The sequence below is a fragment of the Panthera leo genome, chromosome C1 (assembly GCF_018350215.1).
Source record: "Panthera leo isolate Ple1 chromosome C1, P.leo_Ple1_pat1.1, whole genome shotgun sequence".
Classification (NCBI taxonomy): Eukaryota; Metazoa; Chordata; class Mammalia; order Carnivora; family Felidae; genus Panthera; species Panthera leo.
The window spans coordinates 84221492-84365670 of NC_056686.1; the positions used below are offsets into that span (position 1 = coordinate 84221492).

The following is a 144179-nucleotide window of genomic DNA, read 5'->3' on the forward strand; positions in this document are numbered from 1 at the left end:
GACCAAAACACACCTAGGATCTAGCATCATTTATTAGATTTTGTGTGTGTTTAATTTTTTAATTTTAATATTTTTTTAATTTTAATTTTTTTAATTTTAATTTTTCTACCTCATTGATTCCTTTTCTCCCTTCAAAATGACAAAACGAAGGAATTTGCCCCAAAAGAAAGAGCACGAAGAAATGACAGCCAGGGATTTAACCATCACAGATACAAGCAAGATGTCTGAACCAGAATTTAGAATCACAATAATAAGAATACTAGCTGGAGTTGAAAATAGATTAGACTCCCTTTCTGCAGAGATAAAAGAAGTAAAAAATAGCCAGAATGAAATTAAAAATGCTATAACTGAGCAGTAATCATGGATGGATAGAGTGGCGGCAAGGATGGATGAGGCAGAACAGACAATCAGCGATATAGAGGACAAACTTATAGAGAATAATGAAGCAGAAAAAAAAAGGGGGAGATTAAGGCAAGAGAGCGCGATTTAAGAATTAGAGAAATCAGTGACTCATTAGAAAGGAACAACATCAGAATCCTAGAGGTCCCAGAAGAGGAAGAGACAGAAATAAGGGTAGAAGGGTTATGTGAGCAAGTCATAGTGGAAAACTTCCTAACCTGGGGAAAGACACAGACATCATAATACAGGAAGCACAGAGGACCCTCATTAGATTAAAAAAAAACCCTGACTATCAACAAGGAGTATCATAGTCAAATTCACAAAACACTCAGGCAAGGAGAGAATCATGAAAGCAGAAGGGAAAAAAAAGTCCCTAACCTACAAGGGAAGGTTTGCAGCAGACCTATACACAGAAACTTGGTGGGCCAGAAAGGAGTGGCAGGATATATCCAATGTGCTGAATCAGAAAAATATGCAGCCAGGAATTCTTAGCCAGCAAGGCTGTCATTTTCAAAATAGAAGGAGAGATAAAAAGTTTCCCAGATAAACAAAAATTAAAGGAGTTTGTGACCACTAAACCAGCCCTGCAAGAAATTTTAAGGGGGACTCTCTAAGGGGAGAAAAGATGAAAAGCAGCAAAGATTAGAAAGGACCAGAGAACACCACCAGAAACTCCAACTCTACAAGCATCATAATGGCAATAAATTCATATCTTTCAGTACTCACTCTAAACATCAATGGACTCAATGCTCCAATCAAAAGACATACGGTAACAGAATGGATAAAAACACAAGATCCATATATATGCTGTTTATAAGAGACCCACTTTAGACCTAAATACACCTTCTTATTGAAAATAAGGGGATGGAGAACCATCTATCATGCTAATGGTCAACAAAAGAAAGCCGGAGTAGCCGTACTTATATCAGACAATCTAGACTTTAAAAGAAAGACTGTATCAAGAGATGCAGAAGGGCATTATATCATAATCAAGGGGTCTATAGACCAAGAAGACCTACCAATTGTAAACATTTATGCACCAAATGTAGGAACACTCAAATATATATATCAATTAATCACAAACATAAGGAAATTCATCAATAGTAATATCATAATAGTAGGAGACTTCAACACCCCACTCACAGCAATGGACAGATCATCTAATCAAAAAATCAACAAGGAAACAATGGCTTTGAATGACACACTGGACCAGATGGACTTAACAGATATTCAGAACATTTCATCCTAAAGCAGCGGAATATATATTCTTCTCCGGTGCACATGGAACATTCTCCATAATAGACCATATACTGGGACACAAATCAGCCCTAAGTAAGTACAAAAAGATTGAGATCATACCGTGCATATTTTCAGACCACAACGCTATGAAACTCGAAATCAACCATAAGAAAAACTTTGGAAAGGTAACAAATACTTGGAGACTGAAGAACATTCTACTGAAGGATGAATAGGCTAACCGAGCAGTTAAAGAGGAAATTTAAAAGTATATGGAAGGCAATGAAAATGATAACACCACAACCCAAAACCTCTGGGACACAGCAAAGGCAGTCATAAGAGGAAAGTATATAGCAACCCAGGCCTTCCTAAAGAAGCAAGAAAGATCTCAGATACACAACGTAACCTTACGCCTTAAGGATCTGGAAAAAGAACAGCAAATAAAACCCAAACCAGCAGAATACAGGAAATAATAAAGATTAGAGCAGAAATTAATGCTATCAAAACCAAAAAAAAAAAAAAAAAAAAAAACCAAAACAGTAGAACAGATCAATGAAACCAAATGCTGGTTCTTTGACAGAATTAACAAAATTGGTAAACCATTAGAGAGTTTGATCAAAAAGAAAAAGGAAAGGACCCAAATAAATAAAATAAAGAATGAAAGAGGAGAGATCACAACCAACATAGCAGAAATAAAAACAATAATAAGAGAATATTATGAGCAATTATATGCCAATAAAATGGGCAATCTGGAAGAAATGGACAAATTCCTAGAAACATATACACTACCAAAACTGAAACAGGAAGAAATAGAAAATTTGAACAGACCCATTACCAGTAAAGAAATCAAATTAGTAATCAAAAATCTGCCAAAAAACAGGAGTCCAGGGCCAGATGGCTATACAGGGGAATTCTACCAAACTTTTAAGGAAGAGTTAACACCTATTCTCTTGAAGCTGTTCCAAAAAATAGAAATGGAAGGAAAACTTCCAAACTCTTTCTATGAAGCCCACATATCCTTGATTCCAAAACCAGACAGAGACCCCACTAAAAAGGAGAACTATAGACCAATTTCCCTGAAGAACATGGATGCAAAATTCTCAACAAGATATTAGCCAACCAGATCCAACAATACATTAAAAAAATTATTCACCACGGCCAAGTGGGATTTATACCTGGGATGCAGGGCTGGTTCAATATCTGCAAAACAATTAACATGATTCATCACATCAATAAAAGAAAGGACAAGAACCATATGATCCTCTCAATTGATGCAGAGAAAGCATTTGACAAAATACAGCATCCTTTCTTGATAAAAATCCTCAAGAAACTAGGGGTAGAAGGAGCATACCTCGAGATAATAAAAGCCACATATGAACGACCCAATGCTAATATCATCCTTAATGGGGAAAAACTGAGGGCTTTCCCCAAAGGTCAGGAACAAGACAGGGATGTCCACTCTCACCACTGTTGTTCAACATAGTATTGGAAGTCTTAGCCTCTGCAATCAGACAACACAAAGAAATAAAAGGCATCCAAATAGGCCAGAGGAGGTCAAACTTTCACTCTTTGCAGATGACATGATACTGTATATGGAAAATCCTAAAGATTCTGCCAAAAAACTTCTAGAATTGATTCATGAATTCAGCAAAGTTGCAGTATATAAAATCAATGCATAGAAATTGGTTGCATTCCTATACACCTACAATGAAGCAGCAGAAAGAGAAAGCAAGGAATCAATCCCATTTACAGTTGCACCAAAAACCATGACATACCTAAGAATAAATCTAACCAAAGAGGTGAAAAATCTATACACTGAAAACTATAGAAAGCTTATGAAAGAAACTGAAGAAGACACCAAAAAATTGAAAAAGATTCCATGCTCCTGGATAGGAAGAACAAATATTGTTAAAATGTCGATACTACCCAAAGCAATGTACACATTCAATGCAATCCCAATCAAAGTAACTTCTTCACAGAGCTAGAACAAATAATCCTAAAATTTGTATGGAACCAGAAAAGACCCCAAATAGTCAAAGCAATCTTGAAAAAGAAAACCAAAGCAGGAGGCATCACAACCCCAGACTTCAAGCTATACTACAAAGCTGTAATCATCAAGACACTATGGTACCAGCACAGGAACAGACACTCAGATCAATGGAACAGACTAGGGAACCCAGAAATGGACCCACAAACGTATGGCCAACTAATCTTTGACAAAGCAGGAAAGAATATCCAATGGAATAAAGACAGTCTCTTCAGCAAGTGGTGCTGGGAAAACTGGACAGAGACAGGCAGAAGAATGAACCTGGACCACTTTCTTACACCATACACAAAAATAAACTCAAAATGGATGAAAGACCTAAATGTAAGATAGGAAGCCATCAAAATCCTCGAGGAGAAAGAAGGCAAAAACCTCTTTGATCTTGGCCACAGCAACTTCTTACTCAACACGTCTCCAGAGGCAAGAGAAACAAAAGCAAAAATGAACTACTGGGACCTCATCAAAATAAAAATCTTCCGCACAGCGAAGGAAACAATCAGCAAAACTAAAAGGTAACTGAAAGAACGGGAGAAGATATTTGCAAATGACATATCAGAAAAAGGGTTAGTATCCAAAATCTATAAAGAATTCATCAAACTCAACACCCAAAAAACAAAGAATCCAGTGAAGAAATAGGCAAAAGACATGAATAGACACTTCTCCAAAGAAGACATCCAGATAGCCAACCAACACATGAAAAAATGCTCAATATCACTCATCATCAGGGAAATACAAATCAAAACCACAATGAGATACCACCTCACACCTGTCAGAATGGCTAACATTAACAACTCAAGCAACAACAGATATTGGCGAGGATGCAGAGAAAGAGGATCTCTTTTGCATTGTTGGTGGGTATGCAAGCTGGTGCAGCCACTCTGGAAAACAGCATGGAGATTACTCAAAAAACTAAAAATAGAACTACCCTATGACCCAGCAATTGCACTACTAGGCATTTATCCACAGGATACAGGTGTGTTGTTTCTTTTTTTTTTTATTAATTTTTTTTTTCAACGTTTTTTATTTATTTTTGGGACAGAGAGAGACAGAGCATGAACGGGGGAGGGGCAGAGAGAGATGGAGACACAGAATCGGAAACAGGCTCCAGGCTCCGAGCCATCAGCTCAGAGCCTGACGCGGGGCTCGAACTCACAGACCGCGAGATCGTGACCTGGCTGAAGTCGGACGCTTAACCGACTGCGCCACCCAGGCGCCCCAGGTGTGTTGTTTCAAAGAGATACATGCACCCCCATGTTTATAGCAGCACTATCAATAATAGCCAAAGTATGGAAAGAGCCCAAATGTCCATCGATGGATGAATGGATAAAGAAGATGAGGTACATATATATAATGGAGCATTACGCGGCAACCAAAAAGAGTGAAATCTTGCCATTTGCAACTATGTGGATGGAACTGGAGGGTATTATGCTAAGCAAAATTAGTCAGAGAAAGACAAAAATCATATGACTTCACTCCTATGAGGACTTTAAGAGACAAAATAGATGAACATAATGGAAGGGAAACAAAAATAATATAAAAACAGGGAGGGGTACAAAACATAAGAGACTCTTAAATATGGAGAACAAACTGAGGGTTACAGGAGGGATTCTGGGAGGAGGGAATGGGCTAAATGGGTAAGGGGCACTAAGGAATCTACTCCTGAAATCGTTGTTGCACTATATGCTAACTAATTTGGATGTAAATTTTAAAAGAAATAAAAAATAAAACAAGTTAATATAAAAAAAATACCATGGCACATAACAGGTGCTCAATAAATATTTTTCTGACATAAAAAAAAACCATACTGTTGCAAAAATTGAAAATGCTAAGGAAAAAATTACCTATATTAGTCAGCTCAGACAGCCATAACAAAATACCTCAGACTGAGTGGCTTAAACAAAGGACATTTATTTTCTCATAGTTCAGGAATCTAGAAATTCAAGATCAAAGGTCCATCAGTTTTGATTTCTGGCAAAGTCTCTCTTCGTGTCTTGTACACACCATCTTCTCTCTGTGTCCTCACATAGCCTGTTCTCTGAGTGTACAAGAAGGAGAGATCTGTGGTGTCTGTCGCTCTTCTTATAAAGATATCAGTCATATGAGATTAGGGTTCCAACCTTATGACTTACTTTTACCTTAATTATCTCCCTAAAGTTCCTATCTCCCAATATAGTCACACTGAGCTTTAGAGGTTCAACATATGAATATTGGAGGGATGTGACCCTGTTCACAACATCAACAAAAGAACCAGAACTATCATTGGTCATAAGCAACACTGCATGGAGCAGTGATTCCAAAGTTCCAATAAAACACCATTTCCACACTTCCAAAGGAAAATGGTTTTAAAACAATATACATTGAATTATAAATCAAATATTTAAAAAAAAATTCATTGAAAAAGTTTAGACAGAAGGTTTATCTCAGAACTCTTTTTGGGAAAAAAAATTACTTTGGGATATATTCCAACAAAATAAGAACTATATTTAAGAAAATGCAGGATGTGTGCTATAAGAAACAATGTAATTAACTAAAAATGTGAGGAAAAGAAATTCCAGAAATGGTGCCGAATCCAGCCTAGAAATTAGCTTAAATTAAAAGAGAAAGTCAGAAAACCCTCAGAATGACTTAAAGAAAAAAGTGGATTTGAATAGCAAATTGTACGTTCAATTAAGAATCTGAAAGTATCTTAATGATAGGACAAAGGTATATTTTTATTTAACATACTAAATAAATCTTGTCAGCTAATAAAATATGAAATTTAAAAAATTCTGAGAAATATGACAACTGTTAAATAACTATTATTCAAAAACATAAACCAAAATAAAGATTTTGAACAAAATTTTGAATAAATAAATAATAGGGAGTGAGAAAAGATAATTTATATGAAATTGTTCTTCAGAATATTCTCCTTTGATTAGCAAAAATAAAATGGTATAACATAATGTTTTCTTCTTTATAAACACAATCATATTATTGATTCTTCAGTGAATAATTATTTATGTGGTGAGAATATTTAACAGTCTGTTTATTGCATCTCAACTTTTAAAATTAACCAATGAGCAAGTATTAACATTTCAATGTGGCAGAATAAAATATAAAAGTAGTGGCAGAATAAAATTTAAAAGCAAATATAAATATCTGTCTATATAATCTATATCTAACAAAGAATCCATCTGTATCCTTCTGGAGGAAGGCATCAGGAATTTATTGGAATGGATCAGCTTCAACCCTCATAAACCCACTTCCTAAATACAAAAATTCTGTGTCCTTCTGGGAAAATGGAATGGATTTCAGAAAATCTAATTGGGTGAAAAATTAATAAGGTTAGTTCCAAAGGCATGCTACAATTATTATGAAAATTCACTCACTGTTTTATTCCCCACGTAATATGTTGCTCTGCCATGTTTTCCACCATAGGGAGATGATTGCTCAATCATTCTTATCCCGGATTCTATCCTTGTAGTTTTGAGGTTGTGCCTCCCAATAATTTCCTGTATCTGATTCCTCCTGAGAGTCATTTGCTTTCCAACATGTTGCCTTGATTCTCTTAGGTTATGTCACACTTGGCTTTAGCCATCCTTTCTGATTTATTAATGAATATAATCTCCTCTTTTTTGAAATGTCATCTTTGGGAGCTATTTGATTTGGGTTTATCTTCTTTTCTCTTTCATTACTTATAACTTTGTCACTTCCAAAATTCTAACCTGGTCATTAAAATTTTTAACCCTTTCAGAAAGGAAACTACTTTATTGTTCGTTTTTTCACCCACTTCCATCCTTGCTTTAATTTCCAATTTGCACTTTTTATCCCCAAAGCAATCTGGTTTCCCCTGGAAAATCTAAGCAAACTTGATTCCTAGAGACACTGCCCAAATTACAGCCTGTTTATATTCCTTTTCAGTCTATCAGGTATTATAATAATTGTATCGACTTCATTCTGTCTCTGAATCTAAAAAATATCTCTTTGGTCCCCCTTTTATGATGTTGTTAAATCCTGTTGTGATAGAACCCAAATTCTACAGACTGAATTGTGTCTCCCCAAAATTTACATATTGAAGCCCTAACTCATAATGTGACTATATTGGAATAGGAGGTAATTTGGATTTTGTGGGTTTTTTAAAGTTAATTTATTTATTTTGACAGAGAGAGAGAGAGAGAGAACAGGAGAGGGACAGAGAGAGAGAGGAAAAGAGAGAATCCCAAGCAGGCTCCTCACCGTCAGCAAGAGCCCCATGCAGGGCTCAAACTCACAAGCCCTGAGGTCATGACCTGAGCCAAAATCAGGACTCAGCCACTTAACCAACTGAGCCATCCAGGTGACCAAGGAAGTAATTTGGAATAAGGAAGTAATTAGGGTTAAATGAAGTCATAAGGGCAAGTTCCTGATCTTATGGGATTAATGCCTTATAAGAAGAGACATCAGAGAGTTTTCTCTCTCTCTCTCATTCTCTCTCTCTCCCCTTCCCCCTCTCTCTCCACCATGAGAGGGCACAGAAATAGGTAGCCTGTCCATATCTCAAACAGAGGGCTCTCACCAGATTTGAGTCTGCTGGACATTAATCTTGGACTTCTAAACTTCTGAACTATGAGAAAATTAATTTCTTCTGTTTAAACCAGCCACTCTATGTTATTTTGCTATTGCAGCCCAAGCTTACTAAAACATTAAACTTTGGGTCCCTGATATACAAAACAGAAATAGAACATATGAAATTAAAAACCAACCCATAGCCAGCATGAGCCCACTACTGATGAAGTTAAGAGACTCAGAACAAGACCTTAAGGGTTTAGCCCTTCTGCAAAAAGGGTCCCTTCTTGACCCTGAATGAAGTTCAAAACAGGGTAAAAAAGAATAGAATTTGGGTTTGCAATCCAAGTTGCAACTACTTATGCCTGGCCTTCCACATTTAAGTTAGAATCTCATGCAGTAGGGCTCTGAGAGCTATGTGACTCTTATCTGTCTTTATATTATAAAGTTTTGGCCTGAAGTTCTAGATAAGAATCAAATAAAGAGAGCAAATTTGATTCCACCTACCAGTACCAAAAAGATAATTAAAAAGCCCTTCATAATGATATAATTCCTGATGTTCAAACCCATCTCCACTGGCCTTGCCTGCTATGCCCATTGTATCATTTTTGGTACAATAGAATGAATGGACTGTACTTGCTGAGATCCACTGGGCTTTGTCTTGTTAAAGCCAAAAGCTTGTTACAGCCACTGCCTTACAGACTCCGGTCACCACAGTGACTTTAGGAGGCTGGATAACTTCATATGGTATTTGTTCATCCAAAATTGTGAGCACATCAAACTTTCTAAGAACCATGTACTGTGTTTTCAATCTACTAGATAATCAAACCCCTCCTTATTCCTATAATTAATTCTAAAGAAATAATTGCAAAAATAGTGTTTATGATAAAGAACATTTGATAACTCAAATATCTAACAAAGTATAAAGAGTATATATACTAATATGTTAATAATTGTAATATAGTGCACTGTTCTGTGTTTTCCTAGATTTGTTAAATTTTATGTACTAAATACTTATTAATTGAGCATATGTTTTTTGAATAAAGAATATAAGATGCCTAGAAAAGGAACCATTAAAATTTTTGGTGCATTTTTTTTTTTTTTTTGCCTCATACCTCTTGTTGCCAAAACTGAATTCAAACACTCTACTTCCAATGGTTTTAACAAACAACTTGAAAAGCTCTTTAGTTGGCCTTGGGAAAACAATGGACCGTCTGTGTCTGGCCAGATGTATGGTTTTACAATTACAATGTCATCTTCTTTTAAAAGAATGGCTACTTAACTCAGATGAAAGGCCATTCACAAGCATGCTTTGAATAAGTGGACACAACTGTTTTGAAGCTGTTTTGGCCATTGATGCTTAATTATATTCTGTCACATGTTTTAGACTCAGAAATATGTGGACCAAAAAAAAAAAAAAAGGAAATAAGGCTTAACTAAATTTTAAATTTATTGAGTAACTTATCAATGATTTATCTAAGACCGAGGAATGACCGAGGATGACTAATAGTCTATGCATGTCCTCAAGTAACCTTCGACCTAATGAGAAGTCCCAATATGCATATAAACAATTATACCACAGGTGCTAGAATGGATCATGAAAATAAATACCAAGTGCTACGGGGAAGAGAAGTGAGAGAGTGACAAATTGTAAATGTAGGACAAATTGTGTATGGCTTTTTCTGTCTTTGTTGTGTCATTGCATAATAATGCAGTGGGCAGAGAGCCGTCTTGCTGCACACTTCTGGTCAGGACATAGAATACACTATGAATAGTGTTCCCTGTGGTTATGCAGCATGGAAGCCCTACAAAAGGAAAACATTAGTGCCTTCAGAGGTTTACAAAGACCCGCAGGTGGTGGCTTTGAATACACCACTTCCTAGCCCTATCATTTAGCAGTGCTTTGGGTTGCAAAAACTTAAGTTTATGATTTATGAAACAAAAACATCATTATCTCAGATTCCAAAAACTGAAGACAGACGTTCTCCATTTCTTCTTGAGAAACCTATTATCAGTGCTCTGATTCTTCTTTGTGTACAGATGATCTGCTTTCTCATCCTGAGAGCTAAAGACGCGGAGGGAGAAAACATGCAGGTAATTTAGAGAAGAAGAACATGCCAGGTAGAGAGGGAATTGGCAAGTGCAAAGTGCTCTGGCTTCCTCTCAGCATACAAACTAACCTGGGCCACTGGGTGTCTTTCTGTAAACTGCCTACTCAAATGTACTTTCTCAATTCACCTTCCCTGGTACCCATATGTAAACGACTCCTCATTCAGCCCCGCCTTTCTTCTAGCATCTCTTTACTTTTTACTCCATCACCTTCAATACATGCTATATTTATTTTCGTATTTGTCCTTATCCCTCCATTAGAATGTAGCTTCTTGAAGGGCAAGGACTTAGTCTTTTTGTTTACAGCTGTATTCCCTATGCCTAGTCCGTTCTTGCTTGTGATAGATGTTCAGTAAATATTTGCTCAATGAATGAAGGAAGGGAGGGCTAGTATAAGTGCATGGCTACTATACTGCTGTCATTGTGCAGGAGCTGTCTGATTCTCTCCCATAATAAGGTAATCAAATCCAGGAAAAAACTGCAGTCCTCAGCATGCACTTTTATCTAGGCTTTTTCAACTTCCTGTTTCTGCTCACAGTATTTTACTTTGGGGAATTGGTTTCCTAGGACGCAGTGCACCATTGCAAATCTCTCCCTGTTGCATTTTGGGAGTTGTAGTCTCCTAAGGAATATAAGACTATGGGGACAGTTATATAAAAAGTAGCAATTTCAAAGAAATGGTATAGCCTCTCAGTTTCCTGGTTTGTAAAAACAAGACAAAACAAAAAAAACCAAAAACTATTGCTTTAGCCAGGAGCCATGCAATTAAAGAAGAATTTAGTTTCTTTCCATCTTTCAAATGGGAAGAATTACTTGATTTCCTGAGACAAAGCAATACAGTGTAAGTAAAGTACTAATAACTTTTCTCCGTTAATGGTAATTTCACCCTGGTTCTAATGAAAACTTTCTAACATTTCCAATGTTATGTGTTTTCACGATTTCACCATTTATTTTTTGGTTCTCACAGGTATGTTTTCTTAAAAATATGCTAAGCTATGTTATAAGTCATTACCCAGATGCTTTTCTAGCCCTAATGTTAGAAATTATAAAGTAGAGGCTAGTAAACATGTCAGAATGCTAAAGAAAAAAAATCCTGCATCCAGTTCCTAGATTGAATTAGGTAACATTTAATTTTTCTTCCAATTTTATATCCTGTTGGCAGTAAATACATCTGATATTGATTCAAAGAAAGCATATTTTACAAATATAAAAACTTTGTCTTACATTTATTTCTTGCTTAGAGTTCACAAATTGCCTGCACACTTGACAGAAACTGCTAATTGCTTACCCAAATATCAGAATTGTGATTTTGTTGGGAAATGCAATGTGCCCACCTTAAAACTACATTACCCAGCCCCCCACACAGTTAGAGCTTTTGCCCTCCTTTTGGATAAAGAAGCCATGCTGGTTATGGCTGGGCTGTCCCTTGTATAAGAAGAACATGAGGCCTCTGGAGACCTGCTTGCTCTTCTGCCATGTCTGAGCTGTCCTGGACAAATGAAAGCCATTGATTCCTCCTGCAATTCATAGACTGAGAAACGGCAGTTTTATGCCTTCCCTGATACACAAGTTTACCCTTGTGCCTCAGTAACATGAGGGATTGGCAATTTCTGGGTGACTGTATGAGACTGTCGGACTCATTTCTTTAGACCCATCTTATGCACACTTTTACTGCTCCTGGGTTGACTATTGAAATGCTGAAATTTTAATACCCCTCTGAGCTTTGCAGGTAAAGTCTGCTCCCAGATTGCCAACCCATGTGAGTTTTTATTAACCTATAACCTCGTAAGTGTCAGTCTAGGTGCAAGGGGTCAGAGCTCAGCCTCTTCATTGAGATCCACCAATAAATAAGCTCACTTTGCTCCATTTCTAATTTTTTTTCTTTCTCCAAGACCATAGAATCTTTCTCTGGGCTTGGTAGGAGTGCCAAGCAGGATAGAGAAGTCAGGGGAAATGAGACACTTTTTCTTACTCATTCTAAATTTCTTTTCTATACCAAGAACCTCCTTTTTGTTTCACTGCAATATATTATATCTGTTCTCCAAATAAGTTAGGATATAATAGATTAGCTATTCTGAATAAAAGAATGGGTCATGAGATTATATAAACTACTGGAAATGAAAAAATGCACTAGAATATCAAAAGCCTATCTTATTCCACGTGTATTAGAGTTCTTAGGTGCAAGCAACAGAGACCCTTCCTAGCTAATTTAAGCAGAAAGGAACTTATTTAAAAAGCTGCAAGCAGACTTGGGAAAGAAGAAAGATTTTGTATACAGAATCCCAGGCAAAATCATTCCAACTGAAATAGCTTTTGCTGTAAAATGAATCATTCCAAAATTTAGTGGCAACCATTTGTTTTGCTTACAATTTTGCGGTTTGACAATTTGAATTGGGTTCTCTCGTGGGTCTGTGATCAGATGCCAATGACCTGGGTGGCTCTGTGTCTGTTTGGCTAGGGACTGACTGACTGACACAAGAGGTCTACGTGATTCTCGTCAACCAGTACATTAAGTCAGGCTCATCTACATAGCTGCTCAACATAGTTCCAGAGAATGAGAAGTGTACCATTCTTTCAACCTTACAAAAGACAGATATAATTTTCACCCAACTTGACTCTTGTAATGTATCAGATCCCACGATACAATCTAGAATTTAATATGATGAATCTAAACAGTTGGCTTCGATTAGTTAGGATCATTTTAACTTCATGGGGTGATGTGCTGTTCAAATTCGTAACTGTAAATGTAATCACTTTTAACCATTAAAAACTATTAATCCATTTGTGTGTAATAATTCTCATGTCCATTTCTCTGTTCATTTGTTTTATATTTTAAATACTCTGAGTGGCATTGAAAATTGATTTGGCACAAACATATAAGTTTTTACTTGAAGTTAATGGGCAAACTCTAAAAATAAATAATTTCTAATTTTATAGAATTCCTTTTACTGTACTATATTATTTAAAATTCACTTGATAAGGACACCTGGGTGGCTCAGTTAGTTAAGCCTCTGACTCTTGATTTCGGCTCAGGTCATGATTTCAAGGTCTGTGAGCTCGAGCCCCGCATCATGTTCTGTGCTGACAGTGCAGAGCCTGCTTGGGATCCACTCTCTACCTCTCTCTCTCTGACCCTCCCCTGTTGTCTCACTCTCCCTCTCTCAAAATAAATAAACTTAAAAAAATTTTTTTAAATAAAAAATAAAATTGTTTTGATAGACAAAGTGCTTCTAATTAAATGAATAAGTTATAGTTTGGTAACTTGCTATGTCTTGATAATCATGTTTTGATAAACTCATAAGAAATTGAGAAAACAAATAACTTTAATGTCTAGTTAACAAATCATTTTCAAGATAGGCAAAATTCTTTTCATATAAATTGTAGAATCAAATTGTCAAGTTCCTCTAAGAAATATTTTGGAATTGTTATTGGGACTGCCTTAAGTTTATAAGCAGCTTCAGAGAGAAGTGATAATTTTGTAATATTGAGTGTCCTGCTCCATAAACATTGCATAGCTCTCCATTTATTTAGGACTTTAATTTCTCTCATTAAAGCATTTTAGCTTTTAATGTAGAGATCTTGAAAACCTCTAGCTTAATTCCTATAAAAACTTGATAACTTTTTATTCTATTGTAAATTAATACAGCTGTGTCAGTTTCTTTGGGCAAGTTTTTATATGGTGTTCTCTTTCTTGTCTTTACCTTTTCAAATTTTCAAAATCTTCTGTAAATAGGACATAATTAATTTTTAAATCCGATGTACCAGTCCTCATATTTAAAATAAATAACAGTCAACTTGAAAGCCTTCAATTATGTATAAATAATTATGTAATATATACATTATACATTGTATGTTATGTACTTTTATCTTCCATTTTCATATGTTGTTTTTATTTGTTCTACCTCGTATACTTTTCTTCACCTGATACATTGTTCTTTCCTCTTTTTACCCTCCTTCAATACAATGAAAGAACTTTAGAACATGAGAGACATATTTGATGTTTTCTTGACTTTCATGCTATTTTAATCATGTTTCTTTTTCCATCCTTATACTTTCATAAGGGTCTAATCTGCTGTTAAACCTATCTGTATAATTTTTCAATTATATAACTTTCAGATAGTTCCTCTTCAAATCTGCACACTTAAATCCCTTGAAGAAAATTTAAGTTTGACTTTTATCTCCATAAGCAGAATAAGTGTCTTTACCCAAGGATGTGTCTGAGAAATCCAGTATTTGGAGTTTTTTGGGGTCTATCTATTGCTTCTGATGATTCTGGCTCATGCAAACTTATTATATGTATTGACATTTCAAATTATTTGATGGTCAATTTTATTGGAAAAAAAACATCTTTTAGACAAAGTTTGCCACTTTGTGTGATATCTTCTTCAGAAAGGATTTTATCTCCTTCTTCAATTACCTATGGACACTTGAAATACAGGATCAATGTTTGAGGAATCTCTATGCTGTCTCTGGGGTCCCTAGAGCAATCTTTACATCCTGCTTCCAGAATTCAGCTCTCTGAGGTGTTTGCTCATAACAGGGATAGGTTATTGCCAACTTTGGCAGTTGCTGAGCTCATGCTCAATTTCCCATCTTTGAAAATCTGCCCCAAATCACAGCTTGCCTCCCAGATGTGTTATTGGGTGTTCCCACCCAGTCACCCTAGTCCTCTTCACTGAAGGCTGAGTTGCCTCCTCTCCGTGAGCAAATGCCCCCAGTGTCAACAACTCTAGTTCACCTTTCTGTGGCGTTCACCCTCACTAGTCCAAGATTGGTCATTTTTCACTAACTTCTTGCATACTCAATGCTATTAGGAGGATATTTTCTGTATTTTGTCTAGCTCTTTTGCTTATTCTCAGCAAGTGTTAGTCAAGTCACCTAAGTAACCATTACTGAAACCATCTTTTTTTCACTTATATTATAAATGAATGATGGTAGATATCAAATCACAATGGCATTTAGATTCCACTGGACACATGTTCTAACAGATTTATCTAATACTATCAATATTTACAACATGCCAAAGTTTTATCATTTGTACTAATTTAAACATACCTTAAATTTTAAGATACTAACATAAAATGGACAACGAAAAGCTTTTTTTCATATTATTTTAAGAAGCATGTGAGAAAAAAACCGTGTAGAGTAGTGTCTGTTTTCTAAGTATTTGATTTCACATAACTTACCTTAGTATAGTGTAAACTTGTTTAGAACAAAACTGTGCTAATTTATCTCTATCCCTTCAGTACCTGGTACAGTACCATATATAGAATAGCCCTTCAATAAGTATTTCTTCAATTGTTACATTTAAATTTTTTCCCAAATTTTAAAATTGAGTTGTGTATGATGTCAATGAGCAGCTGATCAGCAATAGAAAAAAACATTATTTTCATTAAATCTAGTAATTTTCCTTTCTAATCAATACAACAGTTGGTTTCAGTATTCAAATGGCATTAAGACCAAGGTTCCATCTGCTTTTTCTGAAATATTGGTTAATTTACTCTAATTTGCATGCCATTTTAAATAACCTTGAAAGAACTCAGCACAGATTGAACAAATTAAAGATATTTGTATAATGTGGCTTTTGCCATTTTATGACATTTGAAGGTTTAAAATTTCCTCTGAATAGTATTTACAAAGGCAAATGGATGTCTAAAATTTAAATATTACATTAAAATTCTCTCTACTGTATTTTATGGCATATTAAGGAATATTTTTAATTTCTGTCAAATCTTTTGTGAAAAATAAACCATACATTGTTCTGTCTGCATTATTCCTGTGTATATGAAGTCATGTCACAAATTCACTGTGCTCTGTGAATTCACATCCACAGATATGACATTAAAGAGTCAAGACAGATATTTCAGTGGGATAGAGGGTTGTTTAAGAACTCTGCCATGAGAGCGATTGGTGAGAAATGGTATATGCCGGAAAATGTCACTGTTTATTCTGGAGACAGTAAGATGAACCACGTGGGTTCAGAGTAAAGTCAAACTAAAATTTAGAATTAGTGAGAATTAGGATAGATGGGGTAAAGGGAAATTCTGAAAGCTGTTGAATATCAGGGGTCAGCACTGCATTCCATTAAGAACCCAAGAGAATATTTTACATTTTGTGAGCTACATAATCTTGTGTCACAGCTACTCGACTCTGCCACTGCAATATCAAAACAGGCATAGACAACACAGAAAGGCTGTGTGTGGTTGTGTTTCAGTAACACTATTTATATTATTTTTTTAAGTTTATTTATTTACTTATTTAGAGACAGCATGAGTTGGGGAGGGGCAGAGAGACAAGGAGAGAGAATCCCAAGCAGGCTCCACACTGTCAGCACAGAGCCTGATACGGACCTCCAATCCACGAATCAAGTAACACTATTTACAAAACCAGGCTGGATTTGGCCTGTGAGATGGTGGCTCACCAACTCCTGCTGAAGAGGGTTCCAGGACCCCAGAAGCTAACTTGTTGTTTGAAGGAACAATGCTGGAAGACAGAGAACCAAAAGCCTTACCTTTCTCTGTGGCATCCTGGCTCCATTTGCTGCCAGATCTTGGTCCTCCACAATCCCATGCAAGTTAGCCCCAGGCTGCTGAGATTCTCATGGTGACTTGGAATCCTGCACAGTCTGCAGCATTGCCCACTTGGAGACTAAGCAAGAGTTTTCTCATTTCACAATCCTACACACATCCACTGTTCTCAAAGCACAGCACCATGCCAGGGCCAAGTCCAGAGGGACTTCCAAACTTAGTTACATATCCCTCCAGAACTAGCTCTTCCTTAACAATTCTTGGGTCCTATCATTCTAGATTCGGGTCATGAAACCAGAAATACTTTTCCTTCTGGCGAGTTCCTCTTGAGAGTCTTTATGTCTCCTCCTGCCAGAAGATCTCTTGTTTAGGGACACCATAGGTCACCTTGAGAGTTGCCCTTAATTTTGATTTTTTTTCACCCTTAATTGTTAAATTGGGGTCAGGGTCTGGGTCTTTTCTTCCACAAAGACCCTAGCTTTTTATAAAACTGATTCATCTGTCAACATATCAAAGAAAACAGAAAAGTAGTCCCCTGGCAACAAAAGTATGATACCCTTCTCTAAGGATAGTGAGTCCTATTCAATTTACATTTCCCCATGCCAACCCTTTTCAAAGCAGAGATCTGCTCCAAGGTGACTTCTTTCTTCTCCTATAGAATAAATATGCAGTTTCGCTTTACAAAAGGAAAATTTAGCCCTGTTTAAAAGAAGCTCTTATTCAGGTGTGAGATCATTTTCTTGGGATGCAAGAAGCTTTTCCTGGAAGAGCTAGACTTTCTAAATTGAATGGAAGCTAAGTTATCTAAAATGCAAATTAGACCAATACTGCATATCTCGATTCTTTTAAATTGTCAGTACCCCATACTTTATTCTATCATCATCTCACATGTGCTGGTCCATCACATGATCTGAAGTTCGCGAATCAATATTTGTCAATCCCAGTTAACCCCAGTGAGTCGTGTACAAAGACAAGATGTGCATAGTTGCAAGTAGTGAAGCTCCACAATCACTGTATATGAGGGGTTCATGGACACCTTTGTCATCACTTCTTCCTGAAAATTGTGGGTGGCAGCAAATTATGCAGTGGTAAACAACTTGTGTTGAGGTTTAATTTGTAGTATATTAGGATACATTTCAGGATGATGGCATGGTAGGATTATGGCTGGAAATCAGTTAGACACTGACTAGTAACACCTCATACTTTATTCCCAGAGAAATGCTCTTACAATATCATTAGTATCAATCTTATAGAGTGTGTATTACACAGAAACTTTGGGTTATAAGTGACAGGAACTCAAAGAAAAGCAACAGGCACAAGTGGCTTGGAAAGGAGGTGATTATCAACTCACATAGCTGAATCTCAGAGAAGCTTGTGTTGCGGCTGTCTTTGTGGCCATTGAATTCAAGAACTCAAAACTCTCAGGAATCTGTATCTTTTGTACCTTCTTCTCCCTTCATGTCAACTTTATTCTCTTCTACTACTAGGAGACTTTCTTCATTTGGCAGAAGGAACGGGACCATGGGCAGCTTGGGACTTACACTGTCACAGCCTTGCTACCAAAAAGGGGTGAAAGGGAACATTTCCCTCTGACTCTAGTTAGAAAGCCCCTGGGAGGGTACTCTGATAGGCTCCTATTGGTTTTATGACCATCTCTGGGCAAATATCCACTGGCAGACCATAGGGTATCATACATGATAGGACTCACTTCAGTCATGTGCTCACTCCATAACCAATATGTGGTGAATTCTGTGACAGTAAATGCCTCCATGCCTCAGGACAACATATTGGCTTGTATTTGGAGAAGAGGTCCTACCTCAGAGGAAGGGATGGATGTAAACCAAAGAACCAGATGTTTCCAATGCCTGAGATCTACAAAAGACAAACAATTGATGAAATAATAGTTTACTCAATTACAAATCAGTAACTTATATAATTCAATCTAAAGGGTGAACCAATGAATCTAAGGATTCTAGAGTTTATGAGAACCATCTCCACATTTGCAAAGATCTGTCACTTGTGACTCCATACCTGTGTGAAATCAACTTTGCATTAATTTTGTACACCAGAACAAAGTCCAGAATTAATATACCTATTTTCCAATTACTAATGAACAAATTTTTATCAAAGATGTAATTAACTAAAGGGGTAAAAATTATTTTAAGTATATAATTTTCATGTAGTTTATATATTACTTTGAAATTAAACTGTAATTCTATTTGTTTTAGTTTAAAGTTATGCAACATCTTAATTTTAAGAACTCTATTGCTTTAGCTCTTTTCATAAGTGTTCGAGAGCACACTGTAAGGATAAAAGGGGTGTGAGTGGCAGCAAAAGTTAAGAACCACTGCTTTACATCATCTTACATTGGTTCCCATGTCTTTTAATAATTTTTTCTAAAATCTTTTGAACTCCTGTCCTAATTTTTCTTATAATTGTTTATAAAACATAAGTGTGGTGACTGTAGTTAATAATACTGGATGGAATATTTGAAATATTGCATATTTGAAAGTTGCTAAGGAGTAGATTTTAAGATTCTTCATCAAGAAAAAAATTAATTATGTATAGGGATGGATGTTAATTAGAATTATTGCAGTGATTGCTTTGGAACGCATATGAATATCGAATCATTACATTGTATACCTGAAACTAATCTAATGTTATATGTCAATTACACCTCAATAAAAAAAAACATAATGATTATATCATGACATTCAAATTAAGAGGGAACAGAGAAAACTTTTAGTTTTTTATGACAAATAAAATGAAATTCCCAGTCTACAGAGGAGTTGAATAGCCAAGGAAACCAAGATAGATGGAAAGATACATTCAAGAGGCACTTAAGTGCACAGGTGCTCAGAGAAAAAAAAAGACCACTAACATTTGGATTCTAGAAAATTTTTGGAGCTCCTAAAGCCTAGAGACAAGGCTAGAAAACTTCACAGGGAAAGTGAGTCTTCAGTAGAATTTAGGAGAATTTCAGATGCAGTATTTACAAGAGCGCATGGTTGGCTACACACTGGGAAGAAATCAGAGGATGCAGATCTGCTTGATTGGAGCACATTTCTCCGTAGCTTCAGAGGGAGGCTCAAAATTCTCATGTTGGACTTATTATTATAAAAAATGTATGCAATCAAAGGGTAATTACAGAAGGATTGAGAAAACAGGAGTCATTCTGGACTAATTAAAATAGATTCTTATTTGTGTGTCAGACACTTTTCACACTTCCTGTGAAAATTGCCAATGTGCTGAAAGTGTTGAGAGAGAAGAGAAAGGAGAGAGAGTGTGTGCTTATCCCAGCAGGATCATAAATCATAAAAGCCTAAATTAATGAAAGCACTTACTCAGAATCTTTATTGTTCCAGGGTTATACCAATCACTGTAGGGGAGACTAAAAATTATGGAATTCACTTATTCAAAAAGCATTCACTAAAGTCTTGAAATGTACAAAACACTATACCAAGGATTGTATGTTGGGTCTACACAGGGGACAGTGGAGGCTTAGACAGAAAGATTGGTGGAGGCCAGACCAAAGAAGCCCTTAAATGCCAGCCAAGAGACTGGAGAACATTGCAGCGTTTTTAAGCAAATAAGTGACATGATCAAAATTGTACTTTGGGAGAAATAAAATTAAAATCAAAATTAAAGAGTTGATCATAGGGGCTCCTGGGTGGCTTAGCCAGTTAAGCATCCAACTCTTGGTTTCGGTTCAGATCATGATCTCACGGATCGTGGGTTCAAGTCTGGTATTGGGCTGAATGCTGACAGTGCAAAGCCTGCTTGGGACTCACCCTCTCCCTCTCCCTCGGCACCCTCCCTGCTTGCTCTCTATCTCTATCTCTATCTCTCTCTCAAAATAAATAAATAAACATTTTATTAATTTTAAAAAATGAATAGTTGATTATAAAATGAAGATACAAAGCCAGGGAAATTGACCCAGAAGCTATTATAACATCATAGAAATAATTCTTCATTAAGAATTGAACAAAATAGTGAGAGCAAAAATGTAATGGAGAGGATGGATAGAAGAAATATGACATATGTCATTCCTCCAATTCACTCCTACAGGTGGGAATACAATTTTAGATTAAAATATATCAAATAAAATAATCAAGGTCATAATCAAGTGCTACATTGTGCAGTACAAAATAAGGTCCACTGTTGTTCAGACAGAGGTCTAGAAGAGCATGTGAGATGTATGTGTATTCCAGGAGATGGGAACAGCATGTGAGAGGGTTCAGAGGCAGAGTGAACATGGTCCAAGTATGGCTCAAACAAGTTCATCAGAAGAGAGGACACAGTCTGCAGAGGGGGAAATGAGGCTGTTCAACAAAGATAAAGAGTGTCTGGTAGATCTTTTATTTAGAGGGGTGTTGTATGGCAAAAAGAGCTTGAGGGACAGAGCAAACTTTTGCAGGAAACCAGGCATTAATTGATGCCAATGGAAATAGGGAAGACACAAATATGAAAGAACAACATTTCACTGGAAATTCAAAAGGATTTGGAGACTAAATGTAAGGGATGAAAGGCATGAATAAATCCAAGATGATGGCAAGATTTTTATATTGAGTTGTTGGCTCTATCTTATACTTTAATTAGTTGTTGCTTGTTACTTACCAGTAAGATAGTAGAAAACCTTTTACCCAGTGTGACACTGAAAGAAAAGGAATAGTCAATTTATGTTCATGTATTTCTCAAACTTTTCATACATAAAACAATGTATTAATACAGCACAGTATGGTAAAGTAAAAGAAAATTAAGGGCAGCTACAGAAAACTTAGTGGGAAAAATTAATTATATTTTTATGGTGTGTAATCATGAAGACAAATCAAATTTTAGGGGAATACATTAAATATAAAACTTCCAAATAAAATCCATTCAATTTTTTTAATGAGAAACTTGAGCTTACTTCCAAAAATATGATTTTTGTAACAAGGAATGGATACATACATTTTCTGATCAAAATTTTTAATTTTGATCTCTCTAACTTTGTGATAGTTACCACTGAAGAAAATCTTTGCACAAGTAGCTGTTACAAATCTAAAATCATTGCTTTACAAGCATTGAAAATATAACAACATTTGAAATTAGATTGGACAAATCCAACAACTCTGCTTTCATTGACCAAAGTAACGTGTAAACTACTTGTGGTCACTTTTTTAAAGCTTATTTATTTATTTTTGAGAGACAGCGTGAACACAAGTGGCAGAGAAAGGGGGAGAGATAGAATCCTAAGCAGGCTCTGTGCTGTCAGCACTGAGTCTGAAGAGGGGCTTGATCTCACGAACCATGAGATCACAACCTGAGCTGAAATCAAGGGTAGGATGCTTAACTAACGGAGCCACCCAGGCACCCTTCTTGTGATCGCTTGGATATTTTAAATCCAATTAAAATTTTTATATCAAATATGTCAAAACAAAAATGGTGCTCTTATTTCCAAAATGTGTATGAGTGTGTTTAGGGCATTTTCACCCCATGAAAGTTACGTTGGGGTGAGAAAGTCTGTGGCTCACATGCTCTGCCACTGACTGTCTGGATGGCATGTCCAGTTGGTTTCCAGTTCTTGGCCATGTTCAGTGCATTGGGGTGGAACATCGATTTCTGATGGCTTGCAGCTCTCTGGGCATGCTGTTATATGATGCTCCACCCTAACCAGAATGCTTACAAACAGAAGCAACGTGCACTGAAGGACTTGCACAGACCCTGCCATACCCCTAAAATATAAGTATTTTGGGGGGTAGTTGTAACCCATTCTCAACACATCAGTATGTCAATGCACACCCATAGCAAAGCTCCACAATGCAACTTTTTGTTTGGTTCCTGCTGTCACCACTATGGGATATCTTGGGATTACCACTACTCTCAGAGCAAATGTATATTCCTGTGGAATGGGACTCACTAGAACTGGGTAAGTCACCTTTTATCATGCCCTGGTAGGGAACCACAAGGGACCATGGTGGGCAAAAGTCATTGATAGTAGAAAATGTAAAACCCAATTACAAATTATCTCCTGCCAGAGAATACTGTTAGGTGTTATTTTTTAAGTTCTTAAGTTAATCCTTAAGTTAATAAGTGTCTTGTGATCCCTTTGTATTATTTAGGGGTTTTTGGTTGCAGCCACAGACGTGGACTCTGGCTAAATTTATGAAAGAAAGAGAGAGGGGATGAGGGAGAGAGACAGAGGCAAGAATTTATTTTAAAGGATATGGGAAATTTTCAAAGAAACAGAAGAAAGAAGAAAGTCATACTTCTCAAAGGAAAAGAACATGTCACTTCTGAGAATTGAAAGACCAAAAGAAATTGCTGTTCTCTCTGCAGCTGCCATGAATCAACATCAAGAGTTTTCCATCTTGCAATCACTCCCTTCAAAATTCCAATTCTTGGGGAATTTATTCCATTTGTTTTCACTTGGCGCCCCATCCCCACTCCCCTAGTTGACCTGGAGAGGACTGAACACCTAAATTACAGCTTTGACTGCAGGAGTGGACAGTTCTTCATGAAAATTCAAGATACTATCACAAGAAGGAACAATGGGTCTTGGACAAATAAGATGTTTGTTAGATGTTCATTTTACCATTCTGACTCTCTTTTTAGGTGAGGAAACCAAGTCCCTGAGGTAAGATGTTCTCTTCAATCAATGATGAGGCCAGAATTAGAACATCACTTTCCTATCTGTCAGAACTTTCCTCATTTTGCTTATTTTTCTCCTTCATACATTCAGTTCTTTTAACCTTCTCTCTTTTAGAAAAATGAAATAATATCTTACATTGTCTCCTGAAAATGCTATGAAGTGGGCTGGTGTCTGAGAAATACATTACTAAATAAAATATACTTTTTTTCAACCTTAAAGATAAATGTCAGACAAATATCCCAAGGATGAATACTTGCCAAAGAGCTGAAAAAGAGTTTGTATTTGGCTGTGAGCACCCAAAACCAACACATAGGAAAACTACTTCTTTCTTATCTCAGGACTCTGACAGTTTTAATAATCATGTCAAATGCATTTTCAGGCATATTTTTTTCCAGGTTATTTGTGCCGTGAAGTACTCTGTCTTGTGAAATGTCAGAGCGCTGCATGTTCAATGGGTGCCGTTTTTCATCTGAATGCACTGAAATAGGATTTCCAATGAAAAATATTCAAGTTCTGTGAGGCATGTTAAATTGTTTTTAATGCCGCCATTATCATGAAGACTTACAACTAGCAACATTCAACACACAAGTTCTGCACTTGGCCCAAATATGGACGTACATGGTGAATGTGGAATACAGCATTCTTTAGTTCAGGATTGTCCTCTAGTAGCTGGAGGTCCGACCACCTCTAGTAGCCTCAATGCTGGAAGTGGCTCCAAGGTCCACTCTTCCCAAAGCCTTCCTTGGCCACCACACTTAAGAAGTTTCTCCATAGTAATTACAACCACACCCTAAATGTTTCTTCAGTAGTGTACATCACAAGAGGTAATTATATGCTTGTTACCAGAGGCAGAGTGTGTGGCCCTTAAGATCACAGAGCTTGGGGCAATCTACTGGGTTCAAAAACTCAGCTAATTTCAGTCATTGCCCTTAAATATAATAGCTAACCTCTCTGAGTCTCAGGTCTTATAACCGAAAAATATGACACAATGGTATCCAGTTCTTAAAGATGTTGTAAGCTTTAAATGAGGTAAAAGGTGCAAAGCATTTTTAACAGTGACTTGTCTGTAGTGAGCATCATGTAAGTGCTTTCTATTGTTATGGCGAATTTATTATCCTGTGTCTTCTCCCTTTTCACGTGCATTAGACTCTGGTTTCTGTGAGGGCAGGAACCGTATTCTATTATTTTATCCAGTGGGTATCCAGGAAGAAAAGTGCCTCTTGCATAGTGGTGGGGAGGGGTCAATCAATATTTGTAGGTTGAATGGATGGACAGATGAATGGATGGACCAGTTTGATAACATCCCAAGTGCTCTCACATATATTGTCACATTTGAGCTCCCAAGTGCTGCTGTCAGGTGGCACCAACACATCTCTCATTTTATGTATTAGGAAACTGAAACTTGGAGTGACTTGCTTGAGAGCAGACTTCAACTATAAATCCTGGACTTGAGCTCAGGTCTCTGACTCCAAATCTCATTTTCTTCTGGTTCGACCTTTTACTACTTAATGTTTTCCATCTCTGAATCCTCTCTACAAGAGTACTCTATAAAAGAATTTGCCTTGTTCATTGCATTGTTTTCAACATCAAAAGTTAAAGTACGTAAAAGACATTTTAAAAAAATACATCACACTCTTACTTCAATGTAAAATTACTATTGTGTTTAGTATTTGAGGGATTGTATGAGGTAGCTGGATTGTTTTGTGAAATGATTTTAGAGGGGAAAGAAAATATTTTAAAAGAAGTGGGATAGAAGAAAAGAGCATCTGGTCAAGGGAGGGATAAAAGATTTACAACAGGAATTGGCTTTGAATTCTGAAGCATTTCCTGATCCTATACCATGTGGTCAGATCAAGCTGGTCTGACCACCTAGAGGAGAAGGAAAGTACCTTCCTAATGTTTCAATAATTTATTGAATTATTGAGGTGTGGTCAGCATGCATCTCTGATATTTTCTCACACGCTTTCAGTTCTTGGCTAATAAAAATAGGGGGCTATCATTTTAGCCTTCTGTTTCACCTCCTCTTTATATAGAAGAGCTGAGTTTCCAGGATGATAAATTAAAAAATCTTCCAACTTATTTTTTACCGCCACCACAAATTGCAAATTCTGTTGAGGTACTAAGAAAGTTGAAAACAGAAAACACACGCGGGAGAATTTTGGTAGTAATGAGAAGTATAGTCACTGATTAATAGCAAGATGACTGGTAAACAGGATCAACTAACAATTATTGAACATTTAGTATGTGGATGAAACCATGTTAGATGGTTTTATATGCATTGTTTATTTCTTTTCACCAAACCCCCACTCACCTCCATCATTTAATTTAATTGGTTCATGCATTCCTTCAACAAATATTTACTGAACAGTTATTTGCCAGGCACAATTCCAGTTACCAGACAGGACATATTAATCTTTTAGAGCTTACACTCTAGTGGGAGATAAAGTCAATAAAAATTGACGAATAAATACTTGCTAAACTATCAGATAGTGGTAAGTCCTATGAAGAAAAACAACATAATGAGTAAGGATAAAGAGTAATGGAGGCCTGAGGTGATTAGTGCTATATAGGTGGAGTGAGTAGTCCTAAGGAGTTTAAATTTGGGCAAAGGTATGAATTAAGTAAGACGTTAAGCCACACAGTGTTGACAGAAGAGCATTCCTGGATGAAGAAACAGGAAGTGCAAAGTCCCTGAGGGAGTACAAAGCTAGACTGGGACTGTCAGACCATTAAGGCATAAAGCAACATCAGTAAGGTCCATGAATCAGGCAGGGCCCCTGGACAGGGCTTTAAGAAAAATGTGAGGAATTTAGATTTTTCTCCTGGGTGTGATGGAGAGTTCTTAGAGGGTTTAGGCAGAAGAATGACACAATTGGATTTACTTTTCAAAAGATCATTCCAGCTCCTGTAAAGGAAACGATTTGTAGGACATAGGGCTAGCAAGAGTAGAAGCTGGTAGAACAGTTAAGAGGCTGTTGTGCCAGTCCAGGAAAAAGATGGTTGTAGTTGTGGAGAGTGAGGGATGGGGCAATTCATCAGCTTCGGAAGATAACACAGCTCTCTTCTGATTACTTCTGCTTTCTGAGTGAAATGAGTTAAGTTGTGAGCTGAGAATGACAAGATTTGAATAAAGAGTAAAAGGTGTGAGTTGTTCCTCGGAGAGTAGAAAGTGAGCAGACTATGGAAAAATACTAGGATTGTGGGATATTAGGGCCTGTTTGAAGTTTGTGGTCATCAGTCTAATGTGAGACAAGACCACATGGCTGTGTGTTCTTCCCTACCCACCTTCAGTTGTTCCGGTGAGGGCAGGTAATTGGGTTTAGTTTGGGCTGGGATTCTGCGAGTGAAGTGTGGTGCATAGGGAGGTGGAAATGGAGTTTTGTACAGTGGGGCTCTGGAACCCAAGCCCGACAGAAGAAAATGAAAAAAAGAAAAAGAAAATCAGACTGTCTCCACACTGTCAAAGATCTACTGGAGTGTGCTATAGACTGAATATCTGTGTCCCCTCGAAATTCCTATGCTGAAACCCTACCCGCCCCCCCCCCCAATGTGATGGTATTTGGAGGGGACATTTGAGAAGTAACTGTTCAGATGAGGTCATGAGAGAATAGGAATTGGACTGAGAATGTTGGCATTGGTGGTCAGATGCTTCAAATAGAGACTTATAAGATATTGGAAATGACCAGAGGCACATCATCATGGAAGTGAGCTATCTTTCTTATTACATAATACAGTGTTTTTTATTTGCTGTGTGTTTCCCCCCTCTGTATTACTTGACCCTTCTAAGTTGTCAAAATCATTACAAAATTGAGACCAGCCAGGCACACTGCCAACAAGGTGAAGGACTTATTTTAGATTGTTGATGTCTGAAGAGGTGCCTCTGTGATGCTGGCTTTGTTGGGGACGTGTGATGCTGAGGTCAGAACATGTCCTGGCCTCTGGGCTCAATGGGTATGCCCACACATCTGCCCCATCGTTGCAGGGAACCATCCCCAGACAGGTGATGGTGTTCATCAGCAGGAAGAGTCGCTGTTGCAGGGAGCCAGGGAATCTCCTAAGCAGAGAGTCCTTAAAAGGGGCCGTGCCGTCCTTCCTTGAGAGCAGCCAGCCTTCAATTAGTTTCCACCACGGCCTACTTTTCAGTATGGGATCCAAGTTTTAATTTCACGCAGGTAGAGGTCTGTGTTAATGCCGTGGGCCAGTGCGCAGGAGCTGGGCTTCTGCTCTCCAGCAATCCTTAAGTAAGCGTTCCTCGAGTGGCCCAGGGGGCTTTCCAGGCGGGTGTGGGTGTCTGAGCTCCTCAGCCTCTCTGCTGCAATATCCAGGGGTGCGTCCCCCCTTTTCCGATTCTTGACGTCAAGCTCTGACAGCGCGAAGCCTCGCAAGGGCGGTGGAGAGCAGAGGGAGGGTGGCAGGGAGGGGAAGCCATTGCAGCAACAGCTTGTGGGAGAGAGCTGGACGTCTCTAGGTGGAGAAAAACCGGGAGCGAGGGCCAGAGTAGGGGAGGAAGGAGTCCTGCCGGTTTAGGGAGCCTCTTGCTGCAAAGAGGGGTGGGGAGAGGCGGGGGCGCTGCATGCAACGCGCTGGCTCCAGCGGTGCCCGCGGGGAATGTGACATCAGCGGCGCCGGGCGCTTGCGGCTGGAGAAGGCAGCTCGCCTCGGCTGCGCGGTGCACACCTCGCCCGGGGGAGGACGCGGACCCCGGCAGGCGGCCGGGATGTCGGCGAAGGAGAGGCCAAAGGGCAAAGTGATCAAGGACAGCGTGACCCTCTTGCCCTGCTTCTATTTCGTGGAGGTGAGTTGGTGCAGCGCCTTGGCGTAATGCAGATCTCGCTGGCAGCTCCGGAGCGAATTCGGGTCCTGGACGGTGCTGGAGGCGCGGACACTGTGCCGGGGTGCGCGCCGCTGCCCTAAAATGCCCGACCCTCCCCCTTCCCCTAGGTTTCTCCGGAGCTCCCCCGAGTGTCCCTGTGAGTGTCTGCCAGCCAGGGGTGATTATCACTAGCGGTGTCGCTGCTAGGTGGCCTGCAGGGAAGAGATACCTGTGTGAGTGAATGTGGGGCTAGTTCCCTGGCCCTCCTGTAGCGCCTGTGTGCATAGCGTCCGCGGCCCACAGGGGCCATGATGCCGATATTTTGGGATGTGTGTTTTGCGTCTGCAAGTACGTATCTAGAACTCTGTGAGCTTAGGTCTGGGGATGTTTATAGAGCATTAGAATCACTGATTGCTTTATTAAAAAACAAACAAACAAACAAACGTTCCCCTGTTATGATTTCTATGGTGCTCACATCTGCTTCTAAAATTGGGTCTGCATCCCTAGGCATCAACCTATTGGCCCTTTTCCATGGTTAACAAAAATTACACATATACGTGTATATATGTATTATGTATGTACATATGTGTGTATATATCTGTAGTATTTTTAAAATCATCATCTGGTTTTGCATGATTTGTACATGTCCACTTTTTCTGTGCTGAGCAGTATTACAGATAAGCGACTGACATGGAGCTGTAGTGATAATGAACCTCGAACTTACCCAAATGCAGTATTTAAGAAAGAAACAATTTATGGGAGGGTTATAAAGATTGACAGGTACAGTGATTCCATGCACGATGGTCCATTGCATTAGGAAGACATTTTTTAAACAAGAGGTTTATTAAGTCATAGGTAAAAAAAGAGATGCATTGGGTAGGTTTAGGGAAATTAGATGGTTTTAGGCACAAATGTATGTTCTGTAATTGAAGTCTGATTGCATAGAGAATTATAAGACTGTTGCTGAGTTAAAAAAATCCTTCATTGGCTGTCTTTTCAGCCAAATATGGAGGTTTAGCACTTCCAAGTACAGACAGTAGACTCTGTATTTGATGATTGTGAGTCTTATCTATATTGAGGGACAGCCACAGCCTTGAAACTTGGGGGAAGGGACACTGTCAGATTGTTTCTTGTACAGAACAGTATATTTGCAAATTTGTCTTGGGTGTCCTAAATTTTAAAAACGGTTTCAGTTATCAGAAAGATGTATGTGACTTGCATAAGTGTCAGAAAAATGATGGGTGACTCCTTCATCCATGATCCATAGGGGGGAAAAAAGATATCTTGTTTATTTAAAGTAATTAGTTGAGTCATTTATTTTTGCCCTTTCTCTTTCACAAGGGATTTTGAGGCCATGGTTTAGACAATTTTGTTGAAATATAACAGAGAGTTTTCTCAAGAAAAACGTGGGCAGCAGAGGATTCCATGATGAAAAGGGAAAATAAATAGAAAATGGGATAACTGACTTTAAGCTAAATCATGTCAGGCCACTTGTCGCATTGCTAATCCACTGTGGTTTAAAGCACTTTCATTCACGTCTGGACCCCTTATGTGTTCTAGGAGAAATCAGTTCATTTCTGGGTTCTACCTCCAGGATGGAGCACACCTGAGGTCAGCTACAAGCTGACTACATACGGATTGCGGCTGTATGGCTTCAAGGAAAATACTTCTTTGAAAGAGGATGCAAACCAGAGAATTAAGAATATGCCTTTAAAGAGTCTGTGTGTGCACTAATGCATTTGAAATGTGTCTATTGGGACAGCTGGCTGGCTCAGTTGGTAGAGATCACTCTTGATCTCAGGGTCCTGAGTTCAGGCCCCACATTAGGTGTGAAGCCTACTAAAAAACAAACAAACAAAAAACCAAAACCTGAAAATGAAGTTTGTCTCTAGGAACAAACATCTCACAATTGTTACTTTTTTTCTATGAATGGAAATAGTCCCCAAATCATTACATTCCCTTTGACCTATTCAGATACCCTCTACAAATTCCTTAGCAAGGCAAGCTATAAAACAATTACTTGAAGACTGCGCATGGAGTTTGAATGAGCATTAATGACATTACATCTTGGGGGTAACAGATTTCAAAGGGAGAGCCACAAAATTGGATTGCAAATTATCTCCCTGAAACTTCAATGCATGATGAACCACTAAAGAGCCTCTAGAAAATGGGAGAAGACATTAGTACACCAATTATTTAAGGGGTTGACAGGATGCCCTACCAGGCTTCTTTGGAATGACTCATTTTGAAACCAGTGAGAATGAGCTTTATATCTCCTTTGGAGGATGAATAAATAGCACAAATTAATATGTCAGTAAAATGCTCTAGAATAATGACACTTTGTTTTACAACATAGTTTCCCAGGACCTTAGTAATTAAAATAGAAAAGTGAAACATGAGTGAATCTTCCATCACAGATCAGCCCAAAGCACTTATTTCAAGCCTTTCTCTGTTACTTCAGACAAAAATTTAAGCCACCTCTTTGCCAATTTCCAGAGCTGGTTTGGATTCCAGAGCATTCCTGAAATTGACCTGTCTGAATGGAGAGAATAACTAACTGAGTGCTATTTACAGTTTGTACAAGGATGATGGCAACCATTTACGAAGCACTTAATAGATACTAAGAATAAAGAAAGCTAAATGCTTTACGTGCACCATCTCATTCAATTTTTAAAGGTTCTCATTAAGAAAGATGCCGTTATTATGTCTGTTTCAGAGAAGAAGAAACAGAAACTCAGGACATTCAACAACTTGCCAGGGTTTAAAAGCAAGGTCAAAGGTAGAGCTGAGTGTTGATTCAAAACACGTGCTCCTAACCACTGCACCACCTGTCTCTCTCAACATGTTGAAAGAATATTCACATAGGTAAAGTTACGGCCTATGGTCTCCCACTAGTAAACATCGGAACATGTAGTTTAAAGTAACGGCATATTGATAAAGATGACAGTTTTTCCTGATAACAGACCAACTTTCCCAGCTCAGGCTGCCTCTAGGTGCAAAGGGTTGATGGACGGTGTATACTCCCCACATTAACTCACTAATTAGTGGCTAGTGTCCCCACAACAGGGAAAAGGGTGGAGACCCTGGCAGACTATGTGCAGTGTCAGAGCATGGAGATTATATCCCGTGGGTGCTGGCTTGAGGTGTTCAACCTCTAACATCACCACCAAACTCAATGTTAAGCAAACATTAAATTACTGGAGAGCATTAATTTTTTGTACACCTTTGGTTTATACTGCCAATTGTCTGCTGATAAAGGAGTTTATGGTTGACGGTAACTAAATACATGAATATTACATGGTGACTTTAAAAACACATGATGATTTCCAGCAGGATACCTCACTTTATGAACAAGTTTGTTTCTTCGGTTTGGCATTGTTCAACTTGAAAGGAACTCTCAAACAAGCACATCCAAAGCCTTATCAGGTTCAACAGAAAAGCAGGTTAAAAGAGAATGTTCCACTGAAGAAAAGGTTTCCTTTACCTTTAAAGTTCCAAAGCACTCTCCAACTGGTGGTTGTATCACTTACGATGACAATTGCAGCCACAGCATACCTAGGATTAGTGAAAGGTCTTTCAGGCTTCATCACCCAGTAGTACATGTGATAAAGCTGAGTGTGTGCCTAATGCATTTTCTTTATGCAAGCCATCATAATGGCTGTACCTATGCTCAGACTCACCATTTTGTTCTCATTAGTCATCCTATTTAAAGAAATGGGTTCACATCCATTCAGCATGTAATGGCAACAAATGACAAATACTTCTAAGCCCACAAGGTATATTTCTTAATAAGTAAATGGGAAAGAGATTCTTTTCATTTAAATGTTCTGTTTTATGACATACATTTTTATGATTAATCTAATGTTTATTTTGTGGAGATAGAAGAGCTATGTTTAACCAACATGCAAAGATATTTTTATAGGGCTACAGATACACATAGTTTCAAATTCTTGTTCTTTGTACACACACACACACACACACACACACACCTACACACATAGTCATGCACAAACATAGGTGGAGTGAAAATATCATCTCTCTCCATTAAGCATAAAGTAATAGTATCTGAAGCCTTACATATTCGAATATTTTAAACATTGCAAACTTGAAATTGTATGGATAGTTTTCACTAGTTTGAATGTTGTACTTAACAATGGGTATGTTTCAGGATTTTGTTAATGCAGGCTAATTACTATAGGGCTGGTAACCAGACAATGTGTTCAGGAGTAAAAGCCATTGTTTCTCAGTGGCTGTCCTACCTGGAGAAGTTCCAAAAGCCTTTGTTTGAGCACAGATACCCTGTATCAGTCAGAACACCATGGTCAGTCTGAACACCATGTGCAGATATTCTCGTGCCCTGACAAAACATTAATCTGATTTTTTTTCCTGCCCACTGGAGAGTGTCCACAGATTCTTAGTTGTAGCAAACCTTAATTCACAAGATTTCTGTTCTAGCTCATGATCTATGTGAAAATTATATAACTCATTTGATCCCCTTGCTGAGAAATATAGCTAGCTTATTTTCTTCTACATAAACTTTGGCATCCGTAAGAAGTACAAAATCACATTTGTGCATTGCACATACCAAAATAGTAGCTGTAGGTTTCTCCCTTTTCTAGATGGCATGGAGAGAGAGTCTGCTCAAAAAAGTACTGCAAACATTGCCAACAGAGATGAGCTGACAAATCGTTCCTCCTCTTTTAGAGTCACAACGTGCAAAGTCTTTTGATGAGAAACAAGAAGGAAATGGAGAACATAATAGATTCCTAAGTTTTAGAGAGATTAAATGAGGACATTCCCACAAATACCAAGTATTTGGAAATAGGCAGAACCTGCTATTAGGAAAATCTGTGCTATTCCTAAGCACCAACGCTATCCTACTGTGTCTCCATGGCCAAGTCACTCATAATGTTCTTTGCCCTACTTTTCTCTAACAAGAAAAAAAATATTTGGCTTCTACAGACCTCAAAGGAAATTGAAAATAATGATAATAATAATAGTAATAAAACAGAATAATCAACTTCAAACCTCCTTTATGTGACAGACCCTGTCCATATGATACCTTTACTACTGACAACTACCCTAGGGGTTCCTGGGTGGCTCAGTCGGTTAAGTGTTCGACTTTGGCTCAGGTCATGATCTCATGGTTCCTGGGTTCAGGCCCTGTGTTGGACTGTGTTGGACTCAGAGCCTAGAGCCTGTTTCTGATTCTGTGTCTCGCTCTCCCTCTGTCCCTCCCCCACTTGTGCTCTCTCTCTCTCAAAAATAAATAAACATTTAAAAAAATACTGAGAAGTACCCTAGAAGGTAGTATTAATATTGTATTAAGGTAGTACCAAGAAAGTATTATTATCCCTATTTTTAATTTTTTTAAAGTTTATTTATTTGGACAGAGAAAGAAAGCGAGTTGGGGAGGGGCAGAGAGAGAGAGAGAGGAAGAGAGACAATCCCAAAAAGGCTGTGTTGTCAGCATAGAGCACAGCACGGGTCTCGAACTCATGAACAGTGAGATCATGACCTGAGCCAAAATCAAGAGTCAGACACCTAACCGACTAAGCCACCCAGGCACCCCTGTTATCCCTATTTTTCAAATCAGCAAACTGTAGCTCAGAGAGCTAAATATTTCTGGAGACACACAGCAGTGAAGTGAAGCAGCCAGGATTTGAGTGCTGGTCCATCTCGCTCTCACATTGCCATCACACCGCCCTCTCTCACACCTGCTCTCATGAGAAGGCTAAATGTGAAAATGCAATGGGATGGGGATACTGGGCTCTGTGATGCCTGGGCTAGCTTCATGGTGTCTGAAGGCAGGTACTTGGAAGATGTCTGGTTGGGGTTCCCTTTGAGTTGTAGAATAAAGTTGTTCTCTTTATTCATCTGCTACACTTGGCTCCATTAGTGCTATCTCCTTCTCATAGTAAGTTATTTCATCCAGACATGGAGGTGTAGATGACACAGTATCTGTCCACCTATAAAGGTGCTTCCTTTGGGAAGGCACAGAGGACATCCATGAGTCTCCTGTGGAGACCGTACAAGCAGCTGTGGATGGAGTGACAGGGAGGAGTTGGAACTGAAATAAAGCTTAGAAAAGGAGAGTATGCAGTTCTTTGGAAGAAGGGATCCCCAAAAGAGAACAGAAACAGAGAGAGGCCAGGCCAAGGGGGATTAGGAGAAAATATAGACGGTAGGAGTGAAGTGCACGTGAGGGTTATGGAGATCCAATCTGTGAGCAAATCATGGAGACTCCTTTAGGCATTTGGGTTGTCTAAACTGGCTTGTTAATAAAAAGCATTTAAGGCACAGTTGTTACTATTTATGTTGGGAATGTATTACAAATATTATGCACAGCACAGGCTTTTTTTCAGGCAACCTCTCTTTAAAAAACAAAGTTAAAGCAATGTTGTATTACAGAATTAAGTCTAATAATCATGCACTCCAAGAACATCTGGTTTGATTCCTCTATCACAGAGGAGAAAATTGCAGCTTGAAAAGGTTAACTGAGTTACCTAAAGACACGCTTCGGTTAATGTAAGGTCAGGAATAGAACGTGAGTCTCCTGACTCCTGTTCTAGTGCTCAGTCCTAATTATTACTATTTCTAGAATTCCTCATATTAGAAAATTTCCCCCTGGATTATAACACTTAAAATACAGGTCATTCTAATTCTGCATGTGAGCAAATTGTGCTAGCTGTTTGAAAGTTGTACCTAAATACCTAGGGCACACATTTCATGATACTGCATTGCAATAATCAATATGTTAAAGCCATTATGGATGATGGATCTTCTGCTTTTTCAAATTGTTAGCTTCTTTGAGAAGCACGTTTATAGCTAGAGGCATCTGGGTGGCTCAGTTGGTTAAACATCCAACTCTTGGTTTTAGCTCAGGTGATGATCTCACAGTCCACGGGATCAAGCCCAGAATTGGGTTCAGTGCTGATGGTGTGGAGCCTGCTTGGGAGTCTCTCTCTTCCTCTTTCTCTCTTTCTGTCCCTCCTCCACTTATGCTGTCTGTCTCTCAAAACAAATAAATAAAACTTAAAAGAAAAGAATACGGACATTTAAGAAAAATAAAAGCATGGTTACAGCTATAGATCATAAGATTGGAAGTGATATTTTTCCTTCTCATTGCCTAACTCCCCACTGATAATTTCACAATTACTTGCTTTGCATGAGGTCTCTGACAGACAGAAAAGGAAAGAGGATGCATTAAAGAGTAAGAATATAATCTATATCATCAATAACAAAGTAACTTTGAATTTTCTATTATAGCGTAGTGTAATTTTTCACATATATTGTCTCATTTGATCCTTTAAATCCAACTGAGGAGTAGATATTAACTCTGTTCTACAAATTAAGTAACTGAGACGCAAGAAGGTCCAAGAATGTGCCTGAAACCCAAGTAGTCCTATTCTCCTACGCTGGCCACAAGAAAAGAAAAGAAAGTTTGTATTTAAAGTGTGAAATGTCTGGGGTGCCTGGGTGGCTCAGTCGGTTACATGTCTGACTTCAGATCAGGTCACAATATCACGGTTCATGAGTTTGAGTCCTGCCTCGGACTGTGTGCTGACAACTCAGAGCCTGGAGCCTGCTTGAGATTCTGTGTCTCCCTCTCTCTGTCCCTTACCTGCTCATGCTGTCTCTCTCTCTCTCTCTCTCTCTCTCTCTCTCTCAAAAATAAACAATAAACATTGGAAAAAAATAAAGTGTGAAATGTCTAATTATGAGCATCTTAGCTTTCTATGGTTTCTTCTAGAATTAACTAGCTGAGAAATGTACTTCCAGGTAACTATGCAATGGAATAATCTCCTCATGGTCATGGGTTTTGGAATGTGGAAGCCAAGGATAAAGATGCTAATTCTGACACAGTTAAGATGGAGGTGTTTTTCCTGATCAGTAATTAGATACTGAATCAATTGCCCTATAGGTCCATTACTCTTTCGTTGTTTTTAAATCACAAAGAATTTATGTTAATTAACATAAAGGGGAATAATTGCTTTCTTATTTGCTGTAACAAGATGGCTTCTGTACATTTTTCTAGAACTGACATTAGACCCCTTAGGTATAGAATAAAGCAAAGAAGAAATCTAGGTAATTAAAATCAGTGTATTTTAAGGAAAAGGTAAATGAGGTATCAGTTTATTTAATAGACTATTGTTTGGGAGTGGGAATAACAGAACTATGTGTGAATATGTTGTCTATGATATAATGTCCTCACCAAAAACCTGGGCTGTTCAATTGCCTTAGCAGTAAAACTGCCATTTTATAAAGTCTTAATCATGCTTCAGAAACCAGGTCCACATACACAGAATCCAAAGAGACCGATCTTAGAACAACTACTCTCCAAAAAGGGGAGCTACAATGAAATACCAGGGTGTAATCTGTTTGTACCTTCATGACATTTATTCATTTAATAAATATTTATTGATTGCTTGTTATGTGCCTTTTAGTTAAATTAGGGGAAATAATATGGAACCATTATTGGCATACTTCCTAGGCCATAGTAGAATTTCAATAACTTTTCACTGAATAGATGGAATAAAACAGCATTAATATGAACATAAATTCATCTTTAACTTTCTCTTTCCAGCTAGGGGAGACATTTTTATTTGTAAAGTAAGTGCTGATGAATGTCGCATCAAATATGTTGCCCTGTTTCATGGATTATTGAACAGGGAAGGATTAAATCAGTCTCCAAGGTCTATGAGTCCTCATCTCTTAATTATACTCATTTTGTGATCTAAGGCATACCTATGGATTTTTTAAGATTTGAGACTTCAAGGAGAGGTGATATTTAAACAAAGAATTCATTGTTTTAATTTTCAGAGAAAACACTTTTAGTTACATAAGGTACCCATGCTAGCAAAGATTGGGCCAGTAATTCACTTCCTCCAAGCCTCAGTTTCCACCTTTGTAAAATGGTGAAAATACTGTGGACATGTTAGTTTTTGTGACTGTTTGGTTATGTACAAATTATATAATATGGCTAACAATTTCTAATGGAAATGGAATGCTTAGTAAATGAGCTTTCTCTTTCCCATTTGCCAACACCTATCAACTCATCATCTTATCTAAAGTAAACTTTCTATGTAGCTTCAGACATTACTAGATTCCTTGGAAGGAGTTTATTTTTCTGATTTTTCATACCACATATTTTGGTATATTTTATAATGTGCATACAGTAATAATTTGTTTCAATGCATAAATACATAAAACATGTGCTTATTGGATTGCACACTCATTTTTATTGATAGAGGCACACACACACACACACACACACACACACAACACATACACACACAAAATGGAAAGCATTTGCTTTGATTACCCTTACTTAACCTTGTCAGTGGAAGAAAATCCACATTTATTGAACAACTTCTATATACTAGTTTAACACTCTATTGCAACTCCTTTCTCTAAGGATGTTGGTCAGTCCACACTCTTTGAGACCCTGCCATTCTTGACTTTTCGGAATTCTATGGTACCATATATGAACTCAGCAGCAGCAGCTATCAGGTGCAAATTATACATCTTCCCATGTTTCAATTAGGCCATCTATGAAATTTAAAAAAATCATGTCCTACAAGAAAAGATGAATCAAAGGATAATCCAATCTTTGGAAATAAGTGACCTCATTTAGACTATTAGGGTGAAATTCATTGGAATTTTTATTGAGACAGTTGGGTATGCCTTAAAGTATTAATAAGTGTTTTTGCCTCCTGTACAATGATCTAGAGACACGTGCATTGTAGCAACTGAGATTTGCATGCTTCAAATATAAAAAGCTTCCAACTGTAAAGATTTGGGGTTCTCAGGAAAACATAGAAAGATAAGTAGTTACCTACTGGGTAATGTATACTAGAGAGACAAACATTTGAAGCTTTTCCACCCTACGTTCTCATTAGGTGTCTAGCCTTCAGTTGAATTTCATACATGTAGGAAAAAAATTTATTCACTGATGCTAGATTCAATGATGTTTAAGTCTCATGGACAATATTGGTTCTAGTGACACTTTAGATAGTTAAACCAGGAGATAATTAAGATAATTTTTTTCATTTTTTTTAACTCCACCATCTAGAGCAATAGAAATAGCAAGGAGCAGATAATAGGCTGTTATTAAATTTGTGCTGTATTAATGTTACATTGGTCAAGAAGTCTGTCAACTTAATTAATGGAGATAGAGAAATAGAGACTTGTACGGAGCCTCGGCTTTGATCTTAGCCTTGGCCTCAGGCTTCTCTGGCTGATTTGGAAGGCTAATGGTCCTTTAGGTCTAGTTCGAAACAGGGAAGAAATTGCTAAGACTTCATTGCTCAAATATGTGTTCCAACATGTCTAAGAAGGACGCAGGGCAGCACCTCCCAGAAGATGCCCGCTCTGTGGGGCTATAAGACTACAGAGTGCTCATTCCAAAACCCCCAGCCCACCTGACTCAACAGGCTAGTCCCTTTCTCCACCACCACCCTTTCACTTTAAGATTGCAGAGGTCAACACAGCAGAGGAGAGGAAAGATGGGTAATAGGAGATGACCCCAACAAGCACAAATACCTTAGTGAGCTGTGCTGCAGTCTCACATTCTTTTCTGTGTTCTTTCTTCATTTTCCAGGCCACATGAAAAATCATAGTAAGGACAGCAATTTCTAATCTAAGCAGAGGCTGTTAAGCATAACAGAGGGGCAGAGACTGAGTTTGGGCAGTGAGGCAACAGCATGATAGGGCTGCTTAGCTACACATCCCAGATGGCTGGGTTGCCATAATCAGAGGCTGCTCAAATCTTGGCATATGAGTAGGGTTAAACAAATCTCTAATGGATGGCTACTTCTCAAAATGGGTGGGGAGGTTGCTTAAAAATGTCATTAGCCACAATACTGCTTCAAGATCCCTCCAGCTCAGAGACATTTCCATCCTCCTGGGCCACCTTCAAAAGATCTGTGCATGGTTATCAGGTGAAACTCTATAAGTCTGCAAAAGGGCACACAAACTTGTACACACACACACACACACACACACACACAAATGATCTCATTTGCTTTTTGACTTTTGGTGCAAACCACTTACCTTCCTAGGTTTTCGTGTTGGTCAAGCAATCAGCAGTAATTAGATTAATTCATTTCCAAGTTTAGTAATAAAATGTGCCTCTTTGTCAGATGTACTTGTATCCCATGTTACAGTGTATTTGACTTTCGATGCATCTAAAAAGAAGCACATGATACAATTACATTTAATTTAATCACAGCCTTAGAATGTTGGGAGATAAAACTTATCAGTGTTCTGTCTCACATTAACAAAACACCTTCAGTATTTCTTTTATATTCATTGGTGTCTTTCACAGGTACATTAAAGTAAATAAAATCTTTAGCAGCTTTGGAAAATCTTTAATCTTGAAGGTTGACTCATAATGTGCAACTAAGTATGCATCTAAGTATGGAAGAGACAAGCTTGAAGGAGAGAGAGTCTCATGAGACATTGTTAAGTTCGAATCTAAAAAAATAGATTGGAAATCCCTTTGCTGGATAATTGATACATCAAATAAAACATATCAAGCACATAGTATACACTCAATAAATGTTTGTTAAATAGATCAAATAATTATTACATAATAGAAAATATAAACTTTTATAGTGCTTAAATAAAATGGTTTAATGATAAATTGATACCTCAATTTAGTAAGCAACTAAAAATTTTTTTCAAAATACTGATATCTCTAATTCAATAATGTCTATGTATATAACATAAAATTTTATGTCAGTAAAATTATATGTCAATTTAGATCTCAAAATCAGAACTTTGGTTTTATTATTCCATATCTCAAATGTGTCATTTTTAGTTACATTTCATTTCCCTGACATTATTGCATGACAATATTTATATATTTTTATTTTACCCTGTGTTGTTTCATATTAGGAAGTATTTATTGGACCCTAAATGTACTATGTACTTCCTTTGTAAGACTGTTCAGGTGAAAATAGGTATGCTTTTCTATATGAATAAAATAAGTAATAGTGAAAATGTCATTTAATGTAAGTATATTAAGATTTTAATTTTTCAAGGAGACATCAAAAAATACATGCACAATTCCCAGAAGAAATTGTAAGGTGGCATCCATAGTATATAAAGATAAGATGTACTTTATATTAATGTATTTTTTTTATTTCTAAACATCTTTGTGAAGGCAAAGGTCAGAGGTGGTAGTTTTAGCAAAAGGCAGTGGGTATAATTAGGTTGCAAACATGAACTAAGGTGCTATGTTTCTTGAGTTTATAATCTAGCTAAACAGCTGTATAATCTTGCACAAGTCTTGTAATCTGTGCCTCAGTTCTCTCATCTGTATGGTGGGGTCAGTAATAGTGCCTAACAGGTTTTGTGAAGATTGCATGAGTTCAGAAATTTAAACTACTTTAAATGGTACCTGGAAAATATTAGTAGCATTAAATTGCTACTTGTTTCCATATTTCTAAAAGTCAGGTATATGTTCTAAGGGAAAAGAAATTACAACTGTAGAAAGATTTAAAAGCAATTACTTTTAACAATTGAAATACAGGTCTCCAGCCTCAGGTCTTAGTCTAATTTGGTTTGAAAGACAAAATGCTTTCCAAGACAATGCACATACTTCACTGTCTAATTATGTAAGGGGAACAAATCTTCAAAACCTAAGGTTAAAATTGGTGATTACAAAGCTTACTGCCCCAAGCCTAATGCTGAATCAATATTCAGGTAATGAAACAGACATGTATTATTATTTTAAACTTTACTAATTAATCACTGAATGATTGTAATTAGTGCTTTTAGAGCTATAAAGATGTAATTTATATTTGGATATAAAGACATAAGACAGAGTTTTCCCATTAAACCTAACATATATATTGGGTCTGGTTGCTCTTCCCTATTAACTGCGGTTGCTAGTTGAAGGACTTAGTTTAATTTTCTTGTGCTCTTTAATGTTTAAAAAAATCATTAGAATGCTAGAAATTTGCAGTAGGAGCATGTTCTGTGGTAGAGGTAGGCAAGGATCTTTTAACATGGGGATTTTTCTTTTATTGTATTAACCACATGACAAGATCTATGTAAACCCTAACATCTCTTTCAAACCACCCATACATGTATGTATTTATTCTACATTGAGGCTACTGAATATGTCCTTTGCTATGCTAGGCCCTGGGGATAAAGAAGTGAATAAGAACATTTCTCTGTTCTCAAGGGTCTTATCATTGAATAAAAGAGAAAAGTGAAGGAACAACTGCTATCCCATAAGATAATCACTGTGAAAGAAGCAGTTAGCAAAAGAGATCCAAAGGAAACATTAAAGACAGGAAAGCATCTGGAGCTTTAAAGGTGCCCAGTTCCTGGAATTTTATACTAGAAGTTACTTACAAGGGAAAACAAAAGTGAAGATAAAAGCAGGAAACATCCAAGATACAATTAAAGGTTCTTAAGATACTGCCAAAAAAAAAATTAAAATTATATCAGAGAAACTGCACAGGGAAGAACATTTAAGACCCTGGAATATCATATGATTAAGAGCGTGATTTGAAAAGTGCCTCCCACCTTTCACTCTTGATGCCATTTAAACCCCTCGTACACATGGCCATCTCTGGCCTCTGTCCTTAAGTGGCATTTCCACTGAAGCCTGGGGCTATTCTTTCCTGAAAAGCACTAGACTAATGCCAGATGGTGACATGTGCCAGGATGGCAGCAGGGTGTAGTGGGGCGTGTGCATCTAGGAATTTAACAGATTAGGTTCCCCACTCTGGCTTTGTACTTAGAAGCCAGACATGCTGTTTAGCTTATCTAGGGCGGGGTCTTTTCTTAAAACTTATCTTAAAATTCTCAAAGAGGTTATGAGTATTAAATTAGATAATTTATGGGGAATTGCCTAAATAAAAACCCAAGAAATGTTCTTGTCTTCTTAGATATGTGTTGCTACTCCATAAATTCTATTTTTAGTAACTGAAAGCGAACTGAGTTCTAGAAAGGATGAATAGTAGATTTGAGCATAAGAGGCAATTTTCGTGTTTGAGTGGTAAAGAAACTGGTAGAGAAACTGTTTAAGAGGTAAGGGTTAAGAACTGGGTGACTTTTTTTTCAAAAGGCACCTGTTTCCTGCAACACCCTCCTCCCGTTTGCCAATTGCAGCCATTGTACCAATGTTGAGCGGGAAAGCAATTTGTGACGCATTAGCAAAGAAGTTGTATATATAGCATGTTTCCTGGACTTAGGCACCTGGGAAGGAATGTGGGTACTCCCATTACCAGCTTTGTGACCCCTGGACAGTTTATGTAACCTACTCTGTCTCAGTTTTCTCATCTGTAAATTAGGAATACCAATAGATACTTTACAAGGTGTGGACTGAATGGAGCAATCTATAAAAGAACTTAGCACAATATCTGGCACCTACATCCTCAACATATATGCTATGTGATTGTTAATAAATTGGCCATGCTTTGTGTTTATTTAATACTAATGTCCTGATTTCTTTTGGTTAAATTCAGCGAACATTTCCTGGACACCTAAAACACTGAAAGCACTGTGTGAATACAGAGATCTCACTTTTAAGTACCTAATCTTAAAATTAGGGCTGGTAATATACAAGCATTGTAATTCAAGGCAGACACACAGGTCCTAAAATGAACTAGATATGGAGTACATAAGTAGAGTCTTCAGTTCTGAATGAAGAGCATGGAGATGTTTATGAGGAAGGTCATCTCGACCTTTATGAGGAAAATTTTTATGGGACACAAACGTGAAATGTAAGATAAAGCAGAGACCGGAACATGTCCTTTGAGATAAAAGTGCAATGGAAACAAAGGTTTTTCGTGGGTTGGGAGAGTGAAGAGTAGGTATGGAGCAAAATTAAACAAGAAAGCAGATTAGGCTATAAGATAAAAGGTCATAAGTGCCATTCTAAAAAAAATTTTGCACTTTATTCTATTTTTAGTGGGACACTCTTAAAGGCATGATCAGACATGAACTCTAGAAAATCAGCCTAGAAGCATTGTGCAGGATGAAATGAATCGTGCAGGATGAAGTGAATCGTGCAGAGACCAGAGGCAGAAGACATAATACTTTATAGAGGGTAGTGACCATGTAAAAGAAATGGTTGGAATGTTTCTGAAATCATGCCAGGATGTAGAGAATTCTAGAACTAGATGGCAATGTAAACAGACCCTCACTTCACTGAGAACAGAAGAGATCCAGAGAGGTTAAGTGACTTGCCCCAAATCCCAGAAGCTAGTGGAATAAATGAGGAGAGGTTGGCTTCTCCTGGTGGTGAGACTGGCCTTGGTTTCCCTCTGTCACGCTGCCCTGTTTGAATTTGTACCTATGCATGCCATTTAAGCCACAGCCATTCTATCTGTGAAAACTAGCTTAGATACCTAGACCTTGAATGGCACTGTAGACTCATTCTTGACCTATTCCTTCCTTTAACAACACTATGTGTTAGTGTGTTTTCTCATAATTCATGTTTTGGAGATTCATTGTAGTTCATCTGAATATGCTACAATTAAGATAGTTTTATAAACTATGAAGTCCTATACTATATTATAGTATATATTATTAGTTATTATTATTGTCAGTATTTGAAGGAGACATTTATCTGTATTACCTACAAGGCAAAAATTACTAAGGAATATCATTATACATATATATATATATACATATACATTTGTATACATATACTGTAGGAAGTGAAAAATTCTACTATCACCATGTTGACCTATGACAACCTCCTTTGTGGCACAAGCTTTAGTAAACTTCCTTTGATCTGCTAGTATTTCTTCAGTTTTAACTTGATTTCAATATATTTATAAATGTTTTAATTTTCACATTTTATATGATTTTGAGATACTTTACCAGAATTGGTTCCCAGCCTCCCACTTAAAATTTGTTATTCACACAAGAAAATGTTTATTTTCTTGTGGATTATGTCCTGCATATGAGTGGTAGGAATATACACAATACATTCTTTGACTTCTTGTGCCATCGTTCATATTAAAACCAAAGTAATTTAGCGCTGAAATTTCTTGTGCAAGTGTTCAAAAGTGAGTGTGATGTTTAAAGCATCCTGTATCAATGACATGCACCTTTCTACCTGCAGCCTTGGTCTAGATTGGCATCTTATTCTTTTCTGACAGCTACATTTTGATAACTAAGAGGGATCTCAACTCTCATATTCCCCAAACAGAACTTTATCTTTCTCCTACTTAAGCTTCTTCCACCTTTCCCTCTTCTAGTAAATGATGCTACTGACCCAATTGCTCAAGCCTTGAATCCTTGAAATCAGCCTTTATTGTTTTTTCTTCAGTGACCAGATCATCAACAAGTCTTGTGTGTCTCCAGAATCATATCCAGATCTGGCAACTTCTGAGTATCTCCACCACTACACCTGAGTAAATGTGCCATCGTTTCTTGCCTGGGTTACTGCAAGTGCCATGCATCCACTAGCATATGGAAGCTTCATGAGTGCAGGGAGTTTTCTGTTTTGTTGACTGCTATTTTCCTTACATTCAGAGCAGTGTCTAGCATGTACTAGGTATTCAATAAGTATTTGCTGAGTTTTGGTGAGCCTTCTAAATTTTCACCCTGCTTCTACTTTTGACCCACCTCAATCCATCCTCAACCCAATAGCCAGAGTGATGTTCGTAAAATAATATTTTAAGTCATATTACACCTTTGCTTAAATTCTCTAAAGCATTTCCAAATGTACTTTGGATAAAGTAAGTATTAACTCTACCCACAGCCTTCAATTCTCTGCAAAGTGTGGCCCCAAATGCACCTCTCTGACTTCTTATATCACTTTTCCCTGTTGACTCTGCTTTTACCTGGTTTTTATACGATTACTTCTTTCTTGCCCCGTCAAGCCTCTGCTTAAATGGCACCTACGTAGGCAGATCTTCTCTGATCTAAAATAGTAATCCAGGCACTGAGTTACCACAGCCTTCTCTTTTATCTTCTTTATAGTATATGTTCTTTCTCATATTGTAATTTTTAAATTCTTACCTGCCTTCCTCAGCTACAATGAAATCTCCATCAGAACAAGGACTTTGGGGGTGCCTGGGTGGCTCTGTCGTTAAGTGTCAGATTTTGGCTCAGGTCATGATCTCGCAATTCGTGAGTTCAAGCCCTGCGTCCAGCTCTGTGCTGACAGCTCAGAGCCTGGAGTCTGCTACAGATTCTGTGTCTCCCTCTCTCTCTGCCCCTCCCTCACTCGCACTCTGTCTCTCTCTCTCTCTCAAAAATAAATAAACATTAAAAAAAAAAAAAGAAAAAAAAAAAACCAAGGACTTTGTTTCATTCCATCCATATTCCAGAACACAGGACAAGGCCTAAGCGCTAGGAGGCTCTCAGTAGCTATTTGTTGAATAAATAAATAAATAAATAAACATATTTAAAATATAAATAAAATAAATAAACATACAATAACATATTGTATGTTAATTGTCCCTTTGTGACTATAATTCCACTAGTTTAAGAGGATCTCTTGAGACTCTGCACTCACAATGGCCATGAAAAAAGGAAAAGAATGGAACTGACCTGTATTACTCTAGGCCAAGAGCAAAGTAAATTTTCCCAAATAAGAAGGAAAGTTGTTGGTTCTTATGATTAACATGCTAAAAGCAAGTAAGTTATCTGACCTAGATAAAATGTCATGATAGATTCCATAAAGTGTTTTGCTAAAATTGATAGACTGTCAATTTGTATTTTTTAAATTGACCCGAAAAAATCAATATTATCTAGCAACTGTAATCTTTTGAAACACAGTTCTTTTGTTTGTCTTGTCTTCTAAAACTGTTATAATTTACTCTTAAAAATTGCTTCTATTATTTTTACTGAAAGTTCCTTAGCAGATGGCAATTATAAGAATGAATCTCTTATTTTTTAAAAACCATTTTGCTAATCGTCAGGTAATTTCCCTTCTCTGTATTGCTGCATAAAAATAGCAAGTTCATGCTTTTTTTTTTCTTTGCTACAAAATAACTAGTGAATAAAATTCCTAATGCCTGCTTATACAGATCTTTTAAAATATCTTTTTAAATCTCATTTTAAATGCAATCAGAAGATGCCTATGCTTTTATATATCAATTCTGCATCTATGCCCAAATTAGTACATACCATCTGCTAAAGTTCTTCCATTCAAAAAGAAGTTTTGTTGATGAGTATTTCAAGAAATGAAGGATACCTCTGAAGACAAGTATTTAAAAGTGAGCATTATAAAAAAAGAAGTAATGATTTTAATTTAATTCATTACATTGTCTGGCAGTAAAATACCATATGGGACAACAATGCATAAAATTACTATTTCCTCAAATACAAATATTTTGTTCAAATCACTCTTTCTTAAAAACAAATTTGAAGTAGAATACAAAGAATAAATAAAATACAAAGAATACAAAATTGAAGTAGAATACAAAGAGAAAGAAACACCCAAAAGAAGAAAAATATGACTATCAATATTTTGAAAACAGATGAGGGTCTTGAAACATGTTTCTATAGAACTGTAAACAATATTAATACATGGGGAGAAAAATGGTATCACTGGAAAAATTGGTAGTTTCAAGAAGGCTAATGTCTGAAATGACTAAGGTACATAACATTACTGAAGGAAATTATTTTCATTCAAAAAATGAATTTATTATATTCATATATATACATATATAATTGGAACTCACTCTGATATATATTATTAGTGGAAATACAGAGGTGAGTAAGATTAGACCCCCACTTTAAGATTTTCATTTGGGGGGCACCTGGGTGGCTTGGTCAGTTAAGCGTCTGACTTCAGCTCAGGTCATGATCTTACAGTTCGTGGGCCCCACGTCAGGCTCTGTGCTGACAGCTCAGAGCCTGGAGCCTGCTTCAGATTCTGTCTCCCTCTCTCTCTGCCCCTCCCCCACGCATGCTCTGTCTCTCTCTGTCTCTCAAAAATAAATAAATGTTAAAAAAATTTAAAAACAAAAAGCTTTTCATTGGGGAAGCAGAGCAAAGGCTCCAATTAACCTATAGCAGATAACTGTAATAAAGAAGAACACATACAAATTTCCTAAAAAGAAGTACTAGGGAATTAAGAATGAGGAAATTACTCTCAAAAATATTACCATGTAAGGCATTATGGAAAAGGTGACATTTGATAAGTATAACAACAACAACAACAATAATAATACTAACATTTATAAAATATTCTTCATTCCATATATTATTGAAAATTACTTTCAATACTTCATTTAATTGTTACAACTTCCTGTGATGATGGCTACTATCAGTGTACCTATTTCATAGAAAAAAATACTGAGATTTAAGAAAAACATTTCCAAGGTCCTATTGGTAGTAATGAGTGGAAGAATGGATATTAGAACCTCCTAGGTGCCTTGAAAACCATATGACCCCATTGGGTTTGACCACAGTATGTTGAATTCAGAGTGTCCACACTATTTACACACACACGGGTACACACACAGACACACACACACTATAGGAACAGTACTTTCATTTCATGGTTATGTCTTCACTGGTACAGTTAAACAGACTCTAAAGTAATCATCCAAAAAATTCAATGGCAAATAATATCTGTAGTAGAGAAGATTTACTTAATTTTCAGATTGGACATGTTAAGTTTTGTTCACCTTTCTGCAGAAGACATCAAACTCACTTTACTGGGGCATTAGTATATTAAACTGAGAAGATAAAATGTTATTTAGGTAAGTGTCAAAGGTTTCAGACCTGATTCCCATTTACAAAATATCTGTATGAGACCTAAAATTTCATTATCCTAAAACTTTATTACCATTTTTGGGAAAAAAAGCATAGAATACTGGTTAAGAAATAAGACCGGAGCTATGATTCCTGGGCTCAGAATCAACCTTTGCCACTTACCAAAGGAGACTGGACTTCTTCACCTGAAAAACAAAGATAATAATAGCACCCATGTTATATCATAATAAAAAGTCTTAAGTTAAATGAGTTAAAATTAATAAAATTACTTAAGATTTCTAAAACAAAAAAGTGACTGGCACATAGTAAGCACTATATGAAATATTGTTGTTAAAACTAAAATATATTTAAGTGGATTTAAGTGGAAAATCTCAATCACACATATGCACATGAAGCACTGCTTTATTGGTCAAGACTGAAGCTACCATTCATGCATTATGGGAGAGGGGAGTGGTGAGGAGAAATGATCACATATTTGGAGTGATCAAATGATCATGTGTTCTAATGCAAGAAATAGAAGTGATTTGATGTACTTTTTGTTCTCTCTACTGAAAAGCATCAATCTGAAAAACAGGAGGACAATGCCAGATAAATCTCTATACATAATTAGTTGTTCCAATAAACCTAATTCTCACCTCATTACAAAAAGACCCTTGGGAAAAGAAGGCATAATGCTGTTTTCTACACTTATATTTTTAACTGGACAACCAGAAATAATGGATGATCAATAATGTCTTCATCAAAAATCTGCCCTGTTTAGTCAAATAAATATTGTGTCTTCTACAAGTAACAAAGCCTTAAGCTAAACAGTTCTTTTTCAAAAATGTTTATTTATTTTTGAGAGAGAGAGAGAGGCAGGTGGGGGGCGGTGTGGGAGACAAAGGATCCAAAGCAGGGCTCAAATTCACGAACTGGGAGATGATGACCTGAGCTGAAGTGGATGCTTACCCGACTGAGCCACCCGTGTGCTCTAAACAGTTCTTAATAATAATGTGACATAAACTGAATTTTCAGATTCTGAAAGGCCTAGCATCAATATACATGCAGTATTTTCTCTTAATCTTTGATCCTTGCTGGCCAAGCCCATGTCCTGTTCACCATATTGTAGTTAGCATCGACATAGTACTTGGCATATTGTAGGTTGAGTGAATTAATAGTTGAATCCCTAACACAAAGTCTAGAAAGTAAATTGTGTGTAATTTAGGTTTACCAGACAAACTAAAGGGTATCCAGTGAAATTAGAATTTCAGGTAAACAACAATTTTTAGTATAAGTATCTTCCAAATATTGCATGGGACATACTTATACTAAAAATCGCTCAATGATTATCTGAAATTATAATCTCACTGGGTGACCTGTAATTTCATTTGCTAAATCTGGTAACTCTAGTCTAGTTATTATAATAAATTAAGATTTATTAATTTATTCAATTAGTCATTCATCAACAAGTATTTATTGCTATATTAAATTATTAAATGATGTACTACAGGCCCACCCCGTGCTAGGAACAATTCTGTGCCCTGACTCAGCAATAAATAAATAATACTGGCAGACTCTCACTTCATGGAGCGTGTATTTCAGCACAAATGGAGGGAGGGATGATGAAAAATACATAAGTGAAGTATTAAATTGACAAGGTAATTTCAGTTAATGATTGGTGCCATGAAGAAAATCAAGCAAGATGATAAGGGTCAAGAGAGAAGGATGGATCAAGGGCTACCTTAGTAAGAAAGTACAGGAAGTCATCATTAAATGATGAGAAGAGGCCAGTTGTACAAAGAGCCAGAGGAAGAGCAAATGTAAAGGACCCTAAGTAGAAATGAATTGGACTGTTTCAGGAAAAGTGTGAAAACCAATTAGACTGTGGTGGGCAGGGGCTTGGGGAGTTGTATAAACATTGTACAAGAAGATGTAAGAAACTGAAGCAAGAGCCAGTTCATGCAGAAACTTATATTCCATGATGTGACATTCAGATGGTATTTGAGTAGAATGGAAAGCACCAGAGTGGTTGAAATAGGGAGTGATATGATCAAAAGTATTTTCAAAAGACCTGTTGGTTTGCTGGGTGGAAAATGGATAGATAGGGTGTGGAGGGGAAGAGTGAGAGTACAAGACCAGAAGGCAGTCCAAGAGCAAAAGTGAGGGACAACACAGGCTCATAGGCTGGTGACAGAGGTAGGTGAATTGGAGATATGTTTTGAAGGAGGAAGCAAGAACACTCATGAAGGGCTTTGACTCTGAGACCGGAAAAGAGTGGTGAGAGAAGACAGCCATTTGTTTCCACTTAAAGATGCACTGATCCTATGTATGACCCATACACAATAATAAACTACTCTTCTATATCCTTCTTTCTCAGTTGCCTATATTGGCATCATCGGTGGTTAGCCTGTATTTCCTTGAACTCACAGATGTCTTCAAACCTGTGCACTCTGGATTTAGCTGCTATGATCGGAGTCTTAGCATGCCATATATTGAACCAACCCAAGAGGCAATTCCATTCCTCATGTTGCTTAGCTTGGCTTTCGCCGGACCTGCAATTACGGTAAGAATTGCCCCCAAATTATGTTTGTCAGTCCCCAAAACTAAGAATGGCCACATTTGTGTAATAAATGTGTTAAAAATAAACAAAAGGTGAACTCTAAATCTTGGAACAGAGAGATCATGTCTTTGAGATATTTTGAAAATATCATGGGACTTTATAGTTGAAAATTACTGGCATTCAAAGTTATAGAAGATTATATGATTGCAAAATTGATGGGTCTCTAATGTTTAATTTTATAAATGATTCTAAAAATGTTAATAACTGTATAATTCCTCTTGAATGGCTAATATGATGTTTCTGATATACTTCCTAATTAATGTGTTCTTTTGGTATCTGAAGGCTGGAAAACTGGAGGGGAAAACCAAATAATTATACAGCCAAGAGACTTTCTTCTCAAAATGCATGTAGATATCGCTTACAGTTCCATGTTTACTGGGTTAGCACTTTCTATTGATTAGGAGCACTGAGCACTAGCAATTGTAAAGTAAAAAGGTCACAACTCACACTTCTGGCATACTGGCTCATGCACACATGCACACACACACATGTATACACAGAGACAAATAAAATACTTTAGATTCAAAACAGGCATTTGCATTTTTAAACATGTAATATAAAATAATGCCCTAACCTACTGGAATTGAATTAAAAACATAGTTATTTTTAGTTTGCTAACTTACACATTATGAATAAATGCACTTTTTCTCTTTTAAAAAACCTTTTTTTTAAAAGTTTATTCATTTTTGAGAGAGAGAAAGACAGAGCGTGAGCAGGAGAGGGCAGAGAGAGAGGGAGACACAGAATCCAAAGCAGGATCCAGGCTCTGAGCTATCAACACAGAGTCCGACACAGGGCCCGAACCCATGAGCTGTGAGATCATGACCTGAGCTGAAGTCGGAGGCTTAACCGACTGAGCCACCCAGGTGCCCCAACACACTTTTTCTTAATTCATTAATACATAAGACTAGACAGAGAAAGACAAATATATGATTTCACCCACATGAGGAATGTAAGGTACAAAACAAATGAACATAAGGGAAGGGAAGCAAAATAACATAAAAACAGGGAAGGAGACAAAACAGAAGAGACTCTTAAATATAGAGAACAGAGGGTTGCTGGAAGGGTTTTGGGAGAGGGGGATAGGTTAAATGGGTAAGGAGCATTAAGGAGGACACTTGTTGGGGTGAGCACTGGGTATTATACATAGGGGATGAATCACTAGAATCTATTCCTGAAATTATTGTTGCACTGTGTGCTAACTTGGATGCAAATTTAAAAATAAATAAATAAATAAATAAATAAGACTAGGCAAGCTTTTCCAGAAGGCTTCTTCTGGAAGAAGATTCTGCCCCTAGAATCCTACATAAAGAACAAAAAACAGGTTTGAAGGTTAATAATATTTATTTCTACCAGTAGGAACTTTTAATTTGCCTTTATCATGCCCATGAATATCAGAGGAAGTGGTTTTTGAATGACAAGCTGTATTTGAATGGAGTTTTTATAGGATTCCCTAATGAACTGACCTATTCTGGTTCAGAACATCAGCAATTTTAGAAAAAGAATCTATGCATAAACCTTCCAAAGTCTATACTTTTATGTAGCCATGAATTTGCTTTAAAAATTTTCCCCTATATTAAAAATCATAGCATATGTTTACACTCTAAATAAATTATACAAAATATTCTCAGAAGGTAAGGTAGAATCCAAAATTAATACTCCATAGAACTTTTTCATACTCAAAATACTTTGTAAGTTAATGAATTATTTGAACTCTAGTAACGCCAGGGTAATTGGAACTATTCATGATGTGCTTAGAAATAGCTGAGACTCAAACTAATAAAACATATTTAAAGTGCAGTGTTACTCAGAATAATAGCATTTTCCTGTCATTTCTCTAACGACTTATTAAAAAATTCATATCACCAGTCATTTGATAAGAGCAAAATGGATATATGCTTTACACTATTACACCAGGAAGCATTTCTCCTAGTTAGGGTATAATCCCCAAGTTTATTATAATAGAATATTTGAAATTAAATTCTGTACAAATGTTCAGGACTCTGCCAAAAAGATTGTGTTGATATTCAGTCATTGAAATGATTTGTTTTTTATATATCCAGAAGCCTTCCTTCCCCAGGGTATTTTATTAAGTTGCTAAGAGAGCAAGTCTAACTGTGGCACTTGCTGCTGGCACCGTTTAGCCCATATTGATCCCTTTGTTGACACTGTTACATGTCCTAAGGACAATGACCTTGGCCTCATCACGGTGTCCCTGCATCTGTGACTCCTTCATTTCCCATAATAAATTCTCTATATGCAATTTAGAGATGCTTTCTGGGGATTCTAAGCCAAAGCTTGCTTTCTTGAGCCCTGAGAAATGACAGGGGAAATCTGTCATGGCTGCCTCCCACCAAAGTTGACCTGGGGAACCCAGTGCCAGTTCCTCCCACAAAGAACCCACTGGATCTGGGGGTCTTCACAGGGCCTCTCTAGTGGCTGCATGCCTCTAAATGGAACAAGAGGCAAACTAGGGCAATATTTATACCCTGGGGTCCCTAAATACCCCCATATCACTTGGAGTTCCATGATATTCCAGGGTGTCAGTGATTCTTACACATGGTTTCATAGCTTTGTGTAAACACTCAAAGGTAAAACAAATCTTGACTTTGCTGCCATCAAATATTGTTTTCACATCTTTCTTTTCAAATATCATGCTTCTTCTAGATTTCTTTCCGATTTCATTTTCCCTTCTCTATTTTTAGGGCCTTCTCCCAAAACATTCATTTTCCCAACATTGGTCTTATGTCTATAGTCATCTTGTTCTAGACTCATAATTCTGCCTCTAATCTTCCTACATAGTTAACAATTGTAACCTCCTTCCCCTCTTTTCCTGAAGGTGAAAAATAACAAGTAGACTCTAACCGCCAACTCTCAAGGATGCTGTTCTCCTTTTACCTCTATGGTAGCATAAACCTGTTGCAAATGCGGTGGTGAGCACAGGAGGGGAGGCAAGAGCAATCTTTCATTTGAAAATGGCTTTTGAAGCCCACTTCTGTGAAGAGAAGCACTTCTTGTTTTCACCCATTCACCTGGAGAGAAGATCAAGAAAAACAAAGACCTCATGTCCTTGGTATTCTTCAAAAGAATCTTTATATGAACAAAAGAAGATCGACTGATTTTTTTATACAGGGGCGCCTTGGGTGGCTCAGTCAGTTAAGCGTCTAACTTTTGATTTCAGCTCAGGTCATGATCTCGGGGGTCGTGGGATCAAGACACAAGTCGGGCTGCCCTGATAGCACAGATCCTGCTTGGGATTCTCTTTCTCCCTCTCTCTCTGCCCTCTCCTGCTCTTGCGCACGTACATTCTCTCTCTTTAAAAAAACAAAAAACAAACAAAAACAAAAAAAAAAAAACAAAAACAAAAAACAAAAAACAAACCCAAAACTCATGTCCACAATATTCTTTTTTTTTAATTTTTTAATCTTTATTTATTTTTGACAGAGAGAGAGAGAGAGAGAGAGAGTGCAAGTGGGGGAGTAACAGAAAGAGAGGGAGACACAGAATCCAAAGCAATCTCCAGGCTCTGAGCTGTCAGCACAGAGCACGACGCAGGGCTCAAACTCACCAATTGCAAGTTCATGACCTGAGCTGAAGTCGGACCTTCAACCGACTGAGCCACTCCAGGCACCCCCACAATATTCTTTAAAAGAATCTTTATATAAACAAAAGAAGATCGACAGATGTTCTTATATAGGCATTCAACTATAAATCTTTTAGTGTTTGCTTTTCAGATTTTTTAAAATGCTTTGAGAGGTTTTAAAAATAACTTGGCTTTGTGATGTTGAATGAGAAACTGTAAAAGTTCCTTTCATGTCTGTGAAATACATTTTATGTCTCTGAAATTGCCCTTAAATTGGAAAATTTCATCCTTAATATTCACTTTTCGTTTACTTTAAAGTGATAATGAAACCAGCATTTTGTTCAGTCCTTTGGAGACTGTGTCCCAGGGAAAACAACAGAGAGTACCATAAATCTTCATGAAATCTATATGAAAAGAAAAGGATGTATATTTTCACTTCCCTGGAAGTAAAATTTTATTACATATTCTTAAAGGATAAGTATATCTAACTTTATAGAAGAATTCTATTGGAATTGGATTATGTTCCTAGAGGGTAACCTTAGCTTTGGGAGACTATACAATCAAAAGGTAGAATATTAAATGTATTAGGGTTTCCAAAAGACATTCACTGCAAATTTAAACACTGAAGATACTATGATAAATATTATATTTTTGTCATTGTGCTTTGTTTTTTTCACAAGGAAGACTTCTTTGATTGGAGTGCTTCCTCTGGTGGCTATTCTTAGGGCACTGCCCATATGATTAATAAAAAGCGATATATTTCTCACTATGCCTTTTCTGAAGTAGAGTCACTTCAGAATCTTTTCCAAAAACCTGCCCTTGATATTGGACAAGCCAAAAAAATTATCATTTCTTTTTTGGCTTGTGTACAGGCTAAACAGAATATTGTGAAAAGACGCTTGTCACAAATTGTTTTCTATTTACAAATGACAAAAGCAACAAATAATTTTACTGTCAAAGGCCAAACTCTGAAACCATATTTTAGCACAACAGCATGCCATTCAGAAAGAGGAAACAAGCAGGTGCATTTAGAAATAAATCAAGAAGCATCTCCCCTCCCCCTGAGGAGAATTCCATCTTTAAACAGAATTGAGCCACTTTGAAAATTCATGCAATGACATATAGCTCAAGGTTAAATGAATAGAAGTATGAGGAGAAAATTGATGTGTTTCTTAGAGAGGACCAGTGGGTGATGTCAAAATAATGACAAGAAACCTCTATCCATAATCAAGCCAAAGAGTATTAAAGTACTCTCTTGACATACGAGTTTTGAGCATATTACACAACTAAAATAAAACCCCTGAAATCTCAAGGTCATTTGAGATAATGACTATTGTGTTGTGTGATAAGATACATTTCCCTAATAGCACTATACAAATAAATGTGTATATAATTTAGCTTTCATGGGCAAAATGTGAATCATTACATATAATTGAAAATAGGGGAAAATTATTCACAGAATTATTGTTGAGAAAGTGAAGATGAAATCAGTATTTTTTAACCATACAACAATGCACTTCAGGAATGAGTGGTTAATGTTCTTGAAATGATGAATTTGAGATACCCATTATCTTATGCTTTGTGTGTGGAATATCATGTCACATCTATCTGTGCAGAATATAGAACTTACTGTGTTTCTTGTGTCTAACTTACAGTGATAATGTAGGATGACATTTTTCAAGAAGTATAATTAACTCACTGTTCAATTATTTGAGAAAAAAAAACCCCTCCTTTTGATGATTTCTGTAAGATTGATTTTAAAGATGTTTATCATGTATGCCACATGATCTTCACACACGTGTGATTATTGGTAGAGTTCCATTAAGAAAATTATTTTTTACACAAATTAAGATTCTTTGTAATTGTACACATACCATAATACCTAAAGAATTAAATATAGCAGATTGAACATTCAAAGCAGAAGGTCGTAGGCTTACTGTCATTAGTTTTAAAAAAAAACTATAGTTTTAAAAACGTCATAAAATAAATGTTACACTAGTAATGAAAACTGAGAAGTTTCCCTTGGGAAATCTGTTTGAGCCCCTAATCATGACCATGACTTTTAAAGTGACACCATCACTTGTATCTAAGAGACTTCTGGTGTCTCATGTAACTCAACTTTCCTCAGCTCCACACATATCTACAAATCAATGTCGCATTTCATAATAATCTCTTAGGCACAATAATCTTAAATATTTGAAAATTTTCTTCATAAATAAAACTCATAATTTCAAGTCTTACTTCTCTCTCTTTTTTTTAAATTTATTTAATGCTTTTATTTATTTTTGAGAGAGACAGAGACAGAATGCAAGTGGGTTAGGGGCAGAGAGAGAGACACACACAGAATCCAAAGCAGGCTCCAGGCTCCGAGCTGTCAGCACAGGGCCCGATGCGGGGCTTGAACTCACGAGCTATGAGATCATGACCTGAGCTGAAGTCGGATGCTCAACCGACTGAGCCACCCAGGCTCCCCTCAAATCTTACTTCTCTTGTATAGAATAACCAATGACCTGAATGCCCAGGGTAATTAGCCAACAAGAATCCCACAATGAGGGTAACAAATGCAAATCCCACAATGCCAGGCATTGTGCTAGACAGTGAGAATTAAAGGTAAATAAGAAATGTCTCATCCCTCAGAGACTTGTATTCAGGTAAAAGACAAAAAAATAAACTGTTCAAGTGCATTTTAACCAAGCTTTGCTAAGAGGGAAGGATGAGGTGCTGAGGAAGCCACAAAGAAGGGGACCTAATTCAGTTTAGGATGCTGTGGGGTATTTCAAGGAAAGCTTCTTAAAGGAAATGATGCCTAAATGCATTGGGTACCTTCCCTGATGTCCTATGTCTTGGAATCCTACAGCAAGTATACTTTTCTTTATCTTAACCTAATCCTTCTGATACTATAGCATGGCTCACTGTCCATTGTAAACACATTTTGCAATCTTATACCTAGGGAATAACACCCTGCTCACCTAAATTCTCTTGTAATCTGCATTCTCCAATAAAGTAGCTACCAGCCACACCTGGCTATTTTATGTTAAATCTAAATCGATTTAAATTTTAAATACTGAAGGTAGCTAAATTTCAAGGCCCAGTAGCCACATGTGGGTAGTAGCTACCCTACTGGACAGGATGGAAAATATTTCCATCGTCACAGACATTTTTATTACGCCGCTTGGCTTTAGATAGCACCTTTCTAACCCTGTGCATACTTTCCAGGGATTGAACCTTCTGCTCAATCCCAAATTGGTTTATTGAAATAATATGCCAGTAAAATTTCCTAATCCTAACTTTGGTACTTATTTTGTTCCTCGTCATCCCACCAGTCATCTTGTTTTTGTGCTTTTAGCAATGAAATGCCAAGACTCAAAGGGTTAGGGCAGGATCAGTCATCATGCAATTAATCAAGTAGGTATCGACCCTGGGTGTCATTGAGCAAAAAGGCCAAAGACTGAGTGCTCCAACTGCATGAAAATGCCAGGATGTTACCACAGCCTTGACTGGTACATAGGCACCCAGAAGATCCAACCAGAGCTCTTTACAGTGCCCTGATTGCTTCTTCTCACTGCTCCCTCAACTACTCAAGAGAACTTGCTCACATCTCTAAAGCTTTTAAGAAAACTACATCTTTACCTTGTTGAACTGATGATGTGTTAAGAGATAAGGTAGAATTCATTTGTACCCACTGAGTCCATTCTGAACACTGCCTTGTCTTTACAGATTATGGTAGGGGAAGGAATTCTCTACTGTTGCCTGTCCAAAAGAAGAAATGGGGTTGGACTGGAGCCCAACATTAATGCCGGAGGCTGCAACTTCAACTCCTTCCTTAGAAGAGCCGTCAGATTTGTTGGTGAGTGTGGGGAACCACAAAGAAAGGAATTTTTTTTTCAAATAGAAATGTTATATTTAATTACAGATATTAAGTCTTTAAAGCTATAATTTAGATGTATAATTTCAGGTCCATGATGAGTTTTACATTATACGAAAAAACTGTTAAAACACTAAGATTTGGGCTTTGTATCTGTAATGGGTTATTTACAGTTATAGCGCTTGTTCTGAGAGCTAACATGCCATACATTTCAGTATATTTTTGTCTTAGCTGTGGCTGAAGCATAAATTTACCTTAAAATGGTTTCTCTGGATCTGTGTTCGTTTTTTAAGGTGGAGAATAAATGTCAGCAGGCCATTATGAATAGATAACTCTTCAGAAATTAGTTTAGCCACATCAGTGATTCCATTTCAATTCTCCTGGAGTGTTTTCATCCAGAAGTTACTGCACATGGAAATGTCACCATAGAGAGAGCTGAATCATGGCTATTTATCCTTGGTTATATCCTCTAACTTTGCCTCTTATTTTTTATAAGGCCTATCGAAAATCAACATCTGAATCTAACCAGTATCTAAACCTTCATCTCTTCTGATTAGCATGAGACTATCCTAATGTTTGAGTCACAGGCCTTTTTGTTCTCCAATAGGTCAGTAAAAAATTTACCTGTAACCTCTCAGCTCAAAGGAATAGGTCATTTCATTTAATAGCTAGAAGATAATGAAGTACAACCTTCTTCCCCACTAGAAGAAAAGTCCAGTCTAAGTCATGCCCTAGACTTGCTCCACTAAGCAAGGCACTTGGAGATGGTAAGACAAAAAAAGGCCCTTTAGCAGGGTCACAAACTGAGGCAAGGACAGAAATCTTAAGGACACATAGCTGATCTGAGGAAAATAAATTTTTGTAACAAAATTCTGTGGACAAGGGGGCATATGACCTCTGTGAAAAGCCTCATGCCTTTGAGGATGGTCCATCCTTCCCTAGAGAACAGTGCCCAGAGTCAGCAATCTCATCCTCCATGGGTCAGGAGATTCTTATTCTCCTAAGGCAGACATGGATGGGCTTCCCCACTGAAGCGAACTCCTCTCTAAGACCTTGCATACTTCTGGGAATTAGAATGCAGAAATGAAGGTTGTGTCATGAACCCCAGTCGAGAGGGTGGAGAAGGAATTGGGAGAGTAGTTGCTAGATGGGGATAAGCAGAAAAGGAAAGTGGAAAACAAGGTAACATGCAGGCCAGTGACCGTGGTCTGGAGGAGTCTACTGATGAATTGCCCAGCTGCCTCTTGCAATGATTTCTATGAGAAAAATCACGAATAAGAATCCAGGATGTCAATTCAGAGTGAATCCAGGGTGTCAAGACCATGTAGAGGAAGCAGGTGAGTGAGCAGAGCTAGACTCCCAGGCAAGGGACCTGCATCAGAATTTGTGAGTTTATGGTTTGAGACTGGCCACAGGACACAAAAGAAAGATAGGATTTGGGTGAGGAGATACAAGAACATCATTTCTGAATTCCAAACACGCAGGAAGGCTCCCACAGCCCCGGACCCAAGATATGACTGTTTCTGCGACAGGACCCACCTGCCCTCTTCTCTGTTTTAATTAGCATTCCTGATATGACTACAGCTTGTAGGGAGTTGGAACCAGTTCTGTAGGGTTTAGGAACTACTGGAGAGAGCGAGCCCTGAAAGCTCAAACATGTGAAGCAATTTTAAATCATTTTGAATTCTGCTTCATCCCCTGTATTTAATCCTTCTAAAATCACACAGTTGGCCACCTTAATATGTCCTGGGGGTCTTACAAGACACCAATGGCAATGATATTGAGAATAGGTCCTGCTTAACCCAAATGACAAAAATACCTCAAATGACTAACTTGGAGATCCTAATTGCCCTTATTTTAGCAGCAAGTATCCAGTTTAAAGGTTTAGGAATTTTCTATACTGTTTTCTCCAAATTAACTCAGAGAAAATAATCACAACAGATTTGAAGGTTGCCACACTAATGTGTGATAAACATGGTTGATGATGGCGCAATATCAGCATTAGGCGCTAACTTGGTAACAATTTCTTTCCCTCTGCTTGTAGGCGTTCATGTGTTTGGACTGTGCTCTACAGCTCTCATTACAGATATCATACAGCTCTCCACAGGCTATCAGGCGCCATACTTTCTAACCGTGTGCAAGCCAAACTACACCTCCCTGAATGTGTCTTGCAAAGAAAATTCCTACATTGTGGAAGATATTTGCTCAGGATCTGACCTTACAGTGATCAACAGTGGCAGGTTAGAAATTGAGACTTAAAAACTTTCCATGTCAGTGTTTTCATTGTTCATTAATAGTGTGGGGTATCATTTTAGGCCCACATTTTTCAGTCATAATGACTTTGGTTTTATTTATTTATTTTTTTCAATTCAGTGATTTCTTTAGTGGTTATACCATAGAAAACCCATTGGTGGCTCTTTCCAAATCTTCCGTCTGTCTCCAAATTTCAGCCTCACATTGCTGCCACTAATATTCATATCACCAAATTCTACTCACATTTTGTGATCTACCCTTTACTCATTATGGTTTTAGGTTATCACAGTTGGTTTATTTGAGGATATTATAGTTAGTCATGATTTACAGTTAATACGTGTCCTGTATTGACTTATGTGGTAGACTAAATATCTATATTTACATCTCCCTTATATGTTTTAGTTTTTAAACACTATGTGAATTTTCTGTTTGGTAGAGTTTTATACATACATCTTCTTTGAATAAACCCAAAAGATCACTATAGCTCCTAACCTTGCATTTTAGAAAATAAAAGACAGGAAACCTCAAGAAAATACCAATGCATTAAGGTTTTTTTTTTTTCAGTGAATAAAGTAAAAATTAAGCTTTTTGGCAAGAGGTAATGTTTTGGAAGTTCAAAAGAAATAAATTGCAGAAGGACAAAGGGCAATGAACGATTTTGCTCTAAGAATTTCATGTCATTTAGTGAGTTCCTAAGATCAATTTAAGAGTCAAAAATAAGCTAGTAAGTACTCTTGAAGAACACAGCCTGATATTATGTAATTATATACATTCAAGTTCTCATGGCCCATTCAATAATTTTGAAGCTGCTTTTAAGACCTGTGTCTTCTTCTATTCTTTCTCAATCCTTTTTTACATATCTTGTCTGTATTAAATGGTAAACCTTTTTATTGGGTACCAAATAATTAGGAGGATTTTAATATAACTGAATTTTATCGTTAATTTTTTTTATCCATTAAAATCAATCTCTATTTTTTTCTTCACCTGTCCTTTTCAGTGTCTCTCATATCCTGTGTTCCTCCTCTCTCACCTTGCTTCTTAAATTTAACTAGATTCTCAGCAATTCTTGAGATGATAATTATTTTAAAGTGGAAAATGCAGGGAAACATTTTGTTAAGATTGGACTTCTTGTGTTTTCTAGAGTATAAAAAATACACTTAGATTCACTGCTGTGAGAAAATAATTTTGCCTTTTAAAGTTTTATGTAAATTAAACCATATATTTAGGAGCATAGAAAAAGTTTAAAAGCTTTAAAGTCCTAGGTTTTATGGACCTTTACTTTAAACTGACATAATTCTAATACCAAAGAACAAATATAATGTTTTCCAATCCATTTCAACTCTCGACCATCATTCCAGTGTTGTAACAAAGTGATCATCTGCAAAGCTGGCACTTGATATTGAGAAATGTATTACTACTATTCTTTCATTCTAATGGCGATTAGCAGTGTTTATTTTATCACTCAGATCTTTCTCCAGAAAACTAAACAGAAATTAAAGTTATCACTTATTGCCTTGAGGCTTTTAAGTTGAATGTTTTAACCACCCAGTGTTCTCAAGATGATTGTTAGCAGTGGATCTGAGATAGAAGACATAATTTGACTGTCTTCCTTTGGCAGAAAATCATTCCCTTCTCAACATGCGACCCTCGCTGCCTTTGCTGCTGTGTACGTTTCGGTAAGTCACTGGCTCTTTTTCATCAATCTGTGTCCTAGAGAAAATTAGAGAAATGAGTGCGGTGTCCAAGTGACTAATTAGATTATATAGCCGTGTAATAAAAGAACAGTAAACTTTAGTACAGCAGTCCTGCAACACAATTGCATCGAGAGCAGAAACTGGGTGATACTGGAAACAATATTACAGTAAAAGAACTTTTCTACACAGTCATAATATTTATTCATCCCAGTATTCCTTCAGTGTAATATTGTACCTCATGGCAGGGTACCGTGAGCTACATGAATGTTATAAATCTGAAACTGAAAGAATTGTGTTAAGCACAACACACACACACACACACACACACACACATGCTTTACTTTCAGCATTTATGTAACAGTTCAAAGTCAGTGTAAATTTGATAAATGATATGCAATGAATCATCATCATATCTGATTAATACAATAATCCATCAGGTCTTATGTGAGAAAAGTAGACTGAAATTATGTGACAAGTAACGTGGAAACTAAACAGTTATCTGGCTAATTTTACGGCTTCAATTTATTTTTCAAAGTTTCATGTAAGTCTGTTTTTTACTAGATGAATTTGCTATGTATTTCCTTTTTTTCAGGTATAGAACATAACCATTACAGGGCAAATGGAACAGTAAAATTGATGTTGAGTGTACCAGTTAGGCTTTGAGTTTTTTTATTTGATTACAATTTAATAGTAAAATGACCTTTCTAACATACTTAACACATCTCTTTCATTTTTAAGATGTACTTCAATTCCACATTAACGGATTCCTCTAAGCTTCTGAAACCTCTCTTGGTCTTCACATTTATCATCTGTGGGATCATCTGTGGGCTAACACGGATAACTCAGTATAAGAACCACCCAGTTGATGTCTATTGTGGCTTTTTAATAGGAGGAGGAATTGCTCTGTACTTGGTAAATAATTTATTATTCTTACTTGATTAACCACAGTTTAAATGGAAAACTTGCACTGAACATTTTGTACTGTAATAATTTACTTGCAATATAGTTTATATTCATGAGAAAATGTTTGGGTGCCTCTCCATTCTAAGCCAAAACACACATCCTACTTTCAGCAAAATAATTTTTTTAACTTTTCCCATGGACTAGAAACTCTACTTTTAGGATTATTGCATTTTATCCTCATCCACACACACCCCGAAAAGAATCAAGGATTACTTTTGCTAGTATAATTTTATAGATGAGGAAAGTAAATATTAGTGAAAGTAAGGTTCATAACAGTGAAGGTTTAGTAGAAGTTTATATAATTTGCCCAACAACACAAATGTAGCATCTGGATATATAGGCACCAACTAATACTGAATTTTTTAGCAGTATTCTATTTTCAAGCCTGATCTTCTTTCAAAGGAAATATTCTCAGCATAAGGAAACAGAGATTATCCATTTCATGCATTAATTCTTTCACTCATTCATTTTACATTTATTCAGTATATGATCTGTGCTAGGTACTATACTGAGCATCAGAACAGTGAGAATATATAGTCTTAAGAAGTCTTCAGTGTAAAGACTAATAAAAATACAGATGGTTACAATATGTTAAATGATATAATAGGGTGTGAACAAAATGCTTTGGAATAGCAGACTGAAGAAGGAAGTTAGGGAAGCCTTCAGAGACATGATGTGGTTTTTAAGAAATAAGAAATTTTTTTCTTAGGGTAAGAAAAGGAGGAAGGACTTTCAAGCAGAAGAAACTACACAGGCAAAAAGATGGACGCATGAAAAAGCAAGTATAAATGGAAGGTGAGGGAACAGGAAGTATGAGAGATAATGGCCAGTTTCCAGCTTGGAAGACTGGGCAGATGGTGACTTCTGGTCTAGCAGACCAGGTAAACAATGGAGGGAGCAGGTTGGTCGAAGCAGCTCAATTTAAGGATCGACAGGCAGTTGAAGAGTTGGGTCTGGAGCTCAAAAGAGCAATTGATAGTGGAGAGATAGACTTGGAAGTCATGGATATTACTGGAGGAAGCACCATTATAGTTATAGGGGTATATAAAATTGTTAGGTAATAAGAATAAAAGCCAAGAGACACCAACATGCAAGCAGCACAGAGAGGAAGAGGCAATAACCAAGGAAACTGAGAGAGGCTGGTAGAGAAATGAAAATCATCTATAGCAGCAGTTCAATCACGTGATCTTGGTGCACTGTGGAAGGTGTTACAAGAAAATGATTACAAAAAAATAGTAAAAGTGCTGAGGCAAGCAGTGATTAATTTTCATTTTTATAAACTAGCATGGTCAAGATTATTACTTCAAATCTCATGCTTACTCACATGCTTTCTTCCGTGGCAGAGAATATGATCCAGGTAAAGATAGTATTCCAGGAATTGGGCATAAGCTTGGGTTTCTCATGCGAATGTTGATTGGTGATGTGTGTTACAGAATAAGAAGACTGAGAACTGCATCCCCGTAGTTCAAGAATTGCCTTCACACGTGTGTGATTTCATGGTGTCCTGGAATTAGCATGGGCTCCATAGTCTGAAGATTTTGGGCTTGAATCTCAAATATCCTTGACATTTGGCCAAGTTACATAGTCTCTAAGAAGCTTGTTTCTTCACCTATGAAATGAGAATAATAACTACTTACTTCATGTTATAACAAGGATGAAGCAACTATATTTATTAAGCACAATGCTGGGCACTGAATGTTGAACAATACGGGCAGAGGTTATTTGCAGTCTAGTGGATAATTTTCCTAAACTTACAACAATTATTACAATTATTAATACAACATTAGGTAGGCCTGCTCATCCTGGGAAATCTGGCAGCGAGAGCATAGATAGATATTATTTAGAAGAAAATTTCAACCGGGATTAAAGTGGTTGGATAGGCAGAAGCTTGACTTTATTTAATTTCTGTTTGCATGCTATGCCCTGAGTTTGCATATTCATCAATTCTAAGCCAATGCTGTTTTAAATTGTTAAGCATTCTATAAAATGTTGATTCCATGGGATTCTTTTGGCTTGATTTGAAATGGTAGACAGTGGCTACCATTCATGGAAATTAATACCCAAATAGGTATCTGTTGCTTGCTCTTATCTCCAAACTAAGCATCTTAGAAATTGAAAATCCATCAGGGATTTGGTCTTCTACGTGTAAAAAGTAAAAATTCTGAATCTGAATTTTTACTTTATCCAGATTTGTATCCCCCAAATCTAAAATAACACAAAATTGGTAGGTTAAGTATGAAAGCAAGATTAAATAAAATTTAGCTCAAATTTAGTGTCCTAGCACTAAATTGACCAAATATACACTTCCAAACTTGAGACCGAGTTAAAAAAAAGAATGTGGGTGCCCCAAACTAGTGACAATTTCTGCCCTGTCTTCTGAGAATTCTGAACAATACTGAACACACAGGGCTGTGCTCGATCTGAGTCATAACAACATTTGTATCTGACCTCACTGCAAAACCTGATGACATGTTTTATGAATGATTTGGTGTTTCATATTTTTCACACCTCTCCTGCTTCCCATCATAAGGTGTGATTAAAAAGGAAGGTAGGGGCGCCTGGGTGGCGCAGTCGGTTAAGCGTCCGACTTCAGCCAGGTCACGATCTCGCGGTCCGTGAGTTCGAGCCCCGCGTCGGGCTCTGGGCTGATGGCTCGGAGCCTGGAGCCTGTTTCCGATTCTGTGTCTCCCTCTCTCTCTGCCCCTCCCTCGTTCATGCTCTGTCTCTCTCTGTCCCAAAAATAAATAAAATACGTTGAAAAAAAAAAAATTTTTAAAAAAAAAGGAAGGTAAAATAAATCAGTTAAGCTATTCAAGGTGTCACTCAACAAGAGGTTCCTAAATCCAGAAAAATGAAATGCTTTGAAAAGCAGAAGAATGTCTTATTTCTCTCATTGTCTGTCTTTTTGTTTTCTCTCAAAACATACAGAGGATAGATAAGATTCACAAAAACATCCAGTGGGATGGAGAAAGGAGAGGAAATCCAACTAATAACAAATAATGGGCTCCTTATTTCTGAACAGTTAGTTCAGCGATTTATGATATAACTTACAAACTACTTCCTGAGTAATTGTACTTTTGGTTTTTTGTTATTTGTATTAGTCAGCGGTGTATAGACAGCATATACCTTATTTATATGCGTCAGTGGGTCCTCTAAGACAAACTCTTAGTAACCATGTCTTCTAGTGCATGATGTTCTTGTTTCTTTCCAATACCAGGGCCTGTATGCTGTGGGAAATTTTCTGCCTAGCGAAGAGAGTATGTTTCAGCACAGAGAAGCCCTCAGGTCTCTGACAGACCTCAACCAAGACCCCAGCAGAGTATTATCTGCTAAAAATGGCAGCAGCAGTGATGGAATTGCTCACACAGAAGGCATCCTCAACCGAAATCACAGAGATGCCAGCTCACTGACAAACCTCAAAAGGGCAAACGCTGATGTAGAAATCATCACTCCACGGAGTCCCATGGGGAAGGAGAACATGGTTACCTTTAGCAATACCCTACCTAGAGCCAACACCCCATCCGTAGAAGACCCTGTCAGACGAAATGCCACCATTCATGCCTCTATGGATTCTGCTCGATCAAAGCAGCTTCTCACCCAGTGGAAGAATAAGAATGAAAGCCGCAAGTTGTCCCTGCAAGTTATAGAGACTGAGCCTGGACAGTCACCACCCAGATCCATAGAAATGAGGTCAAGCTCAGAGCCCTCCAGAGTAGGGGTGAATGGAGACCACCATCCTCCCAGCAATCAGTACCTCAAGATCCAGCCTGGCACTGTCCCCGGATGTAACAATAGCATGCCTGGAGGACCAAGAGTGTCCATCCAGTCCCGCCCTGGGTCCTCGCAGTTAGTGCACATCCCCGAGGAGACGCAGGAAAACATAAGCACCTCTCCCAAAAGCAGCTCTGCTCGGGCCAAGTGGTTGAAAGCTGCAGAGAAGACCGTGGCCTGTAATAGAAGCAACAGCCAGCCCCGAATAATGCAAGTAATAGCAATGTCCAAGCAGCAGGGTGTCCTGCAAAGCAGCCCCAAGAACACCGAAGGCAGCACTGTCTCCTGCACTGGCTCCATCCGCTACAAAACCTTGACAGACCACGAACCCAGTGGGATCGTAAGAGTTGAGGCTCACCCGGAGAACAACAGGCCCATCATACAGATCCCATCTACCGAAGGCGAAGGTAGTGGCTCCTGGAAATGGAAAGCCCCTGAAAAGGGCAGCCTTCGCCAAACTTACGAGCTCAACGATCTCAACAGGGACTCAGAAAGCTGTGAGTCCCTGAAAGACAGTTTTGGCTCTGGAGATCGCAAGAGAAGCAACATAGATAACAATGAGCATCACCACCATGGAATCACCACTATCCGTGTCACCCCAGTAGAGGGCAGTGAAATTGGTTCAGAGACGCTGTCTGTTTCTTCTTCCCGCGACTCTACCCTGCGGAGAAAGGGCAACATCATCTTAATCCCTGAAAGAAGTAACAGCCCGGAAAACACGAGAAATATCTTCTACAAGGGAACCTCCCCAACACGGGCTTATAAGGATTGAGTGATGGGATTCAATCCCTTGAGCGACACTCCCCGCACCCCCCCCCCCCCCCCCCCCAGAAGACCATGTCTTGATTCTCCCTCTGTGCTCTGTTTTCAGTGGATTGGGAAGCCTTCTCATCAAACTGGGTCATCTTACCATCAGCCCGGAGCTCAATGACTCTTGAGAACTACTACACGCAAAGCTTGTAGATTTCACATCAAGGGGAGGGAAAAGCACAATGCAAGAACCTAATTAATATGATAAGGTGAAGAATCTTAAGACCTATCTTCAAACTCAAAAGGTTTGCAGAAGGCAGTATCAGAAGAAAGTGGTTTCCTTCAGTGTATACTATTTTACTTCCTGAATGTGCCAACTTTAGGGATTTTTCTTTATAATTAGCTGTGGGAATCCAGAACACGGTTCCCTACAGCAGAGGCCATGCAGTATTATATATTCATTTTGCAGAATCTGCGCCTACAGCCCAGTAAGGGTGGTGCTGATTATTATAGTACACATACCATGTAAACTCTCAAATTCTATTTAGCTGTGAAATAGTGGCGTGCAATTCCTTGTCAAAGAAATGCTACTGTATTAAGAAGATGCTGGCTGCTTTGTGTTAGAATAGGACACCCCGCAGCTTCTCTGTAGTGGCTCTGTCACAGTCAAAAAATGAAAAAGTTTTGTGCATTTCCTCAAAATTATGCTTTCTTCAACAACAAAAAATGTGTAGGAATATTTTCAGTGAAAGGGAATAACTAGTACTTTTCTACATAGTTTTTTTTCTTGCTGCTTACTTTTTATTTAAGTGTAGGTACTACTAATGATTCTGTTTTTTAGTGAGTAAATTTGCATAACTCAAAAAATACATTGTTTTAGAGTTTTTCAAAATTGTTGTGATCATATTTTGCATTTTATGGCTCCTCCTTTATTTATTATTTTTTTGATGTCATAGATATGTTTTTCTATTTTTAAAGCAAGAATAACAGTTGACATTCCTTGAGCAAAATATACTGCTGTGAATTTATAAACAAGAAATCTGAACCAACACTTGACATTGTGGGTTACATTGCCAGCAATGTTGGTTGAGTCTACCCTTGGACATCTCCAACCAGCTGGCTTAGGTTGCTATCTTAATCAGTAATCCAAAAACTCTGTTTTGTTCCAGATTAGTCATTTTTTGTATTCTAATAACCAGTAAATCAGAGCAACAGTAGTTAGGTTTTACCTTCTTCCCTAAGATATTTTTGTCAATTGGACATCAACAGGAAGAATCTGGAAAAAAAAAATGCAAATTGATAAATGAAAGTATCTCACAATATAAATTAAGAATGTATTTCTTCAAAATATCTAAATAGACACAGTTTTTGTGCTTAATATGCAAACAACAATTTTGCTACCTATCCTGAATAAAGCCTTCAGCCTAAATCAAAGGAAACAAATATTATCAATAAGAAGAAGATAAAACCAAAACATTTGGAGGTGTTTTCCAACTTAAAAATTTAAGTGTGGAGAAATATTTGGTTCTTGGAATTTAGTATCAAACCTTTTTTACACCATTTCTTAAGAATTCTAATATACACTTGATGATTGCCAAGGGGATAAAAGGTAACAACAAAGCTGGTTGATCTGATCTGTTTTCAGTGAGAACAGAAGGAAGGGGTTGTTAAGAGATAAAGACTATCACATCATTGTCAACTTCTACAGGAAAAGGGCAAAGCTTTCTAGAGTTAACCAACCTCCTAAGAGCATTAGGGATTTAGCTGAAACCAGCAGAATTGAAAACTCTGGCAATAAAATATGATTCAACTATATCCCTTCTGGCAATTCCTTCTCAGAGAGGGGAGTGGGAGTAAAATGTTGCCTTCCCCACTTCTCACCACCGCCACCATCACGGCACTCCTACTGGCTTTTGCCATTTCATAGAGAGGAAGGTGGACTGGTTTTAGTACTCTGAAGAAAAAATAATAAAGCTGCAGCATTTCAGGTGCAGTATGATATTTCCTAATCTTTCCTATTTCTTAACAAAAGATTTTAAAGTACTTCTCTAGTCATTGAAGGTTTTTTTTTCTTTACATAAATATTGATATATTCTTTTTCTACTCAAAGTGCCAAAGGCTACAGTTTTTAATGACTGAACAAATTGTACCACATTGTTAAGGAAATATAATGATAGTCGCTAGAACTCAGACCTCTGCATGTATATTTGATAATACATCTTTTGTAAAAAAAAATTACAAAAATATTTGTTTACATTCCACTGGTACCTTAATTTAAAATAAATGAGACTAACAGGTGGTATCTCTTCTTAGTGTTCTATTTATCTGATTTGCTAATGAGAGCACTTCTTCCTTTGTTAGGCTGTGCTTTACTGATTAAACCAAGTATTGAATAAAGAGAGTAATTATCTTTTTAAAGTAAATAAAATTATGAAAATATATATAATATATATAAAGTATTGTGTTTAATAAAATGTTATGCAATGTTTTCCAAACTGATAAAGTTTGTAAAGTGCTATAATGTATTTTGTTAAGTACAGATTAAAGCTATTGTGTGAGTATATTGTGCTAACATCATAGAAATAAAGATTAGATTTCTTCATCAAAATTGGAACATTTTGATTTTTTACTTCAGACTATGAATGGATAATAACTTGGCTTATAGGAAAACATCTGAAGAAATAAGAATGAATCAGAACTGATTATATTCATAACTGTTTAGAAGAGAGTTGACCAACAAAAGTTGGTCAAACTATGCCATAATTTTCCCTCATCATTTAGAATTTTTATTTTATACTTATTAAAGGAGCTCTTTTAGATTTACTTAGGCATAGATCTTTTACATATCAATGTTATAAAGTATGAAAACAAAAATACATCAGGGCCAATTGCTCTGAATCAATTTTTGACTAAGAGTAGTTGATGTGCCTCTTTTCTTCCATATTATTACCCCCCGTGCCAGATTTTCTCTAAAAGAATGCTCTACTATTAATTCCAGGATTGTTTTTCCAAGCTATTAGCATCTGTTTTATGAGTTTTACTGCTGATACTTTATATGTTTCACTAGAAGGTATTAACACAAGTTTTTAGGCCACAATAGGACTCATGCTTTAGTCAAATGATCTTGAAGTGACCCACTTACTGAAGTGAAGTTACAGTTGTTCAGTAATGCCTACAAGTTCATGCATAAACAAGCAACTACATGATGATTTCCACCTGGCAAACAACCATGGTAAGACACTATTCATTATAGAAAACACATTGATTTTAGAGATGATCATATGAATTACAATGTGCATCTTATAATAGTTGAAATGCAATGTTAATATTCTCTAGGTCTTGATTTTTTACCTCTAATATGGGGATGTTCAGCTCTATTATCCCCTCTAAAAGATATCCTAAAGTCTTTTCTAAATTTCTATGGATTATTATTAAGTATTTTATCCAGAGAGCAAAAACTAATGACAAGAGAATAGGAAATAACTTGCTGGTTTAACATGACTAACTAATGAGAATTGTCATCTTTAATCATAAAGCTAAAATAAGCAATACAATGGGGTTGCTAAGAGTCTACATCAACATTTCATAATATGTCAACATTATATAATATGTCAAAATGGGTGATTTGTACCCCTGATCCTAGTACCTTTCTCATCAGGTATCAGGTGAGTGCATTCTGGATTATGTACATAAGAAGCTATCAATAGGGGGTATATCATTTCTGTCTTTTACAGATACTTACTTGATATCTATGGGTCATTCCATGTTACAGTTCAAAGGAAATATAAAAAATACATGCATGGTTCAGATAGTAATTTAATTATAAGGAAATCAAAAGGAATTAAAATGGTTTACTCTAAAAGGAAAATATAACCTGGAAAATGGATATAGTCTATTTCTGACTGTACATTTCATTTCCTCTGTTTATTGAATGTGTCTCCTGACTTTAATCTGTAGAAAGCTTCTAAAATGTTCTCAGATCAAATGCTCCAGTTGGATGAAAATATAGCTTTCAGTAACAGTATGATATTTCAGATAAGATCCAGTTACAGGAAATCCCCAGTGACCATGCTTTCTAATTGCAAAAGAATATCTAAATAAGTCCCTTGATCTAGAAATGACTTTTATTTCACTGTCCATACAGTTGTTAGTCAATGAAAGCTCTTAATTGTGTGTGATTGTGTACTGTAGTCCATGATAATGAGGGAGAACTGAGTAAAATTCCATTTAACAAATTTGTTGAATGCCATTTTATCTCCTTTACTCCCCCTACCTTAAGATTCTCAGCCATTGACTTTGAGAAAACCCTATCTAAACTTTAATGTTAGCTTTACAAAATAGTACAATTGACAAATGGGAAATGAATTTGAAAAAGACAAAGTATGAGAATTGTATTCCCATAAAATCTCCTTTTTCCCTTAATCACTTCAGGACATTTTGCACCCAGGTACTGCCTTTTAGGAAGAAAGCTAGATATTTATTTTCTGTACTAGGAACTCTTTCTCCCCCCTTCCCTCCATGTTGTAGTTTATACCTTCTAGCTTGAGATGCCCCTCTGAGAAAAGATGCTCCATCTTTGAGTAGTAGGAAAATCTAATTCACTCCACTCTCAGCTCAATCTTTCCCAATCTGCATCTAAAGTTAATAATGGCAGATATTTCCACAGATACTTCTGGAAGTATAAAAAGTCTTTTAAAAAATTAACTCAAAATGGGTCAAAGACTTAAGTGTAAATGTAAAACTGTAAAACTTTTAGCAAAAAATATAGGAGAAAATCTTCAGGACCTAGGACTAGGACCAGGCTACCAGTCCTTGGTTAAGTATGTGGCTTGCAAATATCTCTTTCAGTCTATAGCTTATCTTTTCATCCTCTTAATAGGATCTTTCAAAGACCAAATGTTTCACATTTTAATGAGGTCCAATGTATCCTCTCCCTTTATGGGCCATGTTTTTAGAGTCAAATCTAGGATATATAATAAATCCTCAGAACTCAACAAATAATAATAAAAACAGTAAAAATTAAACAACAGTAAAATAACAACAGTAAATATTAAAGACCAAAAGAGTAAAACAGTAAGATAAAAAAAAATGAACAAAGATACGAAGAGAGGGGCTCCTGAGTGGCTGTCGGTTAAGCGTCAAACTCTTGATTTAGGCTCAGGTCATGATCTCACAGTTCGTGAATTCGAGCCCCATGTGAGGCTTTGTGCTGACAGCATGCAGCCTGCTTAGGATTCTCTCTCTCCCTCTCTCTTTGCCCATCCACCACTCTCTCATTCTCTCTCAAAAATAAATAAACTTTAACAAAAAGGATATGAAGAGACATTTTACCACAGTGGATATAGAGATAACAAATAAGTAATGAATAGGTGATCAACATCATTAGTCATTTAGGAAATAGAAATTAAAACTGCAATGAGATATTACTATACACATATAAGAATGACTAAAATAAAAAATGGTAAGAATACCAAATGCTGGCGAGAATGTGGAAGAATTGGATCACTTATCCATTGGTAGTGCAAATGTAAAATGGTATAACCACTCTGGAAACAATTTGTCAATTTCTTTTAAAAAAAAAAAAAAACAAAACTTTTTTGTATACATTTATACGACCCAGGAACGACACTCTTGGGCATTTTCCCACAGAAATGAAAACTTATGTCCACATGCACACACAAAATGGTACCTACATATTCATCTTCATTTTATTACTAATAGCCCAAAACTGGAAACAACTCCGATGTTTTACCATGGGTAAATGGTTAAACAAATCATGGACTACTACTCAGCAATAAAACTAAACGAACTATTGACAGCACACTACTTGAATAAATCTCCAGGGAATTATGCTGAGTGAAAAAGCCACTACCAAAAGCTTCCACACTGTACCATTCCACCTCACAAGACAATACAGATTTGAGTAGCCCATATATGGAGACATGGTTTTGCCATCTGTAACACACAACTTCCATAGTGTCTCCATTTGCCATAATTCCCAGCAGGGGTGGGGTGGGATGGAGGAATTAAAAGATAAGCAGCTTTAAGAAGAAGACATAGAAGTTTCATATGTCATGTGCAATCTACCCAAATGGTGCAAATTAGATCTCCTTGGCGGGAGGAGAGGCGGGGGATGTAGTCTCTAGCTGAGAGGCCCCGGCCCATCTAAAAATTTGTGTCTTATCTAATTAGATGAAAAAGGATGAGAATGGCTCCTGGGGGCTAAGGATCAGTTCTGCCATGCCAGCTTCAAGACCCTTCACAATAGGACCTATGGAGCCTTATATATCACGGCTTCTCCATACAAACCTATCTGCTGCATGAGGCCTGGCTTCCTCATTTGTGTGTGTGTGTGTGTGGGGAGGGGGGTGGAGGGGTGGGCACCTGAGTGTGAGTGTGTGTGTGTGTGTGGTTGGTTTATTTTTAACTCTCTGGAAAGTCTTTGTGCCCCATTTTAAAATCCCCTTCGTCAGGGCTAGTATCCAAAATCTATAAAGAGCTCACCAAACTCCACACCCAAAAAACAAATAACCCAGTGAAGAAATGGGCAGAAAACATGAATAGACACTTCTCTAAAGAAGACATCCAGATGGCCAACAGGCACATGAAAAGATGCTCAACATTGCTCCTCATCAGGGAAATACAAATCAAAACCACACTCAGATATCACCTCATGCCAGCCAGAGTGGCCAAAAGGAACAAATCAGGAGACTATAGATGCTGGAGAGGATGTGGAGAAACGGGAACCCTCTTGCACTGTTGCTGGGAATGCAAACTGGTGCAGCCACTCTGGAAAACAGTGTGGAGGTTCCTCAAAAAATTAAAAATAGACCTACCCTATGACCCAGCAGTAGCACTGCTAGGAATTTACCCAAGGGATACAGGAGTACTGATGCATAGGGGCACTTGTACCCCAATGTTTATAGCAGCACTCTCAACAATAGCCAAATTATGGAAAGAGCCTAAATGTCCATCAACTGATGAATGGATAAAGAAATTGTGGTTTATATACACAATGGAATACTACGTGGCAATGAGAAAGAATAAAACATGGCCCTTTGTAGCAACGTGGATGGAACTGGAGAGTGTGATGCTAAGTGAAATAAGCCATACAGAGAAAGACAGATACCATATGTTTTCACTCTTATGTGGATCCTGAGAAACTTAACATAAACCCATGGGGGAGGGGAAGGAAAAAAAAAAGAAAAAAAAAGAGGTTAGAGTGGGAGAGAAGCCAAAGCATAAGAGACTCTTAAAAACTGAGAACAAACTGAGGGTTGATGGGGGGTGGGAGGGAGGGTAGGGTAGGTGATGGGCATTGAAGAGGGCATCTTTTGGGATGAGCACTGGGTGTTGTATGGAAACTAATTTGACAATAAATTTCATACAATAAATAGATGATAGATAGATAGATAGATAGATAGATAGATAGATGATAGATAAAATCCCCTTTGTCCTTCAAGGCTAAATGTCAATATTCCTTTATTTTCAATTTTTCACTTATTCTAATTTAGGGCTGGAAGGGACTTGACATATCACTCATCCTTCTAGGTATAATAACTGTGGTTACTATGTTTCACACATGAGAAATGTAGAATGCACGAGAAAGACTTTACTCAAAATCACACAAGTTGTAGATGTAAGGATGCTGAGGGCAGAGAAGAATACCTCCTGCTCATTTTTTATTCCCTAGTCTTTAGCACATCCCCTACCATATAGGTTGGACACTCAGTAAACATTTGAAATGAATGAATGAATGAATGAATGAAATATTTATACTTATAAATGCTTGTTATGCATGACCAATGCATTCATTAATCATACAGTTTGTATTATTAATCAATTTGACTGATGAGGCATTGAATATTTACTACACATTAAATTGTAAGCTTTTATAAGCAGCTCTTAGCACAACAGGTGCTTGATAAATATAAGGTTCATTAAATGAGTACAGTATGTCCCATTTACTATAAGTGAAAAATTATGAAAATAAGTAAATAACAGAATTCATCATGTGAAGGAAAGTATGAGAGGATTTGGAAGAGAAAGAAATGGTTGTCCATTTGATTGTGCCCTGAGATCTTACAGTTCTCAGAAATTGCCTCCAAGACTCTGAAGCCAAGTATATGTTATTTATATTTTTCTCCTTTTTCTTATTTGAAGCATATTTTTCAGATGTTGACATTGCATAAGCCAGATCTCTTGGAACAAACTGTCTCCTCACAATAGATATGATTTTGCAACAGTTGTTTGTTCAAATGTTTCCCACCTCCACAGAAATCTCAGTGCAGCAAAGTGCCAATAAGGAATACTTACTTCTTCCATCATTTAGAAAGAAAGAAAGAAAGAAAGAAAGAAAGAAAGAAAGAAAGAAAGAGAAAGAAAGAAAGGAAGAAAAAGAAGAAAGAAAAGAAAGAAAGAAAGAAAGAAAGAAAGAAAGAAAAAGAAAGAAAGCCCACTTTATAGTCAGCATTCTAAATTATTTTTCAAATTCAAAATCAGACATTAGAGTCCAGGGACTTCAGTAATTTCTTTATTTCATGCATATCCACTGGTCTCTTATTCCCACCTAATCTGCCACTTAGGGTATCACAATTATTTCCAGAATTATGGAGTAATGAGTCCTTGGGATCAGGCTCACAAGTGTTCAGATTCTAGCTCCAACTACTGTGTGCCCCAGTTTTCTTGCCTGTATAATAAGCATAATAGTTTAAGGTTGTTATGGAGATGAATAAATAAATATAGGCAAATCATTTGAAACACTGTGTGGCAGTATATATGTATTGGTTCCTATTCTTGGGAAATGTTGTGTGACTTCCTTATCTCTATTCTTCACTCCTCTCTAGAAATCTAGAACTAAATACACAACTGCCTGTTTGATTGATATCTATCCTTAAATATCTATAATTGTCTCAAATTTAACATTTTCAAAATACATTTCCAGGTTTCTATTCCCGGATGTATTTTTCCATCTTAGTAAACCATTGACACCACTACAGTTGCATCTCTACCTCAATGGCATTATCCATGACCTCTAAGAATGTCTAGTGACCTTAATTAATCCAAATAAAGTCATCTCTAATATTATTGGTACACCAAAATAATTCCTTTATTTATTCGGTTGGCAAAGATTTGTCAATTACATTCAACATGTCTATCTTCCAGAAACAGATTTTAGAAATGCAGAACACTTGAGTGCAATCCCGGCTGGATCACTCACCAATTCTGTGACCTTGAGCAACATCCCTACCCTTCCTGAAAAGCTGGGCAGGTTGCTAACTCAGATCCTATCTTGAGTTTTCCACCCACCAGCTGCTTCTCAACATATTGTACTGATATCTGCTTCTTCTAGTCTCACAGTGGCCCACCACTGACTTCTCTGCTTGTCACCATCAAGAGCTATTAGGCATGGTAGCTTAATAGGATGCTGTTCTTTTCACATGGATTTAATGAGGAGGAAGATGAAGAAAAGTCAAAAGTTCTTGTTACTGTCCCTTTCTTTTGTTCTCCATACTACCACATATATGCATCTATATAGATGTATTCAAGTAACCACAGGAGATGATAAACATAGGAGGTGAAAACATTAAAACTTTGTGCTAAAAATTAATTTCCTGCAATTAAACAAAAAAGCTATCAAGCATGAAAAGACATGGAATAAACTTAAATGCATATTACTAAGTGAAAGAAGTCAGTCTGAAAGGTTTCACTGTATAATTCCAATTATATGACATTCTGGAAAAGGCAAAACTATGGAGAGAGTACAAAGATCAGTGGACAACCATTTTATAATATATTTCCATAGATTTTCAGTACTTCTCTTTACTATTGATCATTCATCTTCCAGATCAAGAGAGAAAAATACTAACAAAAATGTAGTAGAGATCTCTCTGCTAAGATCTTAAAGTGTGTCCTTCCAATTAACTTTCCAATCCAAATGCAGTTATTGAAATAAGACATATTAATAAAGGGTGCTTTTATTCTCTTGCCTCTCTAATTAATCCTTCCTCCCCTGTCAATTTTTTTTTGCTTTGCTTATATTAGTCAGTGTATATTACCAAATGTCTTGAATCTTCCAGTCTTAAATTTAAATTTTTACCTGTGTCCAAAACATATACTGTTACTGATGAAATTTTGTTTGAAAGTAGTCAAACTTTTCTCTTTTTTTTAAATGTGTGTTTATTTGAGAGAGAGACAGACAGAGAGAGAGAGAAAGAGAGAGAGAGTGAGAGGGGGAGGGGCAGAGAGAAAGGGAGAGAGAATCCCAAGCAGGTTCAGTGCTGTCAGCTGAGAGCCAGATGTGGGGCTTTATCTCACAAACCCTGTGATCTTGAGACCATGACCTGAGCCAAAATCAAGAGTCAGATGCTTAACTGACTGAGCCACCCAGACGCCCCAAAAGTAGTCAAGCTCCTCTTGATCAATTTTTTAAAAATACATATGCTTGAGTTAAAGGGCTTTAAATAATTTCATATAAACCAGTGATCATTTCATAAGAAATTAAATGTGGTCCATACTTTAACAATTACATCTTTTAGTAAATACCTCAGGTGATGATTATTCTCACTAACATTTTGGAAACCATTTGGAAACCATTGCAATAGGCCATACTCACCAAGTGGACCGGAACTGTGTTTTACTCACCATTGTATTTCTAGTGCTTACTACAGGGCCTTGGCATTGAAAAAAAATATCTATCTACATGATTTTACTAAATCCTCCCAACTTACTAGATATTACTATTTCAATTTGAAAAATGACAGGCAAAAACTCCAAGAAGTTCAAGGACTTTGTCAAGCTCACTAACTAGCTCTTGACAGACCTGATTTTAATACCCAGGGTTCCTGGATTGCAGCTGTATCTTTGATGGTGAGCCACACAAAAAAATTGGAATTTTCCCCCCTTCATGGAGAATTATCAGGCTCAAAAATGTGCACTCATTCAGCTTGGAGGAGGCATCCAGATTTGGAGGGAGGTGGAACAATGCGTTAAATTCACCAAAATTCCATCATGGGAATTTAGCCTGGAAAACTCTTTATCAGCAGCAAAAAAAATACTGATTTTTTTTCAATAATACATTTGATCAGAAGCCTTGTTCTAATATGAGTTCACTTTATCTTTTAAGATAAAGGTAAATCAAATTACTAGTTCTGTTTTTTTAAATTATTTTTTAAGAAACACTATAGTTTATTTAGAAACTTTAGATATATCTTAGAGAAAAAAATAAGGGCCTCTCCCAAAATCCATGACCAGCTAGGTCATGACTACTATCTCTAAACTGAGCTTTTAATGTATTCTAAAATTTTTATTAATCAATAGACACCAGGAGCGGGGCAGGAGCCTACATACTCATTTTGTCCCCAAACTAAAAGTTTCCCAGTAAGCAACCATCCTCCTTCAGCTCTGTTAACCCTGCTCTGTCCACTTCACACATGGCTTGCAAGACCTTGGAGCATCATCATTAAGTGGCCTCATTACCAAGTAGGAGAAATTCTTTCAGTTCCTGTGTTCTAGGTTGTTAGGCATATATAATGAGTGACATGTGGGTTTATGTACACTGACTATAAGAGAGAACATACACCTGTATGTTAGTCAAAGCTTCCAAGTAGTGGCTATATGAATATTTCATGTTTCTTCCTGGCCAATGCTTCTGTAACCTGTTTTTAAGTGATACAAAGAGAGAGAGAAGAGTACAGGAGAGGTAAGTTTCCACAGGAACAAGTGTCACAACAGAAAAACCTGTTAGAGCTAGAGCTTTGCCTCCAGCTCAACTGAACTCACACCACCAGTGTGTTATGAGCGGCACAATTCCCTAATTTAATTGCAGTCTCCAAAGCCATCTCTAAAATCCTTCCATAAGCAATAAGTATTTACAACTTTCCTTTTCATTAGGCATTTTGCTTTATTTTTTACAAACTGGACTTTTGAATGTCTTTAGCCATGAAATGAAATAAACTCACCAAAGTCTGAATCCTGTCCTATGTCCATATTGACAAGTTCTTAGGGAATAAACCCAGAATGCAGCCTTACCAGTAAGAGAACAACCACTAAAAATACTCCCCCATATCATAATATACAACATTGCATTATTATATTTAAAATAAAATATGTAAAATAAGTGTTATAAACATGGACTCTCTGGCCTCTGAAATAGAAATGTTTTAAATCAGAAAATTAGCTATATTTTTTGTTTGGATTGGTATTATTTGAATATAAGAGGAAAAAAGCCAGCTAAAGCACGAATATCCTAGGAGAAAATTAAGGCAATACAAAATAATTACTTTTTCTTAAATACTAGTTGTAGTAAATATAACTGTTAAAACACACTGGCTACTTGACAGAAGGCATTAAGAATAAAAAATAATAATAAAGTAATAAGTAACTTATAAAACTTTTCTAAATTTACAAGATGAATTAATATGAAATAATTCAACTTAGAAGAAAAATTGGTAATTTACAAATTACTTCTCATGATCAATATAAGAAAGCAGTATTATTCTGCACTATATTTTAAGGAATCAAAGGAAAAATTCCATTTTATAAAGTCCATAATTATCATGTAAACTCTAGGACTTCTGTTTATAGCTTTTGAAAAGGGGTTTAAGTATTAAAATAGCAACAACAGATAAGTTCTAGAAATCTATTATCTTTGAATTCTTATTTCTTCTCTCTCCACATACACTTTGTCATAGAACTCTGTGTTCTGTCACTTCTTGTCCTTTACCCATGACCTCACTCTAGCACTTCTTTGGCCCCCAAAGCTCTAGGTGCCCACCCTGCAAGCTTCCAGTGCTCCAATGCAGAATCACTCTTCCTTTTTGTATTTACCTGTCCACATTCCCATTCCTAATGGGCAAGTTTCTCAGAGGTTTGCCAGAAAGGTCTGATTAAATTATTTTGCAATATGATGTAAGTGACTGATGGAAATGTCACTGTGTTGTACTTCCCAGAGTGCTATGCATTCAAAAGGGAAACTGATAATCCCCCAAAATTAATTTGTTGATTCAAATCCTTTGGAAATGAGAAGAAACATTTTTTAATTTAAGTAAACAAATGAATACTCAAAGGAAGAATGAATCTATAATGTTAGAACATCAGCAGTAACACAGCTGTAGACACCAATAGTCTCTTAATTTGCGTAGTTTTGAAAACATTTTTTAAGGTTATTTATTTATTTTGAGAGAGACAGAGACAGTGTGACTGGTGGAGGGGGAGAGAGAAAGGGGAAGAGAGAGAGAATCTCAAGCAGACTCCACACTGTCAGTGCAGAGCCTGATGTGGAGCTGAAACCCACAAAACATGAAATCATGACCTGAGCTGAAGCCAAGAGTCCAATGCTTAACCAACTGAGCCACCCAGGCACCCCTTAATTTGCATAGTTTTGACAACTAACTCCTTCACATACAACTATTAGCTCTGCAATAAAATTTTGGAAACTTAGAAGCTACCTGATTTATTCTTCACCACCCTGTCCCACAATTCTGAATTTGCAGCACCAGTTACCTTTAAAATGGAAATAAGGATGAGGTTAAAAACAAGAGGCTGTTTGAGTCACAAGAGCCTTCAGATTTTCTTCCTCATTTTCCATTCCCTACCTCTTCAGAAAACTGAAGATATGTCTTTGAAATGATGAGACAGAGATTTATTTGAGAGGGTAAGAGGTCTGTCCCTTGGAAACATATACCAGAATGGGGCAGAAATCCATATTAAAACTTTCAAGTTCAGTGCGAGTGTATCAGTCACATACTGAATTTTGAAAACCCAATCTTTTTGCTCATTGGGATCTCAGAATGATGACAGGTAGGCTACTAATCTCAGGTCAATGGTAGAAAACTTCATTTCAGAGAATTTGACTGGCTCAAGGAGAAAAGAACTAAAGATACTGCTATTAGCCCAACTGGATTAACCAGCCCAGAGATCAATGAATCAGGAAGATATAATAGTCCTAAACGTAAATGCACCTATTAACAGAACTTCAAAATATGTAAAGCCAAAATTAACAGGACTGAAAGGAGAAATTAAATCCACAATCAGAGGTGGTGATTTTAACATTCTTTTCTTTGTAGTTGATAGAACAGGCAGAAAAAAGTATTAAAAACATGGACATTTTGATAAACACTATCAAAACTTGACCTGATATTTATACTTTACACACAACTGAAGAGTATACATTTTTCTTAAGTGCACTGGGAAACACTCCCTATGCAGATGATATGCTGTGCCATAAAACAAGTCTCAGTAAGTTTAAAAGGATTTGAAATCATATGCTTTAATACCTTAAGTGCATTTAATTAAAAAATCAATAAGATATCCAGAAAATCTCCAAATAGTTGGAATTTAATCAGCTTATTTCTGAATAACTGATGGAGTAAGGAAGAAATCACAAGGGAAATTAGAAAATATTGCTTATTAAATGATAACTAAAACACAACATACCAAAACTATCAGGATATAGCCAAAGTAGTGCTGATGCAGAACTTAGAAGGAAATTTATAGTTTTAAATGTTTATATATATATATATATATATATATATATATATATATATATATATATATGGCAAAGCCAATGATCTAAAACAAGGGACTGGGCTAGACACCAGAAATTCAATGGTAACTAAAACACTGTCCATCTCCTGATGGTGAATACGGCCTAGTGCAATGGTTGCCCTATATTAGCATGAAAAATCACCACCAGGAGTATTTACTAAAATGTAGAATCATTAGAATGTAGACCCAATTACAGTTTCCCTTATGAAGCAATCACTGTTTCAATATGTCCTTCACAATGAGGATTTCCATGTCACTAACAAACATATGAAGAAATCCAATTTCATTACATATTAGGAGAGTGTTAATTGGAAACAATGAGAATTCACTACACACCCAACAGAATTACTAAATGAAAAGGACAGAAAATGCCAAATGCTGCAAGGATGTGGAACAACCAGAACTCTCACACACTGTTCGTGAAAATTTAAATCGGTAAAACTACTTCGGACAACCGTTTGGCAGTAATGGCTAAAGCTGAATGTGTATAAACTCCATGACTCATCCAAATTTCTTTCCTTAGTATATACCCAACAAAAATGCTTACATATGTTGACCAAAAGCCATGTACAATCATATTCAGAGCAGCGCTATTTGTAAATAAAAACTAATAAACACTACCTAAATGTCTGTCAAGGTAGAATGGGGAGTGGGGGTGACTGGTAAGAGACATGAAGCTAACTTTTGGAATGCTGGCAATGTTCTACTCTTTGATTCGTGTGTGCTGCTGACATTTGAAGGTTCACATGGTAAAAACTCACTGGGTTGTAGACATAGAATTTGTTCACAGAAAGTTCCTGTTTGTTTTAATTAAAAGTTCAAATAAAAATAGAAGAAATATTTCCCATGGTTTTTAGTTTGATTCATGAAAGTCATCACCAAAGTATCTTCACTATCAGGATTTCTTATGCCTACAATTGCCAGCCACAGTTCTTTTTCTCCTTACATTTAGTTAAAATGGCTTGGACTCTTCATTCACACTTACTATGTACTCTTTGTGTGTTCAAATGAATGGGATATCATTAACATTTTCAGAGTCAAATAATAAGTTTAATGTTTCATTAAGGGGATAATTTTTGAGGTTAATAATTGACCATGTAATCCCCGTGTATTCCTATGTAATCCTTTTTGAATCAGGCTAGTGAGGCTTACAACTCCCTGAGAGTGGTGGTAGCTACTTGAGTTATGTCCTTTTGGGAATGGAAAGCATTGCTTTCCGAAGCTGAACAAATCTATATTGAATCATAATCCTCCTACTCTGGACCATTGGAGATATCTGGTATAATTTAAAATCTACTTCTTGCACTCTAATCATTTTCTTTTTCTTTTAATAGACATACAGGAAAACAAGTAAACTTTTTGCAAGTTTTGCAGGTAAACTTTTGAGAAGCCTTTAAACAAATATTCATAGAAATATGAATTATCTTGTGTTCCTTAGTAAGTTATAAATGGTTTTTGTTGTTTAGGAAAATATCCATTTACTCACATTGGTTTATGTTAAGTTAAACTGCAATTTGCCTTGGAATTTAGTGCATAACTGATATGAATTTAGTGAATGAAGGATCTTAAATTTCTGACATTCGTTTTATACAACTTCATTGTAAAGCACTGGATATCCACAGATTTTCGAGAAAAGTTCATTCATTAAAACATTTATCAATGGAATATTTGCTTTCTTTTGTTTTATCTTTGATAAATTAAAACATATTTTTAAAAAAAAAAAGGTAAAAAGAAAACTAAATTCCATTCCCACCAGCATTAGCTGTAATTCTTACTGTAATCTTATCAGTGAGCCACAATCATGAGTTCAGGAATGACTGCATTAGTGCGCCAAATGTGTCAGCTGAAAATAACTACACAATTAATTGTCAAGGGATTTTATCACTTTGATGGTCATATAATATGATTCCTGGACTCTTCCAAAGGTGAACAAAGTTTGTGCAGTGGTAGTTGTGGAAGACATGGTTCTAGGTCAAGATATCTACCAAATCAAAATGATTTGGACATTGCATTTGAAATAGGTTTAATATTGTTTGCCTTATTATACAGGCTTCTCAAAGTACATGAGTTTTATATTTATCTAGTTTTCTTAAAATGACTGATTTTTTCACAGCATCTTTTAAAATGAGAGCATGCCTAGCTTCATTACAGCTACACAAATTTAAATAAAGTATAATTGTAGATTGTTTTTCCCTCTGTTACCATCTTTTGAAAAATATCCTATTCTTCATTTTTCCCTAATAATTATGAGATATTTTGTGTTTTATTGCTTTCTATTCATAATACTCACATCTTTACTTACACTTTCATGGTTTCTGAATTGATTGCTGGTTCAGTTTCTATGGTAACTCTGCCAGTTGCCTACCTATAAATAGTCATTTTATAATAGGTTCATGAAAGTTCAATTTTTGAATACCCTTCTGCAATAAGGAGAATTTCTAGAATAATAACATATAAATCAAGATTTAGGAAAACAGACATCTTATACTTGTCAGGGTGTAAAAATAGATGACTAAAATTGAAAGTTCAGTTAAATACATGCTGGCAAGCACATGGCAAAAGGAGAGAATACTCGAATATTTAAATGGAAAAATGTACAGTTGGGACATACTTTTCATTTCAGGCTCCAGTGAAAATTCATGATACCTTTTAAATAACATTTATTAACCACATACACACTCCCCAGACTGCTTTCCTTTTCTTATACTACTCTTCAACATGATTTTGTAGAAATTATTATTATACCTATGGATATTATTCCTTGGTTTTATTTATATATATAATAGATTTTTATATTTATATATATTTAAGATATATACAGGGTCCATGTGTAAAATAGATCCATGTATATTTGAAATTTAATATATGATATGATGTATATATACATCTCATATATCTTCCAATCTATTTTTTTATCTTTTAATGTTTTTTATGTTATGGTTTCATTTGCCAAACAGGTATTTTAATTTATGTAGTCAAACATGTCAGTTTTCAAACAAAAATTTATAAAACGGGGTGCCTGGCTGGCTCAGTCAAGACAGCATGCAACTCTTGATCTCAGGGCCACGAGTTTGAACCCCACATTAGGCCTAGAGTTTACCTCCCCTCCAAAAAATTTAAAATAGGTCAGTGGTTTCTGTGGATTCTGAGTCTGTGTCTCACTTAGGAAGCCTGTCCTATTACAAGATTATAAAAACATTCCCTTGTATTTCTTTTTTATTCTTAAATAATCTTAAAAGTATATTATGCTATTAATCTATTTGGAAGTTATTTTTGTGTTTATTGTGGGGTGAGTTTCTATTTTTTATAGACTGTCAATTGAATTATAGGTAATTATCATTTCCTTGATAATTTTAAGTGCCCTATTTATCAAATATTAAATTTCAAATATACATGGATATATTTTACACATGGACCCTGTATTATGGTCCTTCATTTATTTGTTTTATTCCTACACTGATATCTGCTTGTTTTAACATATAGTAGTATATTTCAGGTGTGTGCTAGTATTCTGTTTATTTACCCCTCTGTTTGAACTTTAGAATCAGCCTGAAGTTCCATAAAATCCCCATTACTGTTTCCACTTAGTTTATTATTTAATTCAGGAACAAGGTACATCTATTTAACATTTAGTCTTCCCGTTCAGAACCACAGGAAATGTCTACATTTACTCTGCTCGGTTTTATGTTTAACAGTAAAGTCACATTTTATTCCCTGCTCAGAAAAATTGCAGAATTTTATAGTTTTTGTGCTATTGTATGTGGAATATTTTTCCAGTTTTTTTCTGTTTCCTTCTTGTAATTAATGCTGCTAATGCTAGCATATTTATCTAGCATTTAACCCCCTACCTGCACTATTGTATTAGTTCTATTGGCTTTTTGGTTCTTTAATATATATTTAAAGACTTACTAATATATGCTTTCATTTTCTACCCACATATCTTATAAATCTCATAAATACAGTTTTGTACACTTTGGGGAATAATCTAAATATGTACCAAATCTTTGGGAGAGACAATAAATGTATATGAGTCTGTACATTTCTGTCTCAGTTAATGCATTAATACCTAGAGACAGAGTGCAGACTCTAAGTCCACAAAGTAAGTAACATATTAATATTTTTAAACAAAAATGATCAACTCCAACTTTTCCTTCATTTAAGATGTATTATACATTTTCACATGATATAATCTTCATTGAATTATGAGCTCCTTAAATTCTGTAGGTCCACCTTATTCAAAATATCTTTCAGTCACCAGGCCCACCCAGTGAACTCATTCTGTGTTGTTGGATCAATCAATCAATCCTTACCACCCTAATTACTTTTAGTCAACAAAGAAAAGCCTACAGCTTGATTGAAACCTATGAAATTTTCTCTGCTTTGAAAATATTGTAATTTTATACCATATTTGGTCTCATTCCTAAATGCTTTTTATATGTAAAAATGATTGTGCATTCAACAGAAAAAGGGGCTCTTTTCAGTTTAATCAGAATCTGCAGGTATCTTGCACATAAAGGCACAGAAAGATAAAAAAAAACATTATGCTCAAAAATGTCTATTTTTCCAGAAAAGAATATTTGAAATGAAATACTAATATCGTCTGAATACTTGTCAAGTTTTCCTTTTCTTCTAGAATATGATTGTGACTATCATTAGCATTGTACTTTCTGGGTGGTTTTCATAACACAAATCAGTAAGTTGTATTGTCTGTGCCCTTTTAATACAGCAAATGTAAGTTAGATATTCCTGACAGTGTGTTAGGATAGACACATATAAATTACTCCTAAAAGTTCAGATTCACACGAATCACTTCTTTTGAGGTTTCTTCAGAGAATGATTGCAATCACATAAAGAAGATTCAAGAAAGTAACTTCATTTTACTGCATTCAGTACAATGTTCCATTGATGAATGGATTTTGCATTCATTGCAGGGGAGATTGTGTAATGAAATGTATGTCAGACATTTAATGTCTGTCAGACTATTCATTTCCTTCGTATTTAAAAGCATAAGCTGACCTTATCAGATGCCTAATAAGTGAAGTAATTATACCTTGTACTAAACAAAGTATCTTTCATTATAACAAAAATGAGATTTGGTTACATCATAAAGATATTATTTTTGATGGTCAGTAGTTTATGCTTAAATATATATTTCTGGTGCTAAAGAAACTCAGCCATTTATTCAAACAATAATATTTGGAATGCCTACAGCAGTGTTTTTAAAATATATAGTTGTTGGAAGTATGGCAAAGAAAACACAGTATCAATAATCAAATATTAGCAATGCTGTCCATTTCTCGATCTGTTCAGACAAGTGGTAGATAGCTACAGCAGAATATATTCCATTTATTTCCATACACATAGTATTTCATTTGAAAAATTATCAGAAGAGCAATGATTAAAAGAATGGGTTGTGGTTGTTGCTGCAAAGCAGACCTTCATATCTGTGAGGAAATGAGTAGTTCTAGAAACTAGAAATCACAAGACATATCCCTACCGTAAATTAGATTATTTCCCTAGTGCTCTAGTTATGTAAATGTTATCTCTGATGCCATATTTGCAATGTTGTCAACTTCTAGGTAGATCAAAAGGCTCCCATTTACTTTCTCTCCAGTTTGCTTTTTGACTGGCTGCACCCTGCTCCTTGGTCTGTGCATATGCCAGTAAGAGTGGCCTTTTGGTAACTATGCATTGCTAGGACTTCTTTTAAAGATTGACATACTCTTCTCTGTACATGGTCCAGTCCTTTATCTCTCTGAGCATTTTAGAGTACAGAAATATTACCTTCTAAGTGAAAACAACAGCATTTTCACTGGCCCAAAAGTATGTCGTGTACTATAGGAACCCTCTTTAAAGTGAGGTTTTATTTAATATTAAACTATTTGCTTCCCATAAGTCTTAGAAGTCATAGAAAGCTTAGGGCATCTTTCTTGAATAGACTTTATATGCCTTATCCTATTTGTGTCTGTCCTAAGGCCAAACTTCTGTTCCACAATTTGTATTCCACTCATAGTCTTGGTTCTCTTCACCCTCCTCAGGTAGTGTTCCCCTACAGGATAGCTTTCCCATCTTGACCATCAGAATCCATCCTATTATACAGATGCCTTTGACCTCTTAGATGTCTGAGTAGAAAGTACAGAAGAGAAGTTACAATGTCAGTCTCCACGCTTCACTCTGACACATACAATTTGCCATCATGTTTCTCCCTGCTCTGCATTATTTATTTCCATGACAGTACCGCCTTCTCAATCACCCAGGCTCTTTGTAGTTTGGGTCCACTGACCACTATTTTCTCTCAAGATGTTCCCAGTTTCTCTAAAAGAGAAGTCTCCTGGCTCTGTATTGGAACCCTGGATTCTGCTTCTGTCAACGTGTGGACCCAACTAGTTTGCTGAGCATATATTCCAGATCCCAATTTCCCTATAGAATAGAACATTGATTAAATAATCTGAACTTTGATGCATTCTAAGTTCTATTTTGAATCTCATCACATGGCTCATATATCTCTGCTTTTTAAGATTTACTTTCAGACCTATGAATTACTTTTATTTCTGGTATGCTCTCCCACCCTCAATTTCCAAAGTATTTTCCCATTTCTTTTTCTATTTACTTTATATCATCAAGAATTTACTGGGCAGCTCATGTACCTGGAACGTACTTAATACAAAGACATGGGCCCTGGCCCAAGAAGCTAACTTTTCAAAACTTGTCTTTCCTTCAAAGCACTCTGAAGTCCAATTTATGCAGGTTTAAAGAATCAGAATGACAGAAAAGGAAATGGAGAGATGTGAACCAATAATTTTTGTTTTGTTTTTTAGTGTTTATCTTTATTTTTGAGACAGAGAAAGACAAAGCATGATGGGGGAGAGTCAGAAAGAGGGAGACACAGAATCAGACACAGGTTTCAGGCTCTGAGCTGTCAGCACAGAGCCCGATGCAGGGCTCGAACTCATCAACTGCGAGATCATGACCTGAGCTGAAGTCAGACGCTCAACCGACTGAGCCACCCAGGTGCCCCAAATTTTTAGTTTTTTAAGTATGGCTATCATGTACTTGAGACTGGTAAACATTCAAGTTCCTAGAAGAGTTTTTGAATATGCTATTCTTAGATTGCATGAAAGAAGCAGAACTTAGATACAAACTTTATCTATAGCTTTAATACCTAAAATGGTATCTGATTTTACTTAAATTTGACCACTGCTAATCTGAGTCAGCATATTGTATAAGCTTCTGAGAGCACAGAGATAAATTATATATAAGGGAAAATTAGAAACTGCTTACATCAGAAAGTTCCAGTAATAATAACTATTTGTAGAAACCATGGGAGAATCTAAAACAATACAAATTACAACACAAAGAAAATATGGAAATCTTACCAGGAAAGAGGTATAAGCAAACAAAATAAAGGAAATCTGTTCCCAACCCTTATCAGATTGGAGGTATGAGACAATCTTAAATTACAGTGTGGCACTATTGATTGTGGCTGCTTGAGAAATTTTCATCTGCACAATGAGAGAATTTAAAATAAAGGATAATTGCATATCCTTCCAAAACTGAAGCACTTTTTAAAAAAAGAGCTTCACGTGTCTCATGATATTTTTATAAGAATTTTAACAGAAAGTTCTCTGTCCTGAGTTTTATATTCATTTTCTACTGAAAAGGAAAACTTTCCTAACAAAGGGCTTGAGGGAGAATGGAGACAAACTTCTCTGACCCCACAATTGTAACCAGGGGTCCCCAAGTTGTAATATAATTACAGGGAAGCCTTTGGTAGGAGTCCACTAAGAAGCAAGGAAAAAGCATTAGCGGATGCTTTGAACTAAGGGAACTTCTGCATAGACTTTATAGACCCTTAAGCATAATGAATGCCTGATATTTGCTTAGCTAGTTTATTATACACTTTCCTAGTTTTCCTAGTGTGTTTTTATGCACAGATTTATCTCATTGATCCTCTCAATAGGTTTGTGGGAAGGGAAATATTCACTACTTTTTTTGTCCATCCACTTTTTTCTTTTAATTTTGTAAAATTCCTGTATAATTAACATACAGTGTTTGTATTAGTTTCAGGTGTACAATATAGTGATTCAAGAATTCTACACATTACTCAGTGCTCATCATTAGTGGATTGTTAATGCACTTCACCTTTTTCACCCATCCCCCCATCCACATCCCCTCTGGTAACCATCAGTTTGTTCTCAAAAATTAAGAGTCTGGTTTTTTGTTTGTCTCTTTTTTTCCTTGTTAATTTGTTCTGTTTCTTAAATTCCACAAATGAGTGAAATCATATATTTATCCTTCTTCCACTGATTTATTTGACTTAGCATTACACCCTCTAAACTTCTATGTCATTATAAATGGCAAGATTTCACTCTTTTTTTATGGATGAGTAATGTACACACAGTGTGTGTGTGTGTGTGTGAGTGTGTGTGTGTGTGTGTGTGTGTGTGTGTACCATCACATCTTCTTTATCCATTCATCAGTCGATGGACATTGGGCTGCTTCCATAATTTGGCTATTGTAAATAATGCTGCAATAAAGACAGGGGTGCATATATCTTTTTGAATTAGTATTGTCATATTCTCTGGGTAAACACCCAGCAGTAGAATTACTGGATTATACGGTATTCTATTTTTAATTTTTTGAAGAACCTCCATACTCTTTTCCACAGTGGCTGCAGTTTGCATTCCAACAGTGCACGAGACTTCCTTTTTTTCCACATCCTCACCAACACTTGTTGTTTCTAGTGTTTACCATTTTAGACATTTTGATAGGTGTGTGCTGATATCTCATTGTGGTTTCGATTTGCGTTTCCCTAATGATGAGTGATGTTGATCATTTTTTCATGTGTCTGTTGGCCATCTGTTTGTCTTCTTTGGAGAAATGTCTGTTCATGCCTTCTGCCCATTTCTTAATTATTTTATTGTATGTTGTTTTGTATAAATTCCTTATATATTTTGGATACTAACCCCTTATCAGATATATCATTTGCAAATATCTTCTCCCAGTCATTAGGTTGTATTTTTTGTTTTGTTGATTATTTCCCTCGCTGTGCAGAAACTTTTTATTTTTATGTAGTCCCAGTAGTTTATTTTTTCTTTGTTTCCCTTGCCTGAGGAGATACATTTAGAAAAATGTTGGTACAGCCAATGTCAGAGAAATTACTCCCTTGCTCTTTTGTAGGATTTTCACAGTCTCAGGTCTCACATTTAAATCTTTAATCCATTTTGAGTTTATTTTTGTGTGTGGTGTAAGAAAGTGGTCCAGTTTCATTCTTTTTGCACATAGCTGTGTAGTTTTCCTAACACCTTTTATTGAGGAGACGGTATTTTCCCCATTGGATATTCTTTCCTGCTTTGTCATAGATTAATTGACCATATAATTGTGGATTTATTTCTGGGCTCTCTATTCTGTCTATTGATCTATGTGTCTATTTTTGTGCCAGTACCATACTGCTTTGATTGCTACAGATTTGTAGTATATCTTGAAATCTGGGATTGTGATACTTCTATTTTTGTTCTTCTTTTTCAAGATTGCTTTGGCTATTCAGGGTCTTTTGTGGTTACAGACAAATTTCAAGTATGTTTGTTCTAGTTCTGTGAAAATGCTATTGCTATTTTGGTAGGGAGTTCATTGAACCTGTGGATTGCTTTTGGTAATTTGGACATTTTAACAATATTTGTTCTTCCAATCCATAAGCCTATTCTCTCATCTTTTCTATTTGTGTCATCTTTAGTTTCTTTCAACAATATCTTATAGTTTTCAGAGTATAGGTCTTTCACCTCCTTGGTTAAGTTTTTTCCTAGTTATTATATTATATTTGGGGCATTTGTAAATGAGACTGTTTTCATAATTTCTCTCACTACTACTTCATTATTAGTGTATAGAAATACAACATACTTCTGTATATTGATTTTGTATCCTACAACCTTACTGAATTCATTTATCATTTCTATTAGTTTTTTGGTGGTGTCTTTAGAGTTTTCTATATGTAGTATAATGTCATCTGCAAATAGTGAATGTTTTACCTCTTCCTTACAAATTTGGGTGCTTTTTATTTATTTTTCTTGTCTAATTGCTGTGGCTAAGACTTCCAATATTATGTTGAAAAAAGTGGTGAGAGTGGTCATTCTTGTCTTTTTCCTGATCTTAGGGGAAAAACTCTTGGTTGTTTACTATTGAGTATGGCATTAGCTGAAGGTTTTTCTTATATGGTCTTTATTATGTTGAGGTACCTTCCCTCTAAACCTACTTTGTTGAGGGTTTTTATCATGAATGGATGTTTTACTTTGTCAAATGCTTTTTCTGCATCTATTGGAATGATCCTATGGTTTTTATTCTTCTCTTGTTGATGCAATGCATCACATTGATTTGTGAATATAGAATCACCCTTGCATCCCAGGAATAAATCCCACTTGCTCATGGTGAATAATTTTTTTTTTAACATATTGTTAGATCTCGAGTGCTAATATTTGTTGAGGGTTTTTGCATCTATGTTCACCAGAGATACTGGGCTGTAGTTCTCTTTTTATGTCATGTATTTACCAGGTTTTGGTATCAGAGTAATGCTGGCCTCACAGAATGAATTTGGAAGCTTTCCTTTGTCTTTTATTTTTATTTTTTTGGAATAGTTTGAGAAGAATAGGCATTAACTCTCCTTTTTTTGTTTTTGTTTTTGTTTTTATTTAGAGAGACAGAGACAGGGTGAATGAACAGGTAAAGAGGCAAAGGCAGAGAGAGAGAGAGAGAGAGAGAGAGAGACAGAGAAAGAGAATCTCAAGCAGGCTCCACACTAAGTGGAGTCTGATGAGGGGCTCAATCCCACGACCCTGGGATCATAACCTGAGTCAAAACCAAGACTGAGACGCTTAACTGACGGAGTCACCCAGGCACCCTAACTTTTTAAATGTTTGGCGGAATTCACCTGTCAAGGCATCTGGTCCTGGACTTTTGTTTGTTGGAAGTTTATTGATTACTAATTAAATTTCATTGTTGGTAATCAGTGTGTTCAAATTTTCTATTTCTTCCTGCTTCAGTTTTGGTAAGTTATATGTTTCTAATAATTTATACATTTCTTCTAGGTTGTCCAATTTGTTAGCATATAATTTTTCATTATATTTTCTTATAATCCTTTGTATTTCTGTAGTGTCGATTGTTATGTCTCCTCTTTCATTTATGATTTTGTTTATTTGAGTCCTTTCTCCTTTTTTAAATAAGTCTGGCTAAAGGTTTATCAATTTTGTTAATCTTTTCAAAGAACCAGCTCCTGGTTGCTTTGATCTGTTCTATTGTGGTTTTGTTTTGTTTTGTTTTAGTTTCTATGTCATTTATTTCTGTTCTAATCTTGATTATTTCCTTCCTTCTACTAGTTTTGAGTTTTGTTTGTTATTCTTTTTCTGGCTTCTTTAGGTGTAAGTTTAGATTGTTTATTTGAGATGTTTCCTGCTTATTGAGGTAGACCTGTATTACTATAAATTTCCCTCTTAGAATAGCTTTTGCTGCATCCCAAAGATTTTTTTTAATGAAATTTATTGCCAAATTGGTTTCCATACAACACCCAGTGCTCATCCCAAAAGGTGCCCTCCTCAATGCCCATCACCCACTTTCCCCTCCCTCCCACCCCCATCAACCCTCAGTTTATTCTCAGTTTTTAAGAGTCTCTTATGGTTTGCCTCCCTCCCTCTCTAACTTTCTTTTTTCCTTCCCCTCCCCCATGGTCTTCTGTTAAGTTTCTCAGGATCCACATAAGAGTGAAAACATACGGTATCTGTCTTTCTCTGTAGGACTTATTTCACTTAGCATCACACTCTCCAGTTCCATCCATATTGCTACAAAAGGCCATATTTCATTCTTTCTCATTGCCACATAGTATTTCATTGTGTATATAAACCACAATTTCTTTATCCATTCATCAGTTGATGGACATTTAGGCTCTTTCCATAGTTTGGCTATTGTTGAAAGTGCTGCTATAAACATTCGGGGTAGAAGTGTCCCTATGCATCAGCACTCCTATATCCCTTGGGTAAATTCCTAGCAGTGCTATTGCTGGGTCATAGGTTAGATCTATTTGTAATTTTTTAAGGAACCTCTGCACTGTTTTCCAGAGTGGCTGCACCAGTTTGCATTCCCACCAACAGTGCAAGAGGGTTCCTGTTTCTCCACATCTTCACCAGCATTTATAGTCTCCTTATTTGTTCATTTTAGCCACTCTGACTGGCGTGAAGTAGTATCTCAGTGTGGTTTCAATTTGTATTTCCCTGATGAGGAGTAACATTGAGCATCTTTTCATGTGCCTGTTGGCCATCTGAATGTATTCTTTAGAGAAGTGTCTATTCATGTCTTCTGCCCATTTCTTCACTGGATCATTTGTTTTTCAGGTGTGGAGTCTGGTGAGTTCTTTATAGATTTTGGATACTAGCCCTTTGTCTGATATGTCATTTGCAAATATCTTTTCTCATTCTGTTGGTTGCCTTTTAGTTTTATTGATTGTTTCCTTTGCAGTGCAGAAGCTTTTTATTTTCATGAGGTCCCAATAGTTCATTTTTGCTTTTAATTCCCTTGCATTTGGAGATGTGTCAAGTAAGAAATTGGTCAGATAGGTTTTTTCCTGCTTTCCCCTCTAGGTTTTTGATGGTTTCCTGTCTCACATTCAGGTCCTTTATCCATTTTGAGTTTATTTTTGTGAATGGTGTAAGAAAGTGGTCTAGTTTCATTCTTCTGCATGTTGCTGTCCAGTTCTCCCAGCACCATTTGTTAAAGAGACTGCCTTTTTTCCACTGGATATTCTTTCCTGCTTTGTCAAAGATTAGTTGGCCATACTTTTGTGGGTCCAATTCTGGAGTCTCTATTCTATTCCATTGGTCTATGTGTCTGTTTTTGTGCCAATATCATGCTGTCTTGATGATTACAGCTCTATAGTAGAGGCTAAAGTCTGGGATTGTGATGCCTCCCGCTTTGGTCTTCTTCTTCAATATTACTTTGGCTACTCGGGGTCTTTTGTGGTTCCATACAAATTTTAGGATTGCTTGTTCTAGCTTTGAGAAGAATGCTGGTGCAATTTTGATTGGGATTGCATTGAATGTGTAGATAGCTTTGGGTAGTATTGACATTTTAACAATATTTATTCTTCCAATCCATGAGCATGGAATACTTTTCCATTTCTTTATATCTTCTTCAATTTCCTTCATAAGCTTTCTATAGTTTTTAGCATACAGATCTTTTACATCTTTGGTTAGGTTTATTCCTAGGTATTTTATGCTTCTTGGTGCAATTGTGAATGGGATCAGTTTCTTTATTTGTCTTTCTGTTGCTTCATTATTAGCGTATAAGAATGCAACTGATTTCTGTACATTGATTTTGTATCCTGTGACTTTGCTGAATTCATGTATCAGTTCTAGCAGACTTCTGGTGGAGTCTATCAGATTTTCCATGTATAATATCATGTCATCTGCAAAAAGTGAAAGCTTGACTTCATCTTTGCCAATTTTGATGCCTTTGATTTCCTTTTGTTGTCTGATTGCTGATGCTAGCACTTCCAACACTATGTTAAACAACATCGGTGAGAGTGGACATCCCTGTCATGTTCCTGATCTCAGGGGGAAAGCTTTCAGTTTTTTCCCACTAAGGATGACCAAAGATTTTGTACCATAGTGTTTTCATTTTCACTTGTCTTCATGTATTTTTTATTTCCTCTAATTTCTTGGTTGAGCCATTCATTGTTTAATAACATGTTATTTAACCTCCATGTATTTGGTTTTCTTTCCAGAATTTTTCTTGTGGTTGATTTCTAGTTTCACAGCACTGTGGTCAGAAAAGATACATGGTATGACTTCAGTCTTTTTAATTGATTAAGATTTGTTTTGTGGCCTAATGCAATCTATTCTGGAGAATGTTCCATGTGCACTTGAAAAAAAATATGCATCCTGTTGTTTTAGGATGGAATATCTGTTAGATCCCTCTAGTCAAAATGTGTCCTTCAAAGCCATTGTTTTCTTGTTGATTTTCTGTTTGAATGATCTATCCATCAAAGTAAGTGGGGTATTAAATTTTCCTACTATTGTATTAATATTGATCACTTCCTTTGTTATTAGCTGCTTTATGTGTTTGGATGCTTCCATGGTGGGTGTGTAAATATTTACATGGTGGGTTGTTCCCTTCATGATTATATAGTGTCCTTCTTTGTGTCTTGTTTTAAAGTCTTTTTTGTCCAATACATGTATTGCTAGCCCAGCTTTCTTTTCACTTCCATTTGCACTATAAATGATTTTCCATCCTTTCACTTTCAATCTGTATATGTCTTTAGGTCTAGAATGAGTCTTTTGTAGGTAGTATACACAGGGGTCTTGCTTTTCATCCATTCCATCACCCTATGTCTTTTGATATGAGCATTTAGTCCATTTATATTCCAAGTAATTATTGATAGGTATGTACATATTGCCATTTCGTTACTTACTTTGTGGTTATTTTTGTATTTCTTCTCTGTTCTTTTCTTCTCTTGCTCTCTTCTCATGGTTTTCTGGCTTTCTTTAGTGATATGCTTGGATTCCCTTCTCTTTATTTTTTGCATATCTCTTACTACTGGTTTTTGATTTTTGGTTACCATTAGGTTTATATATAACATCTTATGCATATTGCAATTTATATTAAGTTGATGGTTGCTTAAGTTTGAACCCATTCTAAAAGCACTTAACTTTCCTGGAAGTAAATAGTTGCCACTTTTTAAGCAGTGGAGAGCAGCAGGTAAATCCAGGGACTTGAACTTCAAAGTCTTGCTTTTTGCTACTTTGCTAGGGGCTAGTAGGAAAACACAGGAAAAAAAAATGTGTTCATTTATAGCCCTGTGGACACAAGATTTATTGCATTGTTTCTTAAGTCAAATAGTCATGAGATTAATTTTCTTAGTGTCACAATAATTGAATTGAGTCTATATTTTGAACTCCTCTTTTTTCATAACTAAATTGTCATCTTGTTATTTTAAGCCACAGTGACACTCATTCCTCCTTACCAGAAGGACTCAGCAGTCAGTGGAAACCCCACTGTTGTTCTTTTATCATCTTCTTTTTTCTTGACAGCCAGTAAGAAGACCTGAGCTTTTTTTTTTTTATTTTTATTTTTTAACAGAAGACCTGAGCTTTAACTCTCAGCTCTACTATTAACTAATTGATTGATTGAAGACAGAAGATTTTACCTTTACAAGGATTCATTTTCTGATTATTGAAATGAGGGAACTAAACTAAAAGATTTTCAATGACTTTTATGTTTATTATTTTATAATAATATCACTTTAGGGCCTACGTTGCATAAACAAAGGACCTTGTCGATTTTATTCATTGTTGTATCCTCTGTGGTTAGAACAGCATTTGCTAAAAGATGCTCAATAAATGAATAAATGAATAGTATCTCACTTCAGGTATAGAGAGGACACATTCAGTAAACAGATGGTTTACCACTCAAGGAAGGCCTCAGCACAGAGCAGCATGGTCTAATAAAGAGCCCACCACTTTGAAAGCTCAGAAAATTAAGTTAATTTGTTCATTAAAGGTGACCAGGATTAGTGGAATTGATGCAAAACAAATTTCACAAGTGACTGATTGATAAATTGCAACTATTAACTCATAACTTACCACAAAGCATGTTTACTCAGTGTGCACTAGGATTTATGTTCTTTCTGATGAATGGGTTCTAGGAATGAGTCTAAATCAACTCAACTACCACAAGATTGCAGTGGCAACCCTGCTTAGCTCACATTTAGAATTCTGAATTTACAAGAAACTTTCCAAACTCAAACAATTTTTATATTTAAGAAGCTACCTCCAGTGCTGCTCATTCAATTATCCTGTTAATGCATAATCAGCCAGCCAAAGTTTGTTACTGAAGTCAAACCCTTTTACCCCATACTCCGAAATGCCCATAGAGAAGTATTTCTTTTCTTTGAAAATGTGGATTCCTCCAATGGGTAAGTGAATACCAAAAATACTTGAACTCAAATATTTGAGTGAATATGCTCATAGATGAAAGTCTTTAGACTATACTTATAATTCTGTATCCTATAGATACTTAGAAAATTCCAAACAATGACATTTCATAATCATTTTTCATTTGAAATGAGGGAATGTGGTTACATTAAGCACAATCAACTAGTATGAGCTGTCTCCAAATGGACCATATTATTAAGTGTCTAAAGGTATCAAGTACAGTGATGGTAATATTTCTTATAAATTGGTCACTGAGGTAGGAGTTCATAACAATAAATGTACAGACTTGTAAGATACTTATCCATCTTTTTACATTTCTCTTTATAGCAGTGTTAGGAAGTTATTTAGGCTGTAACTGAAGTTTTAATATGAGTCTGAGCTCCCAGATAAAGAAGATCAAGAGATTTCTCAGGCCAATAATTAGCTAGAAGATGAAAGAGATTATATATCCACTATTTCCTCCTGCACTGGACTCTGTCTAATTCTAATTTTTGGATAATATACTTGATTCCCTAATAAGTTTAATATGACAAGTCTGAAAATATTTTCTTAGTTTAATTTCTTGGAAAGGCTTTGATGAGTCATTAATTTCTCCAAATCTATATGAACACTCAGTTAAGAAAAATGTATTTGTAACTAGGACTAAGAAAGTATATCCTTGTCATATTCTACCTTTAATCAGTATTTGAAATAAAATCTGATGATGAATTTTTTAAAGTTTCAATAATATCTAATAGCAATGCTGAGCACTATGGGGTTAAGATGATTTAAATGGCAGTAGTATAAACCCCAATGTTAACAGTAGCATTATCTACAATAACCAAATTATGGAAAGAGCCCAAATATCAATCAACTGGTGAATGGATAAAGAAGATGGATAAAGATATAGATAGACATAGACATAGATGATATAGATATAGATATATAGATAGATATAATGGACTATTATTTAGCCATAAAAAAGAATGAAATATTGCCATTTGCAATGACATGGATGGAGCTAGAGTGTATTATGCTAAGCTAAGTAAGTAGTCAGACAAAGACAAATACCATATGATTTCACTCATATGTGGAATTTAAGAAATGAAACAAATGATCATAGGGGGGAAAAAGAGAGAGGAAAGCCAAGAAACAGTCTTAAGTATTGAGAACAAATGGTTCTCTGGTAATGGTTACCAGAGGGGAGATGGGTGGGGGAATGGGTTAAACAGGAGATGGGATTAAGGAGTGCATTTATTTTAGTGAGCACTGGGTGTTGTATGTGGGTGTTGAATCATTGAATTGTACAACTAAAGCTAATATTACAGTGTGTTAACCAACTGGAATTTAAATAAAAACTTAAAAAAATTAAATAAATGTTAGTAGCATACATCAACATATGCAAATAAAATAGATTTTCACTCTACCCTAAACACTAAGTCAGTTTAAGGTTTGAACAATATTTTGAAACAATTCGATTTTCAAAAAGTAATTTTTATTACTAGGAAATAAATTCCCCTTAAAAATCTTCCCATTTAAAGAAATATATATAGCAATAGCTAGATGACATCTTACAAAATATGAGCAAGACTAAGCAAGACCAAAGAAAATGAAGTTTATCAATGCCATACGTATCACATTTGGATTTCCAAGTGCTTACAAAGTGTTCTTTCTAGTTAGGCCTCGAACATGATTATGAATCAATAACCTAGGGGTGACTGGGTGGCTCAGTCTGTTAGGCATCCCACTTTGGCTCAGGTCATGATCTCATGGTTTGTGGGTTCGAGCCCCACGTCAGGCTCTGTGCTGACAGCTCAGAGCCTGGAGCCTGCTTCAGATTCTGTGTCTCCCTCTCTCTTGCCCATCCCCTGCTCATCCTCTGTCTCTCAAAAAAGATAAATAAATGTTAAAAAATTTTTTACAAAGAATAAATAACCTAGACTTTAGCAAAAGACGTTAGCAGCAGAAAGAGTAAGACCCACTTTCCTTTTCCCCAAGCCCCAGCCTACAGGGACCTTTGCTTTTCTCAACCTACTACTCATAATCTAACTCCTACTGTCTATAATGCCTGATGAATTATAATGACAAATGACGTATTCACTTGTAGTCGTTGTTTCTTTGAATAACAATATCAAGCATATCAAATTTATTTCTTTATCACAGTAATTCCAAAAGGATATAGAATATAAAGACCAAACAGTTCTATGATGACTAACAAGAAAGAAAGTTTATAAGAATGCAAGAAGGGAAATGTTATTACTCATTAATTAGTTCACTTAAGCATTTATTCTAATGTGCATTTCAGAAACACTTAGAAGTAAGTTGCTCTTTATCCTGACCTAAATCCAAATGGTTTTATAAAGAGATTACAGTTAATAAAAAATAAAAATAAAATTACTTTTCTCCCAACAATGAGAAATGACTTAATTGCCTAACAGGGTAGTTGTCTCTAGGGTTATTTTGCTTCTGCCCCTACTCTCCTTAGGTTTATCTCCTTTTCTGCCTTTTTCAGGGCATCTTTTCACAATATTCTTATTAACATAATAGACCTTTTTAGTAAAAGTTTAAAATTATTTTAATTTTGATTACTTCATGCTGTGTATTCTGCTGTGTTGCAGATATTTACCTAAATTTTAAAGCCATCAATAAAATGGGCCCCTGGGCGGCTCAGTTGGTTGAGTGCCCTACTCTTGATTTCAGCTCAGTCATACTTTCACAGCTCATGCGATCAAGCCCTACATCACATGAGCGCATTCTCTCTCTCCCTCTCTCAAAATAAATAAATATTTTAAAACATAAAAAATAAAATCATCAATAAAACATTTGAAAACAATGTTTTCTCAGTTACTTAACATGTCTAAATCATGTTTTCTTTAAAGGTATATGACAACAATCAAAAGGAAGAATGAGGGTTTCTTTAAACCCTTAACCAAAAAGGGCTACAGGGGGTTCTAGATCACTATATCTTTCTGTAAACACAGCTATCTACAAATGCAGAAGTCATGACCTGCTAGCTTCTCCCCTAGGAGGAGTCTCATAAAATGGGTTTACTGTAATCCAAAAATTTTAAGATGAAATGCAGCAAAAGAGAATAAAGAAGCCCATTTCTCTTATCATCAAATACATTACTTTTTTAGTCTGCCAAAGGCAACTCAGATTTTAAAGAAAAAAATTCAATAAATGTCAATTTAACTCCTACTCTATGCCAGGATCCTTTCTGGGAAACATGGTATTTAGTTTGCTAATATTAACATGCAAGTGGCAGGCAGTGTAAAGTCAAAAGGAAGTAGAAACTAAAACCTTATGGTATTGATTCAGGAAGAGATAAATGGATTATTGTAACAATAGATTGCAGAAATAGGCCCACGTATAGATAATTGCACAATAATTGAGAGTGGTAATAAAATAACTCAGTGGGGAGGGGATAGTCATGAGTAGATTTTTTTCTCAGTAAATTGAGAGAAAAAATTAAGTTGAACATTTTATACCTTTGCAAAAGTAAATCCACTTGGATTAAAAATATAAAGATAAAAGTCAAAGCCTCAAACACATTATAAGAAACATAGGAATCCATGTTTATAACTTTGGAATAAAAGATGCTTTTATTTATTTATTTTTTTTTTAAATAATATGTAAAACACAGAAGCCATAAAGAGAAAGTTCATAATTTTGACTACAATTTAAAATTTTAAATAAAATAAGCCTGTCAAAGAAGAACAAATACCATATGATTTCACTCATATGTGGAATTTAAGAAACACAACAAATGAGCAAGGGAAAGAGAGAGAGAGAGAAAGGGAAAGAGAGAGACAAGCCAAGAAGCAGATTATTAACTATAGAGAACAAAATGATGGTTACCAGAGGGGAGGTGGATGGGGGCATGGGTGAAATGGGTGATGGGGATTAAGGAATGTGCATGTGGTGATGAGCACTGGGTGAGCAAAATAAAAAGTTTTAAAAATAAAAATATGGGGCACCTGGGTGGCTCAGTCAGTTAAGCGTCCGACTTCGGTTCACATCGTGATCTCACCGTCCGTGAGTTGGAGCCCAGTATCGGGCTCTGTGCTGACAGCTCAGAGCCTGGAGCCTGCTTCGAATTCTATGTCTCCCTCTCTCTCTCTGCCCCTCGCCCACTCACATTCTGTCTCTCTCTCTCTCTTAAAAATAAACATTAAAAAATTCTGTAAAAAAATAATAAAATAAAAAGTAAATTAAAATAATTTTTAAAGAATATTTTAAAATTTAAAAGAATCAATAACCTAGACTTTAGCAAAAAACTTTAGCAGCAGGAAGAGTAAGACCCGCTTTTCTTTGCCCAAGCCCCAGCTTACTTTTTCACTTAACTTCATATCCTTCTTTTTCACTTAACTTCATTCATATCATAAACTTTTTAAATCACATGAACTTCATTCATATCATAAACTTTTTAAATTATATGTATAATATTTTATATTTTGTTATTTGTAAACATTAAATGATTGCATAACTCTGAAAAAAATTAAAAATTAGGAAACAAAGCTACAGACTGAGGAAAATGTATTATCAACTTATATAACAAACAGAGAGGGATTAATATCCAGAATAGATAAGCTACAGATGAAAAGAGCATATTTTTCAGTCTTTATAATGGGACAAAGATTATTTCCCACATTAGATACAAAGCTCATACAAATCAATTTAAAAACCATAGTAGTTAGAAAATCATTTTAAAGTTTGATACTATTATATGTTGGGTTTTGGGGGTATTTGATATTGTCATACACTATTGATAGGAATGTAAATTGGCACAGTCCTTTTAGAGAATAATTCATCAGAACCACTAGAAGTTCAAATATGAACACCCTATCACCCAGCAATTGTACTGTTTAATATCTTCCCTAAAGAAATAACTATCTGTGTGTGGAAGAAGGCATATACAATGACATTCTTTGTGACATTGTGACACTGAAAATTGAAAACAGTTTAAATCCCCATCAACAACAACAACAAAAAGATTATGAAAAGTCATACAATGCAGCTCCTGAACAGAATAAGATATATTCATATTTAGACAATGTGGAAGGATCTCCAAGGTATAACTATAAGGTAAAAATGCAAATTATAGACCAATATTCACAGTGTAATACCATTTATTTTACAAACTAGTTACCCAAACTATATATTCTTTATGTACACATATATGTAACAGATATATAGAAAACTAAACTAATTGTGGCAACTGAAACTATTATTTTATTTGAGTATTTTGAAAGTATATGAGAATACATTTATTAAATGTTTCTATAATTACAATATTTACCTTTAAAGAGATTATAATGATTATAAACACAGGAATTTGAAAATGGTATATTAATATGAAGCTGTCAGGGCCATCTTAAAAATGACACTAAATGAAATAAAACTATTTCTACTCAAAGATGGCTTTTATTGTATCAATAATTAGAATTCTTCTTACTATTAATACTATTTAGATGATATTTCAACTGCTAAGCCCTCTTATTTTCCATTTAAGCTTTATTTTTATAATACTTCTCACACTCTGAAATTAAATTTTCTATGGAAGTCTATACTGGCTCATCACTTTTACCATTAAACTAAAGATCTTCTGCACACACTATATAAAAAGTATATGCTTTTATATACTCTTCAAGGGTTCCACTTCTTAAGGGATCATTTGTATTTTTGTTTTAATGTCAAATGAAATTTTCAAACATTTTCCTTAAATAGTAGCACCAAATGAAATCTCTAGAACATAACCCCTAATTAATCCTATTATTCATTTCTCAACCTAGAACATGAACACCTCTATAATTGTTTCAGCACTTATTCAAAATTCCTGGGATATGATTCATAATCAATAATTTGGAATGGATGGATAGATGGATGGATGGATACCTTGATATTTGGATGCTTTGGAAAACTAGTATAGAGATAAATGTATCTGACCTCAGTCTTCCACTCTAAACCTTTCCTTAAATCCTTTACAAGCACTATGAGAACACTCACTTCCAACGAAATAGTTTTATCACTTCATTGGAAGACCAGGGACCAGGGTGCAGAGATGCTTGGTGAGTATACAATGCTCAGCTAGGCTGTTCTGTCCCTTTGTACTCTCTTCATTACAAAATTACATGTTCCCACCCTGAAAAACAGATGCCTATATTGTGATTCTCCCAACTGATTAAAACAAGTAGACTTTGTGTGATGTTTTGCTATGTGCAAAGTAATTTTGCTTTATACATATATTACCTGGACAAAAACCAGGTATAATTGCAAACCATTTCTCTACATAGCCTTATTCTCCCAACTTTGCTTTAATTTCCCCCCATAATATATATCACCTTCTGGCATAGTATATAATTTACTTACATGTTTTGTTTATTGTCTGTCTCTTTGTCTCCTTCCTGCCAACCACCCCTACCCATATACACTAAATATAAGCTTTATGAGAGAAAGGAATTTTGCTTAATTTTTTTTCACTACTAAAACCTCAGTATTTAAAACAGAGCCTGGTACATACTAAGCATTCAATAAAATTTTGTTGAATAAATGAATGAACTTAGTGTTTACAATATTCTGACATTGCTTGAATGGATGAAATTTGATGAGAAAGTTTGGCTTTTTGAATATTAAGAGCACACCTCCAATTTCCCCAGTTTTATTGATCTTACTGTTTTGGTGAATATATTAAGTGGCAGAGCAATAATGATAATAATTCTTCAAGTCCTACACAGACTTGGTTCTCCCAGATTCTAGGATGAACAGCTCGTTAGCACAGATCAGGCTGTTTCACTTCACTTTACCTTTGTCTCCATCAGTTTGGGCTCGTCGCAGATTGAAACTGAGGATAGACATAGGGAGCGACATTATACAGTGAGCAGAGCCACGAATTTTCATTGATGAGTTTTAAAAATCATGGCAAATTTATTTGCAAAGAGAATTTATATGACATGACTTATAGTCAATACTACCACCAAAGATGCTCTGCCCCAACTTGTTTCATGAAATTCTTTTGCAGCAGTGCTGTAGAACCAGAACTATTTATTGGCATTATTCCATAGTAAAATTGATTCACACTCTCTGAGTATGTGATGCCTTTGTAGGAAAGAAATTTGGGCCTCCCCTCAGCTTGGACAGGCTCAGAGACAATGTAAAGGAACTAAAGTGAGAAGGAGGCTGGTTTTATCTTTCCCATCTTTTCCTACCCTCATTCTGTTTCTGCTTCTCTCACACCACCAGTTTGCACCCCCACCTTGCCTACCCCCAACAACCCAATCTTGCTTGCATTACATTTATTTCACTGTTGGAGGTGACGTGGGGTAGGAAACATGTTCAAGAAAAAGAGACCCCTTTTAAAAAATACCTCGTGTTACTAAACACCATGGCAGGTGTCCTAGTTCTGCCCCACCCCCTAACAAGGGCACATGTGTGGGTTCTTCAGAAAAATATATAGGAGTCTCCACACTGCAGTTTGCTGATATAAAAGATACTCTCCAGCTTAACCTCCCCCAGTTCTCTACCTCTTGCTTTTTGGATCTTAATCTCAGCAGGCATCTCTGCCATCAGGTCCTCACAAGATAACTACAACCCAACTTTCTTCCACAGAGTCTACATAACCCTCCTCCATCCTTGTAACACTGAGCATTGAAAATGCAGAATTCTCTCACACTTTTCTCTATCCTCCCTGCCATCTCTTCCCTACTCCTCTCCCCTTGTTCTACTAGGTAAGGGGGCCGTAAAACAAACATGCCTCAGAAGATAGCCATCTAGGACTTGAGCTAACTGCCTCCCTTGTTTATGGAGGAGGGAGTGTAGCAGTGCCTAAGGGCTAAGTATTTGTATCAGACTGCTTGAGTTCAAATCCCAGTGTCTCTATTTACTGCTCCTATGACACCAGGCAAGTTTTTAAATTTCTCTGTACCTCAGACACCTCATCTACAAAATGGAGATAAAATAGTTTGAACCACTTAGGGTTATTCTGAAGACTGAATAAGTTAATTCATGTCATACTCTTATAACAGTACCTGATAAAAAGAACCATTTGATATATGTTGTCTATTATCAACTCCAATTTTTATTAGTGGTTGTTTTAACATCTCTTTTTCAGATCGGGGAATATGACTCTCATCCTACACCCCCTTTTGCCACGGAGACATGGAAAAGACTCAGCATTCTCTTTTTTAGGCAGAGGACCACTCTGACTCTCCTACTCATTTTTGAACACCATCCCCTCTCTCCTAAACTGCTGCATTAACATCTTAACCTGATCCCTCACCTCCCTACAACCACAATGATTTCCTTAAAGCAGCAGTCATAACACTTTTTTCCATAAAAGGTCATATAGTAAATATTTTAGGTTTTGTAGGACAAGAGGCAAAATCAAAGATACTATGTAGGCACTCTTATAAGAAAAGACACATTTTGACATAATTTTTACTGACAGAATTCAAACTATAATAATAACTGAACACAATTTTCTTATGATACAGGTACACTATGAAAAGAAAGTAATTATTTTGAGGGAATACGTTTTCTTCATTGGGATTCAAGGTAGTGTTCTCTATCATCAAAACTGATGGCAAATGTTCATTTGTCAAACTGATCTGAAATAGAATTTCAGATGTTCCATCTTTGAAAATGCCTTTTCACAAAAATTAAAACTGAAATGACTACTCAATGAATTTACATATTATGAAGCTTAAAGGTTATTTAAAGGACACATGGATTTTTCTTCTTTTAATATTCAGTCATGTATATTGAATGGACAGACCAGAGAAACCTCATAGTAAAGGGTACGTTTCTGTACCTATTGGTGCCTCAGGCTAGACTCTATGACAGTACTCACAGTGAGACTGATTACCACACCTCCTGCTCACTCAAGATGCAATATAATGCTAAAGAAGAGTTAGATGTTTCCAAGAATTTTTACAAATACATTCTATAAAAATCAAGCCATTAAAGATTTGGAGTAACTTGTCAGATACAACACAAGAACATTAAAGTAAGCTTGATGCACATTTTTTAGTATTAAAAACTCAACAATGCTCTTTTCAAAGTATTTTCAGTTAAGTGTCATAGATACTAGAACCAAAAGGGATTTCAGAAACTATTGAAGTATCAAAAGCAAAATCAATCGATTTTAGAAATCTCCTTTTGGAGCTAGAAAGTTGAGTCAATAATAGGAAAATTTCTTAAACCAAATATATTAGGAATATTTTTGCAACATGAAGGAAAACATGTTAGGATATATTAATAATGTACATTATTATTCAAACTAAATTTTATCATCTTAATACTATTACATATGCCCAGTTGTTTAGTAGAGCAAAGTTCAATTAGAAAACAATCTTCAGTTTCATAGATCCTTATCTAAAAGTGAGAAACTTTAATCTGATTGTTAAAGAAATTTAAAAAAACAATGGAGAAAGTAAAAGTGTATACACAAAGAAATGCACTAAAAGCATATAACAGTAGGAACTGATCTAAAAGGGGAATTGTTTCCCAATATCTCAGTATCATATTAGAGTTTAAAGAAAAAAAGGCCACTTGCAATAAATAAACAATGCTTGCCAAAAATTTAATGTGCTCTAATAAAAAATTGTATAGGAGTACTCATAATTCTCTTTTTAAACACAGGTTGCAAGTAAAAAAAATGTTTTTCTTCTACCTCATGAAACATTACAATCAGTCCTTGAAAGATAATTGTATAAGAACACAGGGTTTTAGGCTCATGTGCAAAATATGTGGTATTTTGCTGTAGTAATTATGATGAAATCATTGAAGCCAAAGAGAAAAGCATAAAATACCTGAGAGGCTCTTAGCAATGTGACAATACCATTCACTTCAGAGTGATTATTTCGCTCATAGACATACAAAATTAAGAGTCATTTTCATAAGGACCTTATTGCAATGATAATACAACAGTAGCAGTGTGACATTTTAATCTAAAGACATTAAAGTCATAGAAAATATAAAATTTGTATCACAGTAGTAAAGGCAGGGCTTTCTACACTAAGGGCTCTTCCAAAGTTAAAAGTTATTCCCAAGTGTTATCTTAGATGCTTATTGAAATATTATCAGAGGATCACAATGGAAGAAGAATGAACTAATGAGAACGATGGCTAAAAGTGCATATCAGAGTAGCTCCCGCTGCTATAAAGCATACTATATGTCACCTACTTACCTGTATTTAGTGGATAATAGCTCATTTCTCCTAAAATAACCCGGTGAAGTAGGTACTATTATTAGCTCCCTCTCCATAATAGAGAAAAGAAAAGAATACAGGAGTGAAGTAACTTGCTCAAGGCTATTCAGAGGCAAGCACTGAGGCCTGTATTTGATTCCAGACCTTCTGCTACAGTGCCTTCCACTAGCCCTGTTAAAGCAGCAGCTGTATATACTAAAATAAAATGAAAGTTTCTGGACAATAATCCATCTTAAAATTCATCGGTTTTCATCTTTGATGTATCAGAAGATCATAATAATGTTGATAGTACCTAACACTTGTATTGTACTTACCACGTGTCATGCAGTGTTCTAATCACTATTATAATATATAGTTATAGTTATTTCACATGAGGAAACTGTAGCATTTATCAGCTCCAAGATCTCTTCCTTGGGGAAGACCTTTCCTAAGTCCAGTACACGCACACACAGACACACATACAAATTGTCTTAATGCGCAATACTGTCACAATTGCAATTTTACAATTATGATGTAATGACTTGAGTAATGTCTTTCTCCTCTACTAGACCCTTAGTGGTAGGAGGTTCAAAACTCTGACTTGCTTTGTCACTTGTCTTGGGTTGGGTTCTTTGAGGCAAAGAATTGTCTGAAAATAATTTGCTGGGGAAATGATTCCAAGGAGTACCAATAGGGAATGAGAAAGTAAGACGGGGAAGGGAACAAAGCCAAAATAGGATACATTACTGAACAGTTCACTATTGTGAGCAATTGAGGCTCTCTCTTAGGTCCTCTGAGAGACTCTGTAGAACACCCCTCAGAGTTGTTCTATCTGAGACGTGAGGAAACTATGGCATTTCTCTACCAACTCCATCCACAAGTTGGTTGTTAATTTGAGTCATTTCCAGCCTATTCTGCACACAAGCCAAGCACATTCCTTCAACCAGAAAAAGTACTCGGGCAGATTGCTGACAGATGTTTGCAGCCATCAATGTGTATAGAGTTTGTGCCAGGGAGACATAAATGTCGACTGACAGCTTTTGCTACAGCCCAGCACTTGAAACACTCATGATCCAAATTAAATGTACTCAATCCTCAGTCCACCACAGATATTTAAAATGGATAACTGTCACAATTTCTTTTGGAAAAAAAAAAAGACAGTAGGAAGATTAATGGTACAAACTACAATTCTTGTTGCACTGTTGTATTTGTTGAGGCTGTAATTTACACTGATTACCTATCTCCTCCACCACCTATTTTAGGTTATAATCAAACTCAGACAGCACTTTGACTAGTCCAGGTCTGCTGCCCCTGTGGCATGATGCCAACCTATCTCAAAACTACGGTGTCTAAACCCCTAAATACAAAATCCTTGTCAAGGCTGTGGTTGCTGGAGTAGCCCATTTGCTATTATCACTGGGCATAAAAGCATCAAGAGACACCATAGTGACTCCCATTATCTGCCAGTGGAGCATCTAATTTCTTTGCCTGATAACTTTTGGTATGTGAGGCCCTAAATAAATAGGCATAAGCCATAGCTTGGGGTTTAGTGGGCCCTTTGTTATGCCCCCTGGTTAGAAGTATCACCCTCAGTCCTTTGGGAACCAGGACCTCTAATCACACAGAGCAGACAGGAAGCACAAATTCTATAAGTGAGTCCAGGAAGGATAGGAAGAAGGACCACATCTCATGCTATAGTGCACAGCAACTCAACAACCCACTCCCAGTACGGAAGGAGCACCAGGATCATGGCTTTGGTGATCATAGTAATAGACTGCCATTGACAGTAATAGTGGGAAAGTAGCATTAAACTAATGCTGACAGATGCCATGGAGGGAACAAACATGAAATAGGATGGTAAGTACTGGATGTAGCCAGGTTTGCCTTTTTCCTTGATTCTGAATTCATTTTCTATATAATACTTTCTGTGCAGTAACTTTATAATTTCAGATTGCTACAGAAGAGCTGTACAGATCTCAGGAGTGATCTGTGACACATTTTTTAAAAGTTTATTTAACACACTTAATATATGTTGACAGAAATGGTAGATATGGACTATGCTAGGATTAAAAACTGATAACAACAACAATAATAACAGCAACATCTGGTTCTTAACTGCTTGCTCGGTGCCATTCCCGGACTATATTTTTTATATGCATGTCTCGGGCTTCACTGGTTAGTGAAACAAATAGGGTCACATTTATAAGAAAATGCCAATTCATGATGCTAAAAGAATTCTAGATACCTTTCTAAGAGTTCTTTCCACGATGATCACCAGGAACTTTCAGTGGCCCTTCCATGAGCTGTCCAAATGTGACCTACTGTAGAATGCTAAGCCCGGTCATTTTTTTTAAGTTTATTTATTTTTGGGGGTGGGGGCAGAGGGAGAGGAAAAAAGGGAGACAGGGAGAGAGAGAGAATCCCAAACAGGCTCTGCACTGTCAGCACAGAGCCCAGTGGTGGGTTGAAATAACCAACTAACTGTGAGGCCATGACCTGAGCCAAAATCAAGAGTTAGATGCTTAACTGCTTAACCGACTGAGCCACCCAGGTGCCCCACTAAGCTCAGTCATTTAAATAGTTTTCCCCTGCATCCACTTAATGATAAGTTCCAGCTGCTGCTCCCCATTCATCTAACTGTCTTGGAGCTTCTAAGGAGGGCAGGTGAGCAATGCTTGTGGCTCTGTGTTCACTGCTGTCTTTGTCAACCTCTGTACCATTGCCTGCAGCCAAATCTGCAGCCAGAAGCTGATCCTTGCTTAATGGTGAACCCACTACACTCTTGTTCCACATCAGATATCCACATCTTCTTGGCCCCTGCCCTACAGCTTTCCCTGGAACCAAGGTGGAGCTTGTTTGGTATACATGCAGGACACCTCAGAAGGTAGAGATCCGACTGAAACCATCAGATCTCTACCTCATTCATGAGGAACTCCTCCAAAGGTCCCTGTAATAATGCTCTGCTATCTATTCATAATACATTTGTGTCCCCCTCCCCCCTCACCCATATATATCAATTGGACCTACATAAGCCCAAAGCTAAATTGTAGCAATCAGCAAGTTTTAAGTTCTTTCTCTGCAGTCTGTGTGGTCATATGCAAAGGATAGGATGTAACCAGGCCTCAGACATTTTCAGTACAGTAAATTAGACCGTATAGAATGCAAACATCTAATGGAGGTGGGGTGATGACATAATATCGCCTACGCACATAAAATCTCATGCAAGTCTTAGCTTCAGTTTCTGCTACACACCTCTTTTCTCATGTAATCCTCAAACAACACTCTAGGATAAGTGATATCATCTTTGTTTAGGAATAAGGAAGCCAAGACAACTTAACTTGTTTGAAACAACATACTTAGCAGTGGTAAAAGGTGGATTTGCAGTTTGGAGGGGGGAAAAGAAAGATTCCATCTATCTTGTGTCACTGTCACCAAAATCACTAACTAGGAAAATATTCAGAACAAGAATTGACTACGACTTTTAGCAAATTTGGGATACAGCATAGCTCCACCTTCTTCAGCACTAACCTAATGTCCTTAAAGACACTTTACTACAACTTAATGTATTCTTTTTTTAGTATACCCATAGGCATTTTGAATATACATCAATATACTCTTAAAATTCTTACTTCTCCCTTGGGCCAAAAGATGATAATCTTTTATTCATGCTGAAGACTGTACACATTTATAATGTTCATGCTAGAAGTTGTTGGGGAAAAGCCCAGATAAAAGTAAGTCATCTTTCAAATATTGAAATTAATTCCAATTTCAGCCTTTCAAGACATATGTCCAACAAAAGGCCCAAATGCTTTCATCATCTGCATCTTTAAATAGTATTTTAAGTACTACATGCCAAGCTAACAAAATCCTTGAGTTTAAGACTCTAATCTAGAGCATTTTAAATCAGTGGATCCTTGTAGTAGTATAAACAGACTACTGTTGAGGTTCAGAGGCCCATTAACTCCAACGGCCAAAGATTTCCCATGTGAAAGACAGAAAGAATATGTGATTGTTGCCTACTTCAAAGACCCACATGCAAAGACTGATAAAGCTGTCCTGATTCCCTAAAGGAAACAAAAGTGGTCCATCCTTTTTGTACTTAGAATCTTCAGGGGAGCAAACAAAATGCTCTTTGATGGGCGGTTTGTTTATTTCTTACCAAAAGGAAACTTTTATTTGCAGAATCAAAGTTAATGTATAAATACAACCCTCTAGTCCTTTTCAGTGATGAAGCTTGAAATTTGGGAGATCATTTCCCTTGGCATGTGTAGCATCTGAGCTCAAAGAAAGAGAACTGTGTTCACTTTTTAAAATCAAATTATATGCTTCAGTCTGTTCTTGAGCTGTCCTCTCGCTATCTTGCACTTGGCAAGGATAAACTCAAGATTCAGTTTCTGTTTGTGGCAAAATAGTATTTTATTTCCATAGTTTTTATTTGTGCTTTACTTTCTGCACAAACAAGCACGTGGTTTAATATTCATCTATATGCTCGCCTTACTAATTCCAATCCACTATCTCCTGCCTTGTTTCTCGTGTCCCCGTCTTCCTCTGTCTCAGCCAGACTGTGAGCAAGGAGTCTTTGGCTCTATCTCATGCTCACTGATAATAATCCTGTTTGGTGCTGGGTCTGGGCCCTGAGAACAATCCTTTACATTATTACAGCAGTCCCTTTATTTTCTTATTTTTCTGTACATTTTCAGCAGCATGCTACTTTGTCTTTTCAATAATTGATTGCATTCATGATTTCTGCCACTGGACTGAAATAGATCTCTTTAAGTAAAGAATGGTAGATTTCTGAAAGACTTTAAATTCTTTAAATAAATTTCTGACTGGCATGAACTGCCATTCACTTTTACTTGGTAAGCAGATGTGTCATTCTTTACAGTGACTCAAAGAAAGTGAAAGGTATTGACACAAAGCAAGCTTCTTAAATATCACTAAATTGGTGTCAAACTCAGCAACATTTAAAGTTGGCATCCCAAACGAAATTTAGTGGAAGCTGCTGTTGGTACCGCACAGAACACTAGCCTTCACTCTACTCCTCTCTGAATATGAGACCTGGCATGGCTCACCGTGGGTCCCCTAGCATCAGATACAGCCAAAAATAAAGGGAAGAGTGCTAATTATAGACTTTAAATTGTCTGCTCTTTTTGTGACTGAACTTTCTTCAGGAGGATGACTCTAGAGCCATAAAATCTTGGCACCATTGTTTCACAATGAAAAGTGTTTTTGCTTTTCTCTTATATATTGAAGTAATTCATGATCTTAAAATAGATTTAGTGAAAAGGCAACAGCTTTCTCTTATTTTTTCCCATTCATTACTACAAGGTCACAGGAAAATATTGAGACAAACCTGTATTGGTATTTTTACTAATTTGGTTTGCCTTGCGTTATATAGATGAGGACTTTCAAATATATAAATTGATTTTCCTAAATCTTTTTTTTCTTAGTAATTAACTGAGATCATCAAATGTAAGCATACAGTTCAATCTTGCCAAAGGGCTGCTTGGGCCAAAACCTACTTATTCTTTCTGGGCTTCCTTATTCTTTCTAATTCCAGTTTACCAAGACTAAAATGCAGGAAGATAGTGTCTTTCCCTGGAGGGTTGGCATTTAACTAGATTAGGACTCCAAGGCAAATTAAATGCTTCATGGCCTGAGAGCTTAATTCCACTCTTGTTAATTAACTAGTCAGTGGATTGATTACAGAAGTTTAGTTTTACTGGGAAAAAGAGACCTTGGTTTTTCATATTTTGTAGTATGTGCACTTTAGAAAAATGACAAACTACTGAACCCAATCTGAATGCTAACCTCCTAAAATATCCACATTTCTGAATAATGAATGTCAAGGTTAAGACTGATGATACAGGAGTGTCTGGCTGGCTCAGTCAGTTAAGCAACCAACTCTTGGTTTTGGCTCAAGTCATGATCTCATGTTCGTGAGATTGAGCCCCACACTGGACTCTGTGCTGACAGTACAGAGCCTGCATGAGATTCTCTCTCTCTGCCCCTCCACATTCTTTCTCTCTCTCAAAATAAATAAATAAACTTAAAAAAAAAAGGTTGATGGGGTGCCTGGGTGGCTCAGTCAGTTAAGCATCTGACTTCGGCTCAGGTCATGATCTGGTGGTTTGTGAGTTTGAGCCCCGCATCAGGCTCTGTGCTGACAGCTCAGAGCCTGGAGCCTGCTTCAGACATGTGTCTCCCTCTCTCTCTGTCCCTCCCATGCTCATACTCCGTCTCTCTCTTTCTCTCAATAATAAATAAACATTTTTAAAAAATTAAAAAAAAAAACTGATCCATGTTGGTGTGTTAAGTACGTTGTATGATTTGAGGAACAACACAAGTTCTCTCACTGGTCTGCAAATCCTCTTCCCCAAACCTCTATGATGCCACCTAGTATAGTTTGATTTACATTATGGCCTCTACATGTCTGACACCTTGAACTGCAGCACAAATATGTTGTTTTCTGAAAAGTAACTTGAAGTACCATGAGAATACATTACCTCTTACCTTAATGAACTACTTGTCAGTGAATTCCCTTAGTGGATGGTAGTGAACGAAAGGGAGGACATCAATACCCAAGCCCTATATTGTGGTAAACCACAAGTTTACTCTCAATATTATATATGGGGTGCTAATCTGTTGGATGTTAAAGAAGAATGATAGAAGGTGAATGATGTCTAAAAAATTCAGGAAGGCAGTTTATGAGTGGTTATGAGACTGGGCTCCCAAAGGAGCTAAAATATATATACATATTGGGGCTAACAACCATATTTAACCTTTTTCCCTAAAGAACCTTTCTTTTTCATCCATTCAACAAATATTTGTTGTGTGCCAACTATGTGTCAGAAAGTACTGTAGGTACTGGAGATTCAGCAGTGACATGATATGATCTCCATGTTAGAAGTGTCACTCTGGTTTCCATGAGGAAATAAGACATCAGGGAAACAAAGTCAAAAGCAGAGGAGTGAGTTAGGAACCTATTACAGCAATCCAGGAAAGAAATGATAATGGCCTGAAGGATGACAGTAGTTGCACAGTTAGAAGCGTAGAACTCGGGATACAATCTGAAGGTAGAGCCAACAGGGTTTGCTGATGGATTGGAAGAGGTGTAGGAGGGGCCTGAGCAAATAGAGGAAGAGGAATGACATTAACAAAAATGAAAAGACAAAGAGAGTTTTTGGAAAGAATCAAGAGCTCTGTTTTTGACAGGAATATGTGTTATGGAGTGGACAGTTAAACATATGAGTCAGAAATTCAGATAGGAATGGTTGGTAAGTGGATGGTATTCAAAGTTGGGTGTCTACATGTGATCAACTATGGAATGAATTTAGAAATAAGAAAAGTTCTAAGTCATGGGGGCACTCCAAAACTTAGAATTGGTGAAGAGAACAGGAGCTGGAAAAGAAGATTGAAAAAGACTGGTGAGATAGGATGAGAACCACAAGAGTTGAGTGTCCTGCAAGCTGAGTAAACAAAGGATTTCAAGGAGGGAGTGGTCAACTGTGTGGTTTTGTGTTTGTTTTGTTTTGTTTTGTTTTGTTTTTCAGAGAGAGCAAGCATGTGCAAAAGATGGGCAGAGGGAGAAAGAGAACTTCAAGAGGTTCCAAACCCAGCAAGGCGCCCAACATGTGACTTGATCTCACAAACCATGAGATTATGACCTGAGCCAAAATTAAGAGTCAGACACTTAACCAACTGAGCCACCCAGGTGCCCCTCAACTGTGTTGAATGAAACAGAAAGTAGAGCAAATGAGAAATTAGACTTGATTTGGTTATATGAAGTCATAAGAGAGGCTGATGGATGACAGCAGCTTCATGCCACCTTCGAAAGCCTATGTGATGGTTTTCTCAGAGAGTGAGACATGAACTAGTGACAGCAGGAAATATAAGGTTACCAAGAAATTTTCAGTAAAAGAAAACAGAGATCTGAGGCAGAAGCTGGAAAGGGAAGTTTGGCCAAGTGAAGTGTTTGTTGTTTCTTGATATGCATTGAAAAGAGGTTGGGATTCTTTAAGTGGAGAAAAGGAACAATGGGCTGGAAGTAGAGGAACAAGAATAACTATCCTGCTTCTAGTTAGGGCCAGTGTAGGAGCAAAGAGACACCACGGGAATTCTGTGTGCAGAAACAGTGTCCTCAGGGAACTGACAGGTTGGGGTTGGGAGGGATGGATCTGTGAGCCATAAGATGATGGGCAGACTTATAGAACAAAGACAATAGAAGTCTGAGTCTCTTCTGTTGAGTGTGGTCCACAAGAGTGTAGAAAATGTTGATATTATATGACATTATATTCCTTACTTTCTCACACTTAGGCTCCCTTTAATGTTTACTTTATTATATTTTATAGTTTAAATACTCTTGGGTAAAAATAGTAGACACAGAAATATGATATACAGTGTGATACAGCAAGAGCCCCAGATGGCACTAAGAATTTAGAATGTATTTAGATTGGGAGAAGGAAAGAGTCTGAAGGAGACTGAGTTCTTCACAAGGCATGGATGTGTAGCGTTCTAAGAGGTAGAGGCTGAAGGATACTAGGAAGCTACCATTAAGGCAGAAAGAACATCACACATACTTTTTTTTCTCTTAGCCATCTACCTTTTCTAAGAATAGGGGGATTAGGCAAAGGGTTGGAAAGTAGACACTTAATAATCAAGAGAAACCAGAATATAAGAACATAAATTTTAATATTCCCAATGATTTTGACTCATTTTCTTTTACTGCCAATAATTATCCATTTGAATTTTCCATGTTTATTCTATCTTTTAAAACTTTACTATTAAAATATGAAAAAGGAATTACATTTGGACCTGAGACCTTACTGAATTCCTTGTAACAATTTATTTCATATTTCTTTTGCTTTTCAACTCATCTTTTCTACTTGTTTCAATTTCTCACTTCAAATAGAGGGAGCAGAGTCTTATAAAGCTGTGTCACTGGTTTGGATAAAGAAGTATAGTACGTATATGGACAAAGATTTTTAAAAAAAGATTACTCACAAGTAGAGCAGAACTCACAAGTAGCACCTAGGAAAAAAAATCAATGCTACCTTTTCTATTTGGAAACTTCTCAAGAGTTTACGTATGCTTCATTTCTCTGAGTTTTATTATGTATAATTTGATGAAAACTTGACTGTCCATGGGGTGCATGAATATCTCTATAGTCACTTACTATATACATCACTTAAAATTCTCAGATTACATTTTACTTCTGATGTTCCAGTATAATATAACTATTTTTTCTTCCAGTTACTAAGGTGTTCATTGAAATGACATCAAAAATTTATGTGTTTTCTCTTAAAGCAAAGGTTAATGTCGAATGTTAACAAATTGTCTTTTTACTCAGACACACAACGTGTTCCCAGTAGCATTGTAATGCTACTGGGAAACAGCCACACATCAGTACCTCAGGCTCATCTCCTTCCCTGTGTCACCAAATGGAGTTGCAACTTGCATATTTTAGATGAATGACCACTTGCTGCTGAGCCAGATTGATAGCATTTTCTGGTTGAGATAAATATAGAAACCACCTCATGTTTAAAAATTCTGAACAATGTCAGAGCAAGAAGGAAGGTGAGGCCAGATATCAATTTTTCTATTTCTCCAAAATCTTAGGGAACTGATAGCAACAATAAATCCTGCAAAGAGGAAATTGGCACATCAACTCCAACTGCTTAAAGAAAGGAACACCAACTCAGGCTAATGTCTTTGAAAAGTTTAGCCAAAAATATCGGTATGACTCAATAGGCTCCTAACCTCACCTCCCCACTCAGAGATAAAAATTATAAACAAAGGAAGAAGACAAATATACCACACCCTAATAAACTCACTTAAAACACACCTCCAACCAATTTGTAGAAAGTCGGGTGGAAGGGTAAAAAGCTCAAACAAATAACCAACTCCACACTCAAGAGTTTGTCTTGTAGTCATTTACAATGGAATTTTATTAAGTATTCCCTTAATAAGGCAAATATCTATCAGGGGCTATCATAGTGACCATATGAAGTGGGGGAAAATTCAAGGTAAAAGGCAATTAATTAACAAAGCGAAAGAAAATGTAAGTATGAGAAAACCTTAACAGAAGTTAAATTCTGGTGGGTAAACAGAGGATTATGAGGAATAGGACACTGATATACAAAGATCTCCAGGTCAGGTGTATCTCTGCTCCATCCCACTCCCCAGTGACTCCAGGAATAGAACAAATAACTATCACTTAGTTTTCTCCTATCTGAATTTTAGGGGAACAAAACAGAGTTTAAGGAGAAAAGATAGACAGATGACAGGTATAGACTTGGTCCTGACATTCTGTTGAAGCTAAGGTTCAGGGCTGCATTTTGCCTTAGGAAAAGGTAGGAAGCTTGAACCTTTCTACCAGAGAAAATGCATATGAGTCCAAAATTGGCATAGAAAATTATAGGGAGAGGGACACACATTGTTTTTATATCAAAGCTGAAGGAATATCTTAATAAGACTATTTGTGTTATAAATGAGTAAGAGAAAAAAATGGCAAAGCCTCAATTTTAAAAATGTCAGCACACAACAAAAGAAAAAATAGAATTAAAGAAACATATGATTTAAAGGATGAATATAGAGCCTCATATGCAAGCAATCATAACCAAAGAAATAGAACTTTCCCTACAAGTGCTTTCTACAATAGAAGAATATAAAAAACAACAGTAATTCAATGAGAGACTTCAAAGATGGGATGAAGAAACAAAAGAATTAGTAAGACTATAGAACTGAGAAAACCAATTAAAAACCAAAATAATACCCACAGAGAAATAAATGCATTGCAATGAGCACACTAAAGCCAACTGAATCCTTAAGAGTACAGAAAATTTATTTAAGAATATGGGGAAAATGCAAGTCAGCCCTGAGAATGGTGGTATAGAAAGAATGGATCCCTCACAAGAAAGAAGCAGTCTTCTTTTTCATAAGAATGTACAGGGCGCCTGGGTGGCTCAGTCAGGCATCCGACTTCAGCTCAGGTCATGATCTCACGGTTCGTGGGTTTGAGCCCCTGCATCGGGTTCTGTGCTGACAGTTCAGAGCCTGGAGCCGGCTTCGGATTCTGTGTCTCCATTTCTCTCTGCTCCCACCCCAACCCCGCCTTCTCAGATGAATAAACATTTAAAAAAATTAGAAAGGATGTTAGGAAGGCAAAACATTAGACAACCACTAAGATAAATACAGAGGGTAACTGCATAATGATACAAGTTTAAATTCGCTAAGAGGATATAGCAATTTAAAAGAGAGTAACTCCAAAGTATACAAGAGTGAACTATGAGAAAATATGACAAATTCATGATCATAGTGAAAGTTTTCAAAGTGCTTCTCTCGGTTATCAGATACAACATACTAAAGTATACTATGTACAACATACTATAGTATAGTATAGTATAATATAGTATAGTGCAGCATAACATAATATAGTACAAAAAATTCAAAAATATGCTATCAACCATATTCTCCAATCACAATGCAATTAATCGGTATCAAAAAAGTCAATGAAAATTCCCATATACTTGGAGAATTTTAAAAATTACTTCTAAATATATCATGGGTGAAAAAAATGTTCATAGATATTTAAAAATAGTTTGGGATAAACAGTGATGGAAACATTATATATCAAAATATATTTGATTTTAAAAAGCGGTATTAAAAAGACCTTATTGGGGCACCTGGGCGGCTCAGTCAGTTAAGTGCCTGACTTCAGATCAGGTCATGATCTCGCAGTCCATGAGTTTGAGCCCCACATCCGGCTCTGTGCTGACAGCTCAGAGCCTGGAGCCTGCTTCAGATTCTGTGTTTCCCTCTATCTCTGCCCACCTCCCCAGCTCATACCTCTGTGTGTGTGTGTGTAAAAAAAAAAAAAAAAAAAAAAAAAAGACTTTATCAAAAGGGTTAAGTTAGAAATAAGAAAGGCCAGAAATTCATGAATAGTGATCTAACTAAAGAATGCCTAGAGATGAAGGATGTTACAAACAATAAACATAGATTTATGACCAGTTACAAATATTAACAAAAGCCTCATAAAAAATTACAGAAATGAGGACTATGAGTAGGCAATTTTTACTTTCTTCCTAAAGAAAGAAAAGAAAGATTTTATTTTTCCTGTATACCTTTTTCCTACTAATTTATGTAGGAATTTATATAGGATAAAGTCTTTGCTGGTAATATCATAATTTAGTCTATAGCTTACAAAATACCAAGATGTGATTGTAAGTGCCCCAGAGTAGAAATAAACATTACCCAGAAAGATATGCAGAAACACATGAGATTTGGGGCTTCCCCTTTGAAGAGAAAAAAAGTGAGTTTTCATCTGAGCAGAGGATTGTTGAATTACATTAAGCATATTGTTCTTGCTTTTATGTCATTCTTGTTCTTGTTTGAAAGTTTGGATGTGGGAAAAGTTTGAGTGGATGTTGAGTGGCAGAAAGTGTACTTAGTTGACTCGTTCAATACCCATTCCAACTCACTTCCATTTTGACTTCCTAGTTCTCTAAACTGTAAAGTCAAAGATTATATTTTTTAGACTCCCATCCATCTGGCTTCAAGTAAGTAATCTGTGCTCTGTATCTATATAAGACTGGGGCTTAGTATTAGCAACAAAAAAGGCAGCAACACATGGAGGAGAAAGTTGGTTCTACCTTAGTGGGGGTGATGTTAATTTTATGTGTCAATTTGGCTAGCCTATAATGTTCAGTGTTTGGCAGTCTAGATGTTGTTGTGAAGATATTTTTTAGATGTGATTAATATTTATAATCAATAGACTTTCAATGAAATGGATTACTATCCATAATGTGGCTAAGCTTCATCCAATCAGTTGAAGGTCTTAACAGCAAAGACCAAGGTTTCTCATGAAAGAAGCAATTCACCATTGAGACTTCAACATAGAGACCCACCTGCTGGCCTGCCCTGCAGATATCAGATAGTTCTGTAACATTAAATCTTACATGAATTCCTAGACTGCTGATCTGACTTATAGATTTCAGAATTGCCTGCTTCCACAATCGCACAATTACATGAGCCAATTCCATAAGTAGATTGAGAGAGACAGAGACAGAGACCGAGAGGCAAGTCACAGCAGATAGGGTGTTTTGCCTAGAACAGTCCAAGATGTGCATGAGTGAGTATTTTTATCCTTACATTTCAGCCACAGTTACACTCTCCAGATTCCTTTGCATAATCATATATTCTTTGTGGAGTGCCCATCACTTCACATCTCTCCATGTCAGCTGAAGGACTCCATCTCACACTCAACTATAACTTTTTCTAGAATAATTCCTTGAAACCATAGCATTTAAACATTCTCTTCTACGTGTTCACAGAGTACTTTTTTCATGTTTTTATTATGGGATGTATCCTATTATTACAATTATTATTTTACATACCTACCATTCTTCTCTTGCACTACACACTAGCATATAAGCTTGTAAAAGACAGAGAATTTATGCTGTCCATTTGTGTGTGTGTTTTCTAAGCCTAAAGCCTTACTTGGAATATAATAGTTTCCTGATGCTTTGTTGAATTAATGAGTGACTGAGTGATTTAATTTATGTAGCAGCATCAATTTTCATGCATCCCAATTTATCTTAGTCTGGGCGTTCTTACTGACTCCATGGCAACAAAGTGCTTAAGTAACCTCAGAGGCTATTATTCACTCCCAGTAACACTCACCAGCAGAAAGGGTCACACATAAAAGCTTTCAGAGAATACATAGAGGTAAATAGTTTACTAAATCCGTGTTGCTTATGTTAATCAAATGCTCACAAAAATACATAAAGGAATAGTGTTACTTAAAAACACTCAAACATTGGACTCCCATCAGCTTTCCTCTGCTTAGTTGCCAAGATCAAAGTCTTTGGAATCAAGTGAACTTGAACTCAAAACACACCTCTACCATATACTAAGCTGCAGAAATCTTGGAGAACTTACCTAACCTCCCTGAGTTTCACTTTCCTCATCTAGAAAACACACTTATACATACTTACCTCAAAAAAAACATCACTAGAGTTAGGTGTGTAAAGATAATTAATTACCACAATATCTGGCACAAAATAAGCACTAAATAATTGTTAACTGTTTAAGTTATTGTAGTATTTAAATCAAAGAAGAATTATTAGAGGTTAATGCCTGTGAAGAGAGATTTTTAGAGCCCACCGATACATCTTTAAAGCACATATGTATATTATTTTATAGTGGAAACTACACCCATATCTTAATTATGTGTAAAAATAAAATAGTGTAATGGGTAACACAAGGTCAAAGGGTAATGCCTTTATCATATGCTGGCTTCATACTCACTAATTATTTCTTCTCTGAGGACTACTTCATTAATTTTTATAATATTCTTGATTGGTTGATTAATAATCTTATGCTCCATCTTTACTAATAAATCCATTCTACAATATTTCATAATCACTTGCTAAAAAATAGGCATAAAAAGACAATGGTTATGGGGTGCCTGGGTGGCTCAGTTGGTTGAGTGGCCATCTCTTGATTTTGGTTCAGGTCATGATCTCACAGTTCCAGAGAGTAAGCATCACATCTGGCTCCACGCTGACAGCATGGAACTTGCTTGGGATTCTCTTTATCCCTCTCTCTCTGTATCTCCCTCTTTCTCTCTCCCTCTATCTCTCTCTCTCTAAAATAAATAAATAAAATTAAAAAGAATACTATGGTTTTTTTTAATTGTTGCTTCTAATTATTTCTTCTGTTTGAAATTTAAATGTTCTTGCTATTCACATTCATAGCTCAAACACATGATAAAAATATGTGCCTGGAGTTATTACCAAATATCGATAACACCATTTGATTGGAATACATTGCATAAAACTTCAGATGATATCTATATATCATTTCTACTGGTCATATTTTTAAAATTTAAACCCAAGTTATTTAACATAAAGTATAATAATGATTTCAGGAATACAATTTAGTGATTCATCACTTACGTATAACACCCAGTGTTCATCCCAACAAGTGCCCTCCTTAAAGCCCATTGGTTGTTTAGCCCATCCACCCGCCCAACACCCTGCCAGCAACCCTCAGTTTGTTCTTTGTATTTAAGAGTTTCTTTTGGCTCATCTCCCTCTTTGTTTTTATATTATTTTTGCTTCCCTTCCACTATTGTCATCTGTTTTGCTTCTTAAATTCCATATATGAGTGAAATCAGATGATTTTTGTCTTTCTCTGACTTATTTTGCTTAGCATAATACACTCTAGTTTCATCCACATTGTTGCAAATGGCAAGATTTCATTCTTTTTGGTTGCCGAGTAATATTCCATTGTATATATATACCACATCTTCTTTATTCATTCATCAGTTGATGGACATTTGGGCTCTTTCCATACTTTGGCTATTGTCAATAGTGCTGGTATAAACACTGGGGTGAATGTGCCCCTTCAAATCACCACTGCTGTATCTTTGGGATAAATACCTAGTAGTGCAATTGCAGTAGTGCAATTCCACCAGCAGTGCAAAAGGGTTCTTCTTTCTCCGCATCCTCACCAACATCTGTTGCTGTCTGAGTTGTTAATTTTAGCCATTCTGACAGGTCTGAGGTGGTATCTCATTGTGGTTTTGATTTGTATTTCCCTGATGATGAATGATGTTGAGCATCTTTCCATGTGTCTGTTAGCCATTTGGATGTCTTCTTTGGAAAAGTGTCTATTCGTATCGTTTGCCCATTTCCTCACTGGATTGTCTCATGGGTGTTGAGTTTGATAAGTTCCTTATAGATTTTTGAATACTAACCCTTTATCTCATATGTCATTTGCAAATATCTTCTCCATAAGTTGCCTTTTAGTTTTGCTGATTGTTTCTTTTGCTGTGTAGAAGCTTTTTATTTTGATGAGGTCCCAATAGTTCACTTTTGCTTTTGTTTCCCTTGCCTCCGGAGACACGTCAAGTAAAAAGTTGCTGTGGTCAAGGTCAAAGAGGTTGTTGCCTGTTTTCACCTCTAGGATTTTGGTGGCTTTCTGTCTTACATTTAGGTCTTTCATCCATTTTGAGTTTATTTGTGTGTGTGTGTGGTGTAAGAAAGTGGTCCAGGTTCATTCTTCTGCATGTCGCTGTCCAGGTTTTCTCAACACCATTTGCTGAAGAGAATGTCTTTTTTCCATTGGATAATCTTTCCTGCTTTGTCAAAGATTAGTTGACCATACATTTATTGGTCCATTTCTGGTTTTTCTATTCTGTTCCATGGATCTGTGTCTGTTTTTGTGTCAGTAACATATTGTCTTGATGATTATAGCTTTGTAATACATCTTAAAGCCCAGAATTGTGCTGCCTCTAGCTTTGGTTTTCTTTTTCGACATTACCTTGGCTATTTGGCATCTTTTCTGGTTCCATACAAATTTTGGAATTGGAGGTCCAAAGATAGAGCAGGAAACCAGTAAGAAGGCCATTTTATTTAGTACTCTCTCCTAGGCAGTAGGTCATGGTAGCTGCTACTAAGGTGGTGGTGGGAGTAGAAGGAGAAAATATTTAAGAAATGTTTAGTAGGCATTTAAGAGATGATAGAGTGGATATGGGGGTAAGAACGCAGAAAGTTCAAGGTGAACTCCCAAGTTGTTGGCCTAAGAGCTGAGTGGAAGACTTTCTTTATAAGATAGAGGAACTGGAAGAGGATCATTTGGGGAGTTAAACCATTAGCTTTTGGTGTTCAGATTGAGACATAAAAAGAGAGGTCAAGTGGGCCACATGAACATATAAATCTTCATCTCGAAGGAAAGGAATATGTGAGCCATGATTACTTGGAAAAAAGATGCAAAGTTATATATTTGATGTTTTTACATGTATTTTGTAACAAGGCATTTATGACAAGAACATTCATTCATATATCTTATGTCAAATTAATTCAATTATTTTCCAGCCAGTTTCACTGATGACCTCTTGGAGATGCATTTGGTTCAGGTCCCATGTCTCTCTCCCCTCAGTCACCTTCACTGCCTTAAGAATAAACTCTCTCCTTAGTGTCCATGTTAACTTTAACTTATAAATAGCTCTAACCCTCTTTGTTTTAAAAAGTTGGCTGAAGAATGGAGGGGTACTAATAAGACATGAAATAATTTCTCTAAATTAGAGATTAGTTATTCAAATTATGGTTAAAGAAGACTTTCAGGTTTAGATGCCAATTATCAAACATTATGTTTCTCTCTCTTCAGGAATGTTGGGGTAACTTACAGCCTAACTCATGGTTATCATCCAATATAACATATTATTATCCAGATATAATTTACATCATTTAAAAAAAATTTTATGTTTATTTATTTTTGAGAGAGAGAGAGAGAGAGAGAGCATGAGCAGGGCAGGGGCAGAGTGAGAGGGAGACATAGATTCTGAAGCAGGCTCCAGGGTCTGAGCTGTCAGCACAGAGCCCAACGCAGGGCTCAAACCCACAAACCGCAAGATCACGACCGGAGCCGAAGTCGGATGCTTAACCAACTGAGCCACCCAGGAGCCCCTAATTTACATCATTTTTAAATGATCGGGCTGTATGACATTCTCTGTTACCAGTATTCCTTTGTTTTTGTTTTTTTTTTTTTTTTTTTTTATTTTTTTTTTTTTTTAATATATGAAATTTACTGTCAAATTGGTTTCCATACAACACCCAGTGCTCATCCCAAAAGGTGCCCTCCTCAATACCCATCACCCACCCTGCCCTCCCTCCCACCCCCCATCAACCCTCAGTTTGTTCTCAGTTTTTAACAGTCTCTTATGCTTTGGCTCTCTCCCAGTATTCCTTTGAATATCCATTTTTGCAGGCTTCCAATTGCTTTTCATATATATGTGTATGTGTATATATATATTATATATATATTTGAATGTGTGTATGTGTATATATGTTATGTATATACATATATAAATATGTATACATTATATAACATATATACATATATAATGAATACACATATGTAACATATATATACATATATACTTATATAATGTATACAAACATCACATTGATAGGATTATGCATTTGTTATTATAATTAGCTGAAATTAACTTTTAAGATTACTAATTTGGAAATACTATCTCCCATTTATATTTAAGTTTTAAACTTCAACCTACCATTTCCTCTATTATCAATAGGAGCAAACTTTGGATAGAAAAAAATATGGAAAATTTTCTCTTAGACTCCTTTAGAGGGGAAAAGGAAAGGCAATTCAGAGAGATCTATAAAATATCATTGAATAATTTTGGTTTGTCTGGAGTTTTCACTAACCATAAGAGCCTCAGAGGAAAGGCAGTTTTAGACCTTTGGGTTATCATGAGAAAAATTGTTTTTTTAAAATCCTAAGTATCATCCATAAAATAGGATGATCTTGCCACAAAGCTCTAGGGTAAAGAGCGATTAAACACACACCATGTTCTCTATTAATCATACATTTTCTTAGGTCTCATCTTGTCCTAATTTTATCACCATAAAGCATTCTTTACACACTTGTAGGCTGACAACCCCTGAGATATTCTATGAATTCAAATAAACACCAAGAATTGTCTAAAAAGAGGGAAAGCTTCCTTTAAAGGCTACTACCTAAACATGTCACTTTAAGGAAATTGCAGGCATTTCCAGTACCCCTTATAAGCTGCTATAGGCAGCAAAAGATACCCTGCCTCTTCAGCCCTCCCCCTTCACCTTCTATTGAGTTCTCACAACTACCAATCATTCATTTAATATTTATTAATTCATTTACTATTTAATTCATTCATTGATATTCCCAGCTAATGTTTTCTTTGTACACATGATGAAATGGCCACACATGAGATTCTGGTACTAAAATAGTGAAAAAGACATGACCCCTCAAGCATCAACTAGAAAGAGAGACAATGAACCAACAATTATAAATACTGTGCATAACACCATCTGAGAGGTATGCACACGCTTCAGCTGGAGCAGAAAGTGGTCCTCTCCCCATGGGGAGCAGGGCATGGCTGAGTATTGAAGGATGAGTTTACTGTGCACCAATTTTAAGCAAGGGGATAAAATGAGGAGATTTTCATTTACAATAGATCAGTCTGTCAGCAGTGTGGAAAATGACAAGAGCAGAAAAAGACGGGAGGGAGTTTCGCCAGGAGATAAACAATCCCGTGAAATCACAACTAGCATAACAAGAAAGGAAATACTAATTTTAGCTGGAAACATCTTAACAGAACAGGCTGTTTAATATGTTAATCTAGTCAACTGAAGAAGCAGAATCTGTATCTTAATGTCTTGGTAGATGCTGGCATTCATCTCTCCTTATGAAGTACTACATTGTGGGCACTCATGGCAGGGACATAGGAGAAAAAAGGAAAACAGGCAAACTCAAGTGACAAGGCATTCGTGCCTCACATCTTTTCAACTTCAAGGCCATCTCCTGGATGAATGAGCTTACTCAGCTTGGCAAATGCTCAGCCAGGCAGGCAACACAGAGAGCTCATCAGACTCACACTTAGAAGCTGCCACCCAAATCCAAAACACCTGTGGCATTGCAACAAAAGTGAATTCCAAATCAGTCCTTTATAAAGGAGAAAATAGCTGTTTGGGATAAATACCTATGTGATTCACATACTGCAGAAAATGAGGCTTTTTTTTTGTTTGTTTATTTTTTGTTTTTTGTTTTCGTTTTGGTTTTTTGGTTGTTTTTTTTTTGTTTGTTTGTTTGTTGTTTGTTTTTTTGCCAGCTCAAGAAATACTGCTATATTCAGACAGCTGTGGGCTACAATAGGGAAATATCAAGGCTTTCAAAGCAGCAAATTTCTACATTCACATCGCAGTAACAGTCCCATAATGGGTGCTAAATAGGACAGAATGATCTATAAAGTTTTCACATGCATATTTCCTTCCTCTTTATTTGTTTTTAACTCCAAATATGCTGAGTTATTTGGTGGTGGTGGTGGTGGTGGTGATCTGTGTGGGAATGTGTACCACTGTTGTACTATGAGAATCAGTTAGGTATTTCAGGAAGACTGAGGGAAATTGAAGGAAAACCAGTTTGGAGAGTTGTATGAACCTTGATTGAACCCTACTGCAGCATTTCATCTTTCCGGGAACTAGGCAGATGTCAGTAGATTCCATTTCCTCATGTGTAAATTGAGAGTAATCCACATTTTAGGGTTGATATCAGGATTAAATGCAACAATAAATATAAAAGCATACAATAGGAACTCAGTAAATGCTGCTTTTCTTTCTGCTACAGACTTTAAATGACAGAAACAATCTACTATTATGTTCAGAATTGCAATTTTCAGATTTCACGTCTTTTTTTAGCCTCTTACATCTCGTACTTAGATAGCTAAACATTTGCACTGACTGACTTAGCTCCTTCCACACCCCCTCATCTGCACCCTATGACACAAACCTACCCACACCTCTGAATAACTGGTGTTCCCATGGCACATCTCACACTCTGACTGTTCTGCCCTCACCGTTCCATGTGACTGGAAAGCCCCTCCATCAATCTTCACCTAGTAAATCTTACTCATTCTTTGAGGAACTCAAATTTCACCTTTTCAAAAAGTGAGATCTCCCACACATCAGGTAGAATTCATCCTGCTAGCTCTGTGCTCCCACAACACTTAGTCTAAACCACTGGTACTGTACTTAAAACTCATGAAGTTCCAGGGGTGCCAGCATGGCTCACTCTGGTGTGTACCTGACTCTTGACTTCGGCTCAGGTCATGATCTCATGGTTCGTAAATTGGAGCCCCACATCTGGCATCTGGCTCTGTGCTGACAGCGCAGAGCCTGCTTGGGATTCTGTCTCCCTCTCTCTCTGCCCCTCCCCTGCTTGCTCTCTATCTCTCTCTCTCTCTCAAAATAAATAAAAATAAACTTAAAAAAAAAATCATGAAGTTCTGGATGTTTCTTTCTCTATTGCTAGATAGTGAGATGTCAGAGGTGAGGCATCCTGTCTTGTTACATAGCACCAAATCTAGAACATGTCACTTAAATGACTGTCAAATTGCTTTAAAAAAAAAAAGTCATTTTAAAAAAAAAGTTCATGCATGGGGTGTCTGGCCGGCTCAGTTGATAGAGCGTGCGACTCTTGACCTTAGGGTTGTGAGTTCGAGCCTCATGTTGGATGTAGAGATTGCTTAAAAATAAAATCATTTAGGGGTGCCTGGGTGGCTCCGTCAGTTGGGCGTCTGACTTCAGCTCAGGTCATGATCTCACGGTCCATGAGTTCGAGCCCCGCGTCGGCCTCTGGGCTGACAGCTCAGAGCCTGGAGCCTGTTTCAGATTCTGTGTCTCCCTCTCTCTGACCCTCCCCTGCTCATGCTCTGTCTCTCTCTGTCTCAAAAATAAATAAACGTTAAAAAAAAATTTTTTTTTTAATAAATAAAATAAAATCATTTAGAAATAAAAATGTTACATGCTTAGATGAAACGCCATCATGTCACACACTACATTTACTGCTCCTTTTCATAGCTTGGCTTTTCGATTACGGAGAATATTAACAATATACTTTTTTATTTACATAATATTTAATTTTCCTTAAGAAATATTAGAACATAAGTAGTTAAACTTAGATGCATTCTATTAACCATATACTTATTAGTGCTATATAGCATTCTGTCCTTTAGAGATTTTCTATAATAATGTTTGGCTGGATCAGTTATTAAAATATGATAGTATGCACCTATAAACAATATTTTCATTATAGCTGTGGGTTTTCCCCCCACTTTCCAAAAGCTTTACTTCAATTTCTGCAGTACTGTAGGGGATATGATTTCTTTTACAATTACTTATTAATTAGGCAATCATTAATTATAACAGTTGTCAGAATTATTATAAATTTTAGCTGAGTAATTCATATTTATTATGAAAAATAAAATAGAGACAGGCAAAATGAAAAGGTATCCATAATTCCAGATTCTAGATAACAAGTCTAAATATTTGTTATATATCTTTTTAGATACTTTCAATGGAAAAGTAACATAAATATAAATTTTCAAAAATGGGATTATGATGTACATGCCATTCTATAATCAGCTTTTTTCACTTAAGAATATACCGTGAATATATACATTACATGTACAACATACATTGCAGGGATTTACAAACATGTAGTTAGCCAATCCCCTGTTGTTGAAATTTTAGGTTCTTTTCTATTTTTTTCTATCATAAAAATAGTGCTGCAATGAATTTCATTGTACATATATCTAAGCAGTATTTATTATAATTTATTTGAGCTATGCCAGCATTTCATTTCCATTGTAATTTTCATAATGACCCTGATTTTTAATATATGAACTGCTATTAATTATAAGAAGCTTGAGCCCCAGGGGTGCCTGGGTGGCTCAGTTGGTTAAGCGTCTGACTTCAGCTCAGGTCATGATCTCACTGCTCATGAGTTTGAGCCCCGCATCAGGCTGTGTGCTGACAGCTCGGAGCCTTGAGCCTGCTTCATGTTCTATGTCTCCCTCTCTCTCTGCCCCTCCCTCACTCATGCTGTCTCTCTCTGTCTCCCAAAAATAAATAAACATTAAAAAAATTAAAAAAAAAAAAGAAGCTTGAGCCCTGGAAATAGCATCACAGGTAAGATTTTTTAAAAATGTTAAGCATTCATATATAGCTCTTAGGCCCCTCCCCCTTTACTTATAATTAAAAACCATGGCTAGTTATGAATGCTATAATTAACTTCGACAATGCATTTTTAAAACATATAGTTTCAATTGGCTCTTTAGTGTCATATGGGTTATAAAAACTATTCACACAATGGTAACCTAGAAGTTCATTAATTTTTATCATTTAAAATGCACAGGGCTCACTCAGAATGTTTTCTGTAATCTTTTTTTGTTTCCATTGACTAATCTTTAATGTTTGTATTATAAATACAAAGTATTAGTAGTTCTAAAATATCTGTATTATTAAAGTTCCTGTAGGGAATATAATCTTGGAATTGTGAATCTGAAATTGGTTAGGTTCTGACTTCTATTCCTTCAATCATTCTTACATGTGATTCTTAACAATGGAAGATTCCTTGGAAACACAATTGTGTTAAAACTGACTTTATTCCCAGACATGAAACTACTAGTTAATGACTAAGCTCATTTTAATACTTTCAAGATGTAATAATGATTTATCTCTAATGCTGCTCCAAGAACCGAGAAATACCTGTGAGGGAAGTATAGCATCTTAAATCAGCAAACAAAATATGGCAGAAAGGAAGTACAAAAGTGGGAAACCTGTCACTTTCACTTATGGAAGGGAAGGAAACAGTTCTCAGAGAAAAGATAAAATTGTAGGCAAAAATGACAATGATTTTAAAAGTCCAAATCATTGCTAATTGTTTCCTCAAAGACAGTAGTTGTCTAATCATTTGCATATTTTAATTTGGTCACATGTTAAATTATCTCAGTATTATATTCTAGGAAACCTTATTTTGGTGACATAATTTTCAGAGAAGTTATATTCAAGATAATCTGAAATATACCTTAAATGGAGATAATTAGAGCAGTGAAAGTAGTCTACAGAGGGTTACTGGGTATTTTTCCAGAATACTGGTGGTATTCTGGTGGTTGCACAAGGTCTCTGATTTGCATTTACCTAACATTACACTTTAGCAAAACTCCCATCTGAAATGTCAAGTTGAGTAGTATGTAAAATCCCAAACTGACACTCATTTGATAATATGACAGAGATGAGTGCAGTGATAGAATGTATGGAAATTTCTGGGTCCTCCTTTTCATACCTGGGACCAGATGACATAATCTTAAAAAGTAAACAAAACAAGGATGCCTGGGTGGCTTAGTCAGTTAGGCGTCCGACTCTTGATTTCAGCTCAGGTCATGATCTCATGGCTCCTGAGACTGAGCCCTGTGTCAGACTCTGCGCTGATAGCATGGAGCCTGCTTGGGATTCTCTCTCCCTGTCTCTGTGCCCCTCACCCACTTGTGCACTCATTCACTCTCTCTCTCAAAATAAACAAACAGGAGAAAAATTAAAAAAAAAAAAAAAAACAAACAGAAAAAGTTGGAATAAAATTCCTGATACTGCTATGGATTTTTATAGTACTGTTGACTTCTTGAGTATCACTGTAAGAATAAATAAAATAATATGTCTAAAGAACCTAATGCAGGGCCTGTTACAATATAGTAATGATGTAGCTCTGTAGTTAATGCTCTTTTCCTACACTACAGGGAATCATAGTTACAAGTAAGTGTATCAGCATATCTAGATATATGTGTTGGGGTTCTTAGTCAATGAATTTTCAGTAATGTCTCTATTCTGCAACTGAGTACTGAGCCATTGGAGAAACAGACTTGACAGCCTAACAGATGGAGGTAATGGTGTCAGCTTTATTACTGGTAATGTTGTTTGGAGAATGGCTTAGCTCTGTAAAGGAGACTTCCCTGGCCAGTCTGGCAGTTGAGGATGACGGCCAGAGGCCCCCAGAGGCAGAGCCTACTGACAAAAATTCTCCTCGGGGAAACTTAAGTCAGGCGCCTGGGAGCTCCCTTCTCAGCTAGGTCTCGACCTTGGCCCCATCTTTGCTAGCCTTGCTAGCTGTTTTAGCAAGAATTCTGTTAAGTCGGCTTAGAGAGAATTGCCACCCTCAGTATCTGACCAGATTCCTCATCCTCCACCATCCCCCAGGCGATATCTGATCCCACTGGCCTGCCTTCAATGGGACTCTTAACAGGAGAACTAACAGAAACTAACAGATTTAGCAAGAAACCCCCTACCCTTAATGTCTCCCCTTAGAAATTTTCCATCTACTGACCACTTCAGGTGCTCCTTAGCTATAAATCTTCATTTATTCTTGCTGTATTCAGAGTTGAGCCTGATCTCTGTCCCCTATTTTGATAGTCTGGACACCTATCACAATATTCCTGAATAAAGTCTTCCTTACTGTTTTAATAAGTATCAAAATATGTTCTTTTTTCTTTAACAGTGTCCTGCTCAGTATAGAGTGGCAGAAAAAGGAGATGAGAATAAATCTACTCCACAGTCAGGCAGAACCCAAAAGGAGAGAAAGGGGCAGCCATAATGTGCATGCATGTCTAATTTTTGCTCTGAGGCACATTGGGATTCATGAATGTTCTTTCTTCTGTCCCACCGTTAATGTTCAATTAGGACAAACAGTGAACACGAACTTCAAATTGAGGTGTCCAGATGTTCACTAAAGCCTTACCGTTGTGCCCACCATTAGGAAGAGTAAAAAAACACTTGTAAAACATAATCCTTACCATCAAGGAAATCTTTAAGCAATCCATTGCAATTAATTAAACCATACTTAGTTAACCGAAATTAACTTAGTAAGCATCTACTCTGTGCTGAGAACAACACTTTAAGATGATTCAGAAATGTGAGACTTGGTCCTGGGGATGTTCCTCCCACATTCTTCATCTACCTAAGACTTATTTATTCTTCAGGTTTCAGCTCACATGTCACTTCTCTTCAGAGGCCTTCCTTGACACACCGGTCTAAATCAGCCACCTTTATTTTACTCCCTCCTAATAACCCTGTATTTTTTCTTCTTGGAGCTTATTCAGACTGAATTTTTATTTTTATTTACGTGATTTTTGCTTAGCATCTAGACTATAAGTATCCTAGACTATAAGAACTATGAGATCAATGTCTTCTTTACTATTTTCCTAAGTATCATAATACTGAAATATAGTGATCAATAAACACTAACGGAATAAATGATTGATTAACTCTTCTTAGAAGCAGAGGTGTGAATGGGCAATAGGGGGTCTTTTTTAATGCTTATGCCTCAAATAATAACAAGTGGTGACAGTCTTGGGGTAATTTGTAAACTTAAATATTTATGATCCTAAATAACCAAGAGAAGGTTAAATTATTTTGATACAGGTGTTTAATTAAGGAAGTGTGTAACATCTTTTGCAAAGGCTTTAAATGTTAAAGTTTTTAAAAATGTATCTATGAAAATGGCTATTTCAGTTATTTTTTAAGTTAGTTAAGTCAAATAACTTTTTTGTTTAATCAACACAGGATTAATGAAATATTTGGGAAGTGAACGTTTATGTATATGAATCGATCCATATGTCATAAAATGTATATTACGGACATTACAGTCCAATGGGAATAGGAAAGTAAAAAGATCATTTTGGAAGTGATCTACCTAGGAAACTCCTTGGGTAGGATTAGTATAGGTAGAGAGGGCCTACGAAACGGATTCTAGTGAGATAGAAGAGAACAGGCAAAGATTCAAAGATGGGTAAGAATATGTGTATGTGGGAATTATGGAGAATCTGCATGAAATGGAGCAAAAGGTCCACATTATAGCAATAGGTTGACTAGATGGGTTGAGGGTATTTGTGAGTATGAGGGTGGGAGGAACAAATGTCAAAAGCCTGATGCTCCAAGAAACAGGACTATGCCTTTCATTGTAATAGGGATCCCAGTAACTTCAAACTAAGTAGGAACTCTCTCACTCCCTGAATTTCCTCTGGTAACAAAGTGACATAGCCTTGGGGGAAGTCTTTCCTGATGCAAAATGCCTAATACCAAGTGCAAATTGGGTGATTATGGTTTTGGTGGAGGTTTTTTCCTCCAATTAATACCAAAATCCTCAGTAAATATGAGCAAGAAGACTGAATGCAGCCACCCTAAGAGTCACCTGGGTTCTAAGGTCTACAGTTGATTCAGATATTTAAAAGGCCAGCACCTTCCTCAGTCTCCAGTATGAGCTCAGCATCCCACACATCAGACTGCTGGCCAGAACAACCCAGACAGGAGATAACCTTTATTTAATCATCACAACAACAAAGGTTTTTACATAGGTTTTAGCCTGGTCTTTTGCTCCTGAGGGTCTGAGGCACATAAACAAAATTCCTTCCCCAACACAATGGAGAGATTGTCTTACATAAAGAAAAAAAGTAAATTGTCCAAAACAATTAATTAAATAATTGTTTGGTGATAATATGGAGCTGTATAAATCAACAGGATTATCAGTGGCTTAGATATATTTGTTATATTTATAAAACACACAAAATGGGAAAATAAGAACTAATACATTCAGTGTTAAGGTGAAGTCAGTAAAGTATTACGCTGAAATGATGGGTTAAATATAAAATTTAACGACATAGATGTTCAGACCTATATGCAGTTTCCAAAAAAGAAATTGATTTCATAAATAATGAATATGCTTCCAAGTAGAATCATATACAAAAAGTATTCAATTAACTGCAATTACAACCTAACACTACTTAGATTTAACATACTGGCACCTCCTTATGTTTTAATAGTGCTGTGCACTTTACAAAGTGCTTTTATTTGATGTTAACAACAAGCCTATAAAATATATGGCAGCAGGAAACATTTAGTGAGCACGTAACTATGTGGCAGTATTTTATATGCATTAATTCCTTCAACACTCAGACCAAAATTCTATGTGACAGGTGCTACTATTATCTCCACTTTACACAAGAGGAAACAGGTTTCAGGGAGTAACTTGCTGAAGGGGCTTATTTTATTCCTTTGAGTCTTCCCAGTGCTAAGCACACTCTATACCACAGAGAAAGTGCTAAAAATGATTGTGTGTGAGGGTGTGTGTATGTGTGTGTACTTCAGCTTAAAGAAAGGCTTCTCCAACAGAACATAAGAAAGAAAATTGGAATAAAATGAGTAGCTTATTATATGGTTTTATATTAGAAAATAACTATAATGATTTCTAACCTGAAAATCTATTGTCTTATCATTTTTAAATAAAGAGGAAGCATATTGATTTCAAATTATCTTAAATGTCTCCCTCAAAATTTATTATAACCAAGATCAGGAAAATATTAACTATGTGGACAAAAGTTTTTAAAAGTTCCAAATAAGCAAGTAATTTAAAAAGTTTGTACACCTTTTGTCTGTAGGGATTAGAAACACCTAGAAATAATTCCCCGTTTCACTGGATAAAAATATATGTAATCAATTATTATCTACTTACTTATACCCTTCCTTATTTTGAACAGATTTAATAAAATTTATAAAATTTGATGCAACCTATGATAAAAATATGTGATGAAATGAAAAAAAGCAGAAAATTGGAGGTAGAAAGGATAATGAAGCACAGGACACAAATTAATAAACACGATACATATTCAGAGATCCTGTACATTTGCTGCAGACGTGAGAAAGTTTTATATCTAAATTTTCTAAAACCCTACAGAGAGACACTGTCAGATTTTTGGTTTGTCATCTCATAAAATAAAGCAAACAGCTTGTTTGGGAGAAATAAACAATATCTGATACTAAGAAGAGAAAAAAATTTCTCCTGCATAATGTTACGAGCGACATTCTCAACAACACTTAAACAAGACCAAAGGTTTCATTGATATAGGCAGATAGTTCCATGTTGATGTGGAGTTTTGCATAAGAAACTCTTGTCCATTGCCACAGTTTTTGCTGAGTTGCTTTAAAGGAAAGATATACTTTAGAGAAGATTCCAGAAAAATTAACTTGCATATTTTCCTATAGTCATTCATATATGTTATTTCTTTTAAAAGCTTTTTATATTGGGCGCCTGGGGTCTCAGTTGGTTAAGCGTCTGACTCTTGATTTTGGCTCAGGTGATGATCTCACAGTTCATGGGTTTGAACCCCGCATCAGGCTCTGCATGTTCAGTGCGGAGCCTGTTTAGGATTCTCTCTTCCTCATCCCCTCTCTGCTCCTACACCCCTCATGCTCTCTATCTCAAAATAACCTTTTTTTTTTTTTTTAAAAAAGCTTCTTATATTTTATTATTATCAAAGGTATATGTTTATATGTGGAGGCAGATGGTTAGAGAATATATTAAGGGTACTTATATCAAAGGTATCTACTTTAATAAATCAACTAGTTTTTGTCCTATTTATTATAAAAATGTAGTCCTCTATACCCTCTCCATCACCTTCTTCCTGATTTCTCACAGACAACCATTTTCATCTTCTCTATTTCTTTTTTTTTTTAATTTTTAAAAGTTTTTTAAGTTTATTGTTGACAGAGTGACAGAGCATGAGTGGGGGGAGGGGCAGAGAGAGAGGAAGAGACAGAATCCAAAACAGGCTCCAGGCTCTGAACTGTGAGCACAGAGCCCCATGCGGGGATCAAACCCATGAACTGTGAGATCATGACCTGAGCTGAAGTCAGATGCTTAACTGACTGAGCCACCCAGGTGCCCCTCTGTCTATTTCGTTTGATGCTCAGCTTTGTAGCATAAAACAACAACAAAATTTTTTCAACGTCAAGCATTATCTACTGATTTTGTCTAAAAAAATAAAGATTTAGCTTTTATCTCATACATATATACCCTTCTCTTTCTTCCATCTTCACAATATACTTATATCATAATTTTATTTATATCAATATTCAGTGTTAACTTAATATAGTTTATAATTATGGAAATAATATTTACAATGGAACTATATTATATAATTGTATTTTCTTTCTTGCACAATTTTTCTTTTCCCCAGAATGCGTTTATTTATTCTTTCATTCACAAATAATGACTGAACCCCAGGACGGTTCTTGTTGCTTGGGATGCATTCATAAACAAAGAAAATGAAAAGTTCCCATCACTGCATATTGTACATTCTACATTCTAGTAGAAAAAAAATTAACCACAAATCTTATATTAACTAATATTATAAGTCATAAAATATGTACTATATTAGAAGTTAATAAATGCTATGCATAAAAGGGAATTATAAATGAAAGTAGGATATAAAATTTTAAATGCATGTATGAGAATATTCATATGCATATTCAAATTACTAATTCTGTCACCTGAGAAGGACTAAAAGCCAAGACAACCCAGATGCAATTAATATACCTGACATCCAGATCTTGGCCTCTAAACACCATTCTCCATTGAAGGGTACCAGGAGTCCTTGGAGAAATGGCTGATTCCAGGGCTAAGGCAAGAAAAACGTAAGATAAGCCAGGAACACCTTATAATGGCAAAAATTCTGAAAGTATTCAAGGAAATAGTGAGGATATGTCAAAAGGACACAAAAGCCAGCTTAAAATGGTTCCCACTGGCCAAATCTGGGACAATGTGAGTATCAAAATAAATAAAAATAGTACTACATGCAGTAGGGGTCCATGTGTCCTCACTGATGGAAAGAAAGATGAGGATAGGGGTCCTTTCTTTCAATAGAAAACCAACTAATAATGTAGACAGAATGATGTAATTAGAAAATTGCCATTTGGCACCCGTCATAATAACAGTTGACTCAAGCAAGATTATCAGTGGATGCTAAAACTAGAAGTTAGAGTTTAAGGGAAGTCAAAGGATATTTGCATAGTGCCAAAGTGTCTACGCACAAGATACCTACTAATTAGAAGGGTAAAATAATAACTTTGCGGGACTATTACCTGGCAACACCACCTTTACCAAATGATCAAAGTTAATATCTTTAATAATGAGACTAATTGATAGCATGTGTCTCCTGACATAAGGCACTGAGAAGAATTCAGCATTAGATCTATGATACTCCCACCAACAGATCATAAACTGAATCTCATCCTGAGGAAACATCAGACAAACCCAAATAGAGAGACATTCCACTAAATAACTGACCCTACCCTTCAAAAATATCAATATCATTAGAGACAAAGACTCAGAAATTTCCAAATTAAAGAAGATTTAAGATATCTGAATACCAAATACAACGCATAACCTTGGATAGATTTTTTGGGCTGCACAGGGCATTCCTTGTTTAAAATCTTAATAAAGGCTGTTTAAAGAGGAATCTGAATAAAATTTGCAGTTTATATAACATATAATATAATTATATTTCATCCATGTTAATTTCCTGATTTTGATCATTACACTGCAGTTATATAGTACTCTTTCTATTTTTAGGAAATACACACTAAAATATTCAGAGACAAAAAGGAATCATCTCTGCAACTTACTCTTAAATGGTTCAGGAAAAAAATAAGTAGTAGTTACACCATTGAAAGGACCCATCACACAGTGTATTCACATAAGACTACTAAAAAAGTAAAGGATGTGATGCATCAGGAAAAAACAAGCACAGGCCAACATCAGAGAGACTGAGGCTTTCAGTTGTAGCTCTAGGGGTCCTTTCTTGGTCCCACAGAACACACCTCACCTTTGGATTATGAATCACCAAGATTGTCACTGTCTTATCTCAGGAAGGGTTTTGAATCACCACTGACCACAGAGCCAGAAGCAGGTTGCCTGACCAGTCTCAACAGTAGAAACCAAAGAACAAAACTGAAACCAGGTGCAAACCATCAATCTGTACAATTTCTAAAACCAATGCTGATAAACTGCCAAGGTTTCCCCTGATGTTCTGCAGACCCTAACGCACATCTGTATCAAGCACATTTCATTCAGGTTTGGCCTGGAGTCAGCACCATGCCCCTGCTATCTCAAAGATAATCACAGAATTTAAATAGCAACTGCGATTAGACCTAAACTTCCAGTCTAAGCCCCTAACCCTTAGTTAACCTTTCTGAATTAGAAACCACTCATCACTATTCTTTCTGCATTACTCAAAAGTAATAGAACAAAAGAGGAACACCTGGATGGCCCATTCAGTTGAGTGTGTGACTCAATTTCGGCTCAGGTCATGATCCCAGGGTCATGGGATAGAGCCTTGCCTCAGACTCCATGCTAAGCCTAGAGCCTGCTTAGGTTTCTGTCTCTCTCCCTCTGTCCCTCTCCCAACTCACATGCTTTCTCTCTCTAAAATAATAATTTTAAAAAAATAAATAGAACAAAAAAATAGAAATATACACACCAAAATACTAATCATTTGTATCTTCCATTGAGTGGTAAGTATTGCTTCAAAGAAACATTTCAGTTTACCACATTTCCAACATGGACTTATTCATAACCATGTATGTACAAATTGACAGCTCTTACCTCCTTCCACGGCTAAATATGAACTTTGTGGAAAGTTATCAACAGACTGATTTAATGTAATGGTTAATTGATCCTTAAAGTCTCTTCTTTCTCAAGGCAATCAGATTTCAAGAACAGCTTATAGAGTTTTCAAGTTCATCCTCTCAATACATTTGATCAGTACATAATTATTAACCTTACCGATTACCTCAGTGTTACACCAAAATGAAGTTACATTACAACTGTGGTAAAATAACTATAAAAAGAAGATCTCAATAAAACACACAGGGACCCTCATGAATACCTGACAAGCTCTAATATTTTGGTATACACCTAAAGATAAACTGGTTGCAAACACAGGCCTAAGTACCTAAACAATCTGGAATAAACTAGTTAAACTTTATAAATATGAGAGCTTTTGCTTAGAGTAATCGCCACACCTCCTTTGTGAGAAAAATCTTTTCTGGCCTTCAGAAACCTCAGTAATCAAATGAATTCAAAGTTAGGGACCGTTAATAGTACACATATCTAGCTATTTCAAATTTAAGCAATCTAATAAAAAAATGTTGCACTGTTGGTAAGCTAAATAGTATTTATCTCAATATATTATATAACTTCAATGGATGAATATTTTAATGTAATGAATTACAAGCTAATAACCTTGATTTTAACTACTTTTTATTTTTCTCTGTCTCAATATATTATTAATTGATTGAATATCACTTCCTGAAAGGGAAACTAAATTGCAGAACACAAAAAAATCACAAATTTGAAAATGTTTAAATTTTTACAGATTCTAAAATAACACTTCCACTTAAAGGTAGCTTAAAATATCAGTGAAAATCAACATCACTTTACTACCAAAGAAAAATTTTAACCTATATTCATTTAGGCAACATATTTTTCAGCGATAAAATTCTAGGCTAGGTAATGGGATGATAAAATTAATAAATCATAGTCACCAATCCCTAGGATATTATAGGTTTCTGGGTAAGTCAAATGGGAAAATAAACAAGCAGTTACAATGCAAAGGTCTCTTCATCACCTCAGAAACAAAACAGGTATAAGGAAAACAATTTTTGCCCTCAGAAATCAATACTCAATCAAAGCAGAGATTTGCAAATTCTACTTAAAGAGACTGCAGGCCAGTAAAGTTTAGATTATAATCTTATTTAAATGCAATAAAATAAGAAAGAATGGGTCAATTAGACAAGGGGTAGTTCAGCCACTTAAATAGAGAAAATGAGATTCATGTACAGAAAAAAAGGCAAATTTGGGAACTCTTGTCCAAATGCCATCCAGAAAAGAGTTTTATCAGACTGGCAGGCTTATCTGCTTTGCCTAAAGTACATCCCTTTATTGTGATCGCCACGTCCAGTTAAGGGAGCCTAATGCCATAAAATATTGAAATTATACAATGTATATAAATCCCCTTGTTCTGATTTCATATTTATCAAGACTCTCTGATAATCTGGCTTTTTCAGTATAGCTTATCTACAGGGAGCAAATGTACTTATCAGACAAATGTGAATGTAAATCGGCTTCCCAGATGTTTCTCATTTTAAAGTCACAAAATGGCCTCTGTTGGGTCTCTTAGTGTGAGTTAACATATTTATGTCCAATTATTCTTATTAACTGAGACATGGCTGAGACTAGTTTCTGAGCACACAAGGCCAAGAGTCTGGTCTTGGACTCTTGTGAGGTCTCTGGGCAAATAAATAAATATGACCTTGTGGCAATCTGTCTAGGTGACCAGTTGGCCTTCCATATCAAACAATCTCTTCATTTTCATTGCATTTGTTCTTAAATCTTCTAAAGTAATGATGTTCATATCAGAGATGTATGTGTAACATACCTAACTCTGCCTAGAGTGCATTATGGGGGGTGGGAGAGTGGGAGCTTATGCTTCAGCTGAGGCTTGACTTTGCCAGGTGGCAAAGGGGGACCTCCAACACAGGAGGAGATCAAGACTGGATATGGTGGAAATGGAAGGCATAGCTGACAATCAGGAAAAAATTCAAAAACAATACTCAGAATATTTTTAATAAGCTACTGGATAAATAGTATTATTATTAAGCAATATTTTTTTAAATTCTGAGAAGAAGCAAATTTGGGGAGAAATTATTTACATTTTAAACCTAGTGTATCTAAATTAGTTGTTCAATATCCAGAGAGGACAAATTAATAGGTAATAATAAACATGGGCTTAGAAACCAGGACAGGGATATTGACTAAAGATACATATGTAAGTCTCATTGGAATGTAGGAAGGTATCTATTATATGCCCAAGGAATATTTATAAAGTGAAAAGAAAGAACTACAGAGAATATCAACATTTAAAAGGTACATGGAAGAAGACGATCCTACAGAAGAAATATGATTGTGACAAACTTCAAAGAGCACTATTGAATGCCAAAGACAAGTCCAGCATGGATATATCTGAGCATTGCCCATAGGATTTGCCATACTGGAGGTCTCTAAAGACCTTGGAGGGAGCTGCTTTGCTAGTGTATGTGAAGGAGCATAAAAGAGAGAGAAATCAGGTTAATGAGTGAGTAGGAAATAAGGAAACGAGGACCCTCAAAATAATTAAGATAATTCCCTGAATCCCAGAGGTAGAGGGCTTTTTCTTTGCCATTACACATACATATATATGTGTGTTTTGTGTATATATTTTTTATTCGTATTTGTATATGAGAGTCTTGGACATATTTTAAGTTCAAGGAGATAAAACTAAAATTTAAAAAGTGTGAAAATACAGGAGACCCAGTTAGGCTGCTAACATATGGCTGTATTCAAGGGTTCCTGGATGGCTCAGTCAGTTGAATGTCCAACTCTTGATTTCAGCTTAGGTCATGATACCAGGTTCATCATATTGAACCCCACATCAGGCTCTGCACTGAGCATAGAGCCTGCTTAAGATTCTCTCTCTCTCTCTCTCTCTCTCTACCTCCACCACACATGCTCTCTCTCTCTCTCTAGAATAAAAAAATATATATGGCTGTATTCTTACAGATTATCCTAGTTCTTAACTGACCAACAAAGGACAGTTGAATCGTGTACCTTGGAGGTCCTGTGTGTTGCACATGTTGATACACTGGACATCCAGCAGGGTTTGTGTGCTTACAAATATAAAAATGAAGGTATATAGATGTGAACCCTGTCCTATTAGCCCATTCCAATCCTAGGCAATAGCAAGTCTACCAATGAAATATTTTGCTCACCCACATCAGGTCCTTAATAGCTTCCCTGTTCATAGATTAGCAGAAAATAAACACAGGTATTCAACAAGTGCATTCAGAACTCCCCACAAAATAGATGAGAGTTGAGATTTAGGATCTAATAGCTATTTTCCTACCTGCATTATAGGAAATAAAGTGTTTTAAATCATAGTTTCTGAAAGCTTAATGAGGTTCATTTCATTAAATTCAATCATAAATCCATGAGTACTATGATCACATTGACAGGATTTTCCAGAACAGAATATATTTCATATATTTTTATCCTTTTCCCAAAAATTAAAGTTAAATAAGTTTATAATTAAATGTAATTTACTATTTTTCCTTTATAAGATTATTCATATAAATAAATAAATGCACAAATAAATATGTAAAATATCAGACATTGGGCATAAAATAAAGTCACTGAATGTATAAAATACTGATCACACTTCATTTCTGTCAGAATGTGGAATGAGGAGGAGGTAGAGGCTAAGAGGTCAAATTCAAATTAAAATGACCTCTAGCTAAATGGCAAAAAATGGTAAAATATAACAAAACAAAACAAAAACAAAAAAACACCTACTCAGCTGCCATTACTAGCTAGCATGAGCTCTTAGAGAAAGTACCCCAGTCTCTATGGTAAACTGTTAGCCATTTGTAGAGGAAAAATTAAAATGTTAGTTATCATCTTCTCAGTATCACATGACCTACTTGTGCCCATGCTAATAACAAATTAACAATAGCTAATATTCATTATTTATTATATACCAGGCACTATAATAACCACTTTACAAGGCTTGTCTCATATAATCCCAGAATCAACCTGAAGTACGGATACAATCAATATCCCAATTCTACAGATGAGGTAACTGAGGCTTTGGAAAGGTTGAAAAACTAATCCAAGATCCCCTAATTAGTAAGCAAAGAAGTCAGGATTTGAACCCCACAGTCTAATAATTTATCCCTTGCCAAGTCTCATGACTGCAAGATAGAAAGTGTTG

The 144179-nt window shown here is 36.3% G+C and overlaps 1 protein-coding gene and 1 long non-coding RNA gene across 4 annotated transcripts; one reads left to right on the forward strand and one right to left on the reverse strand.

Annotated features, from left to right (window-relative positions):
* Positions 1–18092: 18092 nt before the first annotated feature.
* On the reverse strand, positions 18093–68745 carry LOC122228123. The gene is made up of 9 exons (XR_006206435.1): positions 68695–68745; positions 64269–64553; positions 53485–53618; positions 39339–39472; positions 38829–38936; positions 31768–31838; positions 21457–21493; positions 20184–20218; positions 18093–18711 (listed from the first exon to the last, which is right to left on the reverse strand). It is a non-coding gene; the product is annotated as an uncharacterized LOC122228123 (long non-coding RNA).
* On the forward strand, positions 27457–67528 carry PLPPR4 (phospholipid phosphatase related 4). 3 transcript variants are annotated; one of them, XM_042953008.1, is made up of 7 exons: positions 27457–28265; positions 50344–50529; positions 57887–58016; positions 60079–60274; positions 61906–61963; positions 62720–62893; positions 66162–67528. In XM_042953008.1, exons 1-7 carry the CDS (start codon positions 28044–28046, stop codon positions 67485–67487), a joined length of 2292 nt encoding a protein of 763 aa, XP_042808942.1. In that variant the 5' UTR covers positions 27457–28043; the 3' UTR covers positions 67488–67528. The 3 variants fall into 3 exon arrangements, with proteins under 3 accessions (XP_042808942.1, XP_042808943.1, XP_042808944.1); XM_042953009.1 differs by having other exon boundaries at positions 60109–60274; XM_042953010.1 differs by lacking the exons at positions 27457–28265; positions 50344–50529 and adding an exon at positions 53600–53659.
* Positions 68746–144179: the final 75434 nt, after the last annotated feature.

Bases quoted from the DNA above. Each gene is read 5' to 3' on its own strand.
- PLPPR4 (XM_042953008.1), top strand. From the start codon at position 28,044: ATGCAACGCGCTGGCTCCAGCGGTGCCCGCGGGGAATGTGACATCAGC. The intron at 28,266-50,343 runs GTGAGTTGGTGC...CTTCTTTCTCAG, and splicing joins CCTGCTTCTATTTCGTGGAG to TTGCCTATATTGGCATCATC. The intron at 61,964-62,719 runs GTAAGTCACTGG...TTCATTTTTAAG, and splicing joins TTGCTGCTGTGTACGTTTCG to ATGTACTTCAATTCCACATT.